The 144,179-nt window shown below is 42.7% G+C and overlaps 2 protein-coding genes across 2 annotated transcripts; one reads left to right on the top strand and one right to left on the bottom strand.

The window, feature by feature from the left end:
* Nucleotides 1-18,964: 18,964 nt before the first annotated feature.
* Nucleotides 18,965-25,499, bottom strand: LOC5568548 (adhesion G protein-coupled receptor A3). Its single transcript, XM_021851881.1, has 4 exons — nucleotides 25,234-25,499; nucleotides 25,099-25,172; nucleotides 23,179-23,394; nucleotides 18,965-23,117 (listed from the first exon to the last, which is right to left on the bottom strand). The coding sequence occupies exons 1-4, from the start codon at nucleotides 25,345-25,347 to the stop codon at nucleotides 19,064-19,066; spliced, it is 4,458 nt and encodes a 1,485-aa protein (XP_021707573.1). The 5' UTR covers nucleotides 25,348-25,499; the 3' UTR covers nucleotides 18,965-19,063.
* Nucleotides 25,500-57,662: 32,163 nt separating this feature from the next.
* Nucleotides 57,663-128,492, top strand: LOC5568549 (structural maintenance of chromosomes protein 3). The gene is made up of 7 exons (XM_001652309.2): nucleotides 57,663-57,800; nucleotides 57,864-57,978; nucleotides 63,524-63,663; nucleotides 63,739-65,470; nucleotides 91,353-92,007; nucleotides 92,072-92,303; nucleotides 127,706-128,492. The coding sequence occupies exons 1-7, from the start codon at nucleotides 57,786-57,788 to the stop codon at nucleotides 128,420-128,422; spliced, it is 3,606 nt and encodes a 1,201-aa protein (XP_001652359.1). The 5' UTR covers nucleotides 57,663-57,785; the 3' UTR covers nucleotides 128,423-128,492.
* Nucleotides 128,493-144,179: the final 15,687 nt, after the last annotated feature.

Genomic DNA, 144,179 nt, shown 5'->3' with positions numbered 1-144,179 from the left:
ACCTTCAAGACGGATGTGTCGCCAGAACTGCCTACCAAAGTCGCGGTATTACCAACGGCACTGATCAAAATTCGCGACAAAGATGGTTCGTTTCAGCTCGCAAGAGCCATGATAGATTCCTGCTCTGGGGCGTCACTAATCAGCGAAGCTTGCATGACGCGCCTTGGACTTTCAAGAAGCAACGCCAGATTTCCCGTCACTGGTGTGGCAGGATCCGCAGCAGGTACTACCAAAGGTGTGGTAAAACTGGAAATATCGTCCCGATTCAACGACGAAGTGATCTTAACAACAGAGGCATACGTTCTTGATGTACTGACTGCTCCGATTCCTAGCCAGACTATCGACGTGAAGCGAATGAAGTTTCTGGAAGCAATCCAGTTGGCTGATCCGGTGTTTTGGAAAACAGGAAAAATCGACGTTATCCTCGGGGTTGAACTCTTTCTACCAATGCTTCGTATCGGTCAAGTAACCGACGATAATGGATTGCCAATCGCACAAAACTCAGTGCTTGGTTGGCTGGTAGCTGGACGATTCGAAGGTGGAACTGGCATTCAAGCTCTATGTGCGTCCTTAAACGTCGATTCAAATGTCAACATTGATACATCACTACGAATGTTTTGGGAGACTGAAGAAATTCCTTCTCAAAATGTTCTTACTGCAGATGAAACACGAGCCGTGGAAATTTTCAAGACTACTTACCATCGCGATGAAACTGGTCGATTTGTCGTTCGACTACCATTCGACGAAACGAAGCCCGTGCTAGGAGAGTCGCTTAATACGGCGATCAAGAGATTACGTGCCATGGAACGACAATTTCTATTGAACCCAACGCTGAAGCAACAATATGAAGATTTCATGATGGAATATCTACGTTTGGGTCACATGGAACTCGTTCCAGAATCCGAGATAGCAAAACCTCCCAACGAATGTTTTTATCTGCCACACCACGCTGTACACAAGGCGGACAGCTTAACGACCAAATTGCGCGTCGTTTTCGATGGTTCCTGTAGTAGCTCATCCGGTGTATCACTCAACGATCGTTTGCTCGTCGGTCCGAACAACACCGAGAACCTACTCGATGTTTTGTGTCGCTTCCGCACATACCCGATAGTGTTCGTAAGTGATATTGAAAAGATGTATAGGCAAGTTCGCGTATCCGAAGATCAGGCTGACTTCCTCAGAGTTGTGTATAGGAAGAACCCCGAAGAACCTGTTCAGCACTATCGTCTGTTAACTGTTACCTATGGAACTTCGTGTGCCGCATACCTTGCGACGGAATCACTTCGACAAGCCGCCCGAGACAGTGCTACGAAATACCCGGTTGCCGCAGATCGAATCCTAAAAGGTTTTTACGTAGATGATTTGATGTCCGGAGCAAATACTGTGGACGAAGCTCGAACTTTAGTCAACGAGATTTCAACTATCCTCAACGGTGCTGGATTTACCCTTAGAAAGTGGTCGTCGAATGTTCCTGAGCTCATTGAAGACATCACTGATAGCCAGCAAGGTCCAATCCCTATACAATTCACGAGTGAACTGGATTCAGTTAAAGCTTTGGGAATACGATGGTCGCCGAGAGAAGATTCGTTTGACTTCAACGTTTCACTCGATGTCACAAGTCGCAACACCAAACGTCAGCTTCTTTCAGACGCTTCAAGGCTGTTCGATCCCTTTGGGTGGCTATCTCCGTGTATCGTCAAGATCAAAATCCTCTTTCAGCAGCTCTGGTTGCATGATCTGACTTGGGATGACCCACTACCATCAGCCATTGAAGAAGAGTGGGTGAGTATCAAGAATAATCTTCAAGCTTTGGAGCAATTACGCATTCCACGTTGGGTTGCGAATCACAAAGGGGGAATGCAGTTAATCGGATTCTCAGATGCATCGGAGTCAGCCTACGCTGCAGTTGTCTATGGTCGATCTGTTGATTCGAATGGTAAAGTACATATTACACTCATTGCCGCCAAGACCAAGGTGGCGCCGATTCAGCAAGTTACGCTTCCTCGACTTGAATTGAATGCTGCTGTGCTTCTAACGGTGCTGGTAAAGAAAATATCTAGTGCGCTCAATCACCTCAAACTAGAAGTTAACGCTTGGACAGATTCTACAGTGGTTTTGGAATGGCTGTCATCGCACCCTCGAAAGTGGAAAACCTACGTTGCTAATAGGACTGCTACTATTCTGGAAGTACTTCCAAGAAGTTCATGGCATCACATTCCATCCATCGAAAACCCAGCAGACTGCGCATCTAGAGGAGTGACACCACATGAACTTTTGGAACACCCTCTTTGGTGGACTGGGCCCCCGTGGCTTCATAACGAAACTGAATTCCTTGAGCATTTGACTACTGATGTCTCTAATCTCTAAGTCAACAAGTTTCGATAATTCACACTGAAGTCTCGCAGAAAAACGTCATTAGATCGTCATCGTCTTTCACCATCGAACAATATCTTCTGCACCGCTATTCATCAATTCGATTCGTCAGCCGAATTCTCGCTGTCATCACTCGCTTCATTGATAATTTGAAAGCTGCACGTATCAAGCACAATCGCAAGACCGGACCAATTACCCCGGCAGAGCTGCAAGCATCAACTTTGTGGATGGTTCGCTGCGCACAACACGACATGTTTGCTAAGGAACTGGAATGCCTTTGGAGTGGAACTCTTCTACCTCGAAAAAGCAAACTTCGCCCGTTGCATCCTTTCATTGATGCTGAAGGAACACTTCGAGTTGGAGGAAGACTTCAAAACGCCGATTTGCCGTACGAAATGAAACATCCAGCAATTTTACCTGGTTTTTTTTTTTTTTTTTTTTTAATTTCTTTATTAGTATCATTCCAAACATTACATTCATTTCTTATATCTAGGTGTTCTGTGTTATTTGACAACACTATCATCCTAATTTGGTAAAACAAATTTAAGATTTAATTAACATTTTGTTAACAACATATTACATTTCATTTGCCGTAGCAGTTCAGTTTTTTTTACAGGTGAGTTGATTTCACCTGCTTATAAGAGAAAAAAAAAATGTTTTTAATATACTTAACCTAACTTAACCTAAACATATAACGCATTAATCGTCGCAAAAGAAGATTGTAACGATTTTTGCCTGAAATTATTAATGATTGTATTTGACATTTGTTCCAATGTTTCAACATTGGATATTCTATGTAACTCATTGGTACTATACCAGGGAGGAAGCCTCAGAATCATTTTCAAAATTTTATTTTGAATTCTCTGCAGAGCTTTCTTCCTGGTATTACAACAGCTAGTCCATATTGGTACAGCATACAACATGGCTGGCCTGAAAATTTGTTTGAATATCAAGAGCTTGTTCTTAAGACAAAGTTTTGATTTTCTATTAATAAGGGGATAGAGACATTTTACATATTTATTACATTTGGCTTGAATGCCCTCAATGTGATTTTTGAAAGTTAAATTCTTATCTAGCATGAGCCCTAGATACTTAACTTCATCTGACCAATTTATTGGAACCCCTCTCATCGTGACAACATGTCTACTTGAAGGTTTCAAATAAAGAGCTTTTGGTTTATGTGGGAATATTATTAGTTGAGTTTTGGAAGCATTAGGAGAAATCTTCCATTTTTGCAAGTATGAAGAAAAAATATCCAAACTTTTTTGCAATCGACTACAGATGACACGCAGGCTTCGTCCTTTGGCGGAGAGGCCTGTGTCATCCGCAAACAAAGATTTTTGACATCCCTGAGGTAGCTCAGGTAAGTCAGATGTGAAAATATTGTATAATATTGGTCCCAAAATGCTGCCTTGAGGAACACCAGCTCTTACAGGAAGTCTTTCAGATCTGGAGTTCTGATAATTAACCTGAAGTGTACGATTTGACAGATAACTTTGAATTATTCTAACAATGTATGTTGGAAAATTAAAGTTTTTTAATTTTACAATCAAACCTTCATGCCAAACACTGTCGAATGCTTTTTCTATGTCTAGAAGAGCAAGACCAGTAGAATAGCCTTCAGATTTGTTGGAACGGATCAAATTTGTTACACGTAAAAGTTGATGAGTGGTCGAATGTCCATGGCGGAATCCGAACTGTTCATTGGCAAAAATTGAATTTTCGTTGATGTGGGCCATCATTCTGTTCAAAATAACTTTTTCAAAAAGTTTACTGATGGAGGAAAGCAAACTGATTGGACGATAGCTAGAAGCTTCTGCAGGATTTTTGTCTGGTTTTAAAATTGGAACAACCTTAGCATTTTTCCATTTGTCAGGAAAATATGCTAATTGAAAACATTTGTTAAATATATCAACTAAAAATGATAAGCTACTTTCTGGAAGTTTCTTGATGAGGATGTAGAAAATTCCATCATCGCCAGGAGCTTTCATGTTTTTGAATTTTTTAATAATAGTTCTCACTTCTTCCAAATCAGTCTCCCAGGCATTTTCGAAAACGTTCTCTTGATTGAGAATATTTTCGAACTCCTGAGTAACTTCATTTTCAATTGGACTAGTAAGTCCTAAATTAAAATTGTGCGCACTTTCAAACTGCATAGCAAATTTTTGAGCTTTTTCGCAATTAGTTAGTAATAATTTGTTTTCCTCTTTCAATGCCGGTATTGGCTTCTGAGGTTTTTTCAAGATTTTAGATAATTTCCAAAAGGGCTTAGAGCCAGGGTCCAATTGAGAAATTTTATTTTCAAAATTTTTGTTTCTTAATTGAGCAAAACGTTTCTTGATTTCTTTCTGCAAATCCTGCCATATAATTTTCATAGCAGGATCGCGAGTGCGTTGAAATTGCCTTCTCCTCACGTTTTTAAGACGGATCAAGAGTTTAAGATCATCGTCTATAATCACGGATTCAAATTTTACTTCACATTTTGGAATTGCAATGCTCCGGGCTTCAACAATGGAATTTGTTAAAGTTTCAAGAGCATTGTCAATATCAAGTTTAGTTTCTAAAGAAATGTTAACATCAAGATTAGAGTCAACATACGTTTTATATATATTCCAGTCGGCTCGTAAATAATTGAAAGTGGAGCTGATAGGATTGAGAATCGCTTCTTGGGATATTTGAAATGTAACAGGGACATGATCAGAATCAAAATCAGCATGAGTAATCAGTTGGCTACAAAGATGACTAGAGTCGGTTAAGACCAAATCAATCGTAGATGGATTTCTAGAAGAGGAAAAACATGTGGGGCTATCAGGGTATTGAATTGAGAAATATCCTGAAGAGCACTCATCAAATAAAATTCTGCCGTTGGAATTACTTTGAGAATTATTCCATGACCGATGTTTGGCATTAAAGTCACCAATGACAAAAAATTTTGACTTATTGCGAGTCAATTTACGCAAGTCAGTTTGGAGCAAATTAACTTGCTGCCCAGAGCATTGAAAAGGCAAATAGGCAGCTATGAAAGTATATTTACCAAACTGTGTTGCAACAGAAACACCTAAAGTTTCAAAAACTTTAGTTTCAAATGATGAAAACAGTTGATGTTTTATACGCCTATGAATGATGATTGCAACTCCCCCACATGCCCCATCAAGTCGATCATTACGATAAACAAAAAAGTTAGGATCTCTTTTGAGTTTAGATCCAGGTTTTAAATACGTTTCGGTAATAACTGCTATATGCACGTTATTAACCGTAAGAAAATTAAACAGCTCGTCCTCTTTACCATTCAGAGAACGAGCATTCCAATTTAAAATATTTAAATTATTATTTGGATCCATTAGAAAAACGTAATCCAATAACAATTTGATTTGTAAATTTTACACCTACTTGGACTGCTTCAGTCATAGTGGTGGCTTTGAACATTGCATCAATCATTAGATTCAATTGTTCAGTTAGAAAATTAAAATCAGAGGCAGACATGTCATGTGATTTCCCATTGGAATTTCCGGTAGACGAAGAAGCGGAGTTACCTGTGGTGGTAGGGTTTTTTCCATTTGATTTGAAACAAGTAGAATGGGTACCCATGGATCGAACAGGGGAGGAGTTCGAATTTCCTGCTACGATATCGGCAAAGGATTTACCGTGGGTAGATACATTCGAAATTGAAAGATTCGAACGGCTACCCGACGGATTAAAATTAGTTTGTGAATGAGCATGATTATGATCTTCCTGATGGGTATGATTCATGATCAAGCGATCGTTAACTGAAAAATGAGCATTGTTCGATACTCTACCAGGCAAATTCCGGAAACGACCGTTATCGTAACGGATATTATCTTTCATCTGCCTGGCACGAGCCTCAATGACCTTTTTGCGTGAAGGACAATTCCAAAAATTGGACTTATGGTTAGCCCCGCAATTACAACATATGAATTTGGTGGTATCTTCCTTCACTGGACAGACGTCTTTGGCGTGAGAAGAACCTCCGCAAATCATGCATTTAGCATCCATGCGACAATTTTTTGTACCATGACCCCACTTTTGGCACCGACGGCACTGAGTGGGGTTCTGGTAATTTCCTCCAGGTTTCTGGAAATGTTCCCATGTCACACGGACATCAAACAAAAGTTTTGCTTTTTCTAAAGCTTTAATATTATTTAGTTCTTTTTTGTTAAAGTGAACTAAATAAAATTCTTGAGAAAGCCCTTTCCGAACAATGCCAGATTGGGTTCTCTTTTTCATAATGATTACTTGGACTGGGGAAAATCCAAGTAAATCATTTATTCCATTTTTGATCTCTTCAGGTGATTTATAGTCACTTGAGAGACCTTTCAAGACAACTTTGAACAAACGTTCAGTTTTGTCGTCATAAGTAAAAAATTTGTGCTTCTTCTCTTCAAGATGTTTGAGAAGAAGCTCACGATCTTTAAGAGTTTCCGGCAAAACGCGACAGTCTCCTTTCTTTGCGATTTGGAAGGAAACCTTGATTCCCCTAATGGAGTTCAAGATCTCCTGCCTAAATCCCCCAAATTCGGAACAACTGACCACGATAGGCGGCACTCTTTGCTTCCTCACTTGAATCAAAGAGCCTGGGCTAAAGGCTGCTTCGATTTGGTGTTCGGAAAATTTGTCTAGAGCATCGAACTGATTGCTCATTTCGATACAATTATTCATTTCACCCTTGGAAGAAAGTTCACATTCCGGAGAAACGTCCTTTCTTCCATTCTTGCCAAGTGTAGTGACAGTTTTAAAACCCACTTTTTTGGAAGGAAGTAGTGAATTCAGAGATTCACCCTTCCTTTTGTTTGTTGTTGATACCATGTTTAATTAATAAACGAAAGAAGACGTGACCTTCGAAAGGTTTTTTCCCAAGACGGTGTCCAAGAAGGATTACCACCGCTAGCTTTCGCCAACGGGTCCAACGAAAAATCGAAGGCACGGGTCCAAACAAGGATCGTAAAGGGATCAATAGTAGAAAAAATAGTACTGAAAAGTACTGTTTTAGTAGCACTGAAAAGTACCGTTTTTAATTTAAGCACTGAAAAGAACTGTTTTTGTAGCACTGAAAAGTACTGTTTTATTGCTTTAGGTAGTTTTTAAGAAAACTTCCAAGAGCAGAGAGAATTCGTGTACGCACAGCACGAAGGTACGATGCGCACTGAATTTTTTACCTGGTAATCACCGTTGCACAACACTTATCATTCACGATGCGCATTTGTCCAACCTACATGCTGGGCCAACGTTGTTGGTAGCAACTCTCAATCAACGCTATTGGATTTTGCGATGCCACACTGCAGTCCGTCAAGTAACACAGAACTGCCTACTATGCTGTAGAATGAGAGCAAAGACTGCAACTCAGCTCATGGGAAGCTTGCCAGCTGTTCGCACTATATCTGTGCGAGCTTTCGTCCACGTTGGAGTTGATTATGCTGGTCCTATCACCGTAAAAAGTGGAAATCCACGGAAACCGCTACTAACCAAGGGCTATATAGTGGTTTTTGTGTGCCTGTCCACTAAGGCCATTCACCTTGAGGCGGCCAGCAATCTATCAACAGCTACGTTCATTGAAGCGCTCAAGAGGTTCATCGCCCGCCGTGGACTATGTACTGAGATTTGGTCCGACAATGGAACAAATTTTGTCGGTGCTGATCGTCAAATGCAGGATTTTTTCCAATCTACAGAATTTGAAACACAAGCCAACCGTTTTTCATCCAACGTTGGTATCAAGTGGACATTCATACCACCTTCTGCACCCCATATGGGTGGTTTATGGGAGGCTGCGGTTAAGAGCGCAAAACTGCATCTATACAAAGTGCTCAGCCGTGGACCACACACGTACGAGGACTTGTGTACCATACTGGCTCAGATTGAGGCATGCCTTAATTCAAGGCCATTGTGTGCTATCTCCAACTCACCAGACGACTATAATGTTCTGACGCCAGGGCATTTCATCATCGGGCAGCCAATGAACTTGTTGCCAGAATCATCTGTTCCGAGTGTTCCCATAAATCGTCTTGACTCTTGGAAAATGCGCCAGAAGCAGGTTGAAGAAATATGGCAGCGTTGGAGGAATGAATATGTGTCATCCCTACAACCACGCACAAAGTGGCAGAATACGAAGGACAATTTGCAAGTCAACAGGCTTGTTCTAGTGCAAAACGAAAGCACTCCACCAGCTCACTGGGAGCTCGCACGTGTAGTTGCAGTCCACCCTGATCGTCACGGCATGGTGAGGATTGTGACACTACGTAGAGGATCATCGGAGTATCAGCGACCGATTCAAAGACTCGTGCCACTGCCGTCTGCGTAGGTCATTTGAGGCATTCGCCTCAAGGCGGGGACTTTGTTCAGAATAAAAATTTATTGCTGTGTATGAGCTACTTCCTAACCCTCACGCAATTTGAATTTATACGCTTCTTTTGTTTGCTTTGTTAGTTATATAAATAAACAGAAACGTTCGGTTGCTACAGTACATCGCGATTCTTATTTCGACCAAAATTCCGAAATATACGCTACAATTCGCATTCATTTAAGACATATGTTATCATGTTGCCAATTTTAAACTTTTCATGAATGCCAATTCTGAGCGCTATTTTTGCATTTAATGTATGATCTTGAAATGCACATCCTCTTGCATTCGTAGGTTTCACAGATGTTCTGTTGATACAATTTACAATTTAGATATTTTTGAAGCCAATTTGTAATTGTTATGAAAATAGTCATCATTAATAAGTAGCATAGAGCTTAGTCACATTTGAACACACGTAGACTAGCATACGCTCGTCATACACAGTTTGTTTTTGTTTTCCTCAAAGAAACTTACACACGCTTTCCATTAGTATTTAGTAGTTGAGCCCAATTACTCAATGTTGGCTAAATTTCCTTGCCTTTAATTCCATTAGAAAAATATACTCAATATTGGGTTGATTTAACGCAAAATTGAATTCTTTAAACCCAAACATAAGAAAAGTTGCATTTACCCAAATTTGAATTATTGGGCCAAATTGAATTATTATAGCCCCTATAGGGCAGATGCAGCTCTTACTATTTTTGACAACATTCGTGAGGAAGAAATAGAATACCGAGAGATTTTGAGTTGAAAGTATAATCGATATACTTAATTTCGGGTAAACTAAACTCAAATATCAGGTAAATTTTTTTCTCGGTGGGGAAGTGGTGGAAAAATGAACAGGGTGGTAAAATGAACAACGTGGCTTTTACCGAGAAAATAGTAGTTTACGGAACAAGTTACAGAATGATGATTTTTACAGCACGAGTCGTAAATTTATCCTGCGAGGCTTGCCGAGTAGGATAATTACGACAAGTGCTGTAAAAATCGAGTTCTGCAACGAGTTACGTACAACATTTTTTGCAATTTCGTAGAAGACTACTTGAGGGTATCAGAAACTATATCGGAATGCATTCACCATTATTTTACAATTTCTGAAAAATGGTTGTGCTATGATTCCTTACGCAACTCAAAACAGTTGCCTAATGAGAAAGCGTTGCGTAATGAATCATTACAGCACTGGTTTCAGTTGCCTAATGACTATTCACGCACTGCATACTTCAGTGCAGGAAAGTAGGCCGTTTCATGACAGATTGGCGTGATGAAAAACAGCCTATTACGATAAGAAATTGCAAAAAACAAGTTTCAATGCATTTTTATCATGCACGGACGATTTAGAGCTTACATCAGTGTTCGGGTTGATACGGAGGTTGATTGAAGTGAAAATATCAACGAAAACTAATATTTCAGAAAAGCACGTTTGAAAATTAAAACTGACATAACTTTTAGCTCGGAGGTCTTGAGGTTTTTCAGTGGGGTAAATATCGTTATGATATGATGTCGAATCTGTTACCTTTAGATTTATTTATGAATGGGTACAGGGATTCGCTGCTGGAACGACTGCTAGACGCATCTGAACAGACTAACGCATCTGGAGCGCAAACCATCACGAAACGCACTTTTAATAATTTCAGGCAAAAATCGTTACAATCTTCTATTGCCACGATTAATGCGTTATATGATTAGGTTAAGTTAGGTTAAGTAAATTGAAAACGTTATTTTTTTCTCTTATAAGCAGGTGAAATCAACTCACCTGTAAAAAATCTGAACTGCTACGGCAAATGAAAAGTAATATGTTGTTAACAAAATGTTAATAAAATCTTAAATTTGTTCTACCAAATTAGGATGATAGTGTTGTCTAATAACACAGAACACCTAGATATAAGAAATTAATGTAATGTTTGGAATAATACTAATAAAGAAATAAAAAAAAATCACGAAACGCACATATGCATACACTGTAAGCCCAAAGTACTCTTAAAGGGTAAACAAGTACCCACTTTGAGAGAAACTAGTTTAACTCATAAAAAGAGTAAAGGGCCTTTACTCATTAAAGAGTTAACGGGTTGTACGTCAAAACAACGAGTGAATATAATTTACTCTTTTCAAAAATTCGTTAAATTCTGCGTTGGCTGTTGGCTGTTATGTCTTCGGCTGTGACTAATCATAGATAAGTCTATTTTCACCCATTAATGGGTAAATCTAAGAAACTTGTAAACGAGCAAATAATACCCATTAGAGAAAATTTTGAAGTACCCTTTATATTGACAGCTACATATATCTAAAAAAAACCTGACTTAATCCACCGATGGTGAGACTGAACCCTTCTTACATTTCCATACAGGTTTGAGATAATTATTATTCATCATTCTTTTGGAACCTTGTACCAGTATAACTAAACATTACAATTTTGTGACTATGTTCTATCTGCTCTAATAGTTTAATGGTTTGCGAGAAAGTCCTGGCGGATATCAAACTTTATAACTTTTCATACGCTTTTTATCATAGTTTAAGAGGGTCTATGAACCCATGTTGCCATCCTGTAAAATAATATCGAAAAATGAAAAATTGATGTCCTAAAATGATTTTGCCAGCGATTTTTTTAAGATTTATGTGCAGGTTTAAATTAAAAAACCTGACTTAATCCACCGATGGTGAGACTGATTCCTTCTTACATTTCCATACAGGTTTGAGAAAATTATTATTCATCATTCATTTGGAACCTTGTACCAGTATAACTAAACTTTAGGATGTTGTGACTATGTTCTATCTGCCTCAATAGTTAAATGGTTTGCGAAAAAGTCCTGGAAACTGCACGTCAAAAGGTGGATATCAAACTATATTACTTTTCATACGCTTTTTATCATAGTTTAAAAGGGTCTATAAACCCATGTTGCCATCCTGTAAAATAATATCGAAAAATGTCCTAAAATGATTTTACCAGCGAATTTTTTAAGATTTATGTGGTTTACATTAAAAAAAGAGGAATTTAAGAGATTTTCGAAAAAAATGATTTTTATCTCTGTAGCTTATAATTCGATTGCAATATGATTGTAAATGATGTCAGAGCTTTTAATCGACGAAAAAAGAGCTTAAATCGGATTAAAAATAGCTGAGAAATTGATCAAAATGTAAAAAGTTGAATACCTTAGACATTTTTTTTTCAGTACCTTAGAAAATTCTTCCATTGATATCTCTGAAACTAGTAATCCGATTTCAATGAAAATTTGAAGTGTTATAAATGAATATCAGAGCCGATCATTAGCCGATTAGAACTTGAATCGGTTAAAAAACGGCTGAGAAATGGATCAAAATGCAGACAGTTGAAAGTATTAAAATATGCTTTTTCTAGTACTTCACGATACTGTTTGAATCATAACTCTGTAACGAAATGTCCGATCGCAATGAAATTCAATAGCGTTTTATGGGAATGTTGTATGTTCTTTTAGAGCTAAAAGTGTTTAAATCGGTTGACAAACGGCTGAGATAATTGAGTGATATTTTTTGTAACACACACACACATACAACTCTTGAGGAGGGGGATTCGTTACTGCGCAGTAGTGACTCTGGATGTAAGGAACGCATTTAATAGTGCCAGTTGGGCGGCTATTGCCGATGCGCTCCTGCGTCTGGGGATACCCGAGTACCTGTACAAGATTCTCGGAAGTTACTTCCAGAATCGGGTATTAGTCTATGACACAGAGGTGGGTCGGAAGTGCTTTCACATAACCTCAGGAGTCCCGCAAGGTTCCATCCTGGGTCCGGTGTTATGGAATGTCATGTACGACGAGGTGTTGAGATTAAAATTCCCGGCGGGTGTGGTCATCGTTGGCTTTGCCGACGATATTACGCTGGAGGTCTACGGTGAATCGATCGAAGAAGTGGAATTGACTGCAGCCCACTCGATCGCAATTGTGGAGGAGTGGATGAGCTCCAGGAAACTGGAATTGGCTCATCACAAAACTGAGGCGGTTGTTGTCAACAACCGAAAGTCGGTGCAGCAAGCGGTGATCAGTGTAGGCGACTGCACGATCACTTCGAAGCGCTCCGTCAAACACTTGGGGGTGATGATCGACGATAAGCTTACCTTCGGTAGCCACGTCGATTATGCCTGCAAGAGAGCCTCCACAGCTATTGTGGCACTGTCCCGGATGATGTCCAATAGCTCTGCGGTGTACGCCAGTAAGCGAAAGCTTCTGGCCAGTGTCGCCTCGTCCATACTGAGGTATGGTGGCCCGGCTTGGGGCACGGCTTTAAGTACCGATAGCTACCGTAGCAAGCTAGAGAGTACTTATAGGCTAATGTGCCTGAGGGTTGCGAGCGCGTACCGTACCGTGTCACACGATGCACTCTGCGTCATCACCGGTATGGTGCCTATTGGTATCCTTATTATGGAAGACATAGAGTGCTTCGAAAGGCGCGGCACAAGAGGCATACGCAGGACTGCCAGACTGGCCTCCATGGTCAAATGGCAGCGTGCGTGGGACAGTTCCACCAAGGGAGTGTGGACTCAGAGGTTGATTCCGAGGTTAGATATCTGGGTCAATAGGCTCCATGGGGAAATAACATTCCACCTGACACAGGTCCTTTCGGGCCATGGTTGCTTTAGACAGTATCTACACCGTTTCGGTCATGCGGGTTCTCCCGAATGTCCAGTTTGTGCAGGTTTAGAGGAAACGGCGGAACACGTTTTGTTCGTGTGCCCGCGTTTCCGCACAATGCGTGACCGCATGTTTGCCACATGCGGTCGGGACACGACTCCGGACAATTTGGTCCAGAGGATGTGTGAAGACGAGTTTGGCTGGAATGCCGTTTCATCGGCTATCACCCACATCGTCTCGGAACTGCAAAGGAGGTGGCGAGTGGACTCGAGAGCTAGTGCAGACGCTAAACAACAGGTGGTCCAAGGGTTCGCAGTCGGCTACGTAGGTCATATCGGTGCCCTACGGTCGAAATCGACCCTTACAGCGATTAAGTGGCCGCGGGGAGAACATCCTGGTAGCGCTGCTGTCGTGGCGCCGGTCTACTGGGTTGGTACGAGCCTCTGGTTGTTCGGGGCAGGTGGAAGCCCCTTCGTCAGCAATCCCAGCTGGTGCTAGCTGATAGGGCCTGAGCCTTCAGTAGGTCAAATTGCGAAGCCCGCAGTATCAGTTCTTGATACCTGCGGTGCAGCTGGGCGCGAGCGTAGTGGTCGACCCTGCCCGCTTTCAGCGGACAACGGGAGGTGAGAACCACCTGGGAAGCTGGCAAAGCGCCAGCATGCTACCTTGGTGGACCCCCATAAGCGTGTCATCGATGTTCGTTGCTGCATGGCTACGCAGCTAACCTGGAGGATGCGATGTGTAATAGTCCCTCTCCGAAGCAATGCCTTCTTGGTGGTCCCGGAGAGACGAAGGGTTTGGCGGCAATGGAAATGGTTTAGTGGGTCGGGGGTGTAGTCCTGTTTACTGCTTGCATGTAGTAAATGGTCCCCAACCCCTCACTCCCGCACCTCGGTCCGGAGTCTGTTGAGCAGATTATTCCCCCATTGCTTAGAAGAAAAAAAAAAACACACACACATACAACTCGTATGGAGGCACACAGACGGCGGCAATCCGATTGCCAGTGGATGCTAGAGTGGTACCTAGAGTCGCCAAGCAAATGGAGAGATGCTTCAAATGCAGGGGATTCGGCCATCAGTCGAGAAACTGTAAGGGCCCGGACAGGTCCGACCTATGCTGGAATTGCGGCGGAAATGGTCACGTTGCTCGGGACTGTACAAAGCGGACTAGGTGCCTGCTATGGATGCCGGAGGACGGAAACGATCATCCAACGGGAGGCTTAAATGCCCGGCGTATGAAAAAGCGAAGGCGTACAATAGTATGTTGGATTTGCTCACAGATACGCTGGTGGGAAGAACGCCGGTAGTCATAGGAGGAGATTTCAACGCCTGGGCCGTAGAGTGGGGCAGCAGATTGACCAACGCCAGGGGGTACAGCTTACTCGAAGCTCTGGCGAAGCTAGATGTGAGGCTGTGCAACGAAGGGGCTGTCAGTACATTCCGTAAAGACGGTCGGGAGTCCATCATCGATGTTACGTTTAGTAGCCCATTGTTGTTGGATGACATGAATTGGAGGGTGAGCGAGGAATATTCCCACAGTGATCACCAGGCGATTCTCTACAGCATCGGCCGGCGAATCTCCCCAGCGCCGATGAGAATGAGGACATACGAGCGGAAGTGGAAGACAAAGGATTTCGACAAGGAGGTGTTTATTGAGGCGCTTCGAACATACAGCAGGGCGAACCTTGACGCAGAAGAGTTGACAGAAGTGGTAGCAACGGCTTGTGATGCATCGATGCCGAGAAAGTTGGAGCCTAGGAACCGAAGGCGTCCAGCGTACTGGTGGAATGAGACGCTTAGTACCCTCCGTGCTGCATGCTTCCGAGCCAGAAGACGCGTCCAGAGAGCAAGAACCGAAGAAGAGAGAGAGGAACGGAGAATCGCTTTCCGTGAAGCTAGAGCTGCTTTCAAACAAGAGATTAAGCGGAGCAAGTCCAGCTGCTACAAGGAGCTATGTCGAGAAGCCGAAGAAAACCCTTGGGGCAACGCCTACCGTATTGTGATGGCGAAGTTTAAGGGTCCGGCGACACAAGTCGAAACATGTCCAGACAAGTTGAGGATTATCGTGGAAGGTCTGTTTCCGCATCATGACCCAACAGTGTGGCCGCCTACGCCATACGAAGACGAGGAAGAAGAACCCGGAGGTGTGCGAATCTCTAATGAAGAGCTACTAGCAGTGGCGAAGGGTCTGAAGGTGAAGAAAGCTCCCGGTCCGGATGGGATCCCCAATGTAGCACTAAAAACCGCGATATTGACGTTCCCGGATTTATTCAGGACGACGCTGCAGAAACCCTTGAATGAAGGCTGTTTCCCAGACAGTTGGAAGGTTTAGAAGCTGGTGTTGGTGCCAAAACCAGGGAAGCCACCAGGGGACCCAGCATCGTATAGACCTATATGTTTACTGGACACACTTGGTAAGCTCCTGGAAAGGAGGCAACAGGCCTTAACAGGCTGACACAATGCACAGAGAGCGAGAGTGGCTTATCGAAGAGACAATTCGGATTCCGGAAAGGGGTCTCGACGGTGGATGCAATCCGGACAGTTGTGCAGAATGCGGAGAAGGCATCCAAACAGAAGAGGCGAGGCAACCGGTTCTGCGCCGTAGTGACGATTGACGTCAAAAATGCTTTCAACAGCGCCAGCTGGGAGGCTATAGCCTTAGCACTGCTAGAATGCGAGTTCATGGCTACTTGTGCAGTATGCTAAAGTAAGTTTCCAAAACAGAGTCCTGGTATATGAAACGGAGTTGGGTCAAAAGTCGATCAGGATCACGGCAGGAGTGCCACAAGGCTCAATCCTTGGTCCAACGCTTTGGAACGCGATGTACGATGGAGTATTAATGCTGGAGCTACCTAACGGAGCATTTCTAATTTTTGACTCCCGGGACAAGCAAAATGGCCGAGAAATGAGCACTAATTGTAAAAAGATAAATGAATTCAAGTCGACTTTGTTTTTGACGTTGTGAATATATTTCTGGAGAAGTCCAAGTCCAATTTAGTCCAACAAGTGTGAATTTATGCAGAACATTTTAAAGCATCGGGAAATTAAGTTTTTGAGTTCTTTAGGATTTACCAGGATTCTTTACAAAGACGTTCGGTTATGCTATGCTATGCTATGGAATTTCTTTCTTAAATAATTTGCTATCAAATGCTATAAAACACATACAAGTTTATTCTATTATCAGTCTTTTTACATGCAGCCTTATGACATTCAAATTGATTCTGTCGATACCTTATATAAGTTGCCTTTGACGACCATGGTAAAATTGAAACATCCATAATCTTAAAAAAAAACAATACTACTGCTGCTTTAAATTAATACCAGCGCATGTTGATTTTCATACAAAATGCTCAACTTTGGCGTGATCTAGTGTTGATATCTTTCATGCAATCGAGCTGAAATTTTCTCACACTTTCTACAAATATGATTAATTTTGTATTCACAAAATTTGAAATTTGACTGAGCGCTTACCGGAAAGTGAGATATTGTGTATTTTTTCCGAAAGAATATTAGTTTGAAATTTTACTACGTTTGTTACCTAATTAGGTGAAGGTTTTTCAAATAGTAAAAGATATAAAATTAAAGAACTCAATGTTAACCAGAAATTCAAATTTTTAAAACTGATATTTATTCAAACATTTTCACCTAGTACATATCTTACTTTTCAGGGGCTCAGAAAAAATTAAAATTGTGTGGTTTCAAAATTCAGCTCGATTGTTTGAAAAACTAGAGCACGCTAAACTTGAGCATTATGTATGAAAATCGTCATGCTTAGCTTTTATTCAGAACAGCACTGTACTTGAATTTTTGCTATGAACATTTATAAACTAAATTTAAAAATGCATACATACCATGTGTTTTTACGCGATATTTTATTTTACATTATCAGAAATTAAGTTGAAAGTGAAAACACGAAACAATTGTAACGTTTGGCCAACATGATTTTTTGCATATTTATCGATTAGTTGTTGGGTTACATTTATTCATTGACAGTCCAGTCGAGATAGTATGTAGGATTCGAGCAACTCGCGACTTTATAACCGGAAGATGGTAAATTTGATGGGGCCCCTCTTGCAGTTTGTGGGAGTACATTGAGAGCAACCGTAAACGATGCAGCTGGAGGCTATGTCGGATACATGAGACGGAGTCGATGGAATGATTGTTGCGATGAAGACTAATTTCTGAATTTGCAGGAATATGCGGCGTAGTGGGAATAGTGTGGTCAGAACCCGTCAGAACATGGAACGTTATAGACACTAAAGAAAAAACTGTAAACCCGCCTCTGAGCGTGAAGTAATCGGACGGTGGAAGCAGTGCTTCGATGCACTCCTGGATGATAGAGAAAGTGCAAACAATCAGGGTCAAAGTCAAGACAATGAAGGGTGGAAATCTTGATTTTAGTGATGTTAAGGATGTCATTCAACAGTGCAAGAACAAAGCAACTATGGAAAATCATTAACGATTTCTCGCGAAGCTTACAAAATTGAATTGTTTTTAGTAGTTATAAGTGCATCATGAATAAAACTTGTTTATAAGTAACCCGGAAGTTGATTCAGGAAATACTATTAAAAAATTTATTTTTGTTGTAAATGGTTTGATGTTTAAATGTACGCACATAACATGTATCAAACGTACAAATCGAAGTTGAAATGGCGAAAAGAAACCACGTGCTCCAGTGGACTCGAACCCACGACAATGTGTTTTTGTTTTTTTCAATTTGTTATGTCAACCACTCGAATAACATGTTCTGTGCGGTGAAATGCACCTTCTGTCTAAAAAGGATTAGGGCAAACGCTCCCTTAATGGAGGTAGCTCCAATAGTGGTGGTAGTGTGTTGTGGCATGTTACGCAGTAATAAATGATTATATGATATTTTTCTGTGATGTACGATGCAAAAATGATATAATTAATCGAATAATATTCATGAAATTCAACCGTAAAACTATTTAAAACAATTATTTTGCTTAAAATTTTTGCTCCCTTGCACCTATAGTGGTGCATCAGTACCCATAGTGGAGGGTCCCATAAGAAATCAATGGATTGCGCCACTAAAGGAACCATTCTTAAAACATACCTCCACTAAAGGAACAGTGTTCTTATTATTGGTGCAAGACTTTTTGCAGGAAAATTTGAAATGAGTCGTGGTTTTTATACATTTGAATGATAGAAGGATTTGAAATCTATCGACTGATACGTTAAAATCATATATTTTATGATTTTTTCACCGTGTTTTAGCAGTTTTCCCTTAGATGCACCACTAATGGTACATTTGCCCTACAGTGAAAACGGCCCGGGTAATCCCGAAGTGAAACTACATCCAACTCTCCATAACTCGATACTGTTATGGACCATCTAGTTAGGGAGGTATCGAGTTACAGAACACAAAACCAGTACAACTACAATCCAAGGGACCCATCGAGGTAGCCGTGAGAACCAACTTTTACTATGGTTCTCTAACTCAATATCGGAATACGAAATATCGAGTAAGGGAGGGTTAACCGTAAATACTATAAACTATAAATTCAGTATGGCTCAAATATCTACAACAGTTCCTAATTCTCTCTTTATTTGAAAGATTGAAACTGTTTTTTATTCAATTTCTGTTTAAAAAATACAAATCTATTTTAATTGTACTGCTAACTAATTGTGTATCTTAAATCCAAACAATAGCATTTCGTCATGTAACGCGGAAAAATTGGCACATAGTTCTAGAACATTATCTGGGTATTTAATTAATGTTATAACTTGGGTATGGTATTCGCATACAAATGACCATTTTTAATAGGTGTTCGATCCAAAGTTTCACTTGACATCAAACGTTCTTCAGACGCAGTCTCTGCAGCTGGTCGAATATTTGGAAAATTGCCATTAATTAATTCGTACAGTTCATCAATCGACGTTTGACTACCGTGGGTTGAGCTATCATCGTCTATATCACTAAAATTGTAATTGAGATCGTCTTTCTCTGGTTGAGGCGCATAATAGTCTTGACTCCGAAGGCTCACTTCAGAGTTTTGATACTTGAAATCACTAAACATTGTTGGACTACAAAATAGCGTGTGTCTATGAGCACCGTCTTGAACTGTGTGCTCTGAAAGATCTTTCGATTCGTTTACACTGGACTTCAGTTCAGCGATGGGAGTATTGTCCGGGTTGTAGGGCAAGTTTTGATCTGAGTTTGTCGATAGTAATGATCCCGACAGTTCGCACATGCTAAGCGGAGGCAAACATGGACCACTGTCATGAGTGCGATTTAAAATATTTTTTGGAAGAGTTTTAGCTCCATTGATGTGTCCAAAAGTGGAAGTCGATACACAACGCGGATCTGTTTTGCTCCGCAATATTTCCGGCGCACATTGAGAAAGATACTCTAAAGATTTGGATTTATTTTTTCTTGATTCTTTAGTTTTGGTTGAACTACATTGATTCGTGTCTTCATGGACTATTGTATGTGCATTTACGTTGAGCTCAACTGTTGCAAATTGTAAATTATTTTCGTAGATAGGACACGGTATGCATTCGTTTAAATTGTTTATCAAGGTATCATCAAGTTTGTTTATTTCCTCTTCTTTATTCGGTATGTTAGTGTAAAGGTTAGTATCCTTACCAACTTCGGGGTTATTTGGCAGCTTTATAAAGCGAACATTCAGTGTGCTGTTTATGTCGACAAGAGCATCACTTTCATTGCAACTATCCGAAAGTAAATTAGGATAGTAGCATATTTTGTTGTTTGCAAGTATTTGTTCCTTGTGGAGAGTAAGTTCATTCATATTGGTTCTCTGTGGGACAGGCTCTGTATGAGCTGCCTGTATAAAATAGAACTGAGAAGAATCGTCGGATTGATCAGGCCTTCCGAAAGATTCAGTTTTACCTAGATCGAAATTCCGCTGACGAGCCAACCTTTTTTGCTTGCGAAAGAATTTCCGTGCAACATTACTTTGATTGGCATTGAAAAATACCTCAACGTGAGGCGCATGATAAATCGATGCGGTATTGGTTTCTTTTTTGTAATAGACCGTAGTGGCGCTTTGAATAACTGTTCCGACTGGTTTAACTGCATTTAGTTCACTATAAATGCGTGTAGGGTTTTTTGAGCAATGATAAAATGTGCCAGTATTGGTATTGCTACTGTGATTGGGCAATGTTGATTGTCTGATGGATAGCCACATGAGTTTAAAATCACTGCGTGCGAAACAATAGAAGTAAAGTATAGCTAAAGCAAGGAGAGACGCTAATGTACCGTATATAATGCTAAATAGTTTTTCATGTTGCCTTTTGTTTCTAGTAGTCATATATGAGGTAGTGGCAGCTGCTAACCATGTTAAAATAATCAATACAAGTAAAGCTAGATTTACTTTCAATTGTGATAAATATTCTATATGTTCAGCACGGGTGCTGCAAGTTGAAAATGAACAACTGTCCATATAGAGACTACCTTCAGTGGTTGCTGGATTCACTCTGCTTGGCTGCTGCTGACAATCACGTGTAACTTCCGAAAATGAAGTGCTGTTTGTGTAAACGTACTTCGATTTTATGGTACACATTACTGCCAGGAACAATACAACCAGGAAAGTTATGAGTATTATCGTCGGAAAAATTACCGAATTAAGAGCAGGAGTTTCCGTAATAAAACAGATATTATACGATGAATAGTCCTGAAGATTAACCGCTCCAATTGTTCCAATTAGCAAAGATATTCCATATCCTACCAAGTATAAACCCAACAATGGTTTACTTTTTTTCGTTGCTTCGTTTGTGCTAGCGATGGAAGAGGCAACGGTGTCGAGCTCCTGAGTCGTAGTTCTCCGCCGGGAAATAGTTTTGTAAAAGTTACACAAAAGAGTGGTGTACCAAAGCAAGGTGGCCAAGGTAAAATAGTGCATTAATAAACCCACAATTTCACAAACCTTGAAATCCTCCGTCAGATGGATCCCAAACGCATACAGGAATGCCAAGGCCGACAAACTCAACCAGAGATTGATCAGACAATGTCGTTTACGTACATTCATTCGAATATTCGAAGCAAATGTCGTGTAAAGTATAATGTTGAAAAAACACGCTACAAACAAAGCCACACTGCCAACGTAAATTCCGACTTCGCTATATCTAAAACTCGCCCCGGCTTCTTCGTTGTCCAGGAAATCGTTGAGAAATTTAACGTTCTGCATAATGGCATAAACGCCAAATTTTTTGCAAGAGAATATGAGTGCTCGGTTAAATAAATGGTTTTGAAAGCAAAACTTCCTACTCCATCCACCAATGCCGTCGTTCATCTGATTATCCCAAATAACTGGAATAGGTTTGCTAATGTCATCATGATAAAGAGCAGTTTTCAACACAAGAATAATATCGGTATTCTCAGTGGTGTTCTGAGAGAAGTCCAATCCTATATGAATAGGTTCTAGTAAAATCACCTTGGAAGTGATTCGATATTCCGGATCGTAGTTTGGAAACATCAAACTGCTATCGAATACCGATACCATAATGCGGGTCGATGCGTATTGATTAACGAATGGTTTTGAAAACGAGGTGAATAGTGAAACCTCTACGTTTCTCTCGTTGAAAGTGTATTGCGGAAGTTTTGAAATTATGCTACATTTGAGCGGACTCATTTTTGAATTATGATTGATACCAGAACAGGAGAAGCCATTTGTACTTCCCTGGAAGGAAATGTCAAACAGTTCAACCTGTATATTCTCCTTGTTCAACACTGTTACTGGTAAGTTAAGGACGATAGATTTGAATGATTCAAAAAGTTTCTTACATGACCGATCTTCTTTTTGTGCTTCGATAAATGAAGCAGCATTTGAATTAAACTTTAAAAGTTGCGCGAATATATCCATCAATACAAACCCTAATTCTTTATCGTGATCTGTTTCCTTTGCAAAATTTTCTATGGTGCGAGTCAAGTACACTAAATCTAGCGCGTTCACATGTTTTGCCAGCAAGGAATATGAATAATTTCTCAAATATCGTGCGCTTTCCAAAATATTCCCAGAGAGATTAGTTTTAGAGAATTGTTCCAAAACGCGAGTGCTTTCCAATACGTATGCGCAGCTAGATGCGTTTAAATTGTTCCACGTTCCGTTTGTTGTACACGTGTAATATGCATAGGACGCAATTATGCCTGCATCATTTGTACACGGTAGATATACAGTTCTTCCGGTGATCGTTTTGGGCCAAGAGTATGACCCCTTGCTACCGTGAGTATATGTCTCCGGGCAAAAGCGCGTTTCATTCGATATAACTATTACTGAAATTCTTTTGGAATAGCTCGCCGAATTGGTTACCAGTCGACAATCCCACGTACCACTGTGGTTAGCTTTTACCTGAGGTATAATTAGGGTTGAATCCAGTATTCCAATATCGGAAAGAGGTCGCGTGCTTATTGTAGTCGATGGAAACAGTTTTAGCGGCTCATGAAACACAATATCTTGAAGAGTGTCCTCGGTGCTTTTCGTACTTGACCAACCCCAAAATATGTGCGACCGTATGTGTATGTCCTCCGAGTCCCTGACACTTCCCACGGCCAAACGAGGTGCTCTACATCGAAGTCGCAATGGATCGCCTTGGAACAATACCTGGTCAACGCTAGGAATCAACTGCAATATTGGAGCTTCTCCTGCCGAGGCGCAATGTAAATCCACTCCTACCCGGAGCTTCTTGAGCAGCATATTTTTAAACGGGGTGCCACATTTAGGAGCTGGTTGTAACTTTACGGATGCGTTTACAGACCATGGCACTAGCCAGAGTAGATCACAATTACACGCCAATGGATTGGATGAAAGATCTCTGCAGAAAGGATTTTTTTTAACCAACACTTAAATTACATAGCAATTTATACAATACTTACAATATTTTAAGATTTGGCAAGTTGTCGAATGCGCCTTGTTCAATGGAAACGATCTGGTTTTGGGAAAGGTTGAGCTTTTTCATTCCTACAAGATTGCTTAGTACGCCAGAATCTATTCGTCGAATAGCGTTATTTGATAGATCTAGGGATCTCAAACGTGTCATGTTGTGGAAAATTTTGCCATCCAAGGAGGAAATTTTATTCCTGCTAAGGTCTCTGAAACAGATAACAAAATAATTAGTTCAAAACAAATCTAAAGAGTTTTATATGCAATTTATTGTATGGAGCTTGTATAATTGTTTTACTGGGGTTTAGCCATTATGGTCATTCGCCCAAAGTATTAACTATAGTGATGGCTACGCCCTTAACCACCACGTAAAAATCGAGCGGTCAGTGCCGTATCATCGAATAAAGCATGATATATAGCATGTAGGTGGTAGGTAGATTGGGGCCCAGATAGCCGTAGCGGTAAACGCGCAGCTATTCAGCATGACCATGCTGAGGGTCAAACTAAAAAAATGGAAAAACTGGTCAAATTAATTCGAATGTCATTAATGCAGGGTTGTTACGAGAAGTCAAATATATTTTTCGCAATAACTTCGCGGTGATAAAATAAAATCCGCATTGGATTAATAAATAATAAATTTGAAATTATTTCAATACCATCAGGCTCTTCTTCTGTGATAGGCTGATTGTAGAAAAATATTAAAGATATGATTTTTTATATTACACGTTAAATTAACCCCAGGCATTTGTAGGTTATATAAAAATACAATTTTCAAACATTTTTCAAAAATACAAAAAAGTTTCAAAAGTCATAAAAAACCTTCTCTTATTATTATTATCTCTTATGATTTTTATATTACACGTTAAATTAACCCCAGGCATTTGTAGGTTATATAAAAATACAACTTTTAAACATTTTTTAAAAATACAAAAAAGTTTCAAAAGTCATAAAAACCTTCTGTTATGAGCCAAGGTTTAAGCCAAAAATAAATTCATTTTGATTTCCGAGCTACGAAAAAATACACAAAATTGCAAAGTGTACCCCGTCTAAAGGCGGGGTTGGGTATTAGAGGGTTAATAAATAAACAGGCCTGTTTTTTTTTGACAAACAAAACAGGCGCTTTTATTATTTAGCTCGACTGTTATCCAATGTACCTAATCCTGGAACTGTTTTTCTTTACTTGAACAAAATTTGTAGAGACAGCAAGTTATCGTACATATTTGCTAACAATATATACAAATAGGGGTACACTAGGTAAAGCTGAAAGAAAGAAAAATATCTTCAAATACAAACCTATTGTAAAATGTTTAGCGTTTAATGCAATGATTATGATGCGGAATCTCAAATCGGTTGAAAATCGTCAACTAAATTTTATTAAAACTAATCTGGAGGCAAAATTGAAAGCAGTACTACGAAAAATCGGCTTTAATCATCTTATTTAGTGGCATAGTGACATATAACTACCGTAAAGTACCCGTATTTCGCGCACGCTCCTAATTTCGCTCACATACTTCATTTTTCGAGGTCCTGTGAATGATCGCGGGACATTGTTCATATTTCCCTATAGGGGTGCCCCGCTAGCTTTATGACTACCAAATATAAGCTATTTTAAAACCTCGTTTCGGAACAAAATGTTTTTTTTTTTCACATATTTATGCAATAACGTTAATCAAATGCTCATGTCTTCCAAAATGCTGCACTTAAAAAATAGTCTAATAATTGTTAATTAAATTAATTGTTAGCATTCGAATAAAGATAAATAAAACATTGCTCACTTTACCGACACCTTCTCTAGCTGGAATACAACGAAACGGAAGGACATGATGTTTGAGAAACACTGGATCTTCGTAAACACAAGCCCGCAGATTCTTGCTCATTAAGTTTGACTAGGAGTGTGAAAATTCGTTACTTACATGTGGGTCAACTGCTCAGAGAAATCCGCTAATTCGATTTCCTTCAAATCATATATTTGGCTCTGACATTGTACCTAAAAATGATTGAATTATTGGACTTTAGTTCAAAGTTGCTGATGGTCTTTGTTTACAAACCTTCAACCCATCGGTTCCTTCGGTACATTCGCATTTCGATGGGCAACCGAAATCACAAGCTATCAGTTGCGTCAGGCAAATAAAAACTATAATGCGCAAAATCATCTGCGGCATTTTTTCAATGATTTAATTTCGAAATTAATGCAATTTTTGCTAAGAAAAAGCTTCCAAATAAACACGAGCAACAACCTAATCCATTTCCAGCGTCCTTTTCTGCCTTTTCTCGCATCTGTCACGCACGATGATGACAATGATGACAGTTCTCGAATTAACGATGCGGTACAGTGGTACACTGAACCGAAACATCGTTCCTAGATTCAGTGATCCAGGTAATGGGTTTTGAGTTTGCCGATGAGGACACACCAGAACTTTGGGGAATGGTCACTTGTGGTAAGGGTTTTAAATAAAGGTGTTGATAGGTTGAGGTTTTAGCCAAGACTGACTCATGGTTGTATTTTCGATTATCTATGGCAGATCAACCGATCGACTGCCGAATACATCGTATTCCGTTAAACGGTTTTTGCTCGGTATTTCGCCCATTCGCTTACACTCTAAATGTGTACACCACAGCTCTTCTCCCTTAGAAAGAACCTTTATGTCTCTACTTTTCATTATTATAGATTTAAATTAATGCTCCAATAATTCACAACTTACAAATTCAGATCGTGATTCATAATCCTAGTGATTATCAGTATACAAAATCTTTATCAATCTTAACTTTTTTAATTCTCTTCGAACGCCGCGGAGCGCACTCCTGCGACAACTCTTCTTCTGTCGTCGAATTTTCGACTGCATGTTTACGCTTTCTCCCTATCCTTGTGTCACTTTCAGGAAGGCCGTGGTACTCTTCACTGGTCGCTCTAGATGCTGTCTGCGGCTGTTGCCGATCCCAACGTATAATCGGTTTGGTATAATCGTTCTGGCTCTTACTCAAACGAAGCTGCCCTCGGTGCGCCACTGTTGGCACGTTTCCAATTTGAATCTGGAAAGTATTACGAGAAATTCTTTTAATAAAATTTGCTCTGAGCCATTTAGCTGTATTGTGGGGATTATGGTTTTTGTACCATAAGTCGTCCCCTTCTATCCGATTTTCAAAAGGATCTAACATTTCTTCCAAGATAGCCTGGTCACCTTTTGAGTTAACATCATCATACATGGGGACTGTTTGTGCATTATTAGTGATTGCCTTGTCTCGTGTTGTTTGCTTTAAAACTATTTGATCTAGATGATTTTTATTTTGCGATTTAGGGTTGAGAAGATCCAAAATAGTTTTTGGTTTATAAGACAACATCATTTGTGATGGGAAGTTATCCTCAATCGATAAACAATTATTTCTGTAGTTAATGAGAAACAAATTGATCTGGTCTTCCAGGTCAAGGTGGCAAAACTCCGGATCCAACAGGAACTTTTTCAGCACATCCTTCACCGTTCTAACAAACCTTTCTGCCTGACCATTGCTGGAAGGATTGTACGGCGGGCTTTTCAGAACATTTATTCCCTGTTTTTTTTAAAAATGCAACAAAGGCCAGAGCATTGAAAGGAGGACCCCCGTCAGACACCAAAACATCAGGTAATCCAAATCTTGCAAATATAGCAACCAACTTCTTCAAGACCTTTCCGCAATCCGTTCCGTTTTTCATCCAATCAAGCTCTACCCATTTGGAAAAACTATCCACTGTTAGCAAGAATGTATGATGTGCAAAGTAAAAAAAAATCAATGTGAATCCTGCTAAAAGGTCTTGTAGTTGGTATCCATTTGGAATCTTTTTTATTTTTCCGAACCACCATCATGCTGTTGCACTCCTCACAATTTGCCACATACTTTTCTATGTCTGAATTTATACCAAACCAATAAACACTTTGCCTTGCCAGACGCTTCATTTTAACTATACCAGCATGATTAGCATGCAATAGCTTCAAAATATGTTTCTTCATCAACATCGGTATGATAACTCTATTCTGATATAACAAACATCCATCAATCATCTCTAAATCAATTCAATTAGCGAAAACGTCAATAAACTGTCTATTCACCCTAGTAGGCCAGCCGTTTTGCATAAAACATAACACCGACTGCAAAAATATATCATCTTTGGTTTTAGCTGCAACCTCCAAGCAATCTATAGGAAATTCCTTACTAAAGTTAATACTTTTAATCAGTTCTTTATCGAATTCATCAGGGACGGGTATATTCAAAGGAAAACGCGAACAAAAATCTGCGTTTCCCATTTTGTGTGAGGGTCTATAATGAATTTCAAATTCGTAAATTGATAACTCAAGCATAAAACGTTGTACACGGAGAAAACTGAAAATACTAGTTAGTGTACGATATATTACTTTTTCAATATTATGCTCTTTTAAACTTTGAGACGCTTACAAATTATACACCGAATTATTATATTTTATACTTCACCATGCTTATGCGCGATTAATTTTTTGCCGTGCTTATGTAGTGAACAACGCTACTCTTGGGACTTGTTCAAAATAAAATGCAATTTTGTTCAGTTCGGTTTTATCATTGCATCGTGTTGTTCAATATTTTCCGCAGAATCGTGTTTTAAAAAATTTCGGAAGTAGCTTATCATTGCCACAATGCCGGTCTTTTCACAATTGTGCAGTGTTTGGCTCGCATCGGAAACAGCATCCTCGAAAGGTATTTCCCCAGGAAAGCTACCACAGGAAGTGGCCCAGAACTCAGCAATTGGAATTGAAATATGGATCCGATAATTTCGAGAATTAAGGTAAGTTTGATTAACGTATTCATTTTGGAAATCCGTCATCATTTTGTCACACTTTTTCCAGTTTATTTTATGGAAGTCCTCATCCATTCCGGTCGACTTGAGCAAGATGAAAGCAACTGCGGGAAATATGCGGAAAATGGAATTTGATCGAATCGAATACGTAGCAGCAACAGACAGAACATTAATATAGAAATAAATGAGTTACTTGTAAAAATTCATATTATTCCATTGTTTGGCTTTTGTTTACTGACATTAAAAATATGGCTAATTTTATTCATATCACAGGATTTTATGACATTAAGCATCAAACGCATAATTTCCTAATAATCATTTACCAATATAAATTTCGTTTATACTAGCCAAGCTTAATTCGTTAAAATGCATCGCAATGAGTGAATAGACCGAATATGGTTTTAGAATGGTATTTAAGCCATCTAGTATAATATTTTCTTAGCGTGTAGTCTGGTTGCATAAATACAGGCCCATGACAACCATATATCGATACACAGTGTTCTTCGTAGCCAGGATGTCCCGGGCGATAAGTGAATATCGCCCACTGTCAGTTGTAAGAACTGTGAAAATAAAGACCATTGTTTTGTTTAATTGTTTGCTATGGTTTGATTATCAATTTTTGATATTGTTAAATCAGCTAATAATGTGCCAAAAAGTTGAAGTACATTCAACATTTCGATGGTTTTGGAAGGAGAGCAAACATTAAAAGGCATCCTGCAAGCCTCCAAGCAAGCAATCAGTGATTTGATTGTGAATCTTGCTCGATTATGGATCACAAACATTAAACAAAACTTCGCATTCTAATTGCACTCTCGATTCAAATTACCCGAAAATGGGTAAACACATGGAGATGTTGACTACGCTAAAAGTCGTTCCGTGCCATGGGCCTGCATAAATAGCATTATTACCGCTTTTCCCAAATATTCCCACTAAGGGTTTGTGATCGGTGTAAATTAAAAACTTTTTCGCAAACAAAAATTCCTGACATTTATTTACTGTACACAACAAGGCAAGTGCTTCTAAATGAAGAATAGGATAATTCTTTTGCGCTGAATTCAACGAAAATGACGTAAAATATATTGGTTTCTCAATCCCCTCAATAATATGTGCCATTACACCTCCTAGTCCATATCCGGATGCATCAGAAACTATCACTATCGGCTTATTTGGGTCGTAAAATTCTAGAAATTGAGTTTGTAATAAGGCGCTCTTACTTTCCTCGAAGGCTTTACTGCAATTTTCATCCCAAGTATATTTAACATCTGATTTCAACATATTATACAAAAAATACAACTTTGTAGACAATCTTGGTGTAAACTTATGGTAGTAGTTGATTAAACCCAAGAATGATTTTAATTCCGTCACATTACGTGGAGCAACAGCTTTTTGTATGGTGTTAATTTTGTCAGGGCATGGTTTCAATCCCTTTTCACTAATTATGTGACCCAAAAATCCTAATTCTGGAACAAAAAACTTGCATTTCTCCCAGTTCACCTTAATATTCGCATTTTTCAATCTCTCAAGAACTAAAATCAATTTTTCTTTGCAATCACTGAAATTCAAGCCTGCAATTGGGTTGTTTAGTAAGGAAGAATTCACAGTTTTTTGTAGCTTGATCGAAAGAGCACATTTTTCTAAATATAACACGATTTTATTGCACTTCAATATCTTAATGTTGATATTATAAACGATTAAAAAAGATTCCATTCCGTCGACTCAGTGACATTTCATTTTACATAATGACAGTTCGTCCCGAAGTAAAATTTGCCGAGGGGTGATTCAGAAGGGATTTCCATATTAATTTCAAACGTGTTTTAAAAATGGTTCCAGATCACGAAAAAATATGAAACTTTGGATTCTAGTTCATTTTTTAACGTAGATTCTGAATATGTAAGAAACTGGATACCCCTAAACAAGCCAATTAAGACATCATCCAGATAAACTGAAACAAATTCAATTCCATGTAAAACTTGCTCCATTACTTGCTGAAAAATGGCAGCACTTGAAGATGCACCTTGCGGCAATCTGTTGTACCTATACAATCCCTTAATGGTATTTATCACCATGAATTCTTTTGATCTGTCAGATAATAATAACTGCGTATATGCACCTTCAAGGTCTAATGAGCAAAACACTGTACAATTGGCCAAACATCCTGTGCAGTCGGTAATGGATATGTATTGGGAATGATAAATTTGTTCAAAGACACCTTGCAATCTATTACTAATCTGATTTCGTTATTCTTTTTCATGATCACAATCACTGGAGACGCCCACTCACATGTCTTTATAGGAGTTATAACTTTTTCATTTTCCAATTTCGTCAAATAATCTAAAACTTTGTCCTTTAAACGATACGGAACTCCATACGCCTTTTTAAATATGGGCACGTCTGATTTCAGCACTAAATCTGCTTCAAAGCCACGAATTGGTGATGAAAAATCTTTTATGAAAACATTTTTGTATTTAAATTTAATTTCATCAACTGTTTCCTGATTAGTCATCATGTTAGCTGAAACAGAATTAATAAAAAAAAATTCTCCAATCTGGAAAAAATACGTCAGTCCATGTTCTTCCTAATAGAGGTATAAATTTATTATTGCAATCAATTACAAGAAGTGTTAACCTTCGTTTAGTTCCCTTAAATTCGACCAAAACTTCTACTTCTCCCTCGACAGCAAGACTAGATCCATTTACAACAATTAATCTCTTTTGAGATCTCGTCAACTGCTTCGAAAAATGTTCAAAATATTGATTTTTACTTATAACACTCACAGACGGCCCACAATCCACCTCCATATTAAACGATACATTGTCAATTTCCACATTAACCAGACATGGTTCACTTATCTTCCCAATGGAAGCAATGTGCATACACTCAAGAAGAATTGTCTCACCCTCAACTTCGTTCTCGCTATCCGATTCCGTCCGCATCCTGTTGACCAAATCGCTTAAGTACTCGTCCTCCTGGTTTTGGTTCGATCCGCTAGCTTCCACCATGTTCACTGCATCCCTCTGCATGTTTTTAAGTTTGAAGCACTTTCGTTTAATATGACCCTTCAATCCGCAAAAATTACACGTCATTTGGGAATAATCAGGACGATTCCAGGAACGGTTCGCTTCCTCATTGCCTCGTCCTTGATTCTGCCATTGCTTTACTTGAGTTGATTTACTTTGCCATTGTCGATTACGCCATTGCTCTTTCTGGTATGGAGAGTACCCCAATCTGTTCTTTACTGGTCCTCTATCGCGCTCCATTCCTCCATTTAGCTTATCCGCCATTTCAAATGTGGAAACTGGATACCCCTTGGTTGCTAATTTCTTAAATCTTGAACTAGATGAGCCCCCCATACTTTTCAATGCTGAGATATGCTCCAAACAGCTACCCCCAGCGCAATCCATATTTTTTGCATTATTTCTAGCAATTTCCCATGTCGCAATCATTTTTTCAGCGCCATCTAAAGTTCATTTCTCCTCGTTCAAAAGTCTTTATTGAAGAACTTTGTCACGGATTCCCGCTACAATCCGATCTCTTATAGCCATTTCTTTAAATGTCTCAAAATTACAAAATTCGGCTTGAAGTTTAACCGAAAGTACAAAATCTTCCAAAGATTCGTCTGGCTGTTGCACCCTAATATTGAATTTCAAACGTTGCACCAGATCAGACTCCGTCTTATCTAGGCGTGCTTTCAACTTTTTTACCATTTCATCATATGAAACTTGTTCGAGCCCAGCAGGGTGGGTCGAAAGGCAGCGGACTGTAAAACACTTTATCGGGGGAAACACGATGGAACAACCCACTTCGCGGCGGAAGGATCACTTTCGCGGGGATGATTGGCAATGGCCAACTTTTCTTGGGATGCGAAGGAATCGAACACGCACGGCTACGCTAGAACTACTTTTACTTTTATTTCTCTACATTAAGTTTGAAAGTTTTACTGTTGTTATGCAAACGATGCGTTCTCGGCGTCGGTTGGTAATGAACTGATGCATTGTCGATTACGCCATTGCTCTTTCTGGTATGGAGAGTACCCCAATCTGTTCTTTACTGGTCCTCTATCGCGCTCCATTCCTCCATTTAGCTTATCCGCCATTTCAAATGTGGAAACTGGATACCCCTTGGTTGCTAATTTCTTAAATCTTGAACTAGATGAGCCCCCCATACTTTTCAATGCTTAGATATGCTCCAAACAGCTACCCCCAGCGCAATCCATATTTTTTGCATTATTTCTAGCAATTTCCCATGTCGCAATCATTTTTTCAGCGCCATCTAAAGTTCATTTCTCCTCGTTCAAAAGTCTTTATTGAAGAACTTTGTCACGGATTCCCGCTACAATCCGATCTCTTATAGCCATTTCTTTAAATGTCTCAAAATTACAAAATTCGGCTTGAAGTTTAACCGAAAGTACAAAATCTTCCAAAGATTCGTCTGGCTGTTGCACCCTAATATTGAATTTCAAACGTTGCACCAGATCAGACTCCGTCTTATCTAGGCGTGCTTTCAACTTTTTTACCATTTCATCATATGAAACTTGTTCGAGCCCAGCAGGGTGGGTCGAAAGGCAGCGGACTGTAAAACACTTTATCGGGGGAAACACGATGGAACAACCCACTTCGCGGCGGAAGGATCACTTTCGCGGGGATGATTGGCAATGGCCAACTTTTCTTGGGATGCGAAGGAATCGAACACGCACGGCTACGCTAGAACTACTTTTACTTTTATTTCTCTACATTAAGTTTGAAAGTTTTACTGTTGTTATGCAAACGATGCGTTCTCGGCGTCGGTTGGTAATGAACTGATGCAGCCGTTGAGACTGCAGTTGGCTTGAGCTGGGTTTGAAAATAGGGTGGTGATGGGTGTGCATGGAAAATAGGGTGGTGCATGATTTGCGCTTCCGTCGGGAGACGGAACATACACCCCCCGTTGAGGGTACTCAACAATCCTCACGAATCGGTTGGTCGGAACCAGGCTGGTTGTCCTCGATGGGTAGCACCGACAGCTTGTTGATTGGACGGCGGAAGGTAGACCCACCGCTGTAGACGTCGACAGCTCGGACTAAGCCATCGTCACCAGGGTAGACCGCTGTAACACGGCCCATTTTCCAGTAGAGCGGAGGTTGATTTCGATCGTGGAGAAGAACTACCATGCCCTTTCTGATGTTGGGCACAGTTCGGAGATTCTTCTTCCTTGGCTGTAGCGTGTTAAGGTATTCCCGGCTCCATGCGCGCCAGAAATGTTCTCGCATTAGCTGGAGATGCTGCCATCGAGTCAAGCGGGTTGCGTTGACATTCTCTAGGGAAGGCTCGGCCATGGCGGTGAGCGGACGGCCGATAAGATAGTGGGCCGGTGTAATCATCAGCGGGTCCGCAGGGTCGTTAGAGATGGTGAACAGTGGTCGAGAGTTGAGTACCGCCTCGATCTCAACCAAGACGGTAGTTAGCTCCTCAAACGTTAGCTTGACGTTGCCGACGATGCGCTTGAGATGGGTCTTCGCAGATTTTACTGCGGCCTCCCAGAGACCGCCGAACTCCGGTGCATCCGGCGGGATGAAATGCCACTCAATCTCACGGGAGCGACAGAAGTCTTCGATGGTCGTCACTGACTGTTGGTCTTGAAACTGTCGGTAGAGCTCGTTCAGCTCATGATGGGCTCCTCGGAAATTGGTGGCGTTATCCGAGTGGAGCTGCTGAACCATGCCTCGTCGTCCAATGAAACGCTTCAGAGACGCCAGGAAAGCATCGGTGCTCAAGTCCGACACTGCTTCCAGGTGGATGGCCTTGGTAGTCATGCACACGTAGACGGAGACGTATGCCTTGATCAATGCTGGCCGACGCGCTCCTTGTTTGATGATGAACGGGCCGGCGTAATCCACGCCGGTGACGGCGAATGGAGGTGATGGTACAACTCTGGCAGCCGGCAAGTTGCCCATTAGCTGGCTGGTGTTGCTTGGGTTGACTCGGAAGCATTTCACGCATGTACGGGTGATCGAACGAATGGTGGAACGAGCATTCAGGAGCCAGTAACGTTGGCGCAGGGCGTTCATCAGGCCGGTCTGCCCGACGTGAAGCAGTTCGATGTGCATCTGTTGCACCAACAGGCGTACAACCGGATCCTTATCCGGCAAGATGATGGGATGACGATTCTCGAAGGGTAGCAGCGAGCGATCCAAACGGCCGCCCACTCTCAATAGGCCATCAGAGTAAATCGGACGAAGGTTGGCGAGTCTCTTACAGGGTTCGTTGGCATTCACTCGCTTAATCTCGTCCGCCAAATGAACGAGTTGGATTACGTGGAGGATGGCTTCAGTTGACCGACGAAGTTCACCAACGGTCAGATGCCGGCTTGATACGCGCTGATTGCGAGAGTTTCGGCAGTTGTTGACGAATCGCAGCACGTACCCCATGATACGTTGAATAGTTCGGAAGCTACTGAACCTGGAGAAAAATGGAAACGGTTCGATACTTACAGCCGGACTGGCTATCACTCCTTTGAGTTCGGGCAACTGATCGTCTGGAACGGACTGGGGCAAGTCGATGTCGTATTCCACCTTTTGGAGGAAGTCCGGGCCATTCCACCAAAGCTGGTTGTTCTTCAGTGCTTCTGGTAGTTGGCCTCGGGAAACGATGTCAGCGGGGTTTCGCAGGGACCGGACGTACTCCCATCTGTAGTCTCCGGTATTCTCTTGGATTACAGCGATTCGATTTCGTACGAACAACTGTAGTTGGTTGAGCGGCTTTCGTATTTAATTGACATAAATGACTTATGTGATAAACGTAACCGCATAAGTGACATAAGCGCCAATTTCTTATGTTTGGTTTCATAAAAATGTGATCTCTTCTAGAAATTGTTGGGGATTGCTAAATTTTATATCAGCAAAAATTACTTGCAATTAATTGATGCCATGAGTGGCCCAAACGCCAAACGATCAAAGTTTATTTTCCAAACTATCACAAATAAAATAAAAAAAATCACTTTCGTAAAAAATCTGTTATATCAAGTTTATGAGGAGGTATTTTTTAGCGAATAGCAATAATCTTGACATTGCATTTGATGATATTTCGTCACATTTTTTTTGTTTTCAAGAAATTATAGAATCAAAGTGTGCGGCATATATTCTGTCAAATCCTTGTGACTTTTGAAACCAAATAGTTATGTCTATATCAATCAAAATGCAAACTCTTTCAACCTATGAGCGATGTTAATCAAACAATAAAAGCAGTCGATCTCGCAATGAAGTGCGTGAGTGCCAAAGATACCATTTTCAGCGTTATGAATTATGTAAATGAATCTAATGACAAGAAAGTAAATTTTCCCGGACAAATTCAAAGCAGAGCAATGAAGGTTATTGTAAACAAATCAAAATATTTAACCATTTTAACGAAACTATTCAGTTATACCATGCTTAGGGTCGTGGGTTCTAATCTCACCAATTGAGGGCCTTTCCGAGTTGAAAATTTCCTTCAAAAATGCATGAATGCAAATGCAAAGATGATTAATTGGCAAAAAAGCTCTCAATTTATTAAAGTGGAAATAGGTATAAGAACACTAAGATGAGAAAAAGGCTTTGTTCCAATTTGAACGTAACGCTAAAAGGAAGAAATTCAGAAGTATTTGTAATTAAAAGTGCTTCTAATGCAGAAATGATCAATTGGCACAAAAACTCTCAATTAATAACAATAGAAATGCTTATTAGAACACTGTTGGAAAACAGGCTCTGTTCCAGTTGGGGCGTAACGCCAAAAAGAAGGCGTTCACTGCATCTATAATAAAAAGTGCTTCCTCCGCCCTTGTTCAAATTGCATAGAAAGCTAAGCTGATGATTATTGTGTTTCAATAGATCAGCATTGCACATGTGTTAAAAAATCCCGGTTATTTATCGCAAGACCATCATCCACAAAATCTAAGATAGCAATCGAAAGAGCAGACGGGAGCAGCTGGAATCATTCTCAGTGTTTAGAAGGCATCCTAAATAAGAACTGATGCAAAAATCAGAGAGGTGTTTTGAGGTGATTTTTTGTTTTAGCTGTTTGAAGTTTTGCTAGTTATTTTGTTCTATGTGAAATATAAACTATATGGGAGCTTTAGATCTCACAGAACTCCTGTATGAAAAAAATCATAATTATTTACAGCGTTATATACAGAACTTATTTAGTTTGATGCTTACCATTTCGATTGTCACTTAAGAAATTATCATAGAACAACATAAATCGTTATAGAAGATAAATTGTACTTCGCGCAAATTTACAAAATCTACGCCATTCAATCAAATTGTTCAACAACTTGGGTTGGCCTGGTCTCATAAATAATTAAGCACATGATCTTTTGCTACTCATTTAACACATATCAAATATATGTAAACAAAGTAGCATACTTGGTTTAGTGCAATAAAATAGTTGATTTTTCCACTTTTGTCCAAGGGACGCAGCACTGTGCGTCATGTCCAGGGCTGGTAAAACCTTCTGTACCAACCGGGTGAGCAGGAGCGCGGCGCACAACTCTTTCCGAGGAATGGAAAGGTCATGCAGAGGAGCCAACTTGGACTTACTGGTGAGGAGTCGTAGTTTCGCCGAACCGTCGGCAAACAAGCTTCGCAGGTAGACACAGGCCCTGTACGCCACGGCTGAGGCATCGGAGAACCCGTGCAGCTCATATGCAATCACTTCATTGAAGGTTACGCATCTCGGGATATCGATTTGGTGCAAATTTGACAACGATGTTTGCAATTCTTGCCACTCTTGCGCCGTTGCTTCGTCGACTGGATCGTCCCAGCCGATCTTGAGCTGCCACAGTCGCTGAGCCAGGAGCTTCGCCAATACTATGACCGGTGCCACCAGGCCCAGGGGATCGAAGAATTTGGCGATCTCCGAATACATCATTCTCTTCGTCACGCGTTGCTGGTCGGCCGCTGTTGTGGCCTTCGGATGGTTGGCGATGAACAAGGTATCAGCACTCGGGTCCCAGAGCAAACCGAGCACCTTGATGGCTTCGTTCACTCCTCGTTCTTCCAATGGCATTTTTCGCTCACGATCTTCTTCGGGGATGTGCTCGAGAAACTCTTCGGAGTTCGAGCACCCCTTGTGGATGGGGAATCCTCCTTGCTCCAGGAGTTGCTTCAGTTGTCGTTGGGCCTCGATGGCCTCTTCCACCGAGTCTGCGCCGGATAGCACATCGTCCATATATGTTTCTTCCTTCACGATTCGAGAAGCGATTGGGAAGGCATCGCCGTCTTCTTCCACCAGCTGCACCAAGCACCTAGTAGCTAGGAATGGTGCCGATGCGGTGCCGTAGGTAACGGTAGACAACTCCAGGACCCGCAGCGGATGCGACGGGTGAGGTCTCCAAAAGATTCGCAGTAAACGATGGTCTTGCTTCGCATGCAGTACCTGGCGATACATTTTGGATACGTCTCCGGAGAACGCTATCTTGAACTTCCGGAAGCGCAGGACGATGAAATGCAGATCGTTTTGAACTACAGGTCCTACCTGCAGCACTTCGTTCAGGGACAGCTCGGATGGTGAAGACTTGGCGCTGGCGTCGAACACGACACGACATTTCGTGCTCGAGCTGGAAGGTCGTAACACCGCGTGATGCGGCATGTAGTACGCTAGCTGATTTGGAGGGTCGTCGGTTTCTCGGATTTCGTGGCAGTGTCCAAGAGCTTCGTACTCCCGGAGGAACTCCACGTACTGCGCCTGCAGTTCAGGGTTGCGGACGAGTCTCTTCTCCAGCATCAGGAACCTCTTGAGTGCTAGAGCGCGGCAGTCGTCTAGCTGGTTGATGTTCTGCTTGAACGGTAGCTTCACGATGAATCGTCCATCTTCATCTCGCTGATAGGTGGACAAGAAGTGGGCTTCGCAGGCGAACTCCTCGGACGAAAGCTTGGGAACGTCTGGCACTTCCTCGATTTGCCAGAACTGCTGCATCATTCGCTCGACATCTTCAACGGTTGCGTGGTTGGATTGCTGGACGGAAACGTTGGTGACTTGAGGCTCGACAATGACGCCGGAAACGATCCACCCAAAGTGAGTGTCTCGCAACATCGGAAGGTTGTCCGCTAGATTGAGCTGACTCGGTTTCAAAATGTCGAAGAATAGTTCCGCGCCGATTAGTAGATCCACCTTGTTGGGTGTGTGGAACTCAGGATCGGCCAGAACCACTCCGTCAGGAATGTCCCAGTGGTTGATGTTGATCTTGGACGATGGAATCGTGCCCGTCACTTTCGGTGTCACTAGGCACTCCAAGATGGCTTGAAAGCTGGACACTCGGGATTGAATTCTCAGGGTTACCTTGTCGCGAGCGAGGGTGCGCAAGGCGTTGATACCAGTTATCGGGACGTTTGCTGGCTTCTTTGGCAAACCTAGGCGATTTGCAAACTCTTCGGTCACAAAATTTACCTGAGAGCCGCTGTCCAGTAGGACACGGCATGGGAACGGATGATTTCGCTTGTCAAACACCTGCACCACTGCGGTAAGCAGCAGTACCGTCTTGGACGACTGGGCGAAGTTCGACGAACAGGTAATGGACACAGGCTGGTCCACAGGAGGATTCATCTGCCCCGACTTCGGTTGAACCGGAGCAGCCGGAACCGGTGGTAGGTTTACCACGGACTCCGCAGGAAGGGAAACGTTCGACTTCGTCATTTGGATGGGTGCCCCATCATCATGGAGCAGCGTGTGGTGCCGGCGTTGGCACTTGCGGCACGACTTATCGGATGGACACTCTCGGGAGCGGTGCCCTTTACGCAGGCAGTTGAAACAAACTCCTGCAGCTCGAACCTTTTCTTGCTTCTGGGAGGCACTCAGCTTGTCCAATGCGGTGCACTGGATGTTTCGATGATCGCCACCACAAATCTCGCACGCTTGCGAAATAGTAGTGGAAACTGCATGGCTCTTCTGGGGTTGCTTCGGAAGTTGCTGGAATTGCCTCGGCTTCACTGTGGGGTTCGTCGTTGGAAACGCTGCATCGCAGTTTTCCAGGATCTGACACCTGGACTTCAGGAAATCGATGGTCTGCGAGTACTTGGGAAGCTGTCCTTTCTTCTGGGTACTTTCCCAGGCCTTCCGGGTTGACTTGTCCAGTGCTGAGATGATCAGGTACACGATTATGTGTTCCGATATTCCAGTCATTTCCTGCTCGAGATAGCGGAGGCTTTCGACATGACGGGTGGCTTCATTCAGAAGCGCTCGAAGCTCTTTGTGGGTCTCCGAGGTCATCTTTTTGAGGGACAACAACCCACGGATGTGAGTTTTCACAATCACGCGTTCATTCTCGAAGCGGTCCGTCAAAATGTCCCAAGCTTGGTCGTAATCACCTTCACTGAGGACCTTGGTATCCAGGACACCTGCTGCCTCGCCGATGAGCGCCTTGTCGAGGTGATAGAGTTTGATTGCGTCACTATCCCCCGAGTTCTCCATCAAGTCTTGGAAGATGGCCTTGAACTTAGGCCAGGCGGCATAGCTCCCATCGAACGTCGGAATCGGTGCCTTCAATGGTTGCTGTTGGATGACCACTTGAGGTGTTGCGCTGGCTGGAGGGATAGCAGCTGGCTTTGCTGCCAAAATCAGCGCTTCGACGACGTTGGACGCGGCATAGTGCATCTCCTCGTAATCCGCGTATTCCTGTTCTTGCTCCTCCATCGCTTCGTCTGGCACCAGCCCCACTATGTTGGTATGGAGTTGACTGAACTCGGCGTAGATTGCGGAAAGTCCTTTGGATAGCACATTCAGTTGCGCCAATCCAATTTCTTGATTGCTGGCCAGCGTCCGGTTAATCCTCACCAGCTTCATTCTCACTTGGTTGCGCTGCCTTACGGCCTTCTCAAATTCCTTCTTGGTTTCTGGATCTATTTCTGCTTCCCACTCGGCGAATCCGTAAAACGATCCGGAAGTATCGGCAGCGGATACCGAATCGTGGTTCTCCACTTCTTGGTTGGCGTTCTTATTTACAGCTTGCTTCGACCGCGCCACAGGCGGCATTTAGCACTGTTTTTCTTCCCGCTCTTCTTATTCAGGATCACGCACAGTTCCAACACTTTCGGACGCGTTTCGAAATTTAACTCGTCACGAAAACACTTTTACGCAGCGCACCAATTTGTGCGCACTTTTTCTCGAACGCGCGAAAACTTTTCGTTCGAAACTCGCGATGCAATTTTTCGGTCAAAGTTTTTGCTCGGGCACTCACAGCAGCGGGAGCAAACTTGTTTTGGTTCGCTTTCCACTTTGTTCCACACTAGCGTAGCTCGTCTCGAACAAGCACGTTCGGACACGCACAGCGTGTGTAGGGTTACCAGACGTACTCTTTTTAGAGTACAAGTACTCTGTTTTGCTCTAAAAAAATGTGTACTATTCTTTTTCGCTAAATGGGCTCAAGTGTACTCTTTTTCATATATTACTGACGATTGCCGAACAATTCAAATAACCTGTTGAAGAAACTATCTCAACACACATTTTTGTTGAGTACGCGTCGAAAAAAATACTCGCAAGCATGTTTCATTTGATTGAACTGCTTCTGAAGTTATTAATGTTTAATGGGAAATTAACCTCTTTTCGATGATTTTGTTGTTAAGGCGATGCAATTGTTTAATTTCAAAATATAGTATTGAAAATACTATGAAATCAATTAAAATTATATCTTCATTAACATTTTGACAAGTTCTTAATAGAACTTAAATAGACAAGGCTTGTTTTTTTTCTTCAGAGCCAAGATTTTAAAATTTACTTTACTGGTTCCTTTACAAACATATATTGTATTACATACTGTAAAGAACATCTTTGTTAAATACTGTAATAAAAATGTAGGAAAAGTGGTAATGATCATGAATCTGACAATAGTTTGCATTTAGGCAAAAAAAAGTCGTAATTGTCAATATTTTCATTTATATTGGATTCCATCTTTTGGTTGTCAATAGGGTTAATGCGACCAATGGCTTTAGAATTAAGAAAAAAAAGTAAAATGATCAACACATTAAAATTAAGACAATTACATTAGTAAAAGGTGATTTTTTTTTCAGGATAGGCTTTGTCTACTCTTTAGTACTCTTTTGTCGAGTTGAAAAAATGTACTCTTTTTGGTAGGAGCAAATATGGTAACCCTAAGCGTGTGCAAACTTTTTCCACTTTTTCACGCCGACGACGCGGGCGGTCGACGGCTCGATCCGGCTGGATCGTCACAAACTTTTTCTTCGCTTGCGCCACTCAGGCGGCGGCACAATGCAGGAGGGATTTTCTGAGTGTTTTCTTCTCCGGATCCACCACTCGGCCGGCGGTCAAATCCGGCAGAATCTTCACGGGAAATCACTACACGGCACTAGTGATCCGGTTCGGAACGGACCAGATGTTCGAGCCCAGCAGGGTGGGTCGAAAGGCAGCGGACTGTAAAACACTTTATCGGGGGAAACACGATGGAACAACCCACTTCGCGGCGGAAGGATCACTTTCGCGGGGATGATTGGCAAGGGCCAACTTTTCTTGGGATGCGAAGGAATCGAACACGCACGGCTACGCTAGAACTACTTTTACTTTTATTTCTCTACATTAAGTTTGAAAGTTTTACTGTTGTTATGCAAACGATGCGTTCTCGGCGTCGGTTGGTAATGAACTGATGCAGCCGTTGAGACTGCAGTTGGCTTGAGCTGGGTTTGAAAATGGACCAGTGCACGAGTTCATTATTTGACGTTTGAGCGGTGCCGTGTTATTTATGTGACCATGGCCAGAGTCTATGAATGGAGAGTTGCGCGAAGAGGCTTCTTTGAATGGTTGTTCTTCTTCGTCTTCGAAAATAGCCCCTATCTGTTTTGCTGGCCTGCTCGATAGGTAGACGGTTTGACAGTTCGATAGGTAGATTTGGTTTCACTCTTCGCGCAACTCTCCATTCATAGACTCTGACCATGGCAACATTCACTAGCACCGCTCAAACGTCAAATTAGTGAACTCGTGCATCGGTCCATAGGGTGGTGATGGGTGTGCATGGAAAATAGGGTGGTGCATGATTTGCGCTTCCGTCGGGAGACGGAACAAAACTTTTTCTAAGTCAGTATTAGGGTACAACAATTTCAATTCTTTGAAAATAACTGGTCCACTCAATGTAATGAAATGGTCCCTTTTAGCATCATCCGCAATTTTATTTGTTCCCGAAGGGAAACCAAAATTTTCGGCAGCGGCTGATTGGTTTTCAGCAACGCTTAAAACTGAAATTTATTTGTATTCAATAGTAACAATTATCTAATTTAACTAATCTAATACTCACAAGAAGTGGTTTCCTTTTCCACAATTTCTTATTGACTTCCCAGAGTTGAATATGGGTACCACTACCCTACTAACTGACTATTAGGCATTTCACGACGAAATGCTCTCTCTTTCGCACTTCAACAAAACTTGAAAACAATGGTGCCAGTACCTGTCAACTTTGACAGGTACTGGCACCGTTGTTTTCAGATTTCTCGAAGGAGGGAAAGAGAACGATTTTCTGATGACGTCACCGTGCAATGGGCAATACGTGGATCTATATGTACACAATATTTCTCGATTACTTTTTCAAATCGACGTAAGTAACTTCCATACGGTTTTGAGAAAATTAATTCAGAAGATTCACAACCTGTCTTCTAAAACTGTTTTAAAATGAATCACTTTTTTAACATTTTTTCAACGTGTACATTGCTTAAATTTTGCAAACAATGAGCTCGCGATCAAAAACTATGGAGCTCCTATTATTTCACACAAAAATTTTATGACAAAATGATAAGCCGTTTCATTCAGTTACTTGCGACGTTTTTCTACCAGTGTAAAATCAGCTCAAGTAGTGTTTTGTTTTGATTCGTGGTTAAGTCACTTTGTCTCTTCATACAGCGGGGCGGCGAAAGTAGTGGTTAGGTTGCGAAAGTTGAAAATCTTACTTTCGTCGTTTTGTAAATCCGAAGATTTAACGTTCTAAAAGTGAAAAATCGAGTTGATTCAGAGCAAAACGTGTAGAATTTCGTCTGCGAAACACGTAGGATCGATAGAGTAAGTTTGTATACTTTTTTTGACTTGAGTCTATATGAATAAGTTTTCGAGATTTATGATTATCAGGTAAGTATTTCTGGTTTCTCTACATGCATCTACTTACAATCAATTCTACCGGATAGGTAGGTATGTTTTTCCGTTTTCCTTCACAGGAATTCCCCAGGTGTTTGGAAGAAATTCACCGTAGCTGAAGGAATGTTTAAATAAATATCAAATTAGGTATTCACATATGTTGAACCTTATTTTCACTCTTGATCTTTCACAAGCTTACCTAAGATTAGAGATCTCACTACAGAACGAATCTATCTAACTTGTACACTTCAATCCCCTTATATTAAGCTAAAACGTTTACTAAATTCAATTGGGATCTTATTTCTGTGTTTTCCCGCAATGGCGATATGCTTCACGAATCTATATCACCTCTGTTTATTTACTTTCTAGCTGTTTACCTACTACTTCGCTATCTCGCTACGCTAACTTTTATTGCTACTACTACCATCACACACGCGAGCTGTCATGCTGCATTTATGCTTCATGGCTAGACCTGTTCACAGGTTAGGCCTGTTCAAGTGGCGTCGCAACACCCCAGCCCGTAACATCCGGCATTTCCGGATTTACCTTGCCTTCATCGTCACTGAACTCACCATCTCGTTGTTGCACCTTCCTGTCATCAGTCCTCAAAGGCGCTTGTCGGTCTCGACCCTGAATTTCAGCTTCTGCGATACCTCGCCTCCATGACTTCCGATTCCATTCATCGCCCAAAAAACTCTGGTAGATTGGACCGTTCCTTTCTAACATCTCTGCCGGTCTACCCAGCTGGAACTTCCAGCTGCTTGTACGCTTACTCCTTTCATCGGGAAATCTGTCCAGTTGTGCCTGATTATTCTGCCGCTCTTTTGTCGCAGCTCGCGTAATTACTATCAACATTCTCCTTCTCTTTTGTCGGCAGTTGACAACAAAGCGCACAATGCTTGCTTCCTTCCACAATAATATTGTCCAGCGTGAAATCCGGCCGACATCGATCACTTGGTGCCGCATAACGAAACTCCTAGCTGCTTCCTTCGTTTGCTCGATCGTCGAACTTTGTGTTGGCCACATGGTTTGCGGCCGGTACGGAAGCAACGTTTCGTCTAACGATCCTACTTCGACTTTCAACGGCGGACCTTGCCTCCACTTTATCGGCACGTCTGCTACGTTCCACTTGGTTGGAAACCATCGCCAATTCTGTTTCGAACGGCTCCGGTGCTGTCTGACAATTCTGCCTCGGATGGTAAACGTTGACTTTACTCGGGGCATCAGTACTCGTGGACGAAAGCTTCGTTTGACGCAGCTTCTGACGAACGTTTTCGCCGGCCGTTTGAATTCGTGCCGGTATGGCTTCAACTTCTCGTATCCCATCTTGGTAAATGCACACTGGTTCATGTCTGGATCCCTGATGACACCAACAGCTGTAACTGACGTTTGCTCATCGCGATTGAAATTTTCCGGCACCGCCGGCCTTTCCTTTTCCACATTTCGCAGCAAACCGGTCTCGGAGTGATCGCAAACGACGCGTTTCTCTTCCGATTCAGGTACTACCATCACCGATTCTTCCAGCGCGTACTGGCTTTGGAGTAACTGCTGCAAGTTTCCGTCGGTAACCTGCTGATGGTAGCCTAGATAATTACTCGCGGCTACCGTCGTCGACTGTCTTGGCCCGTACACTGTCCATCCTAAATTAGTACGGACGGCGATCGGTTCCATCGGGTTGCCCACTCTTGCTTCCATCGGAACAAATGAATGAATGTTGTTCGCACCGATGAGTAATTGGGGCTGTCCATCGTAAGAATCGATCGTCAATCCCCGCATGTGAGGGTACTGCGCGGCGATTTCCTCGAAGTCCAACTTCTGATGCGGTAGCATCAACTTGCCGACAGTGTGGACAGTGTGCAGCAACATTTTGTCGCCGACGTTAGTCCGTCTACCTGACACCCACAGACTCATTCTCCTCGTATCTTCCACGCGCGAAACATTTCCCGTCCATCTGATGGTCAGTCGCTCTTGTACTCCAACCGCGCCCAGGCGATCGGCGAGCCTTTTCTCCACCAGCGTGACAGACGCACCTTCGTCCAGGAAAGCTAGCACGGTAGCTGATTTTTCACCACAGTGTAGCTGCACTGGAACAATCCGGAAAAGAACCGTGCAGTTTGTCCGGATGTGAGCACTGAGCCCGAACGCATTGCCTACAGGATGCATTAGCGGATTGTGGAATTCCTTACATTCACCGATATCACACCGGATATTGAATTTACACTGGCCACCGTGTTCGTTGAGACACACGTGACACAGCTTCTCGCGGTTCACCAGCCTCAGCCGATCAGCATACCGCATCTTCTTGAATTCGCTGCAGTGCCGCAGCCGATGGTCCGTCCTCCGACATTGGTTTCATGGTTTCAGAATTTTTTCACCTGTGTTAGCGGGTGAACTGCTGATTTCCCTGTGGCAATAAAGTCCACCTCTCTCCATTGGCATACTTCTTCCGGATTGCGAACTTCTTGTGGGTGGCTTGAACTCTACGTCGACGTTGGCTTCGCAGGCATCTTCCACTATTTCCATGAGGAAGTCCGTCAGCGTCCGCAGCGTTGTTTCACTGCGATGTCTGCGGTAGTGAACCCACTCGCGCTTCTCTCGATCCGGCAGCTTGGCGACCAGCGACTTAATTAGCAGCGGGTTGACGAGATGTTGCTGTAGATCAGCGGCCTCCAAGTGACCGCAGAGCTGCTCCACCGTATTTCCGAATGGAACGAAGCTCTTTAAATTGTCCGGTTGTGGAGGATCCAGCTGGTTGACCTTCTCCAGCAGACTTTCCAACAGCTGCTCTGGGCGGCCGTAATGACGACGCAACTTCTCGAGGACCCTTGGGATGGTTTCGGGAAGAAGAAGCTGACCACATACCAACTCGAGTGCATCTCCTTCCAGCGCTTCTTGCAGTCGCATCAGGTTCTCGTGGTTCATGTAGCCACAGGCATCGTTGGACGCTTTGTAGGCCGCGTAGAACAAAGGCCACTGTGCTGGATTGCCCGAGAATTTGGGGAGCTTATAGGTAAGTCCTTTTCGTGCAGCCAGCTGTGCCTTCGTCGGTCCGGTCTGCTGTTGACCCTGCCCGTCTTGGCTCACACTGTCGACCTTCTTCCTGATAACTCGCGAAGCGTTGTTGCTGACCTTCCTCTCCATGGACGAATCGGAACTCTGGCTTCGCAGATCCGAATTTTTGGAGTACTCGTCGGCATCGTCTTCCTCCTCGGTGCTTTCGTCGTCTTCTACGAACTTCTGGAGGTTCCCCTTCATCAGCTTCAACGCGTTTCGGTTGATTTTGCTGAAAGGCTCCACTCGTAAAACGCCCGTATCTATTTTCGACGCCGGCTTTGGCACCTTAAGGTTCGACAATCCTGCTAACTCCTTGTCCATGGATGCCAACCGCTCCTCGAACGACTCCTGGTTCGCCTTCATACGCTCGATCTGCTCCGTCTTCTTCCGAAGCATCTCCGCTTGCCAAGCCAATTCTTCTTCTTCTTCCTCTGCACGTATCTGCAGCTCCCTCTCCATTATCTTCTTCTCGTACGCACGCTGCAGCTCCCTTTCCTTCTTCCGCAGCTGCATCTCCATTCCAGCTCTTCCGTCTGCCGCTTCTGGCGTTCTTCTAGCGCTCTGACTTTCACATTCACACTAGACGCACCCAAGCGGGAGTTGACGCTGGATTTGTCAGACTCGTCTGTTTGCTTCCGACTACGAGTCTGCATCTTCCGCTTCTGGTACTCCTGGGCCTTCGCCTGACAGGCTTTACTTTGGCAGTACCAACTTTTGGGCATCTCTCCTTCTTTGATACCCACGCAACGGGTGTGGAACCATCCCGAACATCCATCACAGCCGACCATTGCTTCATCGCGTGTCGACGGGCCGCAGATTTCACACGGGTTTTCCGTGAAATTTAGGACGGTTTTGTCCTTCACGGATTCGGAATCGGAAGTCATTTTGTGAGCCGAATTATCACTGGGACACTTTATTAGTGTCACTTCTTTTTTAAGAATGTTCCCGAAGGGAAACCAAAATTTTCGGCAGCGGCTGATTGGTTTTCAGCAACGCTTAAAACTGAAATTTATTTGTATTCAATAGTAACAATTATCTAATTTAACTAATCTAATACTCACAAGAAGTGGTTTCCTTTTCCACAATTTCTTATTGACTTCCCAGAGTTGAATATGGGTACCACTACCCTACTAACTGACTATACGTGGATCTATATGTACACAATATTTATGATTATCAGGTAAGTATTTCTGGTTTCTCTACATGCATCTACTTACAATCAATTCTACCGGATAGGTAGGTATGTTTTTCCGTTTTCCTTCACAGGAATTCCCCAGGTGTTTGGAAGAAATTCACCGTAGCTGAGGGAATGTTTAAATAAATATCAAATTAGGTATTCACATATGTTGAACCTTATTTTCACTCTTGGTCTTTCACAAGCTTACCTAAGATTAGAGATCTCACTACAGAACGAATCTATCTAACTTGTACACTTCAATCCCCTTATATTAAGCTAAAACGTTTACTAAATTCAATTGGGATCTTATTTCTGTGTTTTCCCGCAATGGCGATATGCTTCACGAATCTATATCACCTCTGTTTATTTACTTTCTAGCTGTTTACCTACTACTTCGCTATCTCGCTACGCTAACTTTTATTGCTACTACTACCATCACACACGCGAGCTGTCATGCTGCATTTATGCTTCATGGCTAGACCTGTTCACAGGTTAGGCCTGTTCAAGTGGCGTCGCAACATTATTCATATGGAAGAAAAATCGAAGTCTATCAACCCAATCCGTAAACGAACCCCTACGATAGGGCTCCAAAGTAGTCGTGAAATTTGATTGGGCCATTTTGTATGAAATTAAAACAAGAAGTTTCTTGATTGCACAATACTCAGTAGTGTTCACTGAAAATTTCAACTTATGCTCACAATCACGTCCCAAAAGAAAATGAAAATGCAAACTCACCAGAACCGTCCTTTCAGCCTTTGCCGACCTCTGTTAATACTCGCAGCTATGCCCGTTGGCAACCTCACGACTTGCGCTATCGAACTAACCAGATGTGGATACGGAATATCCGGCAATCCCCGGTCAAGCAGCAAAACTAATCCGTCCAGCAATGACACAATGTCTACAGTCGAAAACCACCTTGGGAAAAAGAAAGGAACTCTCTTAATCAATTGTATAGAAATTGTTTCAATTCTCCTTCGTCTTTCTTTTTAGTTTCTTGTCCTATTATTTCATCTAGAGAAAAGAAATCACGTACAATAAAATCTTGCAGCGTCCAAAATGGCGCCAGACAAAATGTATGATGCGCAATATTTCTGCCGATTGGCGTGATCGTTAATCAGCAGTAAGTGCTAAATATAAGCCAATAATTTTAACGAATCACGATGAACAACCTCGCAGAATTTGTACTGAAGCTTTACCGATGCAATGAAACGCCAACCAAAAACTGCGTCTTTCTACAGCTTTTCGCACTTTTAGCAGCACGTGACCTTCACTCGTGCGGTCTTCTCCAACTCGTCCTACTCAATGTAGAGATATTTTCACCAACCACTGCACTTTCAGGCCGAAATCTTGATATCACTATAATATTCTGTATTATATTGATATTTCGGTATAGTTTACAATATTAAACACCAATCTTTATTACTCCACAACACACCGTATATTCAACACTTCCTTCGTATTTCTCTCCCACAATCTAACTAACTCTCAAGCCCATGGCTTCCTACGTTAACGCGATACTACATTCCCCCTTTACTTAGTAATCAGAACAATCATTTTCATCTACATGAGTTACATAATGTTTAAGATACTGTGGAATCTTCACTTCACGCCGACTGCGCCGAGCTGTTGTTTCTTCATCTATTGCAGCGCTTGACTCAACTTGCTTGCCGATCACTTCAACGGTTTCTCCGACTTTATTTGCTTCTGCTTCTACAGCCTCGTCCCCTTCAACTTGCTCTCCTTGAACAAAACGTTTCAGATGACCCACATTACGGCGATATATCTTTCCCGACTCCTTCGATCGGATTTCCGCTTCTGCACCTTTTCTGGCTAGTATGTCGAACAGCTCTGATCCATAATTCGTAGACAATTTATTGTCTTTGATGATCCGCTTAGCTACCACCACATCTCCTTCTTTCAAGTCATTCCTTGTAGCATGTCTCTGAGCATCAGAAACGCCTGATGCTTTCAGTTTCTTCTCCCAGTCACGGTCCCGGATTCCTTCTGGAATAATACCAGAAGAAACATTGATGCTCGGCAGCTTATCTCTCAATACTCTTCCAAACATCAAAGCTGATGGAGCAATTCCGGTTATGGAATGCGGTGTCGAGTTGTACATCAACAAGAAACTTCTTAGATCCCACTTCCAGTGCTTACACTTCTCTTCTTGACTGATTCGTAGACGTTTCAAAATAGTGCTATTCATTCGCTCTACCTCACCATTGGCCTGTGGCCAGTAAGGAGTTGTCTTCTGATGCGTGATTCCGTATTCTTCACAAAAATTCTTGAAAGGTTCGCTGATAAACTGTGGTCCATTATCCGACCTCAATGTTTCTGGAATTCCAAATCTACTGAACGTTTCAAAAAGAGCGTTGACGGTAAGTTCTGCTGTTATTTGCTTCATTACAATCACTTCTGTAAATCGGCTAAAATAATCAACCAACACTAATAAATAATGTCCCGAAGGTAACGGTCCTAAAAAATCGATAGCTACATCCGTCCACGGTTTTTCAGGCATTTTAGTGCGAAGCATTGGTTCTGGGGGTCCCACAGCTGAAACTAATGTGCATGCCCCACAGCTTTTGACGAATTTTTCAACCATGCCGTCCATCTTTGGCCACCAAACCTTCTGCCGCAATCGTCGCTTCATTAGACTCATTCCTGGATGACCATCATGAGAACATTGTAGAACTTGTTGTTGAAGTGATTCTGGGATTATCAATCGATCTCCTCTCATCAAGACACCGTTAGCACTATGAATTTCTGACTTGAAGTGTTTGAAATCTTTCAAGTTGTTCGTCCAATAGCCAATCAGCAGCGCATTAATGAGTTCCTGCAAAACTTGATCTTGTTTTGTAGCCTCAATCACTCTGATAAGTGTGACTGCATTTGGTACGGCGTGTTCCAAAAGATGATTAACATACTGATCCGCTGATCTATCGAAATACTGGGCCTTGTTAATTGATAGACGAGATAAAGCGTCTGCTAAGTTGGTGGAACCCGGTTCAAACTTAATCACATAGTTGTATGACTGGATTCTTAGGACCCATCGTTCGATTCTGGGGCAAGGTCGTGATCGTGGTTTGAACAAAAATTTCAAAGCTTTGCAATCGGTGATAAGCTCAAATTTGGCTCCCAGAAGATACAAACTAAACTTCTCTACTCCCCAAACTATAGCCAAGGCTTCACGCTCCGTTTGAAAATACTTTCTCTCTAAATCTGTCAGTGACTTACTCGCAAAAGAAATAATTCTGTTCTGACCTTCCTTGCTTTCCTGAAGAAGAACTGCTCCTAACCCATCAGGACTCGCATCAACGATCAATTTAGTCTTATCGTTTCGATCGAAAAATCCCAAATATTTGGTATTACCAACAGCCTGCTTTATAACATCGAATGCATCTTGTTGTTCTTTCTTCCATTGGAAACATGATCCAACTTGAAGTAATCTTCTCAACGGCTCTGTCTTTTCTGCTAAGTTAGGAATAAATCGACCAATGTACGTAATTAACCCAAGAAAACTCCGCAATTCTCCAATCGTTTTCGGTTCCCTAAAGCTCTTCACTGCTGCGATGCGACTCTCGGTAGGTCGAATACCATATTCATTCATCACGTGACCTAAGAACTCAAGTTCTTTTACACCGAAAATACATTTGTTCTGATTCAATAGAATTTCATACTCCTTCATGCGCTCCAGTAGAGCCTCTACTCTTCTATCATGCTCTTCTTTAGTCGAACCGTAAACTACTACATCGTCTAAATACACGATAACTCCCTCAAGGCCTAATAATATCGCTTCCATAGTTTTTTGAAAAATTTCGGGAGCACAGCTAACTCCAAACATAAGTCGTTTGTATCTAATATTGACAAACATACGTTCATGAAGACAAAACAAAAGAAAATCAGTTTTATTTAAATTTACATGGCATTAAAGTACAAGATTACCTGTAGAGACCCGTTTTCGTTATGAAAGTTGTTATAGGCCGAGATCTCTCCGATATTTCCACCTGATGATACGCATCCTTGATATCCACCTTGGAAAAATATTTTGCACCATTCATTGAGCCCAGAATTTCGTCCACTAACGGTAACGGATGAGTTTCCCGAATCACAGCTTGATTTGCTTGACGCATATCCACGCACAGCCGCACATCACCCGAATCCTTCAGAACTGGTACAATCGGTGATACCCAAGGAGACGGACCTTTCACTTTTTCGATGATTCCTTGCTGAAGCAACATACGCAGTTTTTCGTCTATTTTCTCCTCCAAGGCATACGGAACACGCCGGTAGGGCTGTTGTACGGGTTGTATCTGGTTGTCGACAGGAATTTCAACTGTCACACCTTTGAATTTTGGAAATTCTGATCCAGAACTTTGAGAAACATGCGCAATATCGAATCCAACCCTCAGTACTTGAAGTAATTTCGCAGACTGATCACCAAGCAAACACTGTTGGCCTTCTTTCGCAACGTAGAACTTTGCATCGATTTTCTTTCCTCCACCCTCAACTTCTGCCACAAAACTGCCCGTAATCTCCATCGGTTTCTTGGACGCATAACAAATGAAATTCCGATCTATAGCCGTTGACATCTGCCACACTTGCACCTTCAGCTGTTTCATTTGCTCCCAAACTTTCTGGCTTATGATGTTCGCTGCTGCACCGGAATCGATAACCATGGGAATTTCCACACCTCCAACTTTGAATAGGAAAGTATTTTTCCCCATGGCATAAAAGATGTATTCGTCATCATTGTCCGCTTCTAACTCTTCACAAACCGCTCGAATCCGCTTCGGTGGTACAACTGCTCTCTCTTCGTTATTCACTCTCTTCAAACATTGCTTCGCGAAATGTCCGGTACCTCCACATTTCAGACAGGATTTGTCTCTTGCCGCACAAATATCAGCACCCTTAACGTGCCCTCTTTTTCCACAAGAAAAACAAACAGGAACCGAACCGCTTTTTTGATAAAAATTTGAATCTCTCCGCCCCGGTTGGAAACGGGTTGCCCCGCTCTGACGAACTTTCCTCATCGCATCGTATTTTCCATACGGCAGCTTTTTCGCCACACTATGAACTGAGTCACTGTTAATCGCATTTCCGAATTCCTTTAATTTCCGTACTGTTTCTTCCAAGCTAGTGCCTAGTCCTTCTACTTCACTCAAGAGCATATCTTTCTTCAACATTTTCTCTTTGAGCTTAGTAGATGAGCATTTTTCGACAATCTGATCCAGAATCATTTCTTCCGGCTTGTCGTATTCGCAACGTTTGACTTGTGTCCTCAAACGCAATACGAAATCTGCAAAACGTTCCGAAGCTCCTTGGGATATTTGCCGAAAGAGATGTCGTTCGTACGTACGTCGACGATACGGCTCAAAATGAGCATCCAACTTGGCGATCGCAACGTCGTAATAAGGTGGATCCTGCAAAACATGTGCTACATTTTCGACTTCTGGAAGATTGTCGTAAATGTCCCTTAGATCAGAGCCGCCAAGGTACAAAAGTTTGGACCGTTTATCGTATTGAGAACAGATTTTCTCTGATTCAAAATAGCACTCCAAGTCTCGTTTCCATTTGGACCACGCCAAAGGCAGCTGAGAAGAATCCAAATTCGTTTGGAAAACTTTAATTCGAAGTTCGCCACTGGTCCTATTTTAAAACGACCAGCCATTAAAAAGAACAATACAACTATAAGTTATTTCATTTTATTTTATTATTAAGTTGTTCATAAAACGCTTTTGCTCACACATCATTCCTTTAATATACATTTCCCATGATTATTTCTTATATTTTGCTTTTATGTATTTCAGCGAACCCACTTTTGTCAATTCCACCATTTAAGTATTAAGCAAAACATGTTTTTGGCGATTCCGCCATCTAAGAATTTAGCGAACCCGCTTTGATGATTTCGTTATTTATGTGTTTAGCGAACCCGCTTTTGGCGATTTCGGAATTTATGAGTTTAGCGAACCCGCTTTTGACGAATCCGCCACTTATGAGTTTAGCGAACCCGCTTTAGACGATTCCGTAATTTAAGTGTGAAGCGAACCCGCTTTTGGCGATTCCGCCACTTATGAGTTTAGCGAACCCGCTTTAGGTGATTCCGTCACTTACGAATTTAGCGAACCCGCTTTTGACGATTCCGCAATTAAAGTGTGTAGCAAACCCGCTTTTGGCGATTCCGCCGCTTATGAGTTTAGCAAACTCAATTTTGGCGATTCCGTCACTTGAGACTATAGCGAACCCGCTTTTAATAATTCAAAATCACTATCAATACTTTTGACGATCCCGCCAAGTTTCATTTATCGCAATCTGTGTCTGACGTTTCTGATGTAACAAATCATTTTGTTATATGACGAACCTTCCTATATCTACCTTCAGAGTTGTATTTAATCAACATGTTCATTCACATATTTTCAAAAACATGCACTTGATGTTGTTCAACCTTGTTCCAATACTATATTTATCAGCACTTACCTTGATGATATTATTCATTTCTTATATCAAATTTTGTCAATTTTTCCTCAGATCCTATTCCACAAATTACATTTTAAATTAATTATTTATTTGTTATTCAACCACCAGCTTCCTTATTGGATTTATTTATCAATATACCATTGAAAACACTTCTCCAGATTGTTTGTTTATCATTCACTGATTTCATTTTTGACAGTTGTTTTGTTTTCGATACAAGCTGTTTTCTTTGCGTTACAAACCGTTTCAATCGGATCTATCATGTAAACTTTATCCCAAGCTTTATCCAAAACTTTGATGTGCAACATTTCAACAAACGAACTAAAGCTTTTTGAAACGTTTCACCATGGTTGCCATGGTGAATTTTCACTTTCGAATCGGCCGGTTTGAAACAAAATTTTCAGATTGCATTTCACAGAATGATGTGTGGCATTGTCGTTTTTATGAAATTACAGTAGAATGAACTGAATACTCACATTTTCTCCTCGTCGCCAATATAATATTCTGTATTATATTGATATTTCGGTATAGTTTACAATATTAAACACCAATCTTTATTACTCCACAACACACCGTATATTCAACACTTCCTTCGTATTTCTCTCCCACAATCTAACTAACTCTCAAGCCCATGGCTTCCTACGTTAACGCGATACTACAATCACTATGTGAATTTTTATCGCTCGTCGCCACTTTTTGAGTTTGCCGATGAGGACACACCAGAACTTCGAGGAATGGTCACTTGTGGTAAGGGTTTTAAATAAAGGTGTTGATAGGTTGAGGTTTTAGCCAAGACTGACTCATGGTTGTATTTTCGATTAATATATCTATGGCAGATCAACCGATCGACTGCCGAATACATCGTATTCCGTTAAACGCTGAAGTTCACCGAATTTTTGACTGCCGAAGTGTGCTTGCCGTATATCACTGAAATAAATTGAACAGGTTATTCTATCAGAAATTTCATATAAGCTATAGTTTCTGCGCTACACGTACATTCCAAAAACACTCCTATACTCATCACTCGTTAAGCTATTAGAATACAACAAGGGTCAAATAAACATTGAAGATGCTGGGTTCATATATGTATCATATGCTGCAAGCATTTACCTGGTATATGCTTCGCATTTAAATTTTCCAAACAGACTGCCTCGTTAAATGTTATATGCTGGTATGCGCTGTCAAAAATATGGTCGAAATGTCAGTAGGAAAAATGGAGCGTTTGTACAAAGTTTGTACGTGAAGTTGTGTCATACATTCTTGAGACAATTAATATTTAGAAATCTATTTTCTAGATTCGTACCTTTTTCTAAACTGGTACAAACGACATAGAACATCAAATCCAGTAGAAGTATTTTCAAAGGTAAATATTTTATCAGTAATATAGACGGAATTGGGTCCTGAAATATTTAATGAATTCTCGTTTTTATTCAATAATACGAAAGAGCATGTTCTTGCAACTACTTTAGCAAGTTTTCCCGCTCAAATAACGGCTATATCAACCTTGACACTTGTGATCTTGTTTGACATTCACTTTTTCGACAAAAATGCCACAGGGTATATAGTTTTAACACTGGGGTTGTTCCTATCTGACATTTCGGAAGAGACACGGAAAACAAAATATACCCAAAATTCGAGTTTAAACCAAGGGGTGTGACAAAATCTCAAAAATCATAAAAAAAATGTTTTTTGTACTTAAACCAATGAAAATCATTTAAAAATTGAGTAAACATGTGTTTCTGCCCTAAACTTAAGCGTTTGGTAATAAAATTGAGACAGGGCTTTAGGACCCTATTCTAAGAAAACACATTTTATTCCTCCACGATAGATTCGAGATTTTTCTTCCGGTCGGCAAAGCCAATTGAACATCACACTGGTTTCCTTGGAAAAGATTTACCATATCAGCGAAAGTGTCTCCCATGTCAAGCTATGGTAAAACATCTTCTTCTCCTTGGCATTGCGTCCTCACTAGGACAGAACCTGCTTCTCAGCTTAGTGTTCTAATGAGTACATTCATAGTTAATAACTGAGAGTATATCGTGTAGCAGGAACGATGATACTCTATGCCCCAGGGACGTCAAGGAAATTTCCATTACGAAGAGATCCTGGACTGACCGGGAATCGCATTGCTTTGCTTTGTAGCCGCGGACTCTAACCACTCGGCTAAGGAAGGTCCCATGGCAAAACATGCTTTTTATTACACGGTCGTTTGCGAATACCCTTTAATGGGTAAAAAAATACTCATTTTGGAATAGCACCCATATCTGTCAGAAAGCGGGTAAATTCAGAAATTTAAAAAGGGTAAATATATACCCATTACAGTAAAGCAACTGTAGTTTAAAAATGGGTGTTTAAAAACCCATTTATGGGTGAAAAATAGTTGGAAATCATGTACAGTAATTTGAAGCAGCTGTGCGACGCAGTATACGAATTGAAAATGGTAGTTTATTGTTTGTAGGTTTTACTTTTAGTATACAACGCGTTTACCGATGAAAGCACTTCACTAGTAAGTTGTGAACTTAACCAGCTTTATACAGATTAACAGATGAAAATCTTGAAACACGCATAATTTTCAGGTTGTCTCGTTGTTTCTGCCACCTTGCCTGTAGCTGACATGTCGCTGGTCGAAAGGAAGTAGCTGTTGGTGCAGAAACAAAATATCTTTATATATTAATACATTTATCAAGCGTATTGTATTAATGCAATTAATTGTGTTATTAAAAACTAATATTTCGATTCATATATTTATTTATTTCATGAGTTATGATTTGAGGTTATAATTATTTATATCTATTAATCGCAAAAAGGGTAAATTTTTACCCTTTTTTTTGACAAAAAGGGTAAATTTTTACCCTTTTTATGCCGTGAGCTACACGGAGACGGAATTCAACTCAATTTTGGGTTGTTCCAACGCAATTCCGTAGTTGAGCCCAATAACTCAATTTTGGCTAAATTTCCAAGGTCCCCACTAGGTAGTTTGGCTTTAATTCCATTAGAAAAATATACTCAATTTTGGGTTGATTTAACGCAAAATTGAGTTCTTTCCACCCAAACATAAGAAAAGTTGCATTTACCCAAATTTGGCTTATTGGGCCAAAGTACCCCCATTGGGTAGATGCAGCTCTATTTTTGACAACATTCGTGTGAGAGAAAGAGAAAACCGATAGATTTTGGGTTGAAACTATAATCGATATACTTAATTTTGGGTAAAGTAAACTCAAAAATTAGGTAAAAATATTTCTCCGTGTAGTTTTACAAAAAGGGTAAAAAAATACCCATTCATTGACAGAAATCGCTTTTACCCGTTAAAGAGTAAACCGTGTTTACTCTTTAAATGTGGAGAGGCACTTCTAGCGGAAATGGGTAAATTTTTACCCATTAAAGGGTATTCGCAAACGACCGTGTATATAATTATATATGTATATAAAATTGGTGTGAATATTGGAATAAAAATAATAAAACTTGAATATGTAGTAAAAACACCTTGTTATTAATGTTCGAAACATACATTTGAATTATTTGTTACATTAATAAAACAAATTGCATTTGCATATAATCAATCCGCCAGGCTTCATTTGAATATATTGCGGTTTCATATAAAACCTGTACACACCTTTCTTCTGCAGATATTAAATGATTGGCATATAATACTATCATGCTCCTTCCAGCACCTCATCATATGCGTTGCATATAACTTGAAGTTACCTCTTCCGCCCTCAAGTTAATACTATATGAAAATCCAATAGTGCAAAAATATATGCGTAACATATAGTGTTTACTATAAGAGTTAGCTCAGTGTATAAGTAATACCGTGAACGCGATCCAAATGTGTGTGCATGAAAATCAATTCTTTTGACAAGTTTTCGTTTACAGTGTATTTCAGCCTGAAATTTTCAGGCAGCGTCGCGTCACCTTTCTCGGTATTTTCTTGATGAAAAATATTTTGCTGGAAAAAATTGGCGTCGGATGCTTTTGCATATCCTATTTTTCATAATTGTGTGATGAAAACGAGTGTTACAGCGAGAAATGCATATAAAACAGGTACGTCTCAATCAGTGTTGACCAAAGCTAGCGAAATCATATCGATTTAATGTGCAATTGCAGGTGATCATACAAGGCTTCAAAAGTTACCGTGAGCAAACAGTGGTGGAGCCATTTGACAAACGGCATAATGTTGTGGTTGGCCGCAATGGATCGGGGAAGAGCAATTTCTTCTACGGTATGTATTGGCAGAGATTTTGTTATTTTAATTCGTGTATATTATACGCAGTGGCGCGAGAGGTTGGCCGGACATGTCCTACGCACCAAAATACTATATAAATAGAATAGTCCTACCCATAATTTTTATGACTACACAAAAGTTGTGGGCAATATTTTATTTATCTATAGATTATTTTTGTATGTTTATTTTTGACGACAACCTATTAGTTTTAAAGATTTTACAAGGTCAAGGAAGCTGATTTTCAAATTTACATGTAAGATTTGCAAATAGAACATACAAACTAGTAATGAATTGTATACTGCATGACTTCCTAAAATCAGCTTCCTTCCAGTTTAAAACTAATAGGTTATCGTCAAAAATAAACATACAAAATTTGTATGTTCAGGACTAACGTCATTCGTCATACGACATCGCTGAGTTGGAAACAGAACTTGCTCGATGTAGGGAAAGTGTACCAGTTATGGCCATAGTGGTTCCCTATTTGGCCATACGGGAAATTTCGATAACTTTCACATTTTAAATCTTTTTGAATGTGTAAACATCAAGATATATCTTAAACATTACTACTATATTACAAAAAAATCTTTCAAAATGTGAAAACATTCCAGTAATCCCGTATGGCGAAATAGGGAACCACTATGTCCATAACTGGTAAACCTACCCTAGTAGCTACTGAAGTAAAGCTACTTTTTCTCAAAGTTATTGGGCAACAAGAAACTGCTTTGTGCCTTCTCTACTTTGTGAAAGGAAGTGCTAAACTAGTAGATCTGCAAAAGGTAATAGTAGTTTACGGAACAAGTTGCAGAATGATGATTTGTACAGCACGAGTCGTAAATTTATCCCACGAGGCTTGCCGAGTAGGATAATTACGACGAGTGCTGTAAAAATCGAGTTCTGCAACGAGTTACGTACAACATTTTTTGCAATTTCGTAGAAGACCACTTAAGGGTATCAGAAATAATATCGGAATGCATTCATCATCATTTTACAATTTCTGAAAAACGGTTTTGTAATGATTTATTACGCAACTCAAAACAGTTGCGTAATGAGAGAGCGTTGCGTAATGAACCATTACAGCACTGGTTTCAGTTGCGTAATGACTATTCTCGCACTGCATACTTCAGTGCAGGAAAGTAGGCCGTTTCATGACAGATTGGCGTGATGAAAATCAGCCTATTACGAAATTGCAAAAAAGCAGTTTTCAACACCGACGTGAAATGGCGCTACTATGAAAGAAGACCCACAGATACTGTATACGATACATTGTTGTCAACGTTTTGGTCACGGAATGAGGAATTGTAATCTCCCTCATCTGTGTGTACGTACCGTGTGGTGAGAAATATCAATCGACTGAATGCAAACCTTCCCGAAAAAAAAACAAAAATCATCTGGTCATGCTAGCTGATCGTTCACGGAAAAATCAGTTTACCTATTTTTTTAGTTGACTTTACCCAAAATTAAGTATATCGATTATTCTCTCAACCCAAAATCTCTCGGTATTCTCTCTCTTCCCCACCAATGTTGTCAAAAACAAAGAGAGCTGCACCTACTCAATGGGGGTAGTTTGGCCCAATAAGTCAAATTTAGGTAAAATGCATTATTCTCAAGCTTGGGTTAAATGAACTTAATTTTGCGTTAAATCAAACTAAATTTAAGTAAATTTTTCTTATGGCTTTAAAGGCAAAGTACCTAATGGAGGCCTTGGAAATTTAGCCAAATTTGGGTTATTGGGCTCAACTACGGTTTTGCGTTGAAACAACTCAGATTTGAGTAGATCCGCGTTGCCGTGTAAATTCACCACGAAACCATAGGGAAAAAAGGGGTCTGCACTTTTTCGAGGTGAAACAAATTGTAGGGGACCGAGGGGTGAACTAAAGTGCCGCAAGTTTTTCATTGTTTTCTAATAGCTAAAGGCTCCAAAACATATCGGTTCCTTAGGAAAGTTTGTTCAGTAAATTGACAGAAAGCATATAAGCCAATAAAAAAATTTCACGGGAATGGTCTATTGGGAATTAGTTTTCTTCCAAAGCCTATTTAAAAATAAGATTGGTCTTTATTACAGTTAAATTTAATGTAAAATCATCTAGATCCTATTGAAACGCTTCGTAAAGGCTACCGGACAATCCACGTAGCTCTTACGTGTAGCGCTGGTGGAATGGACGAAGTTCAAAAGTTCATGCGTTCATTCTGGGCTACCTATGATTCACGTAAGAGAAAAAAATCACGTATTGCGGCGCTCATATTAAATCCACATCCAGTGGCGGCGGTAACGCGCAGAAGATATGCGCGCAATTCAAACGCAACGTCAAAATTCAAGTAGGCTTGGATTTTTTCGTACTTCAAGGACACAAATGTTTCAAATTTGCTCAATCTGAAACATTTGGTGATTTTCATTATCACTGCGACGGTATATCGACATTTCCAGATAATCGCATTACGTGGATTTACCTTGCAGAGCACAATATGTTTTCACGTAACAATGACGTTTGGATTATTTTGAGTGTAAAATTTCAGAATGAACATTGATAATGGACCGATGCACGAGTTCACTAATTTAACGTTTTAGCGGTGCCGAATTCACTGGTTTCCATGGTTACATAAATAATACGGCACCGCTAAAAAGTCAAACAGTGAACCCGTGCACAGGTCCATAGGTACTATGGTTGTAACGGGAAGTAACGGGAAGTAACGATCATTTACTAAATGAGAAAAATAATTTCATCGTAGTTACCAACGGCATGTCAGTGAAAAATTATTTATTTATTTATTACCACCATCTTCAGTATAAATACTGTACAGACTGTTACCTAATGTCTAAATACCTCTTAATTAAAACAATTCACATCTTCAACAATACACAAACTTATTAAAAAGTCAACGATACAAAACAGAGAATCATCAACGTAAAAGTACACAATTTAACGTTACCATATCAAAATACAAAACAATTTTCATGTCGATTATAACTCAAGCTTTAAAATGTCGTTTAGTGTCTTATCTATTTAGGCTACATGTTTTTCCACTCATACTCAAGAATTCTCTGAATTTAATTCCTGAGGGCCATGTCTCAGGATTCATAGCAACTTTCTTCCATTTCATATCCAGAACTACCGTGAAAGATGCGTAATCGAGCAAACTATCTTTTTTCCACCTGGGTACCAACTTCAGAATGTCAATTTCTTCTTCTTTCCCAATTCCAACTGATCGGCGAACCATACAATCGATCTCTGTTTCGGTAACGGAACTGTGTATGTTGGTCAAGAACAGCATATCTCAACTATTGGTACACTGTTCCTTTAGTTGCGGTATATTTTTAATTTGTGTTCCTATAGTTGCGGTATCCATTGTTTTCTAATGGGATCCTCCATTATAGGAACACTTTACCGCAACTATGGACCGATACATGAGTTCACTAATTTGACGTTTGAGCTGTGCCGAATTCACTGGTTTCCATGGTCACGTAAATAACACGGCTCGTCAAATAAATGATCACGTGGATTGGTCGATTGGTACAAGTGAGATAAGTTTTAGCAATTTTGGTGGTATTGATTGAATTTCGAAGCAATTTAAATGATGTTTTCAACTACTTCGTGTTTCAACAAGGCAATACGATACGGCAGTATCGGTTCTGCGGCTAATTCAATGGAATCAGTATAAATGTGACAACCATAACTATAGGAACACCCACAACTAATGGATCACTTACCCTTACATTACGTATATTTGTTTAGCTAATAATTTGGCCACAATATGCGTAGCATTGAAGTGCTTCTTGTTGCAAAGTTTCAGACAATTCGGCCGAGAAAAACCCCCCATGCCAAAGTGAACCATGGAAGTGTCCAAATAGCTCTGCACTAGGCCGTCCCTTATTTTTCGAAAATGCGAAATGTTAGAAGTTCGTCATTGTAAAGTGCTCGTTTTGGTAAGAAAAAAATCAGATAAAAATTTGAAGTCCGTACGTTAAGTGGTCTCCCAACGACCCTAAAGGTATTGGGTGTAGATGACCCCGTGCGCCAAATCGAGCTCGCTGCTCTAGTGTACGCAACATGAGTACGAAAAGCCACTAGTAACAAATTGATAATCAGCATAGAATTTTAAGTAAAACTATATTTTATACTGTGGATATCTTCATAACACTTCATGCTGACAAAAAATTCATAACTTCAAAGGGATTGTTTAAATATTACGTAACGCAACAGGAGGATTGAGGAGGTCTTCCGTAGTGTTACGGTCCACACAAAAATTGTAATTTTTTCATACAAAAGTTGTTTTGTGGGAGAGGGAGGGGGTCTAAAATTGCCAAATTTTGCATTACGTAATATTTTAATCATCCCAAAGAAAACAAACTTCTATATTGATTATCAACGCGCGCAGAACAATTTGTTACTGGTGGCATTTCGTACTCATGCTGCGTGCACTAGAGTAGCGAGCTCGATTTTGCGCACGGGGTCATCTACTCCTAATATTGTCGCACCGCCACCAAACCGGATCGCGCCAGTGAGACTCGCGACGCGCCTCAACTCGCGCGATTTTGAAATCAGTTTTTTAGTGTGGCGCTGCATTCTTACGATTTTTATGAACACAGCGCACTATTCACATATTAGCTGCGACGCACTGGGCCCGAGAAAACAATAATTATAAATAAATGTTGGTCTTGATTTCTACCGGATACATAATACCTTCAGGGCCGTTGGGGGACCACTTAGAGTCCACGTACGGACTTCAAATTTTTATCTGTTTTTCTTCTTACCAAAACGAGCACTTTACAATGACGAACTTCTAACATTTCGCATTTTCGAAAAATAAGGGACGGCCTACTCTGCACCCTACTTTGCAATAGGATTAAATGGACAAATTGTTGTGAAATTTGCCAAAAAGTTACCCGTCTTCTCGGTGGGAATCGAACTCACAGCTCCCTGTTCACTAGACAGATAGGGCGCGTTACCCCTACACCACGAGAGGACTCAGGGACGAAGTAACCGGTCCTTTGAGAACGTCGCGACCCATTGGGAGCCCGCACTATTCAAATCTCAGCCATCACGTCGTTGGCGAGTAGTGCGTGGTCTTTCAATACCTAATAAATAATACGCTCTCGGCTAGGCATTGTATATACAACATAGAGCATTGTTTTGGATGGGCATCTAATTCTTCCGAAAAAGGTGCGCTTTGCGAAAGAGGACCACGTGCTTATTGAGCTGAAATCGAATTCAGACAAACTTCTGGGTCCGTGGTGTAGGGGTAACAGGGAGTCGTGAGTTCGATTCTCACCGAGAAGACGTGTAACTTTTTAGCGAATTTCACATCAATTTGTCAATATGTAATGTTTAGTTTTTCGGTACATAGTTGTTTATAGATATTATTTGATTGCTTGTATAATTTTCCCATCGTACATCATTGAAAAATATCACATAAAGTGACTACCTTCACTAAGGGAGCATTCACTATATTATTCACTTCTCTTTTTAACGAAACCAGGCGTGTTCATTTACCTATAATTTCAAGATGTTTGTTTAATTTAACTTCTTTTTCTTCCTATTTACAGCCATCCAGTTTGTGCTCAGCGATGAGTTTACTCACCTCCGGCCGGAACAGCGGCAAGCACTCCTCCATGAAGGAACTGGAGCTCGAGCGATGTCTGCTTATGTAGAAATCATTTTTGATAACTCAGATAATCGCGTACCGGTAATGCATATATAGTTTCAAAGATTTCATTTCATAATTTGTAGTACTATAATGACATTCTGTATCCCTTCGCAGATTGATAAAGAGGAGATTTTCCTGCGTCGAGTTATTGGTGCCAAAAAGGATCAGTATTTCCTTAACAAGAAGGTGGTTCCTCGATCAGAAGTTGTGAATCTACTTGAATCAGCTGGATTTTCAAACTCGAATCCATACTACATCGTCAAACAGGGTAAGATTAACCAAATGGCAACTGCTCCTGATTCCCATCGTCTGAAGCTATTGCGAGAAGTGGCCGGAACACGTGTTTACGATGAACGAAAGGAAGAGTCTATGAATATTCTTAAAGAAACGGACGGCAAAGTTGAAAAAATTACAGAATTTTTGAAAACGATTGAAGATAGATTGAAGACTCTAGAAGAGGAAAAGGAAGAACTGAAAGAGTACCAGAAATGGGATAAGGCACGTCGGACCCTGGAATATATTATTCACGAGACAGAGCTCAAGGAAAACAAAAAGCATCTGGATGAGTTGGAGCATCAGCGAAAGAGTTCGGGCGACAAGCAGAAGATGTTCGCTCAAGAAATTCAAACCGCACAAGACAAGATAAAAAATGCCCAAAAGGCACTCAAAGATGCAAAGAAAGAGGTGACCACAACGAAGGATGAAAAATCGGTTCTAACAACAGAACACCAACAGTTGCTTCGCGAGAAAACAAAGTTGGATTTGACGATTTCAGATTTGACCGATGAAGTGCAAGGAGATAATAAGTCTAAGGAGCGGGCCGAGCAAGAATTGAATCGTTTAAAACTTACGATTGCTGAAAAGGAGAAGGAACTGGAAGAAGTACGACCCCGATATGAAGCTATGCGTAGAAAAGAGGAGGAGTGCTCAAGAGAGCTCAATTTGAAGGAACAAAAACGCAAAGAACTATATGCCAAGCAAGGTAGAGGATCGCAGTTTTCATCTCGAGAGGAACGAGACAAATGGATCCAGGGTGAACTAAAGTCACTGAATAAACAAATCAAGGATAAAATCGCTCATCAGAATAAGTTACAAGAGGACTTGAAGCGGGATGCTGCGAAGCAAAAAGATCTTGAGAAGAAAATTGAAGAGCATACGGAGTCATTCGAACAGTTGCGGATTCAGATTGACGAGCACAATAAGCATTATTACGAACTGAAGAAGAAGAAAGATCACTTCCAAACTATTCGCAACGACATTTGGAAAAAGGAAACTCAAGTTACGCAGACCCTATCCGGTAACAAGGAAGAACTGGCCAAAGCTGATCAAGCTTTGCGATCGATGGCAGGTAAACCAATTTTAAACGGACGTGATTCTGTTCGTAAGGTTTTGGAAAGTTTCAGTCAAAGAGGAGGACAATTTGCGGATATTGCCAGATCGTACTACGGTCCAGTAATAGAAAACTTTAATTGCGATAAGTCGATTTACACGGCCGTAGAAGTGACAGCTGGTAATAGATTATTCCACCATATCGTAGAATCAGACCGCGTCGGCACTCAGATTCTCAAGGAGATGAACAAGCAAAAGCTTCCAGGAGAAGTAACATTCATGCCCCTAAATCGACTACAAGTTCGTATTCACGATTACCCAGAAGATCCCGATTCCATTCCGATGATTTCCAAACTGAAGTACGAAGAACAGTACGACAAAGCGCTGCGGTACATTTTCGGCAAGACACTAATCTGTCGTAACTTGGAACGTGCTACGGAACTGGCCAAGAGCACCGGACTTGATTGCGTCACATTAGAGGGAGATCAGGTTTCGTCGAAGGGATGTCTCACTGGAGGTAAGATTTTTTTTAAATTCTGAGCTATTAATTACCCACGAAAATATTGACGATTTTTCCAACTCGCCTCTTGGCATATACACATTTTTTGTGTAAAATTGTTTGTTGTGTAAGAAATCTCAAACCCTTTCCCACCTTTTACGTAATCGATTAACAGCCGCTTGTTATTTTCGCTTATCTCGGTTGCATGTTGAAGTAGGGAGCCGGATCCTATTCATGGCACTTGATTCACTTCGGCAGTGGCTCATATTTGTCCACAACATGCGTCGTATTTAAGCGCTTCTTATTGCAAAGTTTCAGACAATTCGGCCGAGAAAACGCCCCATGCATGCCAAAGTGAATCATGGATGTGCCCAAGTAGCTCTGCACCCTAATTACGAAAAGTGTTTCGCTCTGCACCCTAATTACGGAAACATAGGAAATTATTCCAATCTCGTGTATCTTAAGAAGGAGCTAAGTTTAAAGACTAGCTTTTTCGGTAAAATTGTTTAATGCGCCAAGAGCTATGCGCTGAATTAGTAAAACAGGAGGCGCTTGTAAACATAAAATATTCAATAATGGCTACTAGCAGGCAGTATCTGCATATTTCAATATACAGGTATGTTTCGTTGTTGTCAACGATCTTTGCCGGAATAAAAGGGGCTTTGATCGGACCGGCTAGCAACATCAGAAACGCCTCAAAACCAAAATCTGTATGCAAACATTTATTTTACATTCCTGTTCCTTAAAGCTACCCTACTGAGGATTCTTAGATATCTCCTAATCATGGCACTTCTTCTGATCTACAAATGTGTGAAACCGCTTAAGCTACTCACGCACACTGCTTCCGACACATCTCTCCCTTTCCGTGCATGCTTCTCAGTGGCCGGAGCGGCCTGGTGAACGTGCCCGTTCCGTGCTCCGCTTGCTCGACGGGAACCGGAGCTGCGTTCCACGGTACATAACTGCACCCTCGACGGTATTCTCGTCCGCTAGCTGGCAAATTGGTTCACTCCTCACGGCTAAACGCAAACTGGCCCTTCTACCCGGTGATGGATGCAAATATGCTGCTGCCGGCGCTCGTCGCTGATCCCCAGGGATGATCGCGGTTGTTTGCTGGTCAGGCTATGCACCTGATCGACGAATTGAGCCGCCGCCTGTTCGGAACTTTTGCGGGGTGATCGAAAACTGCACAAAATAAAAAGAAAAGAGCCCTGAGGCGTTTCCTCAGTTAGGATCAGCGTCATTCGTCCATTAGTGCTTCACTCACTTCTTTTGAAGGCTCTTCCTTTGTTTCCTCCAGTGGTGGTTGATGATGTCCGATGGAAATCGGTGCTCTTTCAATGCGGTCGGATCTGTTTAGAGAAATCCGCCAATAAGTAAGCATCCCAAACCAGAGCTGTTTCAAAAAGATGTGCTTACCAGTTTGATGTCTCGTATCGCTTCCTGAGCTGCCTGATCGTCCTTGAGGTGACGTTTCGGGCTCTGTCAATGCCCGGGTTGTTACCACCTGTGCAAAGTTTGCGATCATTCGTGGTCTTGAAAAAAAGCATTCAATTTTGCTTACCCGCTGGTGCGATGGCTTCGGATTTTAATTGGCAAGCCAAATTCTCCTGCGGCGCTCGTTTTCCCTGCAGAGGGTTCCGATTGGTGATCTCTTCTTTGCTGACGGTAGCTGTTACGTCCTTGAGGGGTATCAGCGTGCCTCGTGTCGCGGGATCTGATTTTATTTAGCGGATTAATGAACAGCTCCTCCTAGTGCACCTGATTTTATTACTTACGTAATTAGCTGAGGGTTTCTCGCCAGCCAAAAGCGTGCTGCTAGCGTGCCACTCTGCACAACACAACTTAAGTTCGATGCCGGTTCGACGGCCGCAGCAGGCGACTTTGCTACCGCACGGTCTAATCACTTCTGAAGCTTTTCCCAACTAGTATGCGCGAGTGTGCGAGGGTAGCGGAAGCGGAAGGTAGCGGAAGTGGGGATCTGTCACTTTGTTTTACAAGCTATTTTCTTTTGAGCTTTCTATTTCAAGCAAGCGCCCTTCAGTAGTGTGATAGTTTGTTTACATTTAGGTGGGTTTACACTCTACACGACTGGAATAAAGTTTGCATACACCTCAAATTTACCTCATAACCGGACTAATTATTACCTAACGTAACACAACCTTACCACAGGCGCAGAGTTTTTTGTGAGCGCTGACAGGCAGCTCACAAAAAACTCTCAGACTCACTTCTACAAGAAGTCGCAGAGAGACTGGAGCAGATCTGAAAGTCATCACTTAAGCATACCTTAAGATGTTGATAACTACAGCAAAACTAACATACGCGAGCTAATGCTAATGCTCACCAGATCCAAAAGCTCAAACATAATCGAAACAAACATAAAGACAGCGAATCCTGTCAAAGGTGATCTGAACGCTCACTAATGAGCAAATGTCTCTGCGCTAGTTCTTGTCCCATCTTCTGTGCTATGCCGTTCCTGTGGCAAACACTCAGTACGATCTACGCTAGTTTTAAGAGCTACAATAAAACTAGAGATCAAAACATGTAACGAAATGTACATTTAATGTTGGCTAATATGAGAACGATGATAGTGGATATTGTCAGTTACGATTGAGAAAAGGTCGCATTTCCTCGACCTAAATCACTACGAGCCCAGTTAGGAGGCTTTACCGCGCCCCCCGGTCGCGTTACTTTAGAGGAAGATTTCGTAGTGACCCCCATGCAACCGACTACCACTTCGTTCAAGACCTGTGCCTGGAAATCAGTCAATGACACTCGGTTGGATTTACTCCTCCGACTGCGATGTGTCCGATCGGTTGATCGGCGACGTGTGCGCGCTTCAGGTCCGACGACTTGTGGTCGACTGCAATGGGCTCCACTGATGGTTGCTTGATGGCTCGTAGTATTTGAGGTTCAGACCGTGATCGACAGATGATACTGGTGTGCTGGTCCACTGGTATGCAAGGAACGGCGAGGTTTCGGTTCGTGATCTGGGTCCTCTAGTTTCTACCGCAGAACGTGTTTTGATGAAGCGTATGCTCGTCGTCAACACTCCTTGCTCGATGTCTGCATAGCTTGTCCGGCATTTGGAGCCACCTTACTAGTTCTTTGGATTCCCAATCTCCCTCGCCGGCTGTGCCCTCCGACTTTCTTTGCACCGACACTGTTGCTGGTATTTGGGGTCATCCTCTGACTTTCAGGGTTCCAATCCCCCGAGCCTTCCATAGGCTCTGAACTTCTGTGGCGTTGCGTCCTGGTTGTCTCTCCTTTTCTTGGTATTTGGAGCCTCCTTACTTGCAAGCTGGCTTTCAGGGTCCCAATCTCCCGGGCCTTCCGTAGGCTTTGTGCTTCTGCCGTGTTGTCGCTGTTTCTGGTATTTGGAGCCTCCCTATTAACTGACTAGCTTTCAGGGTTCCAATCTCCCGGGCCTTAGGTGGGCTTTTCGTTCTGTTGCGTCATTACTGTTTCTGGTATTTGGAGCCTCCCTACTAACTTGGTTGCTTTCGGGGTTCCAATCTCCCAAGCCTGTGTAGCATACCCTAATACACAAATGTCATACATGCAAAGTCAAACTGTAATCAAATTTACTCACCAATAACAAAGCAACGACCGTGCGCAAAAACGCATAGTTATGCAATTGTAAACAACACATCTGGAAGTCATTAACCACCAAGGCGCACCGTTCTATCGACTCTCTCTCTACCTCTACTTGTGTGGCGCGAGGGCCGATAGCCCGCAGCGCGGAGGATTCAAATTACAAAGCCATGGGCACTTGAAGCAAATAACCCAAAAGAATCGATAATGCAAGGATAGGCAATTTTGGCTATTTGTCACTCCAGTCGTCTCCTTTACATATCTATATCACTCTTTCAGACACATGCAATGTATTGTATTTGACAGGGTATAAAAACCCTAGAACTTTCAGACAATAAAGGATTCTTTTGATTTAGCTCGACCCAATTGGATGTTATCCAATCTTGGCTATCGACCACTACGTTGAAGACTCCAATGCGACCCACTTGGTGAATACCAGGATGGCTATCGCACCGTAATTAAAGTAAATCCGTCGCGTTTGCACCGTAGTCGTGTTCGTTAAGTGAAAACTGGATAAAACCAGGAAATGGCGACCGTTCCGATCGAACCTGATGAATAAACTTAGTGATAAGTGCATATAGTGAAACCCAATAGTTGAAGATGGGTAAAACAAGTTCGAAGTCAGACGTAGTGCATAATGCGGACCCTCAAGTACGAATAATCAACAACCAAGAATATCATGCTGAAATGTTACAGCAGCACGAAACACTAATTTATTTGATCCTGGGCATAGTGGCTACTCAGTTACTATTGACTCTGTACTTCATGCTGAAGAAACGCGAGCGCAATCGAGCGTTCAAATTGGCCAAAAGTGTGAACAATTTGGCAGAAGCGTGAGTGATAGAAAATTTAAAAAACAGAAAAGCCAGTGGAAAAAACACAACAAATCTGATCAGTGTACCTGTGCCATTCATGCAAGGAGAACTGCAATGAAAAAGTGTGAACTAAAACCTACAAAAAAACTCTGGCAACTCTTAATTTGCTAAAATCAGTGCTTGAGCAATTGGATATTGCCAGGGAAAGGTGCATGGAAGTTGAATTTGCAGTGAATGCTAACGTTAAGAAACTATTGCAAATCTTATCAGATCAAGGACTGTTACAATTAGTGATCTGTAATAACGAACAAATCATAGTGAAAGTGAACAAAGAGGCATCAAGTTTTAGTGCATTGTCACAACTAATCACAGTAAGAAGAACAAACTTGTTACAAATAGCTGCAAAGCTGGTGCCGACTGTGATGGGTAATTTACTCATTTTTACAAGGATGGGAGTTATGTCCCACCACGAAGCTTTACACCAACGTATGGGAGGTCAAATAATTGGAATGGCTTTCTGACCACCAGTGATCGTGTTAGATAGAAGCTGTGACCATAATTGCGACCGCCCACGTTTGTTTTATTCTACACACCGGGCGTTAAGTGCAAATATTCACGAGACAACACGAATTACCCGAAGCAGTGAAATTGAGTGCCAGTGCGTGAGGATTACCAACGAGACGAACCCTGATGAAGTAGTTTTGTGTGCCGCTCCATGCCGACTGATACGACGACTGATGCAGTTAAATAACATGTCGCTGCCAGATGTACCAATCAAGTAACATAATACAAAGGTATGAACATAACTGAAAATAGATTTATTATTGATGAGGGCATGAAAAGTTTGAATAATATCCTGAGGAATTTAAATAAAGCGCCCAATAGAAAATATAGGCAATTTACATTAAAGCAAAAATTGAACCATGCAAAATTAAATTACGGGCGAATTACAGATGCCTTAGCTAAAATTGAAACGGTGATAGAGGAGTCAGAATTATTATTTTTAACTAAGGGAGCTCGACAAGTTTACAGTGACATACATATTTTAATATCAACCAAGCTTGAATTCGCTGCAATACATGAAATCAGCATATTCTCATTAGGTTATGCAATTCTTTTTATCAACAAATTAAAAAGTAAAATTAGTCCGAAGATGGCAAAAGTAGATATTAAAACTGGTGCCACACTTATTCATGTGTATGATGGTAACCCAACAAATTTAGATACATTCCTGGATTCGGTTGCACTTTTCGCAGACCTCGTTGATAACGATAACGCAGCCGCATCACAGGATGTTAAAAATGCTGCTAAAGCCACCGCACTTCGATTTATAAAAACCCGACTAACAGAAGCTGCTAGGCAAGCAATTCCAGAAAATGCGACTCTCGATCAATTGATCGACGCATTAAAGGCAAACTGTTCGCCGAAAACCACAGCTGATAACGTTTTAGCAAAGCTAAAAAGTACAAGGCAATCAACTTCCGCAGAGGCTTTCTGTACAGAAGTAGAAAAGCTCACCCAAGAGTTGAAGACTATCTACATTAGGAATAGAATTCCAGCAGATGTGGCAACCCAAATGGCCACCAAAAGTGGAGTTGACGCACTAATTGCCGGTACGAAAAATTCGGAAACAAAAACAATATTACGCGCAGGAACGTTTACTAAAATAAACGATGCGATTCAAAAATTACATGAGAATGATGCAACACAAAAGGTTCAGGGATCTCATTCGGAAGATAGAGCTAAATCTTCAAACGGTATTCAAGCACAAATGTTTATGGCTAACAGGAACCAATACCGAGGCCGTGGACGAGGTAGTAATCTTAACTACGGACGAGGAAACTATAATTCTTACAACAGATATGGAGGCAATTGGCGAAATAATAATTTCAATCATCCACAACATTACCAACCGCGTTTCCAAAATACGAGAGGGCAAGGGAACTATCGGGGTCAATGGAACCATAGAGGACGACCATCGATTTACCTTATGCAACCTAATCCACAAATGATGAACCAATCGGTTCAGCAACAACCTCTAGCTCAACAAATGCAACAAAATACTCAACAATCAATTATGCCAAATCAAAATTTGCAAAATAATCAAACACAAATGCCAAACCAACATTTTTTAGGCACACCGTTTGGACGGTAGGCACTATAAATGCAGCCGTCTCTAATTACGTAAATTTATCTTTAGATTTATCAGACACTCGATGTACCTTCATAATAGATACTGGTGCTGATATATCTATTATAAAGGCAAATAAGGTGAAATCTACTATCCATTTTACTATCCAAACGAGAAATGTATTATTTCAGGAATTGGTCATAACGGAATTTCGTCACTAGGTAGCACTTTTGCTAAAATATCTATTGAAAACGTATCAGTAGAACAGAAATTCCATATAGTAGAAAATGATTTTCCAATTCCAACAGATGGAATCATTGGAAGAGATTTTTTAACTAAATATCATTGCAAAATTGATTATGAACCATGGTTGTTATCCTTTACGATAGACCAAGTACAGATTTCAATACCAATAGAAGATAATTTTCAGAAAATGTTGTTTCTACCATCTCGTCATGAAGTTACTCGATATATACCAGGAATGCAGTTACAAGAAGATATGGTTGTATATTCACAAGAAATTCAACCTGGAATATTTTGTGGCAATACAATAATATCAGCCAAAGAACCCATATTCAAATTTATTAATACTACAAATGACGTAGCTTATATCGCATATGCAACTTTCAAACCAAAAATGCAACCGCTTAAAAATTTTCATGTCTGTAAACCCAAGAAGGCTAACAAAACTCAATCAGAACGACGAGCAAAAATCTTGTCAGAAGTCAATATGCATGAAATTCCCACTTACGCGAGAAATGATTTTGAAAAATTAATAACTGAATATGAAGACACTTTTTGTCTGCCCGATGAAATTTTAACATTCAACAATTTTTACAAACAGAACATTAACTTAAACGACAATGTTCCTGTGTACATTCCAAATTATAAAACAATTTATTCGCAAGGAGAAGAAATGGAAAGGCAAGTTCAAAAGATGCTACAAGAGGACATTATTGAACCTTCTGTGTCATCTTATAACTCGCCAATACTACTAGTACCGAAGAAATCAGAAAACAATGATAAAAAATGGCGTTTGGTAGTAGACTTTCGTCAACTAAACAAAAGAGTTCTACCAGATAAATTCCCTTTACCAAGAATTGATAGCATTTTAGATCAGCTTGGTAGAGCTAGATATTTCAGCACTTTGGATTTGATGTCTGGTTTCCATCAAATCCCCTTAGAAGAAAATTCAAGAAAGTTTACAGCATTTTCGACAAATTCTGGTCATTATCAATTTAAACGACTACCATTTGGATTAAACATTAGCCCGAATAGTTTTCAAAGAATGATGACCATCGCTATGGCTGGGTTAACCCCAGAGCGTGCATTTGTCTATATAGATGATATTGTGGTAATTGGATGTTCTTTGAATCACCATTTGCAAAATTTAAGATCAGTTTTCGAACGATTGAGAAAATACGAATTAAAATTAAACATTTCGAAATGTAAATTTTTCAGAACGGAGGTTACATATTTGGGCCATAAGTTAACGGATAAAGGAATAATACCTGATGAATCAAAATATGAAACAATCAAGAATTACCCTATTCCTAAAAATGCCGACGATGTGCGAAGATTCGTTGCTTTCTGCAACTACTATCGCAAATTCGTCGAAAATTTTTCACAAATCGCATATCCTTTGAATCAACTTCTTAAAAAGAATACTAAATTTAATTGGACTTCGGAATGCCAACATGCATTTAATCTTTTACGTCATAATTTAATGTCTCCTAGGATATTACAGTATCCCGATTTCTCTAAAGAATTTACATTAACGACAGACGCATCCGATATAGGTTGCGGAGCTGTCTTGTCACAGGCTACAGAAGCAGGAGACCAACCAATAGCTTTCGCTAGTAAAACCTTTACACAAGCAGAGAAAAATAAACCGACCATACTTAAAGAATTGTTAGCCATACATTGGGCGATAAATTATTTTAAACCGTACCTGTATGGTAAACGATTCACCATCAGAACCGATCATAGACCACTTGTCTACCTTTTTGGGATGAAAAATCCTACCTCAAAGCTGACAAGAATCAGAATTGAATTAGAAGAATTTGATTTTGATGTTGTATATATTAAGGGTAAGGAAAATGTAGCAGCTGACGCATTATCACGTATAGTTACTACATCAGATATGTTAAAAGCAGTAGATGTACTAGTTGTAAATACTAGATCTATGACAAAGAAAAATATCATTAGCAATAATAAGAAAAATATAAATGAAAACACAGAGATTGATCACCTCTTGTGCTATGAAATTGAAAATCCCTATGAAGCAAGAAAATTAATGAAACTGTCGACAGAAATAGAAAACAATGCAATCAAATTTAAAATATTGAAGAAAGATAACAAAACACTTCACGCACAAGTGCACGAAGATGTCAGAAATGGAAGTCACGCATTAGTGCATGCTCTTCCAAAAATTGAAAAAATTACAAAGGGATTCAAAACGAGGAAAATAGCAATGTCTGCAGATGACTACATATTTAAAATGGTACCAATCAATTTATTCAAACTAATGGTAAATAAAACATTAAAGGATTTACAAATAATTATTTTTAAAGAACCAATCTTCATAAATAACATAGATGATATTAGGAATATTCTAACTAATCATCATAATACCCCTATTGGAGGTCACGTAGGACAGCATCGTCTGTACCTCAGACTCCGTGGAAAATACAAATGGCATAATATGAAAAATTCTATTGTTCAATTCGTCAAGGCCTGCGAATTGTGCAAAAGAAATAAAATATTGAAGCACACTATACAACCAATGGTGATAACAACAACACCGTCCAAAGCATTCGAAGTAATTTCCATCGATACGGTAGGTCCACTACCTAGAACACCAAATAACAATCGTTACTGTATTACTATACAGTGCGACTTAACAAAATATATCAAAATTATTCCAATTCAAAATAAGGAGGCAAATACAATAGCAAGAGGTATAGTTCAAGAATTCATATTAACATATGGACATTTTACTGAAATGCGTTCTGATCAAGGTACCGAGTATAATAACGAGGTAATAGAACAGATCAGCAAAATTCTTGAAATCAAGCAAACATTCTCAACCCCATATCACCCTCAATCAATTGGATCATTAGAAAGGAATCACAGGTGTTTGAACGAATACCTGCGATCGTTTACTAATGAACATCAAACTGATTGGGATGACTGGATTAAATTTTACGAATTCGCGTACAATACAACACCCCACACCGAACATGGTTTCACACCGTTTGAGTTAATTTTCGGAAAAAAGGCAAACCTTCCACAGGATATTATACAAACCAGTAATGAACCAATATACAATTTTGATTTATATAAGAACGAATTAACATATAAATTACGTAAATCACAAGCAATAGCAAAGGAGAAATTAATTATACAAAAACACCAAAGAAAAAAACAATTTGACATCAATATTAATCCACTACCGATTTCAATCAATGATACAGTATATCTGAAAAACGAAAATAGAAGAAAATTAGATTCGTTTTATATTGGACCTTATCAAGTAATATCAATTAGCGAGCCAAACTGTGAAATAAAACATGTCAATTCTGGAAAATCTTTAACAGTACACAAAAACAGACTAATAAGAGCATAATTAAGAAGAGCTTAATTTTAAGTAAGAGTTCCACCGAGCCTAACCTCTAACAAAAAATAGTAAAAATAAAAAAATAAGTAAATAGATGAGGTAGGTGAATGTTCCGAGCTTCAAAGCTACGGAGTGAAAAATTCGGTTAGAACTATAGTAGAATTAAGTACCAACATTGTAAAAAAAAAAAATATATATATATATAATCATTTGTAAGAGTCAACTGGAGAGACATTTCTTTTAGAATAATTTCATTACATTACATTATTCTCCCAAAGGGGGATGGTGTAGCATACCCTAATACACAAATGTCATACATGCAAAGTCAAACTGTAATCAAATTTACTCACCAATAACAAAGCAACGACCGTGCGCAAAAACGCATAGTTATGCAATTGTAAACAACACATCTGGAAGTCATTAACCACCAAGGCGCACCGTTCTATCGACTCTCTCTCTACCTCTACTTGTGTGGCGCGAGGGCCGATAGCCCGCAGCGCGGAGGATTCAAATTACAAAGCCATGGGCACTTGAAGCAAATAACCCAAAAGAATCGATAATGCAAGGATAGGCAATTTTGGCTATTTGTCACTCCAGTCGTCTCCTTTACATATCTATATCACTCTTTCAGACACATGCAATGTATTGTATTTGACAGGGTATAAAAACCCTAGAACTTTCAGACAATAAAGGATTCTTTTGATTTAGCTCGACCCAATTGGATGTTATCCAATCTTGGCTATCGACCACTACGTTGAAGACTCCAATGCGACCCACTTGGTGAATACCAGGATGGCTATCGCACCGTAATTAAAGTAAGTCCGTCGCGTTTGCACCGTAGTCGTGTTCGTTAAGTGAAAACTGGATAAAACCAGGAAACCTGTCGTAGGCTCCGCTACGTACTCCTCCTCTCTCAGTACAGTCCAGGTGCGATTCCGCTGCGCCTGATAGTGGCCGTAAGCTTCGAATCCGCGTCGAACCGAACTCAATCGTCGATCTCCGGCTCTCCACTCCTCCTATCCAGAAGCCAGCTGGTGTACTGCAGAGATCCCTGCTTCCCGCTTCCAGAAATGCAAGGTGCGATTTCTCCCGACTCGCGAACGGCGCGCGGTACACTTTCTGGCGCGATGAAAGTGTTGGTGTACCGCTGAATTATCTCCTTAAACCGCTGGGGACTTCTGTTCTATGACCGCAATGCGTGTGTTGTTTCCTTCCTCGGCGAAGGCAGTTGTCTGCAAAAACGTTTGCTTTCATAGCTGGACTCTGGTCAAGGTGGAGAGGTAGTCTGAAAGAATGTTATTGCTCATCACACCTGACGGCCAATGCTGGATTCAGCTCAGCTTCGAACTTCTTCGGCTGGAAAATGCCGCTGAACGATGGCTTCGATTCTGGTGCAGGTAGATGAAACTTATGCGGAGCAGCACCGTCTAGGTCCTCCGTGATTCCGGAGCGCGTTAAGGTGATTCTTCACTGCGTTCCTTCTGCCACCCATAGGCGTTGTCTGCTAATCGTTCTGCACACAGAAATCATGACCGCTTTGCGTGTTTTGCTGATTCTCCGTGGATAATCTGTGGTTGACAGCTATTGCTGCTTACATAGCTTGATGAAAAGGCTTCACTAGTCCGGTTTTATGTCCTTGGCATGGTACTGTCCTCGCTTGCCATCCCTGACGTCTTCCAACATGTACAAGTTACTCCCCAAGATCTTAATCACTGTAGCCGGAACGAACTTGGAGTCGAGTTTGCGATTTATGTGATCTACCTTGGATGACTGCGTGAACGTTCTTCGCCATACGAGATCTCCGACGTTGAATACGATGTCCCTTGTTCTCATATTGTACCGCTGCTTTGTCTTTTCGTGGTTGTTCCTGATGCGCTGGATGATGAATTCGTGGATACGGCGGATCGCAGAGAGGCGTACTTCTTGCGCTACCTTCGGATCATCGGGCGTGTTCAACTCCTGCTGAGTATAGAGGTCAGTGTGCAGTATTAGCTCTCTACCGAAGATTGCAACGTGCGGACTGACACCGGTGGCCTCATGTTTTGCTCCGTTGATAGCTGCTACGATGGCTTGTAGGTTTTCGTCCCATCCACGGTGGTCTTCGTCTAACAGGGCTCGTATGCAAGTGATCAGGACTCTGTTCACCCTTTCCGCATTGTTCACCATCGGACAGTAGAACGCAGTCTTCATGTGGATGATGTTATGCTTGGATATTAAAGCCTTGAATGCTGCTGATAGGAATTGTTTTCCATTGTCCGAGAGGATGATACGAGGTCGAGAGTACCGCAAGAAAACGTGCTGTTCTAGGAAGTCTACCATTTTCACCGAATCTGCTGAACGCATGGGATGAACGACGACGTACTTGGTCACCCAATCTACCACGACAAGCATAACTGTGTTTCCGGCGCGAGAACGGGTGAATGGGCCTACGAAGTCTACCGAAACCAACTCCCATGGCACGCGAGCAGGTTTAGGGCCACCCATGTTCGGCATCATTGTTCTGTTCGGCGCCTTGCTTGCTTTGCATGTTTCGCACGCCCTAACGTACCGTGCTACGTCCTCAATCATTTTCGGCCAATAGAAGTGGTTCTGTAGCTTCTGCCATGTTTTAGCCAAGGTGAGCCCCTGAGGCTGAATCATGGAACTTCGCAATCACTCCAGCTCGCTGGTTGAGCGGCACGACCTTCTTCCACTTGTGTGTCAAGGCTCCTTCTTCATTTTTGCTGCTGCAGTTCTTGTAAAGCTCTTGGTTCACCACACGGAAATCCGGAAATTTGTCCCCGGCTTCCTGCACTCTTTCCATCAGCTTCTGATACCACTGATCGACGGCGGCGTCTGCGGAAAACACCAGCGTGCTAACAATTCTGGAAAGCGCGTCCGGAACTATGTTGATTTCACCCTTTCGATACTTTATGTCGAAATCGAATGCGTTTAGTCGCAGTATCCACCGGCTCATGAGCGCTGTAGGGTTTTTCATCGATCTCAAATAGCTCAATGCTGAGTGGTCGCAGTGAACGGTGAATTTTGTACCCTCTACGTACCCTCGGAATTTCTCTATTGCTCTTATCACGGCTAGGCATTCTCGTTCGGTTACCGAGTATTTCCGCTCCGACGACGACAGCTTCTGAGAGAAATAAGCAATCGGGTGCTCTTCTCCGTCTGTTTCTTGCGTCAACACCGCCCCAATGGCTACGTCGCTCGCATCGCAGGCAATCGCAAACGGCTTGGTGTGATCTGGCATTGCTAGAACAGGCGCTGATACGAGTGCTGACTTTAATTTCAGGAACGCATCTTCTGCATCCTTTGTCCACCGGAATTTCGTTTTCGTTTTGGTCAGCTCCGTCAGCGGTACTGCTATTTTGGAGAAGTCCGCTATGAACCTGCGATACCAATTGCACATCCCCAGGAATCGTTGCACCTCTTTTCGGCATTGAGGAGCTGGGAAACGCACGATGCAGTCGATCTTCTCCTGATCTACATTCCATCCGTTCTGATTTAGCACATAGCCTAGATATTTCATTTCCTCCAAGCAAAACTTGGATTTTTCTGCGGATATGGTCAGACCGGCATCCCTCAGCCGCTTGGCCACCTTTTCAAGCATGTCAATGTGTTCGTTGATCGATCTTGAACAGATGATGATGTCATCGAGGTAGTGGAACACATAAGGTTCCAGATCTGCGAAAAGATGGGTCATCAGCCGCGCCAAGGCCTGACTCGCTGTGCATAACCCGAATGGTACCACTTTAAATTGAAAGTGCCCTCTTTGTGGTACCGTGAACGCTGTCACCGGACGAGATTTCTCTTCTAAAGGCAGTTGCCAGAATGCATCCTTCAGATCGATCGCTGATATGCAGTTGCACCCGCTGAGGTTATTCATAATAGCCGATATTTGTGGGATGGGATACCCCTCGTTCACCATCACCGAATTTAGGTGGCGGGCATCCAGGCAGACTCTGTACTGGCCGGTCTTTTTCTTTACTGCAACCAGCGGATTATTCCATGGTGAATACAGCGCTTCCTCTATCACGTCGAGCTCCAGCATCCGGTCGATCTCTTTATTCACTTCGTCTAGAACGTACTTCGACATGGGATAGTACCGTTGCTTCCGAGGCTTCGCTTCTCCGACGTCAATGCGATGGACGTATAGGTCAGTTCTTCCCAATTTGCCGGGTTCTGTTTTTGGGAAATGGCTTATGGCTTCTTCCAGTCTCCGCTTTTCTTCTTCGGACAGCGACTTCATCGACACTTGCTGAGTATTGCTTTCTATGTCAGGCTCCAGGCTTATCGTGCAGCAGACCGGTTTGATGCTGAATGCGTTCCAGAAGTTCATTCCGAAGATCACACATGTCGGCAGCGTGGGAAGTAGCAACATCGTCACGACTTCATTCTTGTTGTTGTAGGCTATGGGCAAGCGAGTATATGATTGGATGCGATGCTCCGTGCCATCTGCTGTTCTTATGCCTCCAACTAGCGCTATTTTCTGCAAGCCCAGTTCTTGTGCCATCTTTACGTTGTCGCCTCCCAAAATGGAGCAGTTGGCACCGCTGTCGAGAAGACCAGTGACTTGCTTTCCTAAAACTTCCACCACTGCATGCGGACGATTGTCATTGTCTCAATATGATTTTGTAATAAACCAAAATAGTTTTAGATTTATTGGTTAAATTTTCAATAAATGAAATACGAAGTATTAAAATGATGATCACATAAATGTCCTTTGCACCATAAGATGCGTCATATTTGTAAAAATAACTACAAGAAAGTTGATCTTTTTTTTTACAAGAAAGATTAAATAAGAAACAACTTATTTTTCTACTGTTCATCCTCATTCTTCTGCTTCTTCTTCTTCTTATTCTTCTTCTTTATGGCATTACATCCAAAGAGTTTTCTTGTCAGCTTAGTGTTCTTATAAACACTTTAAATGTGGAGTTATGTTACGGAAGTTTTGCAAACTGAAACGAATATTTACGGTTTCCTGTGCTTTGAATTGCCAAAATCATATCAATTACATGATTAAGCAGATCTTTCTTCTAAGGGTTCATTCATTTATTTCATAACGCCGAAAACGACCATTTTTGACACCCACCCACCCCTTCGTAACGCTTTTTGTATGAACATTCTACAAATTTTGTATGAGCCGTAACATCGTGAGGACACCCACCCACCCCCTTCAGCGTTATAAAATTTGTGAATGGACCCTAAAGTTATTACTACCAATATCGACAGGGATGCACTTATCGTCAATCTAGAACAGCGCCACCATAGCCTTTTAGCTTTACGTTAGAGCACGAATAGACTGGTAATAAACTAACCTAAAGTCACTGTTCCGGGAATTAACTTTTGCGTGGTCTGGACAGCGATTTCTTCGGTTTTTACGAAAAGGCAAAACACGAACGCGTTTAATCGGTACAGCGTTTATTTCATAACTGAACAAAGATACAAAGTTTGTTTATTTTTCAGGTAATGCAAAAGAGAAACTTACACGGAAAGAAATGTGGACTGTATTTCAAACTTTACTCTTTCATACACCCCCCCTTGGATCGTCCGATTCAACATCTGGTAGCAAACACACCTTCGCTACTGCTCGTCGGTATTCACCACTCGAAGACTTGATGGTAATCACCCTGACTACGCCGTCCTTGCCGGGGTGCAAGGCCACGATGCGACCCATTTTCCACAACTGTGGTGGCACGTTCTCGTCACGAAGTAATACCAAAGATCCTATCTTGATATCTAGTACGCCATCCTTCCATTTTTGCCGGGTTTGTAACGTGTGGAGGTAGTCCGTAGACCACCGGTTCCAGAAATGCTCCCTCATACTCTGCACGTGCTGCCACCTTGACAGCCTGTTGATCTTCTGTTCACCATACGACGGTTCAGCAATTGCTAGACCGGGACGTCCGATAAGGAAATGCGATGGCGTCAGTGCTTCCAAATCATTCGGATCATCCGAGAGGGGACACAACGGACGCGAATTCAAAACAGCTTCAGCTTCTGTCAGGAATGTCGCCATTTCCTCATAGGTCAGTCTAGTTTCGCCAACAACTCGTTTGAGTAGGTGCTTCATTGATTTAACTCCAGCCTCCCAGATCCCACCAAAGTGTGGACTTCTGGGAGGGATGAAGTGCCAGATGATTCCTTTCGCACTGCAGAACTCAGCCAGTTTCTCAGTGTGAGCCTGATCTTCAAATAACTTTCGCAAGCTAGCCAATTCGTGGTTGGCGCCAACAAATGTCGTACCGTTGTCAGAAAAAAGGTCACTAGGGAGGCCACGTCGGCTTACAAATCGTTGTAGTGCAGCGAGGAATGTCTCGGAACGAAGATCAGTGCACAGCTCCAGGTGCACGGCTTTTACGGACATACACACAAATACACAGACGTACGCCTTGAAGAACCTTGGCTTGCGACCGCTTTCCTTCAGCACGAATGGGCCTGCAAAGTCGATTCCGGTTTTGGAAAACACTGGAGATGGGGTGACACGATAACTAGGCAGGTCGCCCATGAACTGCTTCAATTGTTGCGGATTGTGTTTGTAGCAGGTATAGCAGCGACCAGCTATCTGTTTCACGACGGACTTCACCTTAACAGGCCAGTACTGTTGGCGGATAATGGACACTAATCCATTTTGCCCTACATGAAGATTGTTTTCATGCAATTGACGAACAAGGATCTGGGTAACATGGTGTTTCTCTGGAAGGAGGATCTGGTGTTTACCCTCGTACGGAATTTGCGAATATTTCAACCGTCCACCGACCCTTATTATGCCAGCTTGGTCCAAATATGGTGCTAGCCCAGAATAATTATTTCGCTTCATTTTCTCCATTTTCAGATCCTTGAGCAGATCCGGGAACATTTCCTCCTGAACCAGCTTCACGATTGTTTGAGTTGCTCTGGATAGCTCTGATGCAGTTAGATGCCCACAGTTCTTCTTCGTCGCTCGGCAGTTGTCGATGAACCTCCGAACATATGCCCATGCACGCTGCAGACGTGTGAACTTGCTGACTCGCGCGAAATAAAAAGCGGGCTCCCTATTGATGTTGATCAAAACACGTTTTCGTAGTTCCGGCAGGCCTTCATCGTCAATGGGAGGCATCTCTTCTTCTTCCAAATATCGCGAATGTCGAAGTTCGGGTGAACCTCCCCACCATAGCCGGTTTTCTATTAGATGCTCTGGAAGCATTCCACGTGACAACGCATCTGCCGGATTACACTCGGATCTCACGTAGCGCCACTGGAAGTTTGGTGTGAGCTCGATGATGGAAACAACTCTATTGCAAACGAATTCATTCAGTACCAACGGAGATTTCTTTAGCCAGCTCAAAACGATTTGGGAATCTGACCAGAGTGTGACACTGTCGAAATTGACTTCCAACGCTTCCATTGATTTTCGCGTCAGTTGTGCTAGAACCAGTCCAGCACATAATTCAAGGCGTGGTATGGTGACCGGTTTCAAAGGCGCAACACGAGATTTACTGCAGAGAAGTTGAACGTTGATCTTACCATCTGCTAGAATACACCGCACATACAGGCAGGCACCATAAGCTCGTTTCGAGGCGTCGCAGTAGCCATGTAGTTCGATACGTTGCGCACCGGCTGGAATGACACATCTCTTCTTTCGAATGTTTCGTATGGACAGCAATTGCTCACGAAAAGTCGTCCATGTATCCATCTGCTCTTCAGGAAGCTCGTCGTCCCAATCAAGTTTCAATCGCCATAGTTCCTGCATAGTTAATTTCGCAATGGTTCCTACCGGTCCTAGGAAACCTAGCGGATCATAAAGTCGACCTATCTCTGACAGAACGACTCGTTTTGTAGGTGTGCCTTGGTTGATCAAGTTCGTCACATTGAACGCGAAATAATCATCAGTAGGATTCCAGATCAAGCCTAAAGTTTTGATGGTGTTGTTCACCTCCGATGACTCGAAATCCACCTGCTTCTCTTGTAGCTCAGCCGGTATGGCTCGTAGCACCTCTGAACTGTTAGAGCAGAACTTGTGTGCTCCAAAACCACCCCGCTTCAGCATCGCTTGCAACTGCTCGTATGTCTCAACAACTTCAGCAGCCGTTCGTCCTCCGGTAATAAAATCATCTATGTAGCTATCCTTTTTCACTACTCGCGATGCCAGTGGAAATTCGTTTGCCTCGTCCTTGGCTAGCTGTATCAAACTCCTCGTGGCAAGGTAGGGAGCGCTGGAGCATCCATAAGTGACGGTTGTCAGCTCAAATGTAACCATCTCTTCTTTGTCATTCAACCAAACGATCCGCTGGTATCGTCGGTCCTCTGGATGTACCTGTACCTGACGGTACATTTTAGGAACATCAGCTGTCAATACGACTTGGTGCGTACAAAACCTCAGGATGAGTGTGATTAAATCACTTTGTACAGTTGGACCCACCAATTGCGTATCGTTTAACGATATGCCCGTTGTCGTTGTCGCCGAGGCATCAAAAACAACTCTAGTTTTGGTAGTTGAACTACTCTCCTTATACACCGCATGATGTGGGAGAAAGTAACCACCAGCGGGATCGTTGCCTATCTCTTGCATATGTCCAAGTAGACGATACTCATTCATAAAGTCTGTATACGCCTTTTGTTTCGACGGATTCTTGGAGAGACTACTGATCAATCTATTACAACGACGCTTGGCATTTTCGTACGAATCTCCAAGCTGATTTTGAAGATCATTGAAAGGTAACCTTACAACGTACCTCCCTTCGCTATTTCGAGAGTGTGTTTCCTCGAAATGTTGTTCTACAGCGCGTTCAGTTGCAGTCATCTTGGTGGTAACGTATCCTGCTTCCAGCTCCCAGAATCTCAAAAGAGTTTGGTTGATGTCCTCTTGAGTCTTGTTCATATGACAATGTTTTCTCGTGCGGGGAGCTGCCTTCCGTTGTGTGTTGACAGGTCCACTGACAACCCAACCAAACGTAGTCTCAGCCAGTGTGGGAAAATCGCCACCTATCTTCAGACGCCCCTGTTTCAGAACGTCATAGAACACCTCGGCGCCAATAATCATGTCGACTTCTTCAGGAACATTGAACGAGGGGTCCACCAACTCTACGCCGGCAGGGAGAGGCCACAAATGGGTGTCTATCTTACCTGAAGGAAGTTCGGTGATGGCAGGGGTGACCAGGAAGTCGAGAACAGCAAAGTATTTGCCATCCCTAGACGAAACTCTTGTCTGGATAATCTTGTTGCTACTCGTCGTCATTCCGTTTAAACCGCAGATCAAAATCGGCGGGTCAATAACCGATGGTTTGATGTTCAATTTCGTAGCCAATTTTTCCGAAATCAGATTCGACTCCGAGCAACAATCGAGCAAGGCTCTACATGTAGTAGTCACACTACCAGATCCACTCACTAACACCTTCGCAGTTGACAGGAAAATCTGCTTCGTCACGGACGTTGCTTGCGTACAACAGCTAATCGTACGTTTTCCCGCTAGATGTTCCGGTTCGGGTTCAATCTGGGCTTGTGGCACAGGGTTCTTCGGTTGATTGTTGTCGCTCGGCTTCTTAGGATCTTCAGCACGTTCATAATCGTTTGCCACACGTTTTGCATTGCTTATCTGTCTTGCATTCCACTGTACGATGTCCGGTGCGAAGACAGTTGAAGCACAGTCCTGCCCTTTTCACCTTCTCGAAACGTTCAGGGATTTGTAGTTTCTTGAAGGTTTCACATTTGTAAATATTGTGAGAACCTGAGCAACATGGGCATGTTTCTTTACTGGTCTGAACGAAAACCTTCTGTTGCTTGGGCTTGGTTACTGTCTGAGGTTGACTGGCTTGGCCATGATTTGACAGTTTCTGAAGAATACGACAACGATCCTTCAAGAATTCTAACAAGTCATCATAACTAGGTTGATCATCATGAGACAATGACGATTCCCAGTGTTTCCTAGTCTCTCTATCCAGCCGCTTGCTAATGATGTTGATGAGCATCATTTCTGATAATCCTTCCACAGGAAGATCATGGTTTTTCAATGCATCCACTTGCTTTGTGCATGATTCTACCAATTTCCGCAACTCTTCTCCATTCTCCTTTGTAATTCTTGGAAGGTTGAACAGTGCGTCGATATGCGTATCGATGATCAAACGTTGATCCTCGTAGGCATCTTCTAACATTCGCCAAGCTGATTCATAATCATTATTATTGATTATATCCTGGTCTATTTTACCTGACGCTTCTCCAATCAACGAGTTTTTGAGGTGAAACAATTTGATTGCCGGTGATTCGTGTGGATAGCGATCCATCACGGTGCGGAACATGCTTTTGAAAGCGTACCAGTTCTCCAACTTCCCATCGAACGTTGGGAGTGGTACCTGCAGGTGTGGAACATTGTTTACCACCTGAGGTCTGGTTTGAAGAGAAGATGCATTGGCATTTAGCGGCAACGCTACGTTCGTATCAGCTTTCAATTTATTGGCAATCATTGTCTGCACTTCAACGTACAGCTGACCGTGCAAGACTTCAAAGTTTAGATATTTCTGGGTTGACTCACCTCGTTTGTCCCTTGGGAGTAGTGCCAGAAGATCCGTGTGGACTACGTCAAATTCATCATAAGCTCGTTGAATCGTTTGCAACTGAAGGTTCAGGTAATGAATGTTGTTTGCTGCCTCCGTTTTGATCGATTGTTGAATCCGAAACAGCTTTTCGATAATCAGATCCTGACGATCCATCAAATTTTCCAAAGCACGATCCATTCCTGCTTTCTCTTTCTTGTCGCGGTCAAGTTGCTTTTGGTAAGCAACACTGAGCGTTGGATCCTGTTCCTTGTGAACTGCAGCGTCAACAGTAACAGAAACAACCTGCTGATTCACTGTCGAAGCAGGAGCGACCGATGGAAATTGTTCTGTTCTATTTTCGTCACTTTTGTTTTTCGAGAGATCGAACTGAAGACTCTTCTTCGAGATTTGACTCTTTTTCACTTTTGGTGTATCACTTTCATTTTCATTTTGAGTAGCACTCTTCAATTTTGGATTCTTCTTTTTTCCGGTCATTTTTCGGTTATGTGGTTACATTTCGTTTTTCACTTCACTATAGTTGTCAACCCAATGTTGACAAGTTTTCTTCGGTTGTTGTATTGACAACCACCAAAAACACATTTCCTTTCATTCGGTAAGCATCGCGACAAACACACTCCTGAAAGCTTTCAAGCTTTTGCATTTGCGGACTCGCTCTGGCAAGCCCACAATCAAACATAACCTAATTCTTCTTTCTGCTAGCTTTGAGCTTTTTTCACCGGTGGCAGAGCACTGTCTGCGCATAAATCACACACTGATGCTGATTTTCGTAATTAAAACCCAAATCATGGATTTTCACTAAACAATTCAAGCTTTCCGCATTTCAAGCAGATCCAATCACTTCATCACTACTAAAAATCGATTCACAAAGCATCGAGCATTTGCGATCGCATCTTTGCACGCACACCACCTCGGTATACTGCAATCATTGGCTACGCCATTTTGCACGCGGTGCAAATCCACTAAATTCACTCCCGATCAGTAACGAATCCGGGTTAAATCACCGGGAAATCGCGAGCTGTCCACATCCGGTTCCGATAGGACCAAAAAATGTTCCGGGAATTAACTTTTGCGTGGTCTGGACAGCGATTTCTTCGGTTTTTACGAAAAGGCAAAACACGAACGCGTTTAATCGGTACAGCGTTTATTTCATAACTGAACAAAGATACAAAGTTTGTTTATTTTTCAGGTAATGCAAAAGAGAAACTTACACGGAAAGAAATGTGGACTGTATTTCAAACTTTACTCTTTCAGTCACAGACAAACAGACGTAACACTTAAAACAAACCACGATCAAAATGATCGCCAACAGATGGCGGTAGTGTGTAAACGTCAAATGCGAACAAAAACGATGAAAGCGCTGCGGGTGGTGGATTGACCACCTACAATAAATTCGAATAGACCGTTAAAAAGGTGGTCGATGGACAATGGTGAGAGTGTAACGTCTGTTTGTCTGTGCTAAAGTTCTAATTTTTTGTTAAGTAAAAACAATGTTAAATACTAGTGGTCCCGTTAAACTTCGTTTTGTCATCAAGTAAGCTGCTGAAAAATGGCATGCAATCTCCCATACAAGACGACAGATTAAGTAGATGAAAAACTGAATTAAGTACTATACCATTTAATTCCACTAGAGTTTGTATCTTACAGATACGCGTATTTCGATCCACTAGAGTTTGTATCTTACAGATACGCGACAGATACGCGTATTTCGACCTCAACTGTAAGGCAGTCTTCAGTGTCGTGTACTAGTGAGTCGAGTGTAGTACACGACACTGAAGACGGCCTTACAGTTGAGGTCGAAATACGCGTATCTGTCAAAAGATACAAACTCTAGTGGAATTAAATGGTATATTACTAAATTCGGTTTTTCATCTACTTATAGGTATTCCACTAAACAGCTCGAAGATTTATTATCACAACAGATTAGTTTTCAATTGTTTTTCCAGTTATTCCAGAGAATTTTCCAAATCATTTCCTTCACTCAAAAACGTCGGAACACTTGATCAATGCAACAGTGAAATAATCATATAAGTCTATTACCCCGTTCTTAAGCCATTCTGTGACGGGGTCGACAATCTTATCAACAATAAAATAAGCTCGATTCATGAGTTCATTCCCAAGTGCATCCCTTAAAAAAAGAACTGAAAATATATGGGATCGTAAGGATCGCGTAAGGAGTTATGGGTTGAGGGCTGGGGAATAGATAGAGATATCTTATGTGCCATACAAATTATTTTTTATTTTCATACAAAAATCATACCATAGGGAGAGGGAGGTCGAAAAATCGCCAGAATTGTCAAATGTCATTAATGGACTAGGGGCTGTGTTATATGCACGGATCTGATATAGCGTACATTCAGTTTATCAATTACTGTTTTTACACTGATTCTCATCCACCTACTGATATTCGGTGGTAGTAAAAAAAATCATTTTCATCTAAACTGCCGTGAATCGCAAGTCAGCCCCACCTGTAAAAAGTAGGCATTGAGAAAATGGGGTTTGAAGTTTCCACAATCGTTTTCCATACGAAAATGTTTTTAAACAATGTTCTATTCAAATGTTAATGAAACTTTCACAGTTTGCTTTTCACTACACACTAAGCTCTTACGGTGAATTTCACCGTAATCTCAACAGCTGAACAGTTCTGTGAAATAAAACACCGTAACTTCGTCGGAATTTAACGGATTCCGGTGATTTTTACCGAATACTGTAAAAATTTACCGTACTCCGTTAATTTATTTTACCGAACTGTTCAGCTGTTGAGATTTTACAGGAATCCGTAAAATAATTTAAGTGTGTATGGTATCTTTCTGAGAAAAACATAAGGATGATCAAAACACGGTTAATTTTTGTTTTACACGGTTCGGAAATCTGTAGTGGTACTGATATGCGGTTACTTTTCATTATGGGACAATTTGACTTGCTGTTTTTTCCTACTTTCCTGAAAGAGCATTGGAAGATATGTTGAAAACTGACGAAAATGTAGATGAGACTGCGATTCACGGCAGTAAATACCCTACAAAAACATCCGCAAATTGCAAATGTTATTATTTATCAACTGGAGGCATCACATTGTCGTTTTCTTGCACCAATGATATAAAATTCATTTCCATTTTTTTATATTCAATTCTCAATGTCAGTTGAAATTGAAAATTGGAATGACACCAACAGTGGGCGACACTGAACGTGGGGGTGTGCGTGTGCTGCACCCACTCTCTTTCTCGTCACATTCGCTTTCATAGTCAGATTGACCTCGTGCTAGCGGAGTTTGTTTTCGTTCACGGTAAAAAGAAGCAAGGTATTATACTCCGAAAAATGACATTTGGCAGTGACGTCATTCCTATCGCAAACTCGAACGAGTGCAAAAGAAAGCAAGGCCTGCTCTCCTTTACTATCCTCAAGGCCTCATGCTTGACGATAGGAATGACGACACCTGTTTTGATGGAAGATCGTTGTTTACACGTGGGAATAGCCTACCTTGTTGTGTCTACCGTAGTTTTCGTTCGTTTTCGCACTGATCGGGAATCATTCGGCTGAATTTTTACGACACTGATAGCAAGTATGTTTTAGAGACTTTTTTTTTTTTTTAAGGCACGTCGTGCTCGTGGCCACTACTGTGCCGGAATCAGTTTATCTGCATCTTCCTTACCGATACAGTTCTATTTTTAACTAATCTATATTTACATCTGCTTTCACTCTCTCCTGCTCTTTTGCTCTCACACCGAGCAGGTAGGAGAGTGCTCTGCTGTTGGTCCAATCGATTTCCATAAGCCATAGTCCATTGCTCTCGCGGTGGTTCGTTTTGCCGTGTTCCTGAGTCGTTTTGAGGCTAGCTGCCTGCGAAGTGGGTCAGTTTGTCTCAGTCACCATCTGAAACTGACGGAGGATGGATGTGCTCCCCTTCTAAGCACGGTCCTCCGTGCGGCGTCTTCTGGTGGCTGGACGGGTTATTTTTTTTTTTGGAGGGGCTGGGAATTGAATCCATGACCTTCCGCTTATGAAGCGAAAGCGTAACCTCAAGGCTACGGACATGTTTTAGAGACTTGGCCGCTTGAATTAAGGTACTAAAAAGTGGTTATATTCAATGGATGGTCTCTAAAGTTTTTTTTATTTAAAATGGTCCCTTATTTTCTTTTTCTTGCAGTGAATCCACAGTTTTTTTTCTGGATTTCTTCTCAGATTCCTCGAGGAAAAGCTACAGGAATTCTTTGAGTGATTTCTCTACAGATTCTTCTGAAATACTTACAATAATTGTTTCACGGATCACTCCTGAAATTTTTTCGGAGACTTCACCAATTCTTCCAGTGAAAAACCTTTAGCGTTTTTCTAATGAATTCTTAAAGGAATTTCTTCTGAAGTCGCTCTTGGAAATCCTTGAGCACTCCAACGTTGAGTAATTTTCACTGGGACTACTTTAATTTTTTTCTCAAGATCTCCTTTAAAGATTTATTTACTAACTTTTCCCGTCAATTTCTCCAGTTGTTACTCTTGAAGATCTTCTATAGATTTCCACTGGAGTTATTCTAATATAATCTATATAGGGGTTTTTAAAAATTTGGGATTTTTCCAGGAAACCCTAATTCTTGTATAATCTACAGCCAAAAAAATATTCACTTTATTTTTGCTTAGGTTTACGTGTAAAGACAAATAGATTTTTTTCAACGCTATTTTTTCACGTGTGACAGTCACATACCGCAAAAACAGTCAGACATCAATCCATTCAATTTGTCAGACGATATTACGTGAAATTCCAATGAATTACATGTTATTTTCCTGTAACAATCAAATAGCATTTAAATACATTTTTGATATTGAATCTGCGATTTCAATATGATAATTAAATCAGTTTTAAGGCAATTGTATGTTGTAAAATATATTGTATTATCTGGTTGAAAACTGAAATTTTATCTACAAATAAACATATTTTTCTACTCATTATATCACCAGGCATAATGCTCATTGTACAGCTTATTAAATTCAACGAATAGAGGTCTGATGGTATAGTTTAAAGGAAAATCAATGTTTGTTTGCCATACATTCTGACAACGTAGCCAACACCGGAATACGTTCTTGTTTGGTCTCGAGTATGGGCAGCTTATAAAAAAATACCTTCTAACCTCAAATCTTGTCTCTTTCTATCATTTTTCTAATTAAACACTGCTTGAATTAAATTTAAAATCTTTGTGCCATTTGATAGAAACTTTAAACTTTTTACCTTCAGGTTACTTCAATACTTCTCGATCAAGATTGGAAATGCAGAAAAAGCGATCTGAGTATTTACAAATGATTGAAGATTTGGAAAAAGAGTTGAGCGAATTCCGAACTGAGCTCAAACAGACAGAATCGAGCATAAATAGCGTTGTTTCCGAAATGCAAAAAACCGAAACTAAGCAAGGGAAATCAAAAGATGCATTCGAGAAAATCCAAGCAGATATTCGTTTGATGAAGGATGAGCTGACGCGGATTGAACGCTTCCGGAACCCGAAGGAACGGTCCTTAGCGCAATGTAAAGCCAATCTGGAAGCGATGAACAGCACCAAGGATGGGTTGGAGAACGAGTTGCATCAGGAATTGATGTCGCAGCTTTCGGTTCAGGATCAGCATGAGGTTGATCAGCTAAACGATGAAATTCGTAAATTAAATCAGGAAAATAAGGAAGCTTTCACTGCTCGTATGAGTTTGGAGGTCACAAAGAACAAGTTGGAGAATTTGCTGACCAACAATCTGTTTCGTCGTAAGGATGAGTTGGTGCAGGCGCTGCAGGAAATTTCAGTAGAAGATCGTAAACGTCAGCTAACAAACTGCCGCACTGAGCTTACGTCAACAGAAAAGCGAATCAAGAAAGTTTTGAGCGATGTAGATGATATCGATAAAAAGTGAGTCTAGTTGTTAACAATGTATGTATTTACTATAATGGAAATTGTATTTTTTGTATTTTAGAGTGAGTGAAGCAGTTAAACAACAGAAAGCTTTGCAAAAAGAGCTGGAGCTCTGGATGCAGAAAGAAAAGGAAGCTCAAGATAAGATGGAGGAGGATTCAAAGCGAATGGAAAAATGGGCTGCCAAGGAAAATTTGCTACATCAGAAAATAGAGGAGTGCACCGAAAAGATCGCTAGTCTTGGGGCGTTGCCACAAGTTGATCCGTCATATCAGCGAATGTCATTGAAAACGGTGAGTATAATTTTCATGTGCCATAATGCCATAACAGGCTACCCGTACCGTAACACGAGTACCTAGATCACCTTTTCTTGGTGCGTTATGGTGTAAGATCCACCTATCTGAATCCTAGTCTAATCTTGTTTTTTGGGCTAGGGTAATATGTTCTGTTAATTGAAGGAATCGCTACAAAAGTCCCCGTTATTGACCATAGTTTCTAAAATTGGGTCTATTTTTTTCCTAGCAGATGGTTAAAGACTCGGAGTTTGTCAGTCCCGAGCAGGGTTAGGAAAAATCTTGATATTCATTCTACAGTAGCCAAGCAAAGCAAATCACAGTCAGCGGAGCAAGCAGCGGGCCCAGATAGCCGTAGCGGTAAACGCGCAGCTATTCAGCATGACCATGCTGAGGGTCGTGGGTTCAAATCCCGCTGGTCGAGGATCTTTTCGTAAAGGAAATTTTCTCGATTCCCAGTGCATAGAGTATCTTCGTACCTGCCACACGATATACACATGCAAAAATGGTCAATCGGCAACGAAAGCTCTCAGTTAATAACTGTGGAAGTGCTCATAAGAACACTAATCTGAGAAGCAGGCTTTGTCCCAGTTGGGACGTAACGCCAGAAAGAAGAAGAAGAAGAAGAAGGAGCAAGTGAAACTGACGCCCATCGCTGCTGTAGGCAAAAAGTCTTGAAAATAGCAAAACATCCGTTGCTAAGGGCAATCCAAAATGACTATAGAAAAATGTTCTGTTTCCCTCTGCATTTCCCGCATTTAGAGCCTTCAATGACACTAATGATTTAGAAAATTCATGTACTTAACATAGGTTTCTTGATGAGATTCACGTTTTACGAACTAATGTACTGGGAAGAGCCACGTGAGTTTCTCGAAATTCAAGCCTACTGCTATTAGGTACCATTCCCAGCACTGGTCCCGAGACTACACTTGAAGTCATGACAAAAACCATGAGTACTAACTAAACTAGGACTGGTAATTCAAGGACTCACGTGAATGCAGAACCCTTTTTCTAGTAATCTCCAGGGACTAGTATAAAAGCGAAACAATGATGGGACTCGAGATCTGTTACATGGTCAAACATCAGTAGATACCTACTACTCATGAGTGGTTTTCAATAAAATTGATTTTAAGGTTTCGGTCTTCTGTGATCCGGCCTTCTAGTGGTCCCGGCAAACTTCGTGTTGCCATCAAGTGGGCTGTTCAAAAATGGCATGCACTCTCCCATACAAATTGTCATATAATTTTTCTCCCGTTTTTTCGACTTTTCAGAGACTTTTCTGATTTTCTTCTTCTCACGAACACGTCGGAACCCTATGATTACAACAGTGAGAGAAAACCATTCCATTTTTATTTATATAGACTACCCAGAGTATGTGCTACGCATTATAGCGCATTTTAAAATTTGAACCTTTTATAACATAATTCAAAATTATTTAGCATCCCTAGAAAATGTAAGACACACTCGACAGTCATACAGCTAATAATAATAGGCACACGGTTAGAAGTAAAAATGAACAGCTGTAGTGAGGAGTGCAAGAACAAAAATGTTATCCATATAAAACCACCGAGTTTGTAAGTTTATTTAATCCTCTATATAATTCATATATTGCTGTGTGCGTTTGAAATGCAAATATCAAATGCGGGAACACCAAATGCGGTAAGATTTGTTACGAGAAATGCGATGTCAAAGATAGATTTTTCTTGCTAGGACGGCGGTGTTTTTTACAATCGTTGCTAGGTGTCCTTTGATTGTTTTGTGTTACCGCATTTGGAGGACGATTAGTCAAGATTTGCATCTCAAATGCAAACAGCAATACTTCTAGCTTGGTTACAGCTACAGTAGCTGATCAGAAGCAATTGAAGATGTTTCACTTTCTGCTGAAAGACTCGGTGTTCGCCGGCAACTTCCTCCAACCGCAACAGTATCGTAAAACGGGGTGAAGAGAAAAAGTGGGGCGAATAGAAACAAAGCGACCTACAGTTAGAAATGCGACTATTATGTAAGGGATGGTACACAAATTATGTCACGCTAAATTTCAACTTTTTTGAAACACCCCCCCCCCTTGTCACGTTTTTTGTATGAGTCCTCCGAAATTTGTGTAAGGCTTGTCACGCTTGGCTTGACCCCCTCCCCCCTCGTGACGTAATTTGTGCATGACCCCTAATGATAAACTTTAAAAACCTTATGAAATATTTTTTTTCATTAGTTCAGTAGCAAGCAGAGTTGCTTAATATCAATCATATCAGCTGATGGCTGATGGTCTAGAACTATCACTATCACTTGCGAGCTATCAATATCACTTTGATTTGACAACCAACAGCAGTGATGCGACATCGCACTCTAGATCATAATCACTGCAGAATGAGTGATCACGTGGTAATTATCCGTGCTCTTACTGTTTTTTAGTGATTAACAAATAGTTTCAACCTATCTGCAATACTGTCAAAAATATCGTATTGAAAATGGTCATTTTAACTGCTTAATTTAAGGCTAAACTAAACCCATCAGTGATATCCATTGTCTATCGCCATCAATGCACTTGTGATGGAGTAGACAGCGTGATGTTGATATAATGTAGATTGATACGAATTGTATCGCAGTCGGCCTGTACAAATCAGCAAAATTTAAGCGTTGATAGTGACAGCAAGCAACTCTGATAGCAAGAGTATCGATAGACTATTTTCCACAACTTTTGACAACTTAAAACAAACACTTTTCCAATTTAAACGATTGTAGTATTATATTTCGGGATGTTTTTCCTACGCTAGCTGAACAGGAAGTGTGCTGGCGGGAACGTGAACGCATATACTCTACAAAACTCTCCCAAATCACTGAACCTAAACTGAAGGGATAAGATCTGTTTGTTGAAATCGAGGGGTAATTTCCTATCTTTTTGTTTCATGTATCGTTGCGATCTGAACGGCAATCGATAATAGTTCCTTAATCGATTCTGTAACATTCCTGTAATAAATTGAAAATTCTTATTACTGCCCATTATCACTCAATTCACTTTCAGATCCGTTATCCGAAGGTCTCGTGGGATCACGCTTGTACAACCGCATATTTTGTGGGTCGAATATTCCCTCAAAACGTTTCCCTGATACCTAATAGCCCTCAATATCGGTAACAACATAACGGTTTCTATCCAACACTTTCTTGACTTGATGGGGGCCTTTGAATCGAGGCCTCAGCTTTTTATTCTCACCAACAACCGGAACGCTACGGATCACGACTAGGTCCCCCTCCAAATAAACGGGTTTCAAGCATTTACTATCATGGTTTCGCTTGTTATAATCTTGGATTTTACGCATATGAATAGCCGCTTCATTCCGAGAAGACTTCAAGTCAACACAATCTGGAGATTCTAGCAAATCCTGAAAATACTGGACGGCATCATTGGATATTTTGCGTAGCTGCAGAACACCAAACAACAGTTTCGACGGTATTGCTCCAGATCCACGGTTTGTTGTATTATTCAAAAGATATTCGGCGTCAATCAAGGCACTATCCCAAGAAGAACCGGAGGACTCAACTAGTTTTGCCAATAAGGGTACTAATGTGCGATTATATCTTTCCACTTGCCCATTGGCTTGTGGACAAGCCGTTGCTGCGAGATTATGAACAACTCCATGCGTCTCAACAAAACTTTTAAACGCCTGAGAAGTAAAGCATGCTCCACGATCTGTGACAAGTATCCTAGGAGTACTGTAGTTGATGAAATAAGACTTCAAATGCTTCATAACTTCATGCGTGTTCGTCGTCTTGGTAGGATAAAGCTTAATAAATTTGGAAAAACCGTCCACCACCGCCAAAACGTATTTGTTTTTCCCCTTTGTAGTTTCTAACGGCCCTAAATGATCTGCATGAACCATCCAAAAGGGGCGATTACCTTTATCGATACTCTGAAGTTCTCCATCTGCTATCCTAGACTTCGGATTGAACATTATACAGGAAATACATTTTTTCGTGTGTGCAAGAACCTTTTCGGCCATTTTAGGAAACCAGAAAGAACGTTTTATCAAATGTAGAACCTTATCTTTACCAAAATGACCGAGAGAATCATGGAACCTATATATAACCGACTCCTCAATTTCTTCAGGGATATACAGAAGAAGGCGACCGTTCTCTGCTTTGTACAACAAATTATCACGAATCTCATAACCAGAAATTTTTCCTTCCTCGACAGACGATTTAAGACGACAAAGCCTTTCATCTTTAATTTGTGCAACGTACAATGAATCCTCAAACAAACTTCGACTTCCATATTCATCTACCTCCACCGCATGAACATACATCCTTGAGAGCGCATCAACATGCTGCATTCGATCTCCCGAACGGTGAACAATCTGTTTATCGAACTCAGCGATAAAATCCGCCCATCTAGCAATTTTGCTGTTGGTGTCCCGTTTCTCTAGCGAATGCTTGAGTGATTTACAATCCGTTACAATTTCGAACGGTATTCCTATGAGATAATGTCTGAAACGTTGAAGCGAATACACGACAGCCAAGGTTTCCAGCTCAAACGAGTGCAGTCGACTCTCGGCCGGATTTGTTTTGCGACTGAAGAACATCACAGGATGAAACTTGCCGTCATACGATTGCCGTTGCATAAGAATGCCACCAAATCCTTGCGCTGATGCGTCAGTGTGCAACTGCGTTTCAGCTACTGGCGAATAAATGCTTAGTACGGGACGCGACACTAGCAAGGATTTCAAAGTTTCAAACGCTTCTAGATGTTCAGGACCGAAATTATAAACCGAATCCTTTTTAAGGAGATCGTACAGAGGACTCGCAATACTGGAAAACCCCTTAATAAACTTCCGAAAATAGCTTAACAGTCCCATGAATCTTTGCAGACATTTGATATTTTGCGGAATCGGTAAATCTCGGACAGCTGTTACATGGCGTTCACATGGACTGATCTGATTTGATCGAATATCTTATCCCACAAATTCAACTTGTGTAACTAAAAATCGACATTTCTCCAGATTTAATTCGATTCCGTTATCTCTCAAGGCAGAGAAAACACGACGTAAGAGATCGAGATGCTCATCTATGGTTTTCGTGAATAGCATGAAATCATCCATGAACACAACTAACTCACCGGACTTGACGAACTCATTCAAAACTTTTGCTACATAGCGACAAAAAAACGGAAGGCGCATTTGTATATCCAAATGGGAGTTTGTTAAACTCATATTGCCCATTTTCCGTAACAAATGATGTGTATTTCTTAGAATCTTCAGTTAATTCAACGTGAAAAAATCCGTTCTTCATGTCCATTGTTGAGAAATACTTCATACCTTCTAGTTTGGCAATTTGGTCTTCAATTATCGGGAGTGGAAATCGATCTCGTTCAACCAATTTGTTCAGTGTCTTGAAATTTATGCACAATCGATACCGTCCATTATTTTTCTTAACAAGGACCACCCTACTCGAGTACGGCGATTCACTCTCGCGTATCGTACCATCATGCAACCAATCTTCGACTATTTGATCAACAGCATTTTTCTCAAATTTTCCCATTCGTTGAGGGGAAACATTGAAATACTTATCCTCTTTCAAACGTATTGTTGCCATATACTTAACAGTCTTCTCGGCGTTCGGCTGCTTTTGTCGATAAAACTTTTCAAAATCAGCATTAATTTGATCTGCGTATTGCCTTGTTTCATCATTATCACCCACCATCAAATCAAGATTACCACAGTTTGTTGCTACGAGCAAACTATCACCGAAAGCATCGTTTATCAGGTTAACCTTAGTTTGATACTGGGGTCATTATGACCCAAAATCGGATTTCAACCTGCAATATCTCTGTTGTTATCAAACGGATCTTTCTGAAATTTCCTGACTTTTAATATTTTGTGGAAACGAAGCGCAAGACCAAAAAATTTTTTTCTTAAGGTGATTCTAAGATGGCGCCACAAAAAAACAACTTAATAAGATACTGGGGTCATTATGACCCAGAAATGTATACCCCTATAAATCAGCGAAATATCAACCGAATAATGAAATTTATGCCGCATTCAAAAGATATACTCCTCAAGATTCTGATCAGTACCTGGAATATCGGTTCCGGTTCCAGTGGCCACCGGGAATCGGCTACGAAGGGGACCATGTTGGCCACGTGGAATTTCAGTACACCCAGTCCAGAAATCTGCAGTCATCACCAAATTGTATGAGATGCAGGCCATATAGGAACGTACTGCCTTCAGCAAACTTGCTTCAGGGACCAAGAACTTCCACATGGGATACAATTTAGTTCAGAACTCGACCACCGCGTGGCGCTAGCGTCGATATGAATTTCCGGTATGGACTATTTATGCGATAACTCAAGATTGCGAGTACATAGAAGGTTGCTGTCTTCGGCAAAGTTGCTCAGGAGGATAAGGACTTCCACATAGGATACAATTCAGTTCAGAACTCGAGCACCGCGAGGCGCTAGCGTCGACATGAACTTGCGGTAGGGGCTAATTATGCGATAACTCGAGATTGGGAGCATATAGAAGGTTGCTGTCTTCGGCAAAGTTGCTCAGGAGGACAAGGGCTTCCACATAAGGTACAATTTAGTTCAGAACTCGACCACCGCGTGGCGCTAGCGTCGGTATGAACTTCCGGTATGGACTATTTATGCGATAACTCGAGATTGCGAGCACATAGAAGGTTGCTGTCTTTGGCAAAGTTGCTCAGGAGGATAAGGACTTCCACATAGGATACAATTCAGTTCAGAACCCGACCACCGCGTGGCGCTAGCGTCGATATGAACTTCCGGTAGGGACTAATTATGCGATAACTCGAGATTGCGAGCACATAGAAGGTTGCTGTCTTCGGCAAAGTTGCTCAGGAAGATAAGGACTTCCACATAGGATACAATTCAGTTCAGAACTCGACCACCTCGTGGCGCTAGCGTCGACATGAACTTCCGGTAGGGGCTAATTATGCGATAACTCGAGATTGCGAGCACATAGAAGGTTGCTGTCTTCGGCAAAGTTGCTCAGGAAGATAAGGACTTCCACATAAGATACAATTCAGTTCAGAACTCGACCACCGCGTGGCGCTAGCGTCGACATGAACTTGCGGTAGGGGCTAATTATGCGATAACTCGAGATTGGGAGCATATAGAAGAATGCTGTCTTCGGCAAAGTTGCTCAGGAGGACAAGGGCTTCCACATAAGGTACAATTTAGTTCAGAACTCGACCACCGCGTGGCGCTAGCGTCAGTATGAACTTCCGGTATGGACTAATTATGCGATAACTCGAGATTGCGAGCACGTAGAAGGTTGCTGTCTTCGGCAAAGTTGCTCAGGAGGATAAGGACTTCCACATAGGATACAATTCAGTTCAGAACTCGACCACCGCGTGGCGCTGGCGTCGATATGAACTTCCGGTAGGGACTAATTATGCGATAACTCGAGATTGCGAGCACATAGAAGGTTGCTGTCTTTGGCAAAGTTGCTCAGGAGGATAAGGACTTCCACATAGGATACAATTCAGTTCAGAACCCGACCACCGCGTGGCGCTAGCGTCGATATGAACTTCCGGTATGGACTATTTATGCGATAACTCGAGATTGCGAGCACATAGAAGGTTGCTGTCTTTGGCAAAGTTGCTCAGGAGGATAAGGACTTCCACATAGGATACAATTCAGTTCAGAACTCGACCACCGCGTGGCGCTGGCGTCGATATGAACTTCCGGTAGGGACTAATTATGCGATAACTCGAGATTGCGAGCACATAGAAGGTTGCTGTCTTTGGCAAAGTTGCTCAGGAGGATAAGGACTTCCACATAGGATACAATTCAGTTCAGAACTCGACCACCGCGTGGCGCTGGCGTCGATATGAACTTCCGGTAGGGACTAATTATGCGATAACTCGAGATTGCGAGCACATAGAAGGTTGCTGTCTTTGGCAAAGTTGCTCAGGAGGATAAGGACTTCCACATAGGATACAATTCAGTTCAGAACCCGACCACCGCGTGGCGCTAGCGTCGATATGAACTTCCGGTAGGGGCTAATTATGCGATAACTCGAGATTGCGAGCACATAGAAGGTTGCTGTCTTCGGCAAAGTTGCTCAGGAAGATAAGGACTTCCACATAGGATACAATTAGCCGTGTAGTTCCGGCGTATAGAATAGAACTACGGACGACCTGTTCCGGTGGTAAGAGTCCACCAAACGGGGTAACCCCAATTCAAGGTGTTATGCGAAAAACCGTGCTGAGGAATGAATGGTCGAAGGGGTGAAAAAGATGTTCGGCCGTTAACGGAGCCTGTGGGGCACCTGGGCACCCCTCACAGTATTTTGTCCCTTACCGCGTTAATGCAGGGCTCTGGCGTGGTGGACCTCTTTTCCCGTGCTACTCGTGGGATCCAATCATGAATACAAACTTAAACCAAAATCAAAATAATAGTAGTAGTGCAGGTAGTAGCAGTAGTAGGGAAGCTAACCCCTTCGCAAGAAGTGGGTTAGCTAGGTCTCCGTTGAGGAGAGCGGAAGCAGGAGGAGGCAGCAGTGCACGTAGTGCCAGTGCTGGAAACCATATTTCATCCCCGGCTAACGCATCGGGTGAGGTTATGGATGGAGCGTGGTTGATGAGGGCCATCAATAAAAGTAGAGATGGGCTCTCTGCGATGGAAGTGGCTGCACAGCAGCTCGACTCCATAATTGACTTTGCGTCCTCGAAGTCTAACATCAGCAAGGACCTCAAGCAGGCCTTGTTCAGACTTCGTAAGTCGATGTTCGCGGCCAAGCAGAACCATGCTGAACCCATGGCGACTGTGGCTGCGGCAGAACCCGTGGAATTGAAGGTGCCGAAGTCTACCCAGACGGAGCCCTTCGTCTTCGCGGGTAGCCCCAAAAGTGCGGAAGCGAATGCTTACAACAAGCAATCGCAGAAGCGCGCGAGGCAGCCGTCAGGGGAGGAGCTACCCGGCGGCGCTCGCAAGGCCAGGCGGATATTAACCCCGAAAACCGGCAGAAGTGTCGGAAAATCGGACCCCAGCCAGGCGTCCCGGAAAGCCGAGAAGGGTGGGCCCGAAAAGGCTGGCCCCTCACGGAGTGATGGGAACAGGGGGTTGCGACCTTTGAGAGGTCCTCAATCACCACAGGTTAGGGTGGATCAGGGGGGGACGCCCCCTGGACAACCGTAGTAAGAAAGAAGAAGAAGGAGAAGCAGGAAGTTCAGGAGCGCAGGGATACCAGGCCTAAGAAAAGTAGGAGGGTAGGTGCCAAGCGCGAAAAGGGTGATGCGATCATCATCAAGACGGAAGAGTCCAAGTACTCGGAAGTCCTGAAGGCGATGCGCAGTGACACGAAGCTCGCAGATCTTGGAGCCGACGTACGCAGTGTCAGACGCACTCGTACAGGTGAAATGATTCTCGAGCTTAAGCGCGACAAGGAGCGCAAGGGCGCCGCCTACAAAAGTTTGGCGGAAGAGGTCCTTGGCGAGGGTGTCGAAGTGAGGGCTCTGACGCAGTCAATGACTCTGAAGGTGATGAACCTTGACGAGATCACCAACGCAGAAGAGCTCGTCACAGCACTGCGGCAACAGTGCGAGATTCAGGTGCCCACCGCTGCCGTTCAGCTACGGAAAGGTCCGGCAGGTACTCAGGTGGCCTTAGTACACCTACCTGTGGCGGACGCAAATAAATCCGCTAAGGTAGGCAAGATCAAGGTTGGTTGGTCAGTATGCTCACTGAACATACATGAGCAACCGGTGATCTGCTTTAGGTGTAGGGAACCAGGACACAAGTCCTGGGGCTGTAAAGGCCCTGATAGGACCAAGTTGTGTAGGCGTTGTGGTGAGGAAGGTCATAAGGCACTAGGCTGCAAGAACCCTCCCAAGTGCTTGATTTGTTCCGGCAAGTCCGTGAACAACAATCACCCAACGGGAGGCTCAAGGTGCCCGACCTTCAAACGAGCCATTAACGGAAAGTCACAGTGCAGGTAACGCAGCTGAACCTGAACCACTGTGACGCAGCTCAGCAACTGCTGTACCAGGCAGTTGCTGAGTGGGGGACGGACATCGCCATCATATCGGACCCATACCGAGTACCCGCCGGCAACGGCAACTGGGTCGTGGATGGATCCGGAAAAATGGCGGCGATATGGACGACGGGTAAATACCCCGTCCAGGAGTTGGTGTCTACTACCTACGAGGGCTTCGTGATCGCCAAGGTAAACGGGGTCATCTTTTGTAGCTGCTATGCGCCTCCGAGTTGGTCGACCGAGCGGTTCACGCAGATGCTGGACTGCATGACGACCGTGTTGACAGGGCGAAGGCCAGTAGTAATAGCGGGTGACTTCAATGCCTGGGCCGTGGAATGGGGAAGCCGTATCACGAACCAGCGAGGTCAAATCCTGCTAGAGGCACTGGCCGTGCTAGATGTCGATCTGGCTAATGTTGGTACCAAAAGTACCTTCAGCCGAAACGGAGCGGAGTCGATTATCGACGTTACTTTTTGTAGTCCTGGCCTAACGAGTAGTTCGAACTGGAGGGTAGACAATGCCTACACTCACAGCGACCACCTGGCGGTTCGCTACAGTATCGACTACAACAACAGCAGGCAGCGCGTAGAGGAAGCGGCTAGGTCACGGCCAAGCCCTCGTAGGTGGAAGACATCGTACTTCAATGACGAAGTACTTAGGGAGGCGCTCCGTCGTAAGCGTAACCTACTCGGCCTAAGCGGGGACGAACTGGTAGCGGTGCTTTCGCGTGCGTGCGATGCGACCATGCCTAGGAAAGTCCACCCTAGAAATGGGAGACCACCGACGTACTGGTGGACTCAAGCAATTGCGAACCTGCGCCGTGCCTGCCTACGGGCCAGGAGGCGGATGCAGCGAGCACGTACCGAGCAGGAGCGTGAAGAACGACGGGCGGTGTTCACCGCTGCCAAAGTCGCGCTGAAGTCCGAGATAAGGGCAAGCAAAAAGGCCTGCTTTGAGAGACTCTGTCAGAGTGCCAACGCGAACCCGTGGGGTGATGCCTACAGGATCGTTATGGCGAAGACAAGAGGTGCAATTGCTCCTACGGAGCAATCTCCACAGATGCTGGAGGGGATCATCGAGGGGCTCTTTCCGCGCCACAACCCTAGCCCATGGCCTCCTTTTGTAGGACAGCCGGGGATTGAGGCTGGCGATGAGGATAGAGTAACCGATGAGGAACTTGTAGGGATTGCAAAATCCCTAAGCATGGGGAAGGCACCAGGTCCGGACGGAGCTCCAAACCTGGCCCTCAAAGTCGCAATCTTGGAGGCTATATTTCAGATATGCAGATATGCCTGGACGAGGGAGTATTTCCAGATGCGTGGAAGAGGCAGAGCCTGGTACTATTGCCAAAGGCGGGGAAACCACCTGGTGACCCGTCGGCGTATAGACCAATATGCTTGATTGACACGGCGGGGAAGGTGCTCGAGAAGATCATCCTCAACAGACTGTTGAGGTACACTGAGAGTGTAAATGGTCTCTCAAGCAACCAGTTCGGCTTCCGGAAAGGGAAGTCCACCGTAGACGCTATTCTGACGGTTAAGAAAACCGCTGAGATAGCACTCCAGCGTAAGAGGAGGGGGATTCGCTACTGCGCAGTAGTGACTCTGGATGTAAGGAACGCATTTAATAGTGCCAGTTGGGCGGCTATTGCCGATGCGCTCCTGCGTGTGGGGATACCCGAGTACCTGTACAAGATTCTCGGAAGTTACTTCCAGAATCGAGTATTAGTCTATGACACAGAGGTGGGTCGGAAGTGCTTTCACATAACCTCAGGAGTCCCGCAAGGTTCCATCCTGGGCCCGGTGTTATGGAATGTCATGTACGACGAGGTGTTGAGATTAAAATTCCCGGCGGGTGTGGTCATCGTTGGCTTTGCCGACGATATTACGCTAGAGGTCTACGGTGAATCGATCGAAGAAGTGGAATTGACTGCAGCCCACTCGATCGCAATTGTGGAGGAGTGGATGAGCTCCAGGAAACTGGAATTGGCTCACCACAAAACTGAGGCGGTTGTTGTCAACAACCGAAAGTCGGTGCAGCAAGCGGTGATCAGTGTAGGCGACTGCACGATCACTTCGAAGCGCTCCGTCAAACACTTGGGGGTGATGATCGACGATAAACTTACCTTCGGTAGCCACGTCGATTATGCCTGCAAGAGAGCCTCCACAGCTATTGTGGCACTGTCCCGGATGATGTCCAATAGCTCTGCGGTGTACGCCAGCAAGCGAAAGCTTCTGGCCAGTGTCGCCTCGTCCATACTGGGGTATGGTGGCCCGGCTTGGGGCACGGCCTTAAGTACCAAGAGCTACCGTAGCAAGCTAGAGAGTACTTATAGGCTAATGTGCCTGAGGGTTGCGAGCGCGTACCGTACCGTGTCACACGATTCACTCTGCGTCATCACCGGTATGGTGCCTATTGGTATCCTTATCATGGAAGACATAGAGTGCTTCGAAATGCGCGGCACAAGAGGCATACGCAGGACTGCCAGACTGGCCTCCATGGTCAAATGGCAGCGTGCGTGGGACAGTTCCACCAAGGGAGTGTGGACTCACAGGTTGATTCCGAGGTTAGATATCTGGGTCAATAGGCGCCATGGGGAACTAACATTCCACCTGACACAGGTCCTTTCGGGCCATGGTTGCTTTAGACAGTATCTACACCGTTTCGGTCATGCGGGTTCTCCCGAATGTCCAGTTTGTGCAGGTTTAGAGGAAACGGCGGAACACGTTTTGTTCGTGTGCCCGCGTTTCCGCACAATGCGTGACCGCATGTTAGCCACATGCGGTCGGGACACGACTCCGGACAATTTGGTCCAGAGGATGTGTGAAGACGAGTTTGGCTGGAATGCCGTTTCATCGGCTATCACCCACATCGTCTCGGAACTGCAAAGGAGGTGGCGAGTGGACTCGAGGAGTGGCTAGTGCAGACGCTAAACAACAGGTGGTCCAAGGGTTCGCAGTCGGCTACGTAGGTCATACCGGTGCCCTACGGTCGAAATCGACCCTTACAGCGATTAAGTGGCCGCGGGGAGAACATCCTGGTAGCGCTGCTGTCGTAGCGCCAGCCTACTGGGTTGGTACGAGCCTCTGGTTGTTCGGGGCAGGTGGAGGCCCCTTCGTCAGCAATCCCAGCTGGTGCTAGCTGATAGGGCCTGAGCCTTCAGTAGGTCAAATTGCGAAGCCCGCAGTATCAGTTCTTGATACCTGCGGTGCAGCTGGGCGCGGGCGTAGTGGTCGACCCTGCCCGCTTTCAGCGGACAACGGGAGGTGAGGACCACCTGGGAAGCTGGCAAAGCGCCAGCATGCTACCTTGGTGGACCCCCCTAAGCGTGTCATCGATGTTCGTTGCTGCATGGCTACGCAGCTAACCTGGAGGATGCGATGTGCAATAGCCCCTCTCCGAAGCAATGCCTTCTTGGTGGTCCCGGAGAGACGAAGGGTTTGGCGGCAATGGAAATGGTTTAGTGGGTCGGGGGTGTAGTCATGTTTACTGCTTGCATGTAGTAAATGATCCCTAACCCCACACGGCGTCTGTTGAGCAGATTATCCCCCCATTGCTTAGAAGAAAAAAAAAACATAGGATACAATTCAGTTCAGAACTCGACCACCGCGTGGCGCTAGCGTCGACATGAACTTCCGGTAGGGGCTAATTATGCGATAACTCGAGATTGCGAGCACATAGAAGGTTGCTGTCTTCGGCAAAGTTGCTCAGGAAGATAAGGACTTCCACATAGCATACAATTCAGTTCAGAACTCGACCACCGCGTGGCGCTAGCGTCGATATGAACTTCCGGTAAGGGCTAATTATGGTATAACTCGAGATTGCGAGCACATAGAAAGTTGCTGTCTTCGGCAAAGTTGCTCAGGAGGATATGGACTTCCACATAGGATACAATTCAGTTCAAAACTCGACCACCGCGTGGCGCTAGCGTCGATATGAACTTCCGGTAGGGACTAATTATGCGATAACTCGAGATTGCGATCACATAGAAGGTTGCTGTCTTCGGCAAAGTTGGTCAGGAGGACAAGGGCTTCCACATAAGGTACAATTTAGTTCAGAACTCGACCACCTCGTGGCGCTAGCGTCGACATGAACTTCCGGTAGGGGCTAATTATGCGATAACTCGAGATTACGAGCACATAGAAGGTTGCTTTCTTCGGCAAAGTTGCTCAGGAAGATAAGGGCTTCCACATAGAATACAATTCAGTTCAGAACTCGACCACCGCGTGGCGCTAGCGTCGATATGAACTTCCGGTAGGGGCTAATTATGCGATAACTCGAGATTGCGAGCACATAGAAGGTTGCTGTCTTCGGCAAAGTTGGTAAGGAGGACAAGGGCTTCCACATAAGGTACAATTTAGTTCAGAACTCGACCACCTCGTGGCGCTAGCGTCGACATGAACTTCCGGTAGGGGCTAATTATGCGATAACTCGAGATTACGAGCACATAGAAGGTTGCTTTCTTCGGCAAAGTTGCTCAGGAAGATAAGGACTTCCACATAGGATACAATTCAGTTCAGAACTCGACCACCGCGTGGCGCTAGCGTCGATATGAACTTCCGGTAGGGGCTAATTATACGATAACTCGAGATTGCGAGCACATAGAAGGTTGCTGTCTTCGGCAAAGTTGCTCAGGAGGATAAGGACTTCCACATAGGATACAATTCAGTTCAGAACCCGACCACCGCGTGGCGCTTGCGTCGATATGAACTTCCGGTATGGACTAATTATGCGATAACTCGAGATTGGGAGCATATAGTAGGATGATGTGTTCGGCAAAATTGCTCAGGAGGATAAGTTACATGATAAGTCACATGAGATACAATTTAGCTCGGAATTTGACCACCGCAGTGTGCTGGCGTTTTATGAACTTACAATAGGAGCTAGTTATGCGATATTTAGAAATTGCATACACATAGAAGGATGCTCGTTTTTCAGACAATTTTCAGACTTACCATGCATTTTTGAGGAAGAAATATTTTACCAAGTACGAACATTTTAGTGTTCTAATATTTAACAAAAGCGAGATTTTCTTAACCCTCCTAGAGGAACTTGAAAAAATTACTGGAAAAATATCAAGAGAAAATCACGAAAGTATCACAAAAAGCGGGACCCATTAACTACATCCAACGAAACCTCTTATTAAAAAAATTAGCAATAGTTGCAAACTATTTCTTGCAAAAGTGAAGAAACAATTTCTGGAGAGATTGTGGAAGGAAATGCATAGGTAGATAATTTGTGCAAGGAACTTTCAAACAATTTTCTATGAAAACAGAAAAACAAATTGCTGAAAGAAATCCGTGAGAAACTCCAAAATGACCTAAACAGTAAGGAGTAATTTTTAAAATCATTGGAAAAATAAATAGATTGATAAACTTACGCCTTGAGGAGTATTAGGGGCGTCTCTCCTAGGAGATAATTTATAAGGATGTCCTCAAAAAATATTCTGGGGCGTATCCCTAGAAGAAGTTAAAGATAGAATTCCGAAAGAAACTCTTGAGCTTGTTTATTTTTTCCTAAGAAATTTCTTACCTTTTCTTACTTTTACTTAAAAAAGTGCACGTCGTAAACTTTAATTTGAACGTATTCCTCTGCGTGAATGGTGATTATCTTATCACCTAAACTATTCTTCGCAAGTTAGAAGCAAGATGATTTGCTAGCATGACTTGAAGTACAAAGATGTGAATGTTTTCGGATAGTGATAATCATCAATGTGATTATAGGTCGGACTCGATTATCCGGAGTTTGTTTTTGATATTCTTGTTTTCAGTTTTTATGCATAAATTTGAGATAGTTTAGAATTGTTATATACAATATAAATGGTTAAGCACTACGCCCTAAGTAGGTAAGAAAACGAGAGTTTGAGAAAAGTTTTTTTTCTTGTGTATACTAGTCAAATTTTTTTTCTTCTCAAGCCCCAATGTACCTAGAAATAATTTATGGCTACGCCACTGCATCATATAAATAAAAACAACGAAAAACGATAATATTTAAGTAATTTTATCGCAAATTTAAATTTTTCTTTTAGCGATTCGATTATCCGGAGGATGAAATAAAAATCGATACTCCGGATTATCGAGTCCGACCTGTATTGAGATAAATACAAGTTTATAGTAAAATGAAAAGGTGCGTGAATTTGATCTAACGTTAAATTTAGTGCTGAAGTAGTTGATTTGTTTCAGAATAAATTATTTTTGCGTAAGTAAAAATAATTAACAGGATAGTAATGTCAACATAAAAAAATTCTTCTTCGTTAACTTTTGCAAATTTCAACATATATTGCGTACAAGATTTAGTGTAAAAATTTTGTATTATAACAATATTACCATGAAGAACTTAGAGAAATTTCATCACATTATCTTGAAAGAAGATTTGTACAAAAAATCAATTTTCTCGTAAAATTCCATAATAAATTATTAGAAGAATCAAATTCAACTTATGTAGAACTTCAACGAGACTTTCAGTAGACTTACAGAGCAATTCCAAGAATGACCGTGGAGGAATTCATACATTAACTTGAACGAATGTTGCAAACATCTTTTGGACTAATACTAGAAAAAGCAGCTGGAGGAATTCCAGAAATAGCTTCAATGGGACGCATTATTAAACTGTACCCGGAAGTGTTTTCAAGAAAACCCTCTTGAGAAAATTCAAATCGTCAAATCGAAAAATAATAACTTGAGAAATACCGAAAACAATTTAAAATCAGATCGTAGAAGAATTCAATAAAAAAGACCTGTGAGGGATTTACAAAAACTCTGAAGAATTTGCTCCAGATAAAAATTTTGGAAAATTTCAAAAGGTACTCTTTTGAGGGAGTTTATAGATTTTTAAGATTTCTCCGGGAATTTATCCATCCTCATGGAACTTTTCCAGCCATTATTGCAGAGATTACTTCAAGGACTTCTACAGCGATTATTCCAAAGATTCTTCAAGCTATCTCTCCTGACATTCCTCCAATAAAAATTACAGATTCCCCTAAGGATTCCTCTAAGAAGATTACTTAAGATATTTCTCCAGACATTCCGTAGGTAGTCCTCTCAAGATTCTTCTAGGAATTAGTCCTTAAATTGCCTCCAGGAATTCTATAACGAATTATTCCAGAGATTCCACCATTCAATTGGGGATTTTACAAGAAATTATTTTATGAGTTCTTATAGGGATCGCTGAAGAAATTCTTGCAGGAGCCTAAGAAGGGATTCTCGAGGAAAACTCTGGAGGAATTCCTTACAAAAATTCCCGGAACATCAAATATGCTTTTCAGTTACGCAGTCTTTATTTTTTTCAACATTCTATTTATAATAAAGACTACGTAGACGAAACTCATATTTCATTTATATAAACAGTCAAATCTCTACCAGTTCATTCCTGAAACGATATCTACAGTAAACTGTAAAGATTTGCATAGAGAAATCCCTGGAGGAGCCTTAGGATAAACTCCTGTAAGAATCCATGAAGGATTCTATAAGTCAATTACTGAAGGACTCCTGGAGACATATCTGGAGGAACCACTGGAGAATCCTTGGAGGTATCCCAGGAAGAATCGTTATAGAGATTTAACTGGAGGATTATATGTAGAGATTTTCTTAATGTAATCCATAGAAAAATATTTAGCATAAGTTCTGATAATATTCCAGCAGGAATTTATGGGAGAATCTCTGAAGAAATTTCAAGAAGAAGTCTTGGGGGAATTCATGGAGTATTATTGGACCCAGAACGAATCCCTGAAGAAATTCTTGGGGAATTCTGAAAGATTATCTTGGGAAATCCTTGAGGTAATTCATGTAATTTCCTTGAGGAATTTGTGAGATTTAGAACGGCTGCAGAAATTCCTTGTGAAATCCTTGTAGAATTTCCTCGAAGAATCATCCCTGGAGCGATCTGTGGAGGAATCCTGGAAAAAATCTCCGGTATAATTTCTGGACGAATCTCGAGAGAACTGCTTGGGGATATCTTTGTATGTATCCGTAGAGGAATCCTCGGAATAAATTCTGGAGAAATCACTAGAGAAACATCTTTAGTAATCCTTGAAGAGATTGTTTTAGTGTAACTCCTGGAGAAAGCCTTGAAGATATCTGTGCAAGAATCCTTGTAGACACATTTTTTGGAGCAATCCTTGCAAAAGTCTGTGGAAAGTTTTGTAAAGGAATGCCAGAAGAAATTACTTAAAAAATCCCTGGATTTCTCGGAGAAATTTCGAAGCATTCCTGAAACGAATCCTGGAGGAATCATTGGGGAAATTCCTGAAATAATCCCAGTAAAGATTTTTCTGGAGGAATCAATGGAGGAATCACTAAAGACATTTCTGCTGGAAATCTTTGCGAAATCGCTAAAGTACATATTTTCTTGTAGGAATCCTTGTGAAAATTTCTTGTCAACTCCCTGGCCTGGAGAAATATGAGTATGGAAACCAAGAATCAAATATACTGTCAGTTAGTTATAATCTTAGCTCAAAAAACTGCTTTGAGGAAAACGTCTTCAAATAACTACAATTTCATGCATGGTGAACAAAAGTTCTTCCTGGTAGAATCTCTGGCAAAAGTCCTAGTGGATCTCCAGGAGAAATCACTGTAGGGATTAAGGTAAAGATCAGCTTGGATTATTTTCTGGTAAAATCCCAGGAGGAATCTTCGAAAGATTTCCTGGAGAAATCTCTGGAAGAGTCTCTGAAGATATTTGTAGAAGATGATGAGCAGAAGGGCTTGAGTTTGTATACCATCGGATGAGCTCTCGGTAAAAAACTGTAGAATTCATCATACAAATCATTTAAGGTTACTGGACTATCTCCTTTAAATAACTCTGATGTGAACTACGTCTTGAGATCCAGATGATTTTTTGAAGGAATTCCAGAAGGAAATACTGGTGTAAAGTCATAAGATTCCTCCGGATCAAATTAAAAAATAAAGTGCACAGGTAGTGCAAAAAATTCTAAAGAAATTTAGAAGTATTTTTTTCCGCAACTTTATGACATTATCTGTATCTAACTCTTGTTGGAATTTTAGAAGTGACTACAATATAGTTCATATCATATCATAGAGCTCATTTCATATTATATAGTTTATATCGTACCATATACTTCATTTCAGATCGTGTAGTTCATAACATATAGGAGCAATATAATGACGAGCGTCACGCGGAATTTACTACGCAGAATAAAAAAAACTTAACAAGTTTGCCGAAGATAAAACCTTCAAAAGAGAGCTCCTTCGAGAAATGCATATAGACGCCAGCACCACATGCCGGTCAAATTTTGAACGTATGTTCATGCCGAATTCCTTATTCTCTCGAACAATTTTGCTGCAGACAGCATCCTTCTATAAGTTCACAATCTCGATATATCGCATAATCAGTAGAGATGGTCGGGTCTCGGGTTTTCAAACCCGAACTCGACCGGTTCGGGTCGGATTTGCAGGCTAGAAATTTTTTTTCGATTAAGTCGGAATCGGGCTTGTAAAAAATCGGGTTTAGGTGGAGTTTAGTAAAAATTATGGAAAGATTAACAACCAGAAAGCTTCCTTATGCATCAGAAACGATGAATTTATCTATTTTTAAAACTCTGTTTTTTCTTACAAAAATTTCTTGGGTTTCGAGTCGAGTACGGATTTGAACAGAGGATTTTTTCAGGTTCGGGTCGGTTCCGGGTTTGAAGAAATAAAGTAAATAGAGTACGGGTTGGGTTTGGGCTCGAAAAATGTGAAACCCCCCTCTAATAATTAACCTCTACTGGAAATAGAAAACGACGTCAAATCCACCGGGTGGTCGAGTTCTAAACTGAACTGTAGCCCATGTGGAATACCTTATTCTTTTGTGAGACTGACTCTAATATTGTGGTTGGTCCACAAACCCCTCACGCTGAAGACCTGGGATCAAATCACATAACCTGATGGTCACTTTGGAGCCGTTGGTCTCGAGATAAACTTGCTATGGGTTAAAAACCTCATAATAAGAGACAAAAAAATATCCTCTTGGGCAACTTTACCAAATACATCCTTCTATATGCACATAATCTTGAGTTATCGCATAACTAGCCCTTACCGGAAGTTGATACCGACGCAAGCGCTACGCGGTAGCCAAGTTCTGATCTAAATTGTAACCAGTGTGGAAGTCTTTATCCTCCTGAGCAGTTTTGCGGAAGACAGCATCCTTCTAAATGACCCATAACGCGGGTACATTAACTTTTCGTGGTGCGTTATAGGGAAAAGATAAGTGAACTAGTGAACCCTAGTTCTGACTGCTTCAAACAAAGAGAACAGGATGTTCTAGTAATGAAAGGAACACTTATTAGTCCTTGTAACATTCGAAACCTTGTTAAAAGTGACAAGTCTCGGTTTTCCCAGTTGCCGAGAAAGATCTGACAATGATCGAGACACGGAAAAAAATGGAGTCTAATTCAACAATTTGTTTTCTAATCCTTTATTGATTTAGTTCTCTAGTTTGAAAAAGTAAGGACAAGGATTCTGATGCATGGACAATATCTGTGTAATTTCTTAGCTTTATCAAAGGATCCGATTTTGACTGACAAAGGTGCACTCATCACACTCTTCAAAGGGAATAAAAAGCGAAACCTTCCAATTAGAATCCTTTCCAGCGATCGAGTTACGAATTACAACTATAAGAAAACCGAATACTTTATCTCTTCTCAATAGTGACAGAGTAAAACGATATGAACTAAACAAAACACACGAGATACACTACAATAGATCAAATGTTGGTCGCAGTGGTTATGTTCCAGACAGAAAAAAATCCTTCTATATGGTCGCAATCTCAAGTTATCGCATAATTATCTCCAACTGAAAGTCCATATCGACGCTAGCGCCACGCGGTGGTCGAGTTCTGAACTGAATTGTATCCTATGTATAAGTCCTTATCCTCCTGAGCAACTTTGCCGAAGACAGCAACCTTCTATGTGCTCGCAATCTCGAGTTATCGCATAAATAGTCCATACCGGAAGTTCATATCGACGCTAGCGCCACGCGGTGGTCGAGTTCTGAACTGAATTGTACCTTATGTGGAAGCCCTTGTCCTCCTGAGCAACTTTGCCGAAGACAGCAACCTTCAATGTGCTCGCAATCTCGAGTTATCGCATAATTAGCCCCTACCGGAAGTTCATGTCGACGCTAGCGTCACGAGGTGGTCGAGTTCTGAACTAAATTGTACCTTATGTGGAAGCCCTTGTCCTTCTGAGCAACTTTGCCGAAGACATCATTCTTCTATATGCTCTCAATCTCGAGTTATCGCATAATTAGTCCATACCGCACGTGGTGGTCGAGTTCTGAACTGAATTGTATCCTATGTGGAAGTCCTTGTCCTCCTGAGCAACTTTGCCGAAGACAGCAACCTTCTATGTGCTCGCAATCTCGAGTTATCGCATAATTAGCCCCTACCGGAAGTTCATGTCGACGCTAGCGCCACGCGGTGGTCGAGTTCTGAACTAAATTGTACCTTATGTGGAAGCCCTTGTCCTTCTGAGCAACTTTGCCGAAGACAGCATTCTTCTATATGCTCCCAATCTCGAGTTATCGCATAATTAGTCCATACTGGAAGTTCGTATCGACGCTAGCGCCACGGGGTGGTCGAGTTCTGAACTGAATTGTACCTTATGTGGAAGCCCTTGTCCTCCTGAGCAACTTTGCCGAAGACAGCAACCTTCTATGTGCTCGCAATCTCGATTTATCGCATAATTAGCCCCTAGCGGAAGTTCATATCGACGCTAGCGCCACGCGGTGGTCGAGTTCTGAACTGAATTGTATCCTATGTGGAAGTCCTTATCCTCCTGAGCAACTTTGCCGAAGACAGCAACCTTCTATGTGCTCGCAATCTTGAGTTATCGCATAAATAGTCCATACCGGAAGTTCATATCGACGCTAGCGCCACGCGGTGGTCGAGTTCTGAACTAAATTGTACCTTATGTGGAAGCCCTTGTTCTTCTGAGCAACTTTTCCGAAGACATCATTCTTCTATATGCTCCCAATCTCGAGTTATCGCATAATTAGCCCCTACCGGAAGTTCATGTCGACGCTAGCGCCACGCGGTGGTCGAGTTCTGAACTAAATTGTACCTTATGTGGAAGCCCTTGTCCTTCTGAGCAACTTTTCCGAAGACATCATTCTTCTATATGCTCCCAATCTCGAGTTATCGCATAATTAGCCCCTACCGGAAGTTCATGTCGACGCTAGCGCCACGCGGTGGTCGAGTTCTGAACTAAATTGTACCTTATGTGGAAGCCCTTGTCCTTCTGAGCAACTTTTCCGAAGACATCATTCTTCTATATGCTCCCAATCTCGAGTTATCGCATAATTAGCCCCTACCGGAAGTTCATGTCGACGCTAGCGCCACGCGGTGGTCGAGTTCTGAACTAAATTGTACCTTATGTGGAAGCCCTTGTCCTTCTGAGCAACTTTTCCGAAGACATCATTCTTCTATATGCTCCCAATCTCGAGTTATCGCATAATTAGTCCATACCGGAAGTTCATATCGACGCTAGCGCCACGCGGTGGTCGAGTTCTGAACTGAATTGTATCCTATGTGGAAGCCCTTGTCCTCCTGAGCAACTTTGCCGAAGACAGCAACCTTCTATGTGCTCGCAATCTCGATTTATCGCATAATTAGCCCCTAGCGGAAGTTCATATCGACGCTAGCGCCACGCGGTGGTCGAGTTCTGAACTGAATTGTATCCTATGTGGAAGTCCTTATCCTCCTGAGCAACTTTGCCGAAGACAGCAACCTTCTATGTACTCGCAATCTTGAGTTATCGCATAAATAGTCCATACCGGAAGTTTGTTTCGACGTTAGCGCCACGGGGTGGTCGAGTTCTGAACTGAATTGTACCTTATGTGGAAGCCCTTGTCCTCCTGAGCAACTTTTCCGAAGACATCATTCTTCTATATGCTCCCAATCTCGAGTTATCGCATAATTAGCCCCTACCGGAAGTTCATGTCGACGCTAGCGCCACGCGGTGGTCGAGTTCTGAACTAAATTGTACCTTTTGTGGAAGCCCTTGTCCTCCTGAGCAACTTTGCCGAAGACAGCATTCTTCTTTATGCTCCCAATCTCGAGTTATCGCATAATTAGTCCATACCGGAAGTTCATATCGACGCTAGCGCCACGCGGTGGTCGAGTTCTGAACTGAATTGTATCCTATGTGGAAGTCCTTGTCCTCCTGAGCAACTTTGCCGAAGACAGCAACCTTCTATGTGCTCGCAATCTCGAGTTATCGCATAATTAGCCCCTACCGGAAGTTCATGTCGACGCTAGCGCCACGCGGTGGTCGAGTTCTGAACTAAATTGTACCTTATGTGGAAGCCCTTGTCCTTCTGAGCAACTTTTCCGAAGACATCATTCTTCTATATGCTCCCAATCTCGAGTTATCGCATAATTAGCCCCTACCGGAAGTTCATGTCGACGCTAGCGCCACGCGGTGGTCGAGTTCTGAACTAAATTGTACCTTATGTGGAAGCCCTTGTCCTTCTGAGCAACTTTTCCGAAGACATCATTCTTCTATATGCTCCCAATCTCGAGTTATCGCATAATTAGTCCATACCGGAAGTTCGTATCGACGCTAGCGCCACGCGGTGGTCGAGTTCTGAACTGAATTGTACCTTATGTGGAAGCCCTTGTCCTCCTGAGCAACTTTGCCGAAGACAGCAACCTTCTATGTGCTCGCAATCTCGATTTATCGCATAATTAGCCCCTAGCGGAAGTTCATATCGACGCTAGCGCCACGCGGTGGTCGAGTTCTGAACTGAATTGTATCCTATGTGGAAGTCCTTATCCTCCTGAGCAACTTTGCCGAAGACAGCAACCTTCTATGTACTCGCAATCTTGAGTTATCGCATAAATAGTCCATACCGGAAGTTTGTTTCGACGTTAGCGCCACGGGGTGGTCGAGTTCTGAACTGAATTGTACCTTATGTGGAAGCCCTTGTCCTCCTGAGCAACTTTTCCGAAGACAGCATTCTTCTATATGCTCCCAATCTCGAGTTATCGCATAATTAGTCCATACCGGAAGTTCATATCGACGCTAGCGCCACGCGGTGGTCGAGTTCTGAACTAAATTGTACCTTATGTGGAAGCCCTTGTCCTCCTGAGCAACTTTGCCGAAGACAGCATTCTTCTATATGCTCCCAATCTCGAGTTATCGCATAATTAGTCCATACCGGAAGTTCATATCGACGCTAGCGCCACGCGGTGGTCGAGTTCTGAACTGAATTGTATCCTATGTGGAAGTCCTTGTCCTCCTGAGCAACTTTGCCGAAGACAGCAACCTTCTATGTGCTCGCAATCTCGAGTTATCGCATAATTAGCCCCTACCGGAAGTTCATGTCGACGCTAGCGCCACGCGGTGGTCGAGCTCTGAACTAAATTGTACCTTATGTGGAAGCCCTTGTCCTTCTGAGCAACTTTTCCGAAGACATCATTCTTCTATATGCTCCGAATCTCGAGTTATCGCATAATTAGTCCATACCGGAAGTTCGTATCGACGCTAGCGCCACGCGGTGGTCGAGTTCTGAACTGAATTGTATCCTATGTGGAAGTCCTTATCCTCCTGTGCAACTTTGCCGAAGACAGCAACCTTCTATGTGCTCGCAATCTTGAGTTATCGCATAAATAGTCCATACCGGAAGTTCACATCGACGCTAGCGCCACGCGGAGGTCGAGTTCTGAACTAAATTGTACCTTATGTGGAAGCCCTTGTCCTTCTGAGCAACTTTTCCGAAGACATCATTCTTCTATATGCTCCCAATCTCGAGTTATCGCATAATTAGCCCCTACCGGAAGTTCATGTCGACGCTAGCGCCACGCGGTGGTCGAATTCTGAACTGAATTGTATCCTATGTGGAAGTCCTTATCCTCCTGAGCAACTTTGCCGAAGACAGCATTCTTCTATATGCTCCCAATCTCGAGTTATCGCATAATTAGTCCATACCGGAAGTTCGTATCGACGCTAGCGCCACGCGGTGGTCGAGTTCTGAACTGAATTGTATCCTATGTGGAAGTCCTTATCCTCCTGTGCAACTTTGCCGAAGACAGCAACCTTCTATGTGCTCGCAATCTTGAGTTATCGCATAAATAGTCCATACCGGAAGTTCACATCGACGCTAGCGCCACGCGGAGGTCGAGTTCTGAACTAAATTGTACCTTATGTGGAAGCCCTTGTCCTTCTGAGCAACTTTTCCGAAGACATCATTCTTCTATATGCTCCCAATCTCGAGTTATCGCATAATTAGCCCCTACCGGAAGTTCATGTCGACGCTAGCGCCACGCGGTGGTCAAATTCTGAACTGAATTGTATCCTATGTGGAAGTCCTTATCCTCCTGTGCAACTTTGCCGAAGACAGCAACCTTCTATATGCTCCCAATCTCGAGTTATCGCATAATTAGCCCCTACCGGAAGTTCATGTCGACGCTAGCGCCACGCGGTGGTCGAGTTCTGAACTAAATTGTACCTTATGTGGAAGCCCTTGTCCTCCTGGGCAACTTTGCCGAAGATAGCATTCTTCTATATGCTCCCAATCTCGAGTTATCGCATAATTAGCCCCTACCGGAAGTTCACATCGACGCTAGCGCCACGCGGAGGTCGAGTTCTGAACTAAATTGTACCTTATGTGGAAGCCCTTGTCCTTCTGAGCAACTTTGCCGAAGACAGCAACCTTCTATGTGCTCGCAATCTCGAGTTATCGCATAATTAGCCCCTACCGGAAGTTCATGTCGACGCTAGCGCCACGCGGTGGTCGAGTTCTGAACTAAATTGTACCTTATGTGGAAGCCCTTGTCCTCCTGGGCAACTTTGCCGAAGATAGCATTCTTCTATATGCTCCCAATCTCGAGTTATCGCATAATTAGCCCCTACCGGAAGTTCATGTCGACGCTAGCGCCACGCGGTGGTCGAGTTCTGAACTAAATTGTACCTTATGTGGAAGCCCTTGTCCTTCTGAGCAACTTTTCCGAAGACATCATTCTTCTATATGCTCCCAATCTCGAGTTATCGCATAATTAGCCCCTACCGGAAGTTCATGTCGACGCTAGCGCCACGCGGTGGTCGAGTTCTGAACTGAATTGTATCCTATGTGGAAGTCCTTATCCTCCTGGGCAACTTTGCCGAAGACAGCAACCTTCTATATGCTCGCAATCTTGAGTTATCGCATAAATAGTCCATACCGGAAGTTCATATCGACGCTAGCGCCACGCGGTGGTCGAGTTCTGAACTAAATTGTACCTTATGTGGAAGCCCTTGTCCTTCTGAGCAACTTTTCCGAAGACATCATTCTTCTATATGCTCCCAATCTCGAGTTATCGCATAATTAGCCCCTACCGGAAGTTCATGTCGACGCTAGCGCCACGCGGTGGTCGAGTTCTGAACTAAATTGTACCTTATGTGGAAGCCCTTGTCCTTCTGAGCAAGTTTGCCGAAGACAGCATTCTTCTATATGTTCCCAATCTCGAGTTATCGCATAATTAGTCCATACCGGAAGTTCGTATCGACGCTAGCGCCACGCGGTGGTCGAGTTCTGAACTGAATTGTACCTTATGTGGAAGCCCTTGTCCTCCTGAGCAACTTTGCCGAAGACAGCAACCTTCTATGTGCTCGCAATCTCGATTTATCGCATAATTAGCCCCTAGCGGAAGTTCATATCGACGCTAGCGCCACGCGGTGGTCGAGTTCTGAACTGAATTGTATCCTATGTGGAAGTCCTTATCCTCCTGAGCAACTTTGCCGAAGACAGCAACCTTCTATGTGCTCGCAATCTCGAGTTATCGCATAATTAGCCCCTACCGGCAGTTCATATCGACGCTAGCGCCACGCGGTGGTCGAGTTCTGAACTAAATTGTACCTTATGTGGAAGCCCTTGTTCTTCTGAGCAACTTTGCCGAAGACAGCATTCTTCTATATGCTCCCAATCTCGAGTTATCGCATAATTAGTCCATACCGGAAGTTCGTATCGACGCTAGCGCCACGCGGTGGTCGGGTTCTGAACCGAATTATATCCTATGTGGAAGTCCTTATCCTCCTGTGCAACTTTGCCGAAGACAGCAACCTTCTATGTGCTCGCAATCTTGAGTTATCGCATAAATAGTCCATACCGGAAGTTCATATCGACGCTAGCGCCACGCGGTGGTCGAGTTCTGAACTAAATTGTACCTTATGTGGAAGCCCTTGTCCTTCTGAGCAACTTTTCCGAAGACATCATTCTTCTATATGCTCCCAATCTCGAGTTATCGCATAATTAGCCCCTACCGGAAGTTCATGTCGACGCTAGCGCCACGCGGTGGTCGAATTCTGAACTGAATTGTATCCTATGTGGAAGTCCTTATCCTCCTGTGCAACTTTGCCGAAGACAGCAACCTTCTATGTGCTCGCAATCTTGAGTTATCGCATAAATAGTCCATACCGGAAGTTCATATCGACGCTAGCGCCACGCGGTGGTCGAGTTCTGAACTAAATTGTACCTTATGTGGAAGCCCTTGTCCTTCTGAGCAACTTTGCCGAAGACAGCATTCTTCTATATGCTCCCATCTCGAGTTATCGCATAATTAGTCCATACCGGAAGTTCATGTCGACGCTAGCGCCACGCGGTGGTCGAGTTCTGAACTAAATTGTACCTTATGTGGAAGCCCTTGTCCTTCTGAGCAAGTTTGCCGAAGACAGCATTCTTCTATATGCTCCCAATCTCGAGTTATCGCATAATTAGTCCATACCGGAAGTTCGTATCGACGCTAGCGCCACGCGGTGGTCGAGTTCTGAACTGAATTGTACCTTATGTGGAAGCCCTTGTCCTCCTGAGCAACTTTGCCGAAGACAGCAACCTTCTATGTGCTCGCAATCTCGAGTTATCGCATAATTAGCCCCTACCGGCAGTTCATATCGACGCTAGCGCCACGCGGTGGTCGAGTTCTGAACTAAATTGTACCTTATGTGGAAGCCCTTGTTCTTCTGAGCAACTTTGCCGAAGACAGCATTCTTCTATATGCTCCCAATCTCGAATTATCGCATAATTAGTCCATACCGGAAGTTCGTATCGACGCTAGCGCCACGCGGTGGTCGGGTTCTGAACTGAATTGTATCCTATGTGGAAGTCCTTATCCTCCTGTGCAACTTTGCCGAAGACAGCAACCTTCTATGTGCTCGCAATCTTGAGTTATCGCATAAATAGTCCATACCGGAAGTTCATATCGACGCTAGCGCCACGCGGTGGTCGAGTTCTGAACTAAATTGTACCTTATGTGGAAGCCCTTGTCCTTCTGAGCAACTTTTCCGAAGACATCATTCTTCTATATGCTCCGAATCTCGAGTTATCGCATAATTAGCCCCTACCGGAAGTTCATGTCGACGCTAGCGCCACGCGGTGGTTGAGTTCTGAACTAAATTGTACCTTATGTGGAAGCCCTTGTCCTTCTGAGCAACTTTGCCGAAGACAGCATTCTTCTATATGCTCCCATCTCGAGTTATCGCATAATTAGCCCCTACCGGAAGTTCATGTCGACGCTAGCGCCACGCGGTGGTCGAGTTCTGAACTGAATTGTATCCTATGTGGAAGTCCTTATCCTCCTGGGCAACTTTGCCGAAGACAGCATTCTTCTATATGCTCCCAATCTCGAGTTATCGCATAATTAGTCCATACCGGAAGTTCATATCGACGCTAGCGCCACGCGGTGGTCGAGTTCTGAGCTAAATTGTACCTTATGTGGAAGCCCTTGTCCTCCTGAGCAACTTTGCCGAAGACAGCATTCTTCTATATGCTCCCAATCTCGAGTTATCGCATAATTAGCCCCTACCGGAAGTTCATGTCGACGCTAGCGCCACGCGGTGGTCGAGTTCTGAACTAAATTGTATCCCATGTGGAAGTTCTTGGTCCCTGAAGCAAGTTTGCTGAAGGCAGTACGTTCCTATATGGCCTGCATCTCATACAATTTGGTGATGACTGCAGATTTCTGGACTGGGTGTACTGAAATTCCACGTGGCCAACATGGTCCCCTTCGTAGCCGATTCCTGGTGGCCACTGGAACCGGAACCGGTATTCCAGGTACTGATCAGAATCTTGAGGAGTATATCTTTCGAATGCGGCATAAATTTCATTATTCGGTTTCGTTGATTTATAGGGGTATACATTTCTGGGTCATAATGACCCCAGTATCTTATTAAGTTGTTTTTCTTAACATCCGCGGTAGGTTAAGATCGAACTTAGTACTAAACGCAGATACTTCAGGTTTCTCGAAACGAATCACCGCTATGTTGTTCTGTTTGAGGAAATCACGACCCAAAATAGCGCTCACTCCCATAGTATCGTTACCCACAACCCAAAACGAGACATCTAGTACCAGTTTACCCTTAACGATCACTTTTGTTTTCAAGCAACCTTCAATTTTCACTTTAGACTGATTGATACCAGTTATATCTACGGTACGATTCCCTATCTTACTATTAAACCTAATCAAATTGGAAAGTTCAGATCGTTTTATTAGACTCACCGCACTGCCAGAGTCCACCAGCAATTTGAGCTGTTTCAATCGTCTGCCGATAATTGCATCGCATGTTGTCATCCCATCTTCGTCAGTGTCGATCACCTCATTGGGTACTGCATCCTGCGTGGTATTCTCTCCTTCACTCGCTGTAATCAAAGCAATCGTTGTCTTGGACGTACCTGTCGTACCCGTTCCACCGTCGTTCGCCACCTTGAAGCATTGGTCTGCGCTGTGTCCCACCTTCAAACACGAACTGCAGCGCGGACGTCGTTGGGGTCTTGGGCAATTGACAGACTTGTGCCCAGTTTCGTTGCAGTTGAAACATATGAAGCCGGACGCTCCTGATTGAGGTCCACTTGCTCCGCCTTTAACAACCGATCCGGATTGAGGTACTGGTTGACGGGATCCTACTGCGTCTCCTTTTTTCATCAAAAAATTGGATTCGCACCACTTGATCCTTTTCAACAAACCGAAAACCGTGGTGTACTCGTTTGCAGCGATTTGATGATACAGCTTGTCACGTGAAAGGCCGCTGATGATATATTTGACCACCGAGGTTTCCGAAACATGTCCTTTGCTGGCGACGTTTTGAACTCGAAATACGTAGTTGTCGTACGTTTCCTGTGGAGCTTTCATTACCGTCATTAACTCCCGATGTACATCCGCTTCGTCGTGGTAACTCGGAAAGGTTGTCAATAACATCACTTTGAATCCTTGGAACCCAAAGATTCTCTCTTCTACTGAACTGTACCACAACTTCGCTGGACCAATCAACCTCGTTGTTGCGTATAGAAGAGTGGCATTATCCGTCCATCCGTACAGTTTCTGATAATGTTCCACTTTCCGTATCCAAATGGCTGCATCGTACGATCCATCATACTCACTGATTAAAGTTCTCACTTCTTCCGGATGCAGTGGTCGTGGCATTCGGACTTCCTGTGTTGCTTCAGGTATTGGGTTCAGCGACATTTTACTGCTGCACACCGGCAAGACGTTCTGTTGTTCTTGGTGCTCCGCTTCTTTCTCTTCTTCTTCTTCTTCTTCTCGTTCGTCCGTCGCGTTTCGCCGACGTTTGACTTTCGGCATTCGTTCCAAAATGGCGTTTCGTTTTCACCGGTAAAATAACGTTCCGATGATTTCGTTTTACGTTGAAATTTCGTTATGTCCGTAGCTAGCTTTGCATTAACATTTGCACTACCGTCGCGGTACACTTATTTACGTTCGAATTACGTTTTTGCGGAAATATTCTCCGCCATCCCACTTCTGAAAAATTGTAGTATTATATTTCGGGATGTTTTTCCTACGCTAGCTGAACAGGAAGTGTGCTGGCGGGAACGTGAACGCATATACTCTACAAAACTCTCCCAAATCACTGAACCTAAACTGAAGGGATAAGATCTGTTTGTTGAAATCGAGGGGTAAGAGTTCAGCATAAATTGAGGGTGTAGACCATTTCAAAATTCGTCTCCTTCACGATTAGTGATTAGTTGGGAAGAGTCATGAGATTCACACTACAGTACTACCGTGAATCGCAAGTCAGTCCCATCTGCATTTTCGTCAATATTGAGAATTGGAATTTTTTGAATATTCGTATGGAAAACAAGTTTGGAAACTTCACACTCCATTTTCTCAATGCCTACTTTTTACAGATTCACGACAGAGTAGGCAAGCGCAGCAGTCAGCGAAGCCAGTGAAATTCAGGCCTATCGCTGCTGTAGGCAAAATGCCTTGAAAGTTGCAAAACAACGTTGCTAAGGGCAACCCAAAATTACTGTAGAAAAATGTTCCATTTGTATTTATTTATTGGATGACATCAACAGACAAAACAGGTCCCAATGATGTATAACTTATGTATATCTTATTTTAGTTTAACAAATATAAAGCATTTCCAGCCTTCAATGACACGACTGATTTAGAGAATTCATGAACGCAACATAGGATACTTGATGAGATTCATGATTTTAAACTACTGTATTTAGTGAGAAGAGCCATGTGAGTTTCGAGAAATTCAAGCCTACTACTATTGCCATTCCCAGCCCTGGTCATTGTTATGGGCAAATTGTAAAATTGAACTTGAAAATAATTCGAATTATGTGGGTCATCAGCGTCGATTTATAAAGCACTGGATTCTAGCTAATATTGTAATAAAGGGCTGTGAGCATAGTCCCCATATTTTTACATAGAATTTATACAAGATTGGTCGCATCGTGTACTGTGAAAAATGCTCGTATACATTAAAAATGCTCGCTTTTAAAAGACACCACAAGCGTGAAGATGCTGGCGATGACGGAGGTGTTGGCGTTCATGCCATCTCGCCTTCACTGTAACCCGACAATCTAGCAACGTTTATTTCAAACTTATTTTTATCCAGTTTTATGGTATGGATAAGGAAGAGAATTGAAGTAGTGATACTCCCATATAATATGAATGAACTTGATTACAATAGGGTCCTAAAGCACTGTCCCAATTTTAGTGCCAAACGCTTAAGGTGAAACAGTTTGGAATCAACTTCTAAGATTGCACTAAAACTTCAGAGGCACAAATCTCGGGAAGAAAGCATTCCACAACAGTGCACTTTTTTATTTTGGCTTTGTGCACTAGCAGAAAGCTTAAAATAAGAAGTTCAGGAACGTTTGCCAACTATTTCTCCAGTTTTGTGCCTTTGAAAACGTGAGTAGGAGGAGAAGTCGGCCATTGTGCCGGCCATCTTTGGATTCCGAGATGTTTCACCTTAAGTCTAGGCCAAAAACACATGTCTACTCAATTTTTTAATGTTTTCCGTTGGTTTAAGTCCAAAAAGCGTTTTTTCATGTTTCTTCAGATTTTGTCACACCCCTTGGCTAAAACTCAAATTTTGGGTATATTTTGTTTTCCGTGTCCCTTCCGAAATTTGAGATACACGCAAAAAAAATTGTGCGGTAAAAACTACCATTTTACTACCAGCAGACCAGAATTGCGCCTAATTTTACCATGTCTGTAGTCGAAATACGATTGTTGTAGATTATTTCTGTCAAATTTACCAGTAATGTGGTGGGATGTACCGTAAATATAGTAAATTGGTCTGAAATTTCACGGTAGTTTCAAGAATGGGCGTAGTCAGCTAAAATAGTCATTTTTACCACAGATTTTTTTTCCGTTACGTTTTCCGTTTTCTGTTACGTGGGGGAGGGAGGGGGTCCTAAATTGGAAAATTTTGCGTTACGTAATATTTGAATGAACCCTTATTTGAGCGGGAAAAATTGCTAAAGCAGTTACAGTAACATGCTCTTTCGTGTTATTAAATAAAAACAAGATTTTTTTTAGGACCCAATTGTTTCAAATCAAGCAAAAATTTAACTCGTTTTGTTATATTCCATAACTGAATTATAACAAAATTAGCAAATTTAAAATAGCCATTGTTATTATAACTGATTTTGTTTTTATAATGTTATAATTTCTTCGATCAACTCAAAGTGATTTTAACAAAAATGAAACAAAATTTGTTATTTGTAACAAATCTATATAAATAAAAATGGAATGATGTTTGTATGTCACGAAATGGCTTGAGAACGGGCTAACGGATTTTGAAAATTCTTCTATAGTTATGTTCCTGAAGTGTTCCGACGTGTTTGTGTATATCAAAAGCAAAGGATATTTAACGGGAAAGTTGAAAAACAGGAGTGAACGGAACTTCCATTTTGCACGGGGCGTTCCATGGCGTTTTTCAACAGCCTACTTGATGGCAAGACGAAGTTTGCCGGAACCACTAGTCTTGATACAATTGTGAGGCACAATTTGTGCTACAATTTTGTTGTAATCCACTGGGCGGGTAACGCGGAGGACGCAAGGATCGTTTAGAGCGATTCTCTCTACTCTCCAGAGCGATTGTTCTCAGTTTTGCCATTCTTCTTCTTCTTTCTGGCGTTACGTCCCAACTGGGACGAAGCCTGCTTCTCAGATTAGTGTTTTTATGAGCACTTCCACAGTTATTATCTGAGAGCTTTCTTTGCCGATTGACCATTTTTGCATGTGTATATCGTGTGGCAGAGTAGAAGCATTAGCCGTAGAAGGCCAATGTCGCGACTGTTCGTGTGACCAACATCTAGTTTGCCACGCTCTGACAGTCTGAGTACCGGGTCTATAAATGTCAAATCAAATTTTTCAATCATAATAAACCATTCTCTACAACATGGCACTAAAAAAACATCCAAAAACTACAATAGTAAGTATTAATAAAATAATTCTATTTTTTGATAACAGCGCCACTAGCGTTCTACGGGTCTACCCCGTTTGGCATAATGCCATTTGGCATAATGCCGTTTGGCATACAGTCGTTTGTCATAAAGTCGTTTGGCATAATAGTCGTTTGGCATAACAGTTGTTTGGCGTAATAGTCGTTTGGCATAATGGTCGTTTGGCATAATTTTGATAAGGAAGATACTACAGTGGTACAGTCATATGCGTGACCATAAGATGCGTCATAAAAACACCATGTTCCTTTTTTTCCAAATGACATGGAATAACTCAGGCGTTCTATACATTTTTGTTAAAAATGCACTATAATATCCCGGACATAATGACCCCGGAAGTCATGTATGATGCAATTCCAAAAGAGCTTTATTGAATATTGGTTTCCTTAAAAATGAAGATTAGAAGTATGTCCTATTAATCGTGATCAACGACCATGAGCAGTTTATCCACACCCATTTGCTTAATGGAAGGAATTTGATCCAATTCAATACTTTTCACAGTTATGCCAAACGGCCATTATGCCAAATGGCGATTATGCCAAACGACCTTTATGCCAAATGGCATTATGCCAAACAGCTATTATGCCAAACGACTGTATGCCAAACGGCATTATGCCATACGGGGTAGACCCGCGTTCTACTACTTACATTTCTATTTGTGGCAGTTACGAAGATACTCTCTGCCCTGGGAATCGAGAAAATTTCCTTTACGAAAAGATACTGGACAAGCGGGATTCGAACCCACGACCCTCAGCATGGTCATGCTGAATAGCTGCGCGTTTACCACTATGGCTATCTGGGCCCCTGCCATTCTTATGGTTACTCATTTTGGTAATAATACAAATTTAAATTTTCAAGATACTTTTAAAAATATTAAATTTAAAATATTTTTTTATGGAATTTTTTTTCGTGTAATTATCGGAAAAACAGTTTTAAATCAGTTTGAAATTATTTTAATGCCACCAAGCTCTTCTTCTCTTGTGATAGGTTGATCGTAGAAAAATATAAAAGGTTCGATTTTTTATATTACACGTTAAATGAACCCCAGGCATTTGTATGTTATATAGGAATACAATTTTTCAAACTACTTTCAAAAATACAAAAAAGTTTACAAAGTCATAAAAAATTTTCCTTATATGCATGTTATGAGTCAAGGTTAAAGCCAAAAATAGAATAATTTTGATTTCCGAGCTACGAAAAAATACACAAAATTCCAAAGTGTACCCCGTCTAAAGGCGGGGTTGGGTATTAGAGGGTTAGAACAGTTTTAGAAGACAGGTTGTGATTCTACTTGATTGATTTGCTCAAAACCGTATGATTTGTGGCTACGATGGCATATCATGCCTGAAAAGTCAAGAAAATCTACATTATGAACAAATTATGGATCGTCACGGAATTTAAATCAGAAACTATCAACATGCAACAAATAATATGGCGTAGTTAACGTCAAGCGTGCGCTCTGATTTTGTATCTCTATTAATAAGATTTTTAAACCTGGGCTAGTTCATCTCGGGACCAACGGTTGCACTTTTTTTCCGAAGGAATATTAAAAGGCTTTTTAATGTCAAAAATTTGGTATGAAATATGTACTTGGAGTGTTTTGAAAAATCGCATCTAAATGATTTAATCAATATTTTCCACTTCACCCCGCTTGTTCAGCTTAGGGAATGTTTTTCATACTAACCAACGTGCAATACTAAATTAACACTCGTTTTCGTTACAGCTATTCAAGGAACTCGAAAAGGCAAATCACCACCTCAAAAAGTACAACCATGTGAACAAGAAGGCTCTAGATCAATTTTTGAGCTTCTCTGAGCAGAAGGAAAAGCTTTACAAGCGTAAGGAAGAGCTGGATATCGGTGGTGAAAAGATTCGTGAGCTGATGCAGAATCTCGAGATGCGCAAGGTTGAAGCTATTCAATTTACGTTCCGACAAGTAGCAGCAAATTTTACGGAGGTATTCAAGAAACTAGTACCGCAAGGTTCAGGCCATTTGATTCTGAGAACACAGAAAGATACGGAAGGGAACGATATGGAAAAAGAGGTGGAAACATCGGATGAATTTACCGGAATTGGAATTCGTGTGTCCTTCACTGGAGTTGATGCTGAAATGCGAGAAATGAATCAATTATCCGGTGGCCAGAAATCTCTTGTTGCGCTGGCTCTAATCTTTGCTATTCAAAAATGCGATCCGGCTCCATTCTACCTTTTTGACGAAATCGATCAAGCACTGGATGCCCAACATAGGAAAGCAGTGGCAGATATGATTCATGAATTAAGCGACAAAGCACAATTTATCACAACAACATTCAGACCGGAACTGCTGGAAAATGCTCATAAATTCTACGGAGTGCGGTTCCGCAATAAGGTGAGTCATGTAGATTGTGTCACACGAGAAATTGCTAGAGATTTCGTGGAAGACGATACTACCCATGGTTAACTCCCAGTTTAATGTTAGATGTCTATTCTGATTACGAGAAATAACAATATTTTAGCCCTTATTTCATCTACTTGAAAGCGTATTTTATTCGATATCACAAACTCCAGTCTGCTATCAAATAGAATACGTTGAATGTGTGCTGTGTTCTAACAATCTTTGACGTTTTCAAGGTGAATATGCATCGAGTTTTCAAGAGCACAAATCTACAGAACCTGACACCGCTCGCGCTGAAAATTTGAACGTATGATCACCACCAGTGAGGGACCAGTGAGTTCAATTTTCAGAGCAAACGGTTGTCATAAAACCAGGCATGATTTTTTTTTTGGAACAATATCAACAATAACAAGATAAACAAGGAAATATATCAAAAAAGTCCGAACAATTATTCACATGGTACAAAACATTTGCTATGAAAATTCTCCACATAAAATTATCACAAATTTCTATGAACCATGACGAATAGATAGTTTTGTGATGCTTCTAATTACTTTTCACGATAAGTTGTTGGGAGCATAACAAAACTATCAATTCGTCATGGTTCATAGAGATTTGTGATAATTTTATATGTATTGATAATTAATTATTATTTTATAAAAATAATGGGTTGATATTACGACTTTTATTTTATTTTAAAGTGTTGCCGTAGCCACGCTTTGATGCAGATAGGTTAGATTTTGTTTAAATGGTTATAATATTGACTAATGAGGAGAATGACTAAGGATCCATCGAGTAGAATGTGACACAAATGTTAATTTGTTATGCTTCTCTCATTAGAATCATAGTAAAAAAAAAACACATTTATTATGTTGGTATCATAAAACTACAACAACTTCATTCTCGCAAAATTTTAATAAATAGATAGGGCTTAGGCGCGATGAAGCTTTATTTTGTCACCGAAAAGTGGATCCGGACAATCAAAAATGACTTTCTATTTCTTTATTATTTCTAGTCTAGTTTCTAACACATAGAAATGTATTTACGACGATTCTTAGTGAACACAGACGAGACCAGATTTGAATATGAATAGATGTATAAAACAAACTGATCAAAATCATTATTGATAAACATGACAAAAGTAGTGAACTTAAAATATTCAACTTGTCCAAGTACTAATGAACATGTAACAGCAATACTGACCAACGGGACAGAGGAAAAACTAGATCAACAGTCAACACATAAAGTTTCCGACTATAATCAGCGATGTAGTCAAACGTAATTCAATGAAAACTCACTAAATCCGGATTATTCCTAATACTAATAGCTTTCTTTTTTTCTTTCTTTTCATGTATAACAACTAACAACAACACCATCACGAGGGAGCAAGTGGTCTGTCGTATGTATCAAACGTCGTGTTAGGAGCCGAACCACATAGATCAGCACGGACACGGATCGAATTAACATCAAACTGAGGTAAAAACGATCCATATGCGTTGGTGGGGGTAAAGGGGTAAGTAACATTTTAATTTTTAGCTAACGCATATTGTATACCATTTCAGCCCCCCTACATATTCACCCGCCCGATAATACCGTACCAATAACTTTGTCTATCCAAACTGTAAACTAACTTGAGACATTATTCAATTGAATTCTCATTTTGAGAAGACCTCAGAACAATAACAATAAGACGAACATAAAGCACATCGATGACCAAACCAAACACATTTACAGTACATTTAGATTTGATACTTCTTCTCATATTAATTATCTACAACTTGGATTCGGTACTACAAGATGGCAACATAGACAGTCATCTCTCCTAGAAAAGTATTGTATTGATTAACATTCCAGTACGACCTTCGGAAGATAAGACTATTTAAAACCAAACACTTGATTCATATGTTGAAATTTATTCATATAGTATAACACATTACGTTTTAGACTAGTAGCATAAACGACTAAAATATTGTTGTGTGCGTTTGAAATGCAAATATCAAATCAAGACCAACAATTGAAAAGGCCTCAAGTCCAAAATGTAAACAAGTCGGTTTTCTGCTGATTTTAGTGTATAAGAGCCGATTTATACTAAAACATACAATAGTCATTTAAAAATATGCATAAAAGTTGAAAAAATAACATTTTTCTAAAAGGCCCCATCTCATTTTCCGCTAACCAGGATATTCATCGCAAATGCGGCCTTTTCTCAAAAAGGCCTCATTTCTATATCTGACGGAAACCGAGTTGAGGCCTATTAAACAAAAATCAAAATTGTAATGCAGATTGCGAAAAACGTTCCAAATCCACTAAGTAGATGCAGGTTATACTACGGAGCGACTGTTCCTTGTATTATTTTACACAGGGATTGTCTAAACGGCGAACATCATCAAGTTTTCCGTCGGGTTCCTGTAGACTGATGTATTTTGTATCATACTACCTAATAATACCTGTGTTAGCCTGTCTGTACTTCACAACTTATACAAAAACACGATTTGGTTTCAATTGCATGAAAAATAACGTTCAATTGCAATATTATTTCAATTGAACCAATATTTCCATACATTTTCTCGACGACAAACTCGTAGCACATACATAATGTTCATGGATGACGAAGGATTCAATTAATCACATATTTAATCGACCGCACGAATCTTCTCTTGCTGTAGGGATCTCCATGAACCTTACTTCACACACGCAGCGAACTGGACTATCGAAATTCATACATTTTGCCTAATGAAAGATGGAACGATTATCGCAATACGAACGCTTTATGTATCGTTTTAGCATCACTCCACCCCAAGGCGTTGATAGGCGCGGGGTATACGCACGAGCCTATCGATCGCAAGGTCCTTGGTTCGATTCCAGGTTGCCGCGAAAACTATTTTTGTTTTCAAATTTCGGTTTCATAAGGCAAATTTATGAATTTCAACCCGATTCTTGTGGCGAATTTTCATAAGGGGTTCCTATGTTTATCGATAGTCCATTTGCCTGAGTGCAACTTAAGGCCCAAGTAAAAATGGTGCAAAAGTCAAAACTGAAAAAGCAGTTTTCTCTTTTTAAATAGACAAATCGAAGAAAATAAAAACACACAGCCCTTTTATTTGCCAAATAAAAAGGCTGTGTGTTCTTATTTTCATCAATTTGTTATTTTAAAAGGAGTAAACTGCTTTTTCAGTTCTGACTTTTGAGCCATTTTTTCTTGCACCTTAACACTCTTCTACACTTCAATTTCATCATCAATCATTTCAAAAGGCCACATCTAAAGATAATGAAAAAACAAGCCACAACTAGAAGGCCTCAACACATTTTAGAGTAAACAAAGGCGTCAACTCACAGGCCTCATCAGCGTCGGCCGGCGTCTATGGGCACAAATCAAAAGGGCTCAAAGGCTTTTGGTGAAATAAAAGTCTCATTTTCTTCAACTCGTTTTTTTAGTAGAATTTTTGTCTAAAATGATAGTAATGAATATTCATAGCTATAAATCAATTTGTTCAGCGACTTTCTGCACAATAAAAAAAAAAAAAACACAATGCTTAAGTTTATAATATAAAATTGATTTATTGTATGACAAAACTAGATTGCATTTTTCTCTTTGTTTACTTTTTGGAGATGATGCCTTTTCAATTGTTAGTCTTGAAATGCGGGAACACCAAATGCGGTAAAATTTTCAACAAGGAAGGCGAAGTCAAAATTTGATTTTCTTTGCTAGGTTGACTGTGATATGCATCATGGTTGCTAAGTATCCTTTGGTTACTTTGTGTTACCGCATTTGAAGCTCAGTTAGACTGGATTTGCACGTCAAACGCAAACAGCAATAGAGCTTAGTGACATTTGAACACACGTAGACTAGCATACGCTCGTCATACTGGCCGTGTAGTTCCGGCGACTAGAATAGAACTACGGACGACCTGTTCCGGTGGTAAGAGTCCACCAAACGGGGTAACCCCAATTCAAGGTGTCATGCGAAAAACCGTGCTGAGGAATGAATGGTCGAAGGGGTGAAAAAGATGTTCGGCCATTAACGGAGCCTGTGGGGCACCTGGGCACCCCTCACAGTATTTTGTCCCTTACCGCGTTAATGCAGGGCTCTGGCGTGGTGGACCTCTTTTCCCGTGCTACTCGTGGGATTCAAAAATGAGTATAATATCTAATCAAAACAATAGTAGTAGTGCAGGTAGTAGCAGTAGTAGGGAAGCGAACCCCTTCGCAAGAAGTAGGCTAGCTAGATCTCCGTTGAGGAGAGTAGAAGCAGGAGGAGGCAGCAGTGCACGTAGTGCCAGTGCTGGGAACCATATTTCATCCCCGGCTAACGCATCGGGTGAAGTGGTGGATGGAGCGTGGTTGATGAGGGCCATCAATAAAAGTAGAGATGGGCTCTCTGCGTTGGAAGTGGCTGCACAGCAGCTTGACTCCATAATTGACTTTGCGTCCTCGAAGTCTAACATCAGCAAGGACCTCAAGCAGGCCTTGTTTAGACTTCGTAAGTCAATGTTGGCGGCCAAGCAGAACCATGCTGAACCCATGGTGACTGTGGCTGCGGCAGAACCCGTGGAATTGAAGGTGCCGAAGTCTACCCAGACGGAACCCTTCGTTTTCGCGGGTAGCCCCAAAAGCGTGGAAGCGAATGCTTACAAAAAGCAATCGCAGAAGCGCGCGAGGCAGCCGTCAGGGGAGGAGCTACCCGGCGGCGCTCGTAAGGCCAGGCGGATACTAACCCCGAAAACCGGCAGGAGTGCCGGAAAATCGGACCCCAGCCAGGCGTCCCGGAAAGCCGAGAAGGGTGGGCCCGAAAAGGCTGGCCCCTCACGGAGTGATGGGAACAGGGGGTTGCGACCTTTGAGAGGTCCTTCATCATCACAGGTCAGGGCGGAGCAGGGGGGGGACGCCCCCTGGACAACCGTAGTGAGGAAGAAGAAGAAGAAGAAACGGGAGAACCAGGAGCGCAGGGATACCAGACCTAAGAAAGGTAAGAGGGTAGGTGCCAAGCGCGAGAAGGGTGATGCGATCATCATCAAGACGGAAGAGTCCAAGTCTCGGAAGTCCTGAAGGCGATGCGCAGTGACGCGAAGCTTGCGGATCTAGGAGCCGACGTACGCAGTGTCAGACGCACTCGTACAGGGGAAATGATCCTCGAGCTTAAGCGCGACAAGGAGCGCAAGGGCGCCGCCTACAAAAGTTTGGCGGAAGAGGTCCTTGGCGCTGGTGTTGAAGTGAGGGCTCTGACGCAGTCAGTGACTCTGAAGGTGATGAACCTTGACGAGATCACCAACGCAGAAGAGCTCGTCACGGCACTGCGGCAACAGTGCGAAGTGCAGGTGCCCACCACCGCCGTTCAGCTACGGAAAGGTCCGGCAGGTACTCAGGTGGCCTTAGTACACCTACCTGTGGCAGACGCAAATAAGTCCGCTAAGGTAGGTAAGATCAAGGTTGGTTGGTCAGTATGTTCACTGAACATACATGAGCAACCAGTGATCTGCTTTAGGTGCAGGGAACCTGGACACAAGTCCTGGGGCTGTAAAAGCCCTGATAGGACCAAGTTGTGCAGGCGTTGTGGTGAGGAAGGTCATAAGGCACTAGGCTGCAAGAACCCTCCCAAGTGCTTGATTTGTTCCGGCAAGTCCGTGAACAACAATCACCCAACGGGAGGCTCAAGGTGCCCGACCTTCAAACGAGCCATTAACGAAAAGTCACAGTGCAGGTAACGCAGCTGAACCTGAACCACTGTGACGCAGCTCAGCAACTGCTGTACCAGTCAGTTGCTGAGTGGGGGACGGACATCGCCATCATATCGGACCCATACCGAGTACCCGCCGGCAACGGCAACTGGGTCGTGGATGGATCCGGAAAAATGGCGGCGATATGGACAACGGGTAAATACCCTGTCCAGCAGTTGGTGTCTACTACCTACGAGGGCTTCGTGATCGCCAAGGTAAACGGGGTCCTCTTCTGTAGCTGCTATGCGCCTCCGAGCTGGTCGACCGAGCGGTTCACGCAGATGCTGGACTGCATGACGACCGTGCTGACAGGGCGAAGGCCAGTAGTAATAGCGGGTGACTTCAATGCCTGGGCCGTGGAATGGGGAAGCCGTTTCACGAACCAGCGAGGTCAAATCCTGCTAGAGGCACTGGCCGTGCTGGATGTCGATCTGGCTAATATTTGTACCAAAAGTACCTTCAGCCGAAACGGAGCGGAGTCGATTATCGACGTTACTTTTTGTAGTCCTGGCCTAACGAGTAGTTCGAACTGGAGGGTAGACGATGCCTACACTCACAGCGACCACCTGGCGATTCGCTACAGTATCGACTACAACAACAGCAGGCAGCGGGTTGAGGAAGCGGCTAGGTCAAGGCCAACCCGACTAGAGGCTTGTAACAAAAATATAATAAAATTTCATCAGAATATGATATGCATATCATATTATGATATAATTTTGTTAGGCTCCGTTCTCCATAGAAAATAATTAAACAGAAATATAACATAATGTGTTTTATTTCCCTTTAAGATATGTTTGTTATTCATTTTTAACAACTTTATAACAAAATAAATAGATAGTTATGCATTTCAATAATATACAATATTATCGTATATCGAACAGTATTATAATTTTGATACTTTGTATCAAACATTATAACTTGGTTTGATATATTTTTGATAGAATTAAAACATATTTTGTTATGTTTATGTTACTATTCATACACTTTTTGTTATAATTTTAGTTATTTTAACAACATCCTGCATCAAGTTTGTAACAACCTATGTTCGAAAAAAACTTATAACATAATAACATATGCTGATATAATTTTGTTATGTACCCTTAGTCGGGAAGCCCTCGTAGGTGGAAGACATCGTACTTCAATGATGAAGTACTTAGGGAGGCGCTCCGCCGTGAGCGTAACCTACTCGGCCTAAGCGGGGACGAACTGGTAGCGGTGCTTACGCGTGCATGCGATGCGACCATGCCTAGAAAAGTCCACCCTAGGAATGGGAGACCACCGACGTACTGGTGGACTCAAGCTATTGCGAACCTGCGCCGTGCCTGCCTACGGGCCAGGAGACGGATGCAGCGAGCACGTACCGAGCAGGAGCGTGAAGAACGACGGGCGGTGTTCACCGCTGCCAAAGTCGCGCTGAAGTCCGAGATAAGGGCAAGCAAAAAGGCCTGCTTCGAGGGACTCTGTCAGAGTGCCAACGCGAACCCGTGGGGTGATGCCTACAGGATCGTAATGGCGAAGACAAGAGGTGCAATTGCTCCTACGGAGCAATCTCCACAGATGCTGGAGGGGATCATCGAGGGGCTCTTCCCGCGCCACAACCCTAGCCCATGGCCTCCTTTTGTAGGACAGCCGGGGATTGGGGCTGGCGATGAGGATAGAGTAACTGATGAGGAACTTGTAGGGATTGCAAAATCCCTAAGCATGGGGAAGGCACCAGGTCCGGATGGAGTTCCAAACCTGGCCCTCAAAGTCGCAATCTTGGAGGCTCCCGGTATGTTCAGATCTGCTATGCAGATATGCCTGGACGAGGGAGTATTTCCAGATGCGTGGAAGAGGCAGAGCCTGGTACTATTGCCAAAGGCGGGGAAACCACCCGGTGACCCGTCGGCGTATAGACCAATATGCTTGATTGACACGGTGAGGAAAGTGCTCGAGAAGATCATCCTCAACAGACTGTCGAGGTACACCGAGGGTGTAAATGGTCTCTCAGGCAACCAGTTCGGCTTCCGGAAAGGGAGGTCCACCGTAGACGCTATTCTGACGGTTAAGAAAACCGCTGAGATAGCACTCCAGCGTAAGAGGAGGGTATTCGCTACTGCGCAGTAGTTTTTTTTTTTTTTTTATTATAGTGAGGTATCAAAAAGTTTCGAAAACCTGGCCTGTTAATTATTGGCACTGTGTGGGATTCACTTGCGTGCCTATCCACTAAAACCTAGTCCTCACTTTCGGCGGTAGCCTGGATCCCCCCGGATTCCACTAGATGCGACTTCGTCGGGGGGGGCTGTGCATCTGCACTTCTCTTACGTTCTTAACGTTTTCCCGCTCTGTGCTCTTGCACTCTGCGCAGTCTGCCAGTGGTTTGCTCTTGCATGTTGAGCAGACTGCCGTTCCACCTTCTTCCGCTTTTCTGTCTCCTTTCATCGTTCATCCCTTCTCGCTTCCTTCTCCTCCTGACTTCCCCCGGCGTCGGAGGTTGTCACCAGTACCGGTTGGGGAGACGTCCGCACTGATGGTGCCCCGACTACCGGCGGCTATCGCAGGGGAGATCTTCGTCAGGCTGACTCGAGTGCCGAGGTCGGTCAAACGATTCCGGTTGGGGGTTGACTTCCGGTTCATTAGCGCCCCGACGACCCGATGCCAGGCACTGCTCTCTGCCTCTCGCTTCGCTGCTCTTCCCGCCAGTTTTTCTGCAAGATAGATGTTATCTCCACCACCATTTTTTCCACCAGATTCCAAAGGTTAGCATCGCCTATCATTTTGCTTACAATTCTGTCTGCATTGAAGTCCTCTCCAAAAGCAGCCACCGCCGCGCTTCGTTCCATGTTGAACCTCGGGCAGTCGAAAACAACATGTTCCGGCGTTTCCTCTCTTTCACTACACACAGGACAGAACGGTGACGGCGCGTGGCCGAACCGATGTAAATACTGCTTGAAGCAACCGTGACCTGACAGGAACTGTGTCAGGTGGAAGTTTACTTCGCCATGCTTCCTGTTTACCCAGGTCGACACATTCGGGATGAGTCTGTGGGTCCATCTACCTTTCTCAGAGGCATCCCATTCTTGCTGCCACTTGCCCAGCGAGCCGATCCTCGCCAATTTCCTCACCTGTCTATTGCCTCTCCGCTGATAACACTCGATGTCTTCTCCCAGGGTGATGCAAATCGGAGTCATCCCGGTGATCACAAATACCGCCTCCGTCGATATTGTTCTGTAAGCGCTCGCTACTCTCATAGCCATGATTCGGAACGTGCTGTTGAGCTTGTCCCGATTGCGCTTGGTTTGCAGTGCTACACCCCAGGCCGGAACTCCGTATCGCAGTATCGACAATAATACGCTAGCCAGAAGACGCCTCCTACTGCTTCTCGGACCATGAGCGTTCGGCATGATCCTTGTGAGTGCGTTGGTCGCCCTTGCCGCCTTCTCACATGCATAGTCGACGTGGCTGTTGAAATTTAGCCGATCGTCTATCATCACGCCCAGGTGTCTGAGTGACCGCTGTGACGCTATGACATGTCCCCCGACGGTAATCTCAGCGTGTTGGACCGCTTTGCGATTGCTGACTAGTAGCACCTCCGTTTTGTGGTGGGCTATTTTCAGCTTGACTGCATTCATCCAGTTCTCAACCGTACCCATTGCCTCCGTGGTTAGCACTTCCACTTCTTCCAGCGTTTCGCCTATTACAGTTAGGACGACGTCATCAGCGAAGCCGACGATCTCGACGCCCATGGGTAACTCCAATGATAGGACCCCGTCGTACATCCCATTCCACAGCGTCGGACCCAGTATGGACCCTTGCGGAACTCCCGCCGTTACTCTTAACTCCTTTCGGCCGGCGTCGGTTGCATACACCAACACCCGATTCTCGAAGTAACTCTGTAGAATTCGGCACAGATAGTCAGGAACCCGCATTCTATGCAGCGCTGTGGCGATGGCCTCCCAACTGGCACTATTGAACGCGTTTTTAACGTCTATCGTAACTACGGCGCAGTAACGATTTCCTCTTCGCTTTTGCTTCGATGCCTTCTCGGCCCTCTCCAGGACCGTCCGAATTGCGTCTACCTTCGATTTTCCCTTCCGGAATCCAAACTGCCTTTCTGATAGTCCGTTCGCGCTCTCCGTACATTTAGCCACCCTGTTTAGGATGACCCGTTCCAAGAGTTTGCCCAGTGTATCCAGCAAGCATATAGGCCTGTATGATGAAGGATCACCGGGTGGTTTTCCTGGCTTCGGTAGCAGCACCAGCTTCTGGATCTTCCATATATCTGGGAAAAGACCTTCGTCCAGGCATTTCTGCATCACTTTCCGGAACATATCCGGGTACGCTAGGATCGCCGCTTTTAATGCCACATTCGGTATTCCATCCGGTCCGGGGGCCTTTTTCACCTTCAATGCTTTCGCCGCTGCTACAAGCTCGTTATTGGAAACCTGACGATCTTCAGTGATTGCTTCTTCTTCGTCGATATACGGCGTGGGTGGCCACGGTGTCGGATCATGCGTTGGGAAGAGACCCTCGACAATAACCCTCAGCTTTTCAGCACACGTTTCAACCGGAATTGATGGACCCTTGACTTTTGCCATGACCACTCGATAAGCGTCCCCCCAGGGGTTGGCGTCAGCTTCTCGGCACAGCTGCTTGTAGCACTCAGACTTGCTCAGTGTTATCTCGCGTTTGAAAGCAGCTCTGGCTGCTTGGAAAACGACCTTTCGCTCCTCTTTGATTTCTACGTTCGTTGCTCTCTGGTAACGCCTCCTGGCTTTAAGGCAAGCAGCTCGGAGTTCGTTGAGTGTCTCGTTCCACCAGTACGCGGGACGTCGATCGTTGCGGGGCTCCCGTTTCCGTGGCATCGTTGTATCACATGCCCTTGCCATCGCTGTTGTCAGCCCTACCGCATCCAAGTTCAGGGCATCGCTATCGGTGCGAAGTGCCTCAACAAAGAGATCTTTGTCGAAAGCCTTAGTCTTCCACTGCCGGTCGCCAATTGTGTTTCTCTGCACTGCCGCAGTGTTCCGCCGGCCAATACTGTAGCGTATCGCCAGGTGATCGCTATGGGTGTACTCTTCGCTTACCCTCCAGTTCATGTTGCCCGCCAGTGATGGGCTACAAAATGTTAGGTCAATGATCGACTCCCGTCCGTCTTTCCGAAATGTGCTAACAGTGCCTTCGTTGCACAATACTACGTCTTGGTTTGCTAGAGCCTCCAGTAGGTTGTAACCTCTGGCATTGGTTACCCTGCTACCCCACTCCACGGCCCATGCATTGAAGTCACCTCCAATCAGCACTGGTTTTCGACCAACTAGCTCGTCGGTCAACTCCTCCAACATATGACCAAATTCTTCGAGCGTCCATCTTGGAGGCGCGTAGCAGCTGCAAAAGTAGATTCCGTTGATTTTGGCGGTCACGAACCCCGCGTTTGAGCTGGCAACCACTTCCTGGATAGGAAACCTACCCGTCACTTGTATCGCCGCTGCGCCTGTACTATCCGCCACCCAATTGGCGTTATTGAGTGGTACTCGATACGGTTCAGCTATTATCGCAACGTCGCACTTAGTTTCTGTTGTCGACTGCCAAAACAGTTGCTGTGCGGTGTCGCAGTGATTCAGGTTGATCTGCGTTACCTCCGTTACTGTTGGGCTGCGATCGCCTTTTGGTACGCGCGGCAATTGAAGCTACCCGTCGAATGGGTGTTTCCTTCCTCCGATGAGCAGAGCAAGCACCTTGGTCGATTTTTGCAGTCTTTCCCAAAGTGACCTCTATCTCCACATTTCCTGCACAGTTCGGTTCTGTCTGGGCCTTTACAGCTCGCACGCCGGGTGTCCGAAGTCCATGCACTTGAAGCAACGCATCGGTGGCCTATCTGCTCGCGTGACGAGTTTCAGTGGGCATATCGACCAGCCAATTCTTATCTTGCCTTTCTCCACTAGTTTGTTCGCCGTGTCAACTGGTAGCCGAATTGTCGCTGACAGTGTGCCGTCATACGACTTCCTCAGACGGATTGCCATGGCCTCATCACCAAGGCTGCATTGCTTACGCAGCTCTTCGCTCACTTCGTCCACAGTTGTAATCTCGTCCAGGTATCTGCACTCAACAACTGCTTCCTGAGTAAGTGCTCTAACGGCCGCCTCGTTCGCCAAAGATTTCGCGACTAGCTCCTGATAGGCCGAGCTCTTGATCGCTGGGTCACTCTTCAACTCAAACAGCATTTCCCCTTTCTGGGTGCGCCGCGTCCTAACCACGTTTTCTCCGAGGTCTTTCAAGTTCGGATCGTCCTTAACTTTTCGGAGGATATCTGCGTACGTTGTTTGGTCGTTTGCCTTAACAAGTATGGCATCCCCTTTCGACCACTGCGGACGTCGCTTCGCTTTTTTCTTCCCGTCCTTTTTCTTCTCCACCTTCTCATTCTGTTTCCTTTTTTTATCTTTGGCGTTTACGACGGTTTGCCATCCTTCACCATTCCCGTCTTTTTTCGGCACATTTTTTCCTTGATCGTTGCGCTGCTTTTTTGGGTCTTCCTCTTCTCCTGGTGACTCTCTATCTCGCTTCTTCGTAGGCTTGTCACTACGTACCTTTGGGGTCCTAAGCTTGTCAGCCGCTGCTTGCTCCGTAACCGTCTTCAGTGTTTTTTCGGCAAACTCTGCCCTCATGATCAGCGCTTCCTGCTCCTTTATGGCAGCGTTGACAGCGGATTTGATGCTCGTCAGCTTGCTCTTGATCACAGTATGCACATTGTGCCGGTCCTTAACGAACTGGATGAGTTCATCGACCTTATTCTTCACCTCGGTCAACCTCAAGTTTTCAGGTAGTTGGCCTCCTTGAGTGTTATTGCTCGATTTCGGTGTGAACACTGGACTCTGAATCCCTAATCCTCCTTGTGGTCCCTGTATTTCACATTGCTTCGAGCTACTTCTAGCCGTCGGTATATTCTCCGTGGTGTGCACCGGCGATCGTGGCACCTTACCGCTTTTCTAGAACGCGCTTGCGTTCTCGACTCCTGCTGCATTAAACTCCATTGTTTCGGCATTGTTTTGGAAATTCTCCATTTTAGTGGGTCCCCCCTCTAAGCCGCTATCCTCGCCCGTCGTAAGTAGTCGCCTTCGTGATCCCATGGTGATGTTTGCCAGCAGTGACGCCATGCTAGGGTTGACCGGGCCCCTTATGGGGTGCCAAGTTCAGAGCCAGATCGGCGCAAGTCAGGAAAGGTTCAACTGAGCCTACTTCCACCAGCTAAGGTGGCGGGTTTGGAACGTACTTGGAGGCCTGCCAAGGTTTTAACGGGACGGGGGCAACCGTACCATTAACCCACTCGCCGTTTCAGGGAGGTGTCATCCATCCTTACTAAGGGTGTAGAATAGTACGACTGTCAGCTCTGTAGCGTAGTTCCTATGCGTGGTCCATAGTCGTGTCCATGTTCTTATGCTGCCAGTCTTCCATAATCAGGATCTCGCTGGCCTGGATCCTAATGCGCCGGGTGGCGCTCCTGGTGATGGGCTAGAGTACTTTGAAAGCGGTACGGGTCGCTTGTACGGAGGTGTGATTGCGGACCTGTGGGTTTTTGTAGGAGTTCAACAGAGCCCTGCATTGAACCCCCGCCACGCCCTAGACAACCTCCCCTTGGGCTGACTGGAAACCGGTAAACCGGAACCAGGGCCCGGTCAAGCCAATTGGTGGTTTTTCATTGGCGCTAGGGAACAAGTCCCTAGCTCCCACCGCAGTAGTGACTCTGGATGTAAGGAACGCATTTAATAGTGCCAGTTGGGCGGCTATTGCTGATGCGCTCCTGCGTCTGGGGATACCCGAGTACCTGTACAAGATTCTCGGAAGTTACTTCCAGAATCGGGTATTAGTCTATGACACAGAGGTGGGTCGGAAGTGCTTTCACATAACCTCAGGAGTCCCGCAAGGTTCCATCCTGGGTCCGGTGTTATGGAATGTCATGTACGACGAGGTGTTGAGATTAAAATTCCCGGCGGGTGTGGTCATCGTTGGCTTTGCCGACGATATTACGCTGGAGGTCTACGGTGAATCGATCGAAGAAGTGGAATTGACTGCAGCCCACTCGATCGCAATTGTGGAGGAGTGGATGAGCTCCAGGAAACTGGAATTGGCTCATCACAAAACTGAGGCGGTTGTTGTCAACAACCGAAAGTCGGTGCAGCAAGCGGTGATCAGTGTAGGCGACTGCACAATCACTTCGAAGCGCTCCGTCAAACACTTGGGGGTGATGATCGACGACAAGCTTACCTTCGGTAGCCATGTCGATTATACCTGCAAGAGAGCCTCCACAGCTATTGTGGCACTGTCCCGGATGATGTCCAATAGCTCTGCGGTGTACGCCAGCAAGCGTAAGCTTCTGGCCAGTGTCGCCTCGTCCATACTGAGGTATGGTGGCCCGGCTTGGGGCACGGCTTTGAGTACCGATAGCTACCGTAGCAAGCTAGAGAGTACTTATAGGCTAATGTGCCTGAGGGTTTCGAGCGCGTACCGTACCGTGTCACACGATGCACTCTGTGTCATCACCGGTATGATGCCTATTGGTATCCTTATCATGGAAGACATAGAGTGTTTCGAAATGCGCGGCACAAGAGGCATACGCAGGACTGCCAGACTGGCCTCCATGGTCAAATGGCAGCGTGCGTGGGACAGTTCCATCAAGGGAGTGTGGACTCACAGGTTGATTCCGAGGTTGGATATCTGGGTCAATAGGCGCCATGGGGAACTGACATTCCACCTAACACAGGTCCTTTCAGGCCATGGATGCTTTAGACAGTATCTACACCGTTTCGGTCATGCGGGTTCTCCCGACTGTCCAGTTTGTGCAGGTTTAGAGGAAACGGCGGAACACGTTTTGTTCGTGTGCCCGCGTTTCCGCACAATGCGTGACCGCATGTTTGCCACATGCGGTCGGGACACGACTCCGGACAATTTGGTCCAGAGGATGTGTGCAGACGAGTTTGGCTGGAATGCCGTTTCATCGGCTATCACCCACATCGTCTCGGAACTCCAAAGGAGGTGGCGTGTGGACTCGAGGAGTGACTAGTGCAGACGCTAATCAACAGGTGGTCCAAGGGTTCGCAGTCGGCTACGTAGGTCATACCGGTGCCCTACGGTCGAAATCGACCCTTACAGCGATTAAGTGGCCGCGGGGAGAACATCCTGGTAGCGCTGCTGTCGTGGCGCCGGGCCTACTGGGTGGATACGAGCCTCTGGTTGTTCGGGGCAGGTGGAGGCCCCTTCGTCAGCAATCCCAGCTGGTGCTAGCTGATAGGGCCTGAGCCTTCAGTAGGTCAAATTGCGAAGCCCGCAGTATCAGTTCTTGATACCTGCGGTGCAGCTGGGCGCGGGCTTAGTGGTCGACCCTGCCCGCTTTCAGCGGACAACGGGAGGTGAGGACCACCCGGGAAGCTGGCAATGCGCCAGCATGCTACCTTGGTGGACCCCCATAAGCGTGTCATCGATGTTCGTTGCTGCATGGCTACGCAGCTAACCTGGAGGATGCGATGTGCAATAGCCCCTCTCCGAAGCAATGCCTTCTTGGTGGTCCCGGAGAGACGAAGGGTTTGGCGGCAATGGAAATGGTTTAGTGGGTCGGGGGTGTAGTCCTGTTTACTGCTTGTACGTAGTAAATGGTCCCCAACCCCACACTCCCGGACCTAGGTCCGGAGTCTGTTGAGCAGATTATCCCCCCATTGCTTAGAAAAAAAATACGCTTGTCATACACAGTTTGTTTTTGTTTTCCTCAAAGAAACTTGCACACCCTTTCCAGACTCATCAAAATGCATATGGAAATATTACCCAATTTGAAAAATTTATACCCGGATTCTGGGTGTTTTTCGAGACAGAGTGCATGTTGTTTCCTCTAAGGTTCACAACTACTTCTACACTAGGGCACCCATACCATTGGGCGTGAAAACCACTATACTAGAGAATACATAGGGCTGTTGTTAATCTCAACTGGCCGTTTCTTTGGTGAGTTGAGATGCGATGTCGCGCTACACGATAAGTTGTTCATCTGCAACAACCAGACAGCTCACCAATCCATCCCGAGGTGGATCATTAGAGTGATGCAAATTTTGAAATTTTAGCTCCCCTATGCTTAAACGATTTTTATTATG

This window comes from Aedes aegypti, chromosome 1 (assembly GCF_002204515.2).
Source record: "Aedes aegypti strain LVP_AGWG chromosome 1, AaegL5.0 Primary Assembly, whole genome shotgun sequence".
Classification (NCBI taxonomy): Eukaryota; Metazoa; Arthropoda; class Insecta; order Diptera; family Culicidae; genus Aedes; species Aedes aegypti.
Note: the sequence above shows the minus strand (reverse complement) of the source record. Positions and strands in the feature narration are given on the sequence as shown.

Coding starts and splice junctions, on each gene's coding strand:
- LOC5568548 (XM_021851881.1), bottom strand. CDS start 25,347: ATGCCGCAGATGATTTTGCGCATTATAGTTTTTATTTGCCTGACGCAA. Junction 25,173..25,233: donor AAGGAACCGATGGGTTGAAG/GTTTGTAAACAA, acceptor AATCATTTTTAG/GTACAATGTCAGAGCCAAAT. Junction 23,118..23,178: donor TTGCCAAATCTTAAAATATT/GTAAGTATTGTA, acceptor TCCTTTCTGCAG/AGATCTTTCATCCAATCCAT.
- LOC5568549 (XM_001652309.2), top strand. Junction 92,008..92,071: donor GTAGATGATATCGATAAAAA/GTGAGTCTAGTT, acceptor TTTGTATTTTAG/AGTGAGTGAAGCAGTTAAAC. Junction 92,304..127,705: donor AGCGAATGTCATTGAAAACG/GTGAGTATAATT, acceptor TTTTCGTTACAG/CTATTCAAGGAACTCGAAAA.